Source organism: Pezoporus wallicus, unplaced genomic scaffold, assembly GCF_028554395.1.
Source record: "Pezoporus wallicus isolate ANWC-B61680 ecotype Strahan unplaced genomic scaffold, APGP_CSIRO_Pwel_v1 contig_7545, whole genome shotgun sequence".
In the NCBI taxonomy this organism is placed as follows: domain Eukaryota; kingdom Metazoa; phylum Chordata; class Aves; order Psittaciformes; family Psittacidae; genus Pezoporus; species Pezoporus wallicus.
Genome location: NW_026642398.1, coordinates 1,432,070 through 1,537,644, shown reverse-complemented (window position 1 = coordinate 1,537,644; position 105,575 = coordinate 1,432,070). Strand labels below are relative to the sequence as shown.

The window sequence follows — 105,575 nt, the reverse complement described above, 5'->3', positions numbered from 1 at the left end:
CCTGCAGCTCAGGATGCTGGAAACTGGCACTTGGATGGGGTAAAACTATTGAGGCCTTTTGTTACAAAGCAGCTTTGTTGGGGCTCAAACAAGGCTGCAGTGGGGAGGGTTTAAGCTCTGAAGGTTTTCACTCGCAGCCCAGAAAGCCAGCCGTATCCTGGGCTGCATCCAAAGGAACATGACCAGCAGGTCAAAGGAGGTGATCCTGCCCCTCTGCTCTGCTCTTGTGAGACCTCACCTGGAGTATTGTGTGCAGTTCTGGTGTCCTCAGCATATAAAGGACATGGAACTGTTGGAACAAGTCCAGAGGAGGCCACGAGGATGATCAGGGGACTGGAGCACCTCCTGTATGAAGACAGGCTGAGAAAGTTGGGGCTGTTCAGCCTGGAGAAGAGAAGGCTGCGTGGAGACCTCAGAGCAGCTTCCAGTATCTGAAGGGGGCCTATAGGGATGCTGGGGAGGGACTCTTCATTAGGGACTGTAGTGATAGCACAAGGGGTAACGGGTTAAAACTTAAACAGGGGAAGTTTAGATTGGATATAAGGAAGAACTTTACAGTAAAGAGGCACTGGAATGGGTTGCCCAAGGAAGCTGTGAATGCTCCATCCCTGGCAGTGTTCAAGGCCAGGCTGGCCAGAGCCTTGGGTGACATGGTTTAGTGTGAGGTGTCCCTGCCCATGGCAGGGGGTTGGAACCGGATGATCTCAAGGTCCTTTCCAACCCAAACCATTCTGTGATTCTATGATTCTGTCTGAGGTTGTCTCTCTCAGACCATGGTTGCAGGCTGCATGTGAACAGGACCCGAGGTTTACACGAGGCCCAACCAGAGCCCCTGCAGCCAGCAGGGAGCTGCTCTGGGTGTAAGGCAGGGGTTGTGTTGTGTGACGCTCCCATTGGTGATGAGAAGGTCGAGAGCCTCTGCGTAAGGATGAAGGGGAAGGCGAATAAAGCCGATGCTGTTGTGGGAGTTCACTGAGCCAGGGGAGCCCCACGTGGAGCCCTGTGTGTGCAGCTGTCACCTCAATAGCAGGAGGACATCAGACCATAAAGGGGTGTCCCGAGAAAGGCCTCGAGGGCAAAGACTTGTGAGGGGCAGCTGAGGGTGACCCCATCACTGCCTACACCTTCCTCAAGGGGGGCACTGGAGGGAGGCGCTGATCTCTCTGGTGACCAGCGATGGGACGCAGGAAATGGGATGGAGCTGGAACAGGGGAAGTGCAGATGGGACATCAGGAAAAGCTTCTTCATGGAGGGGGTCGGTCGCTGGAACAGGCTCCCCGGGGACGTGGTCACAGCACCGAGTCAGAAGTGAAGGAGCATGTGGTTGATTCTCTGTGCTGCACGGTTCAGTTTTAGGTAGCCCTGTGAGGGGCAGGGGATTTGGGCTCCATGGTCCTTATGGGTCCCTTCCCACTGGAGCTGTTCTGTGCCTCAGACCAAGGGATGGCAGCGTTTGTTTGATGCCAGGAATAACCCAGCTGCAGCCAGGAGCTGCTCGGGAAGCGAGGCTGTGTATGGAGGTAGGAAACAGCCCCTTCCCCTGCCTCCACCCGGCCCCCATGGGCTGCTGTGGGTGTATGCACAGGCCAAGGCCCCTTCTCCTCCAGCACAGATTGAATCTGCCTGTTGCTGCCAGCTCTTCAGAGGGGATGAAGCAAACCCCATCCTCACCCCTCCAGGAATCACTTCCCTCAGTTGCTGTTTCTGCCTCGGTTTCCAGCTGTGTCGCGCTGATGTGGGTCCCAGCTGCTGCTTGGGGGCAGAGGACAGAGCAGGACGTGACCTATGGATTGCCCCCCATGTCTGCCTCTTCCCCAAAGGTGCCTTACCCCAGTGCCTCAGCACACGTCCCCTTTGTGCCACCCTGGGTGCCAGAACAAATCAATGCTGCTTGGCACCACTGCAGCTCCCAGGGCCACAAAAGGAGCCAAACGCTGCCCTTGGCTGCAGTATTGGGGCCCTGTCCTGGTGCACCATGGCTGTGTCCCTCCAGGGCTGGTTCCCTGCTGTGTGCTTGCTCCCTGCCCCTTTTTGGGGTGTGAAGAGCGGCCCCGTGCGTGGGACCCCAGCTCGATAGTGTTTGTGCTCTCACCATCGTTCAGGTGGTGGACAAGGGATGAACATGGAGATGAGCCGGGGATGGACATGGATGAAAGCCCCCGCAGGCACATCCCATGTCCCTGGTGAGCTCTGGGCTCATGCGTGCGCTGTGCAGCCAGGCTGGAGCTGATGGGGAGCGGGTCTGGGAGTGCTGCCTGCATGGGCACAGCCATGCAGGGTGTGCAGGGGGTCTGATCCTGTGGGACACAGCGCATTGGGGTGCTCAGCAGAGCAGCAGCAGCCATGCAGAGGTGGGACGAGCAGCCATTGGGTTTCCTCTGTAAACACCTCACAGCAGCCCTTGGCAACAGGCGCTCTTACAGCCCCTTCCAGTGCTGAGGGCTCATGGTGTCCATGGGGACCAGATGCCAGCCATGCCCTCAGGATGGGAGCAATGCCCCTGTGGCTGCTGCAGACCCTGAGGGATGCAGGGACTGCCCTATCCCAGTGTTCAAGGCCAGGCTGGACACGGGGGCTTGGAGCAAGCTGCTCTAGTGGAAGGTGTCCCTGCCCAACTGGATGAGCTTTACGGTCCCTTCCAACCCAAACCCTGCACTTCACTTGTGCCAGGAGAACACAGGGATGTCAGGGCCATCTCTGTCCCTTAACTCCCTCTTTACTCCCTCCTTTACTCCACTCTGGGGTGAGCTTCTGCAGGGTTTGTGAACTGTGACACCCACGTCAGTTCACACCCAGGAGGGGCACCGGCTCCCTCCTCACCTCCAGCACAGGGCCAGGAGCCACCAGCTCTTACTGAAATGTTTATTAAGATCGAACTCCAGAACAAGGGAGCGAACACAATGCGTGTGTGGAGCAGAACGGTTCTACATCGATTCCTCCTCTCTATGCAGACATGAATAAACCAAGTCGAGAGTATACAAAAAACCCAAAGAACAGAAAGTGCAGAACACAATAACCCAGTTCTCATGCAACAAATCGCCTTCCTCTCTTCACTTCCAAACAGAAAATAAGCTCAACAGTGTCAAAAGCAACATCACCCATACATTGATGCCCTCAACGCACTCAAACATTCATCTGTGACATTACTTTGCTTTATCCCTTTTTCCTCGGAAAACAACAGTATGTGTTTAACACATGCTTATAAACATTGCTAAACTCAGCAAGAGCTAGTATAGTGCCCCAACTTAATAAGTTGATAAAACAGTAGTTGTCATATGGCCAGTTCTCAAAGGAACTAAATATTCTCTTCTTTTTTTTAATCTTTTTTTTTTTTAAGCCTTTTTTAGTTCATTTCCCCGCTATGAGATGCCTAAAATGCAGCTTGCTATGAACAGGAGGCATTTCAAAGGAGCTGGTCACTGGGCTACCCGAAGGGTTTGGTGTCTGTGTAACAGCAGAAGTGATGATCAATCAGATTTGGAGCTGCCAATTGGTTGAGTAAGAAGTCTTGTTTTTTTGGAGGTATTTATGGCAATTTGGGTACCACTGAGGACTGAGCAGGTGCAAATAAGGTGATGCCTCGTTGGGCTGAACCATCCCAGTGGATGTTGAAGTCCAGATTTCAGCTTAATTTAAGTAACAAATGCATCAGAGCATGGCAAATGGAGCCATGTCCTGGGGTTTGCTCAAGTTTTAGCAGTCTAGAGGGCATCAGAAGCCTCTTCATTGTAGCAGATGCTCTTGTCCCTCTAGGTACCACTCGAGGTCCATTGTGCTCCCTGGGCTTAGGGAATGTGATGTTGAACCTGTGAGAGCCACAGGGGTGAGGAACCAAACAGAACTGGTTCTGCAGGACACGGTCTCAATTTAACTTACAGGGAAACCTGGAAGAGCCCATGAGCAGATCACATCATGAAAAGGCAACTGACCCTTTTTGTTCCCATCTAACACCATCTCCTAAGTGTCCAAGCTCCAGCTGAGGTTCTGCAGCTCATCCCCATGGCTCCTTCTGGCTGCAACACGAGAAACAGAGACCTTTGTGTAGCACCACAAAATGACCAGTTTGGACTTTACAAACGTTCAGCTTCGTCGTTTAAGGAAGAACAAAAGAGGCAGAGGAGGCTCTGGCCCCATAAAGACTCTGCAAAGAAAAACACAATTTGGTTATTTCTCCTACACAGTCGTCACTAACGTTTTCCTGTGCAACATTTGGTGTTTGTTACATTTATTTGGCCTTTTACAAAGGAAACAAGGACAAACCAGCTGCAAAGAAACTCTTCCACAAATAGACAGTCCAGGTGCTGAAGCTGCTACATGTGCTTGGATACCATGCAGGAGTTGAGTTGCTTAGATAGGATACGTATTTAGAGCTGAGCTCGTCTCGCATCAGAATGGGATGAGGAAAACCTGAAGGAACTCAGTTCAGAACATGGTGAGGACAGTGATGAGCACACGAGCACTGAAGGTATTTTGGCCAGAGCAGTGTGTATGTAAAGGTACCTACACCCAGATACACACACACCTTAAAACCCCAACCAACCCTCAGTGGTTGAACTGCAACTCATTGCAAGGACGGAGCAGTGGAGTGGCAGCAACCTGGTTACATCATTGAGACCATGACTGACTACCAGAAATGAATGAATCCTGAGCCCTGAATTCCCCTCCTGCCCAGGAACACTCTGTGCTCCTCCCCACCTTACTCATAAACGGAACCTCAACCCACATGGCCACAACATCCCACTGCTGTAGTGATGGATGCTGGAGGAGGACCCAGCTCATCATGAGCTGATGATGGATGGATGCATCTAATGATGGAACTGAGGTTTTAATGAGGTACCTGGCACCAATCACTGTTTCTGCTGCTGTCGTTCCACGTGCTGAGGGGTTCAGATCAGATGGGAGAGGAATGAGGAAGCCTCAGCCCTCACTTCCATGCTTCTGTGGAAAACCTCACACATCATCATCACAGGGTTCGGGTTCCAGCATCAGCACTGGTTACAAACCCCAGAGGCTGAACTTGCAGCTACCTCCTTCCCAGCCCACCACACTGGGAATATCTTAGTCCATAAAGGCTCAAGTGAAAGAGGAAAGGACAGGGTGTGTTTCAAGAAGCACGAACCTCCATTGGATTTACTGCCTTCCTCCTTTCTGATGACGAACAACCCACATCCTTCCATAAATGCTCATTTCAGCACTAGCAAACCACCAGATCCATGTCATTAAAAGGCTATTCAGGTAATAAATCTCTTTGAAAGCCACCTAACCAGCAGGAAGAGAAACATTCCTAAGAAATTATTGCTCTGGAGCCTGAAATTGCCATCCACAACCAGCACAGATCCCACTGGACTCCTGCAATAACCCACCAGTGCAAATCCATGCTATGCTTTGCTGAGGGGTTGAAGTCTGAGCTTCTCTGCTCTCATGTGAAGTATCTACCTCTGATGTGCAGCTTAGTGCTCCCAGCACTTGAGAATCCGAGCACTGATGGTGTCTCATGTTGTGCATCACCAGCACTGCAGCAGAATGTGTTAAAGCTGTTGACAGCACAGAGCAACACAGAATGAAGCCACCAAACCTTGAGAGCCTACTGCAGTAAAGGGATGGAGCACGTGGGATCAATGTGATTCTACAGTAATACAAACTAAAAGTGATGCTTATTGTCCCCAGGAATAAATAAAAGCCACTTCAAATCTCTCTTCCCACAACTTCTGCAACAAACAGATAAAATCCTACTTTATACCTTTTGATCATGACCAAAAAATGAATGATTTTGGTATCAAAAGACAAGGTAAGGGACACAGGAAGAACTAAATCATGGCCCACTCTACCTGAGAAGTGCTGGGGATAGGAAGAGAACTCAAATTCAAGCAGAACATTGTTGGGGAGGCTCTCTGGAGGCCTCCCTGGCAGACACAGTGCAGGCAGTGTGGTGGTTCCATGGCCATGGGACAGGAGGAGACACTTTGGCTCCTTCTTCTGGCAATACAAATGCTTCAGCATGTTTACAATGAATAATGATTTCCTTCAGCCTTACAGGGGGGTGAAGCAGAGCTTCCTGCTCCACAGCAGCGTGCATCCATGTATTCTGTTACAAACAGCAATTAAACTGCCCCACAAACAAGGATTAACATCCACTTCTTAGCCATGAGGCAATGCCAAATGCTGGCTGGGACAAAGCTGGCCCTACCTCTGATTGAGAACCTCTGGGTTGGAAACATCCTTCCCCTGGCTGAGACAGCTGAATAAACGTGTGTGAGCTCACCCCCAAACGGTTTCACTGTCCCTCTGCTGGGTGTGGAAAGAGAGGGAGCTTCAGCTTCCCCTCTGCAGCAAGACCTTGGTCAGCTCAATGGTGCTGGGAAGGAAATCCTGGCTGAGGAAGGTGCCATGTGGAGTAAATGGTGATTGGAAACCACGCTGCTCCATGAAACTCGCTGGGGAAAAGGGTAAGGCTGGCACTGGTCAGAAGATGCAGAGGTTTAAACTGTAGAAGAACCAGAAACAGAGGTTAAAACAGGGAGGATTTGACAGTGCTCACTGCAACAAAAGCAGAATCTTCAAGGAGCTTCAAATATAAAGTATTAAAGCCACTTAAAGATGTCTAACTCAGTGTGTGTTTTACACTAATGCCAGTTATAGGGTGAATCGCAACCTGTTCTATATGAACATCACCAGGATATATATTAAATGCAACTGAGATGATCAAGTTCACGGCAGAAGTTCAGTTGAAGTGTTTCTCACAACTGATTTCTTCCAGGTCTCATGTTCTTCAGTAGTATCACTCCCCTGTCTGAACACAGGTCACAGTATGTGTTCTACATAGAAAACAGTCACCTTAAAGACAAAAAAGACTTCCTCAAGATACTTGGAAAACCAAACAACCCCTAAATCCTGGAGGATTATGTGTACTTCAGTGCTGGGTGACTGCACCAGCCTAAAACCAACATTGTCCTCTGTGACAGAACAGGACATCAGCACCGAAAGCCTTCAGCTAAGAAAGCCATGGATGCTACCAGGCATCCATGTCAATGATGTTGGCCAAGACTGAGCTCTAACTTCAACCACACGGCTCTTCAATCCACTGACAATTCAAGTAATCTGTTAAAAACTGCTTTTCTGTGTGAAAGGGATGACTCTACTGCAGCATCACCTACACAAGCCTGTTGAAGCAGTGCAGTATGAGAAGTCTGAGGCAGCAGAAGGCTTACAACGAGCTGTGATTTGTCTGTTTAGCACATGGATTAAGTGCAGCCCATGGGACCGTGTGGGAATGAGTAAAAACAGCATCACAAACACTGCTCAGAAGACAACAAATGGAAGTTTGGTTTCTGAAGTTGCTTTAGATGGCTGCTGGATCACTAAGCTGTGGCTGCCCATGGACTGGGGCACCCTGCTGGGGATCCAAGAGCTATTTTGAACCAGATTTGCACAACTTTTTCAAGCTCTTCACAGAACAAAGGTCTTTGCACTGCAGCTATGTCCTGAATCAAGGAAGGGGACGCGAAGGTTGCGCTGATGACATTGGGACAGCAGCTCTGAAGAGCCTAAGACTCCTCCAACACAAGGATGTGAACAGCAACACATGGACTGAATTTTAAGGCCTAAAAGCTGTTTCTCATACAGATTTTGATACACCCAGACTATGCCATAACGTGACGGAGGTAGGCCTTGGGTTTACCTTGTACTGACACCGTGCCTTTACCTTGGCTGCTGCGCTCCCAGCCAGGAGGTTAAAGGATCAAAGTGCAATTAAGCAGTGACTTCCTTTCCCTATGAAAGAGAATCCACATGCCCTCTCCCATGAAACTGACCCCAGAGATGCCCTTTCTCCGTGGCAGCTTCCTCCAGAGATGATCAGGTTTAAATGCCAAGTTCACCAGCGCACAAACCCCCCAGCTAAACATTGTCACAGCATATTCCAATGACATTCATAATATGCAGCACTTGTGATAAGAACCTGTGAGTGCTGATCACCTCTCCCCGCTGCTGCTCCTTCAGTCTACAGCTGACATCAAGCACTCAGCATCACCCTCTCTTGACAAGCAGCAGACCTGGGAGCTGTTGTTAACAGTGTGACTAAAGAATTCACAGCAGTTTCTTAGAAACTGCAGTAATTGCTTTTGTTTTGCTTGAAAATAACAGCAAAGAAACCCATTCTTTGTCATTGCACTAATAAACCCCATGAAGTCTAAAATGAATATTAAACAACTGTCGCTGTCAGACCGATACTATCATGCTCATGGAAAGAAATGGATCGAGATGTCAAAGCATTTTGATTGAGCTGTTACACGAGTGAAACCTGAAATGGTCAGACAAGAAAAGGTAGCAAGAGACTAAGTTGAGAGAGCTTCCATTTTCAGTTAAAAACAGCTGAAAACTTCATTTTTTCTAACAGCTAACTGTATACACTGTGAGTCTCATGCAGGTTAATAAAACTTACTCGAAATCTAAATGTATCCTTAATAAAAAAGTGTTCAGAGATGACGTTTCTAAGCTGGAGAGAAAGCAATCGGCGCCACAGCTACAGCTTCAAACCTAGATGAAGGACTACAGGATTTCATTTACATGTTTGCACAAAACTGCCTTTTCGTTTTCAGCTACAAGTAGTGAAGATCCAAATTTGCTCTCCTGGAAAAGAAAAACCCAACCTCAAGTCCTCGATCCTGCACCTGCAACTCCTTGGAATGTGGTGAAGGAGCAGCGGTGGCCTCACACGGCTGACTCGCCCTCCAGCCCTGCCGCAGACTCTCCTTTGCGTGTGAGCTTCAGCACGGGCGGCTTCTCGGTGCTCGTGCCGTTGGCCTCGGTTGGCTTTGGAGGATCAAGTCCCTTCTGCTCTTCCTTTGGCTCCTCGTTGACTTCAGGGTAAATCACCAAGAAGGTGGCTGTCAAAAACCCCAGGAAGGATCCCACCGAAGCCACCACAGGAATGACCCTGACGGTGCCGACCGCGTCCACCACGCCACCGAGCGCGGAGGCCACGAGGATCTGGGAGATGTAAACCTGACAGGACAGAATGGCGCAGTCTATGCCGAAGCCGCGCTTGGAGTTCCCGGGGCTGTGGTGGATGTACTGGAAGGAGACAAGAAACATGTTTAGGAGGGAAAACAATGGATGAGGTTAAACCAAGTACCTACACAGTACAATCGTCCTCAAGTGGTCATCTTTGTGCCACCCTTGTGCAACATCCAGAGCAACAGCCTCCTTATCTACTTAGCATTGACCTCCTCATCTCGCACCAAGAGGCAGATATTTACTGGGGCACAACTAGCATGAATTGGCTTCAAGATTAGGTTTTGTAAAAGGAATTTACATTAAAGAGTTGGTAGAAATTGTTTTTATGATTCTAAAAAGGAATCCCCATCCAAATGCAGGAACGTGTTAAAACAAATGCTCCTCCTGGAATCTGTAATCCAAATGGAACAGTGCTAAAGAGGTGAAAAAAACCATGTTCTTGTTTCCAGCAGAATCAGTTTGTCTTCCATCTCCCCAAACTTATAGCTGCACTTCCAGATTCACCTCAGTATCTAAGACTGTGAAAAAACTGAGTGATGCTAACATAACACATCAGAAACAGTAGTAACATCTAGGTATATAATACATACTCCAGTAGCTATTTAATCTCTCTTCATCTATCATATGCACCCCAAATCTTGTTATACCTCAGCACAGGGTTCAGCAATCATGACCCCACTGAGCCAACTTGATGCTAACAGCACCTGATTTAAGCAGCAGCTCTCGTTTGGTTGAAGATGATTCTACCCCCTCTACTCTGCTCTTCAGAGACCCTTCTGAAGCACGTAAGAAGGACATGGAGCTGTTGGAGCAAGTCCAGAGGAGGTCACGAGGATGATCAGGGGCTGGAGTAGCTCCCATATGGAGACAGGCTGAGAAAGTTGGGGCTGTTCAGCCTGGAGAAGAGAAGCTGTGTGGAGACCTCAGAGCAGCTTCCAGTGTCTGAAGGGGGGCTATAGGGATGCTGGGGAGGGACTCTTCATTAGGGACTGTAGTGATAATGACAAGGGGTGATGGGTTCAAACTGAAACAGGGAAGTTCAGGTTAGATATAAGGCAGAAGTTCTTTACTGTGAGGGTGCTGAGGCACTGGAGCAGGGTGCCCAAAGAAATTGTGAATGCTTCATCCCTGGCAGTGTTCAAGGCCAGGTTGGACAGAGCCTTGAAAACATTCCACGTACCTGTTTAATATCATGGTATTGTCCCAGAAGTGCATAGGGGCAGTAGGAGATGCTCATGGAGACTATTCCCATAGTGCTGATCATTATCATGGTGACGTACACATTGGGGAATATAGCCATCACTGCAGTGCCAACACAGAAACCCAGCGTGCCCAGGATGTAGATCACTTTTATACTAAGGTCGTAGTTGTCCAAGTATTTCTGCAACAAGGCTGTGGAGATGAAAAATGAAACATAAAAATCAGTTTACTCAGAGAAGTTCTATGGTATTGATTGTGTATTGACAGGTAGATATGCTGTTTAGGACTAGGGAATAAATGAGCTCAGAGACTTGCCTTCAAGTCTGAGGCAGAACAAAATGCTTTGAAATTCAAACATACCATGGTTCACTCAGTCCACCTTGCCTGTTTATGAACTTTATCAGTGCAAATACACTCTGAGCACAGGTTCTGTTTCTAATGCAAACACTTCTCCTAAGCAAAGCAATCGGGTAGTTGATGTTTATAGCCACACATTTCAGTTTGTGCTCAGAAACAAGCTGCCCACATGAACTTGGACATGTCTCAACACAGAGGCAGTCCCAACCATGCTGATCTGTGGTGGGGACGTGACTGCATATGTGCTGCAAAAGGCAGAATGTGCCAAAGCTCTCAGGTTCAGAGCCTGTATTACAAGCCCAAACTGTCTGTAGCCGGTTTATGTTACTAGAGAGCATGAAAGACTTGCCAAAATAGGTATTTATAACTTGGATTTTAAAACCAGGTTTTGAAAAACCCCTCTCACATATGCTTGAATCTTTTCACAGGCATCGTTTTAGTTTCCTGATGACTAGCTAAATGCCATCCAACATCCTTTGATAGCATTTTGTGCTTTATGCCACTTAACCCATCTGTTCATATTTCCACCTCTACATTTGGGCGAGGATTTTAAAGATTCTTAAAGAAGCCCCCCCCATATGACCATGTATTTTCCAAACTATCCTTCATCCCAAAGGAGGCTGATGGTAACTGAAGCAAAACTCTTTTTCCCTTGTGAATGGATATTTCCACTGTCTGATTGTGCAGCCTCTTACCTGAACATACAGCAGCAGTAGCAGCATAAATGACCAGTCCCCAGCATCCCATCTGAACTCCAGCATTGTAGGCGTGTAACTCAGTTGAGTTAGAAGGGGCCTGCAGCAAACACAAGCACAAACCCATTGTGATGAGAACATCTCAGAAATGAATAACCAAAAGCAGTTTTGCCAGTGGTAAGTGTTCCCTTACCTTTGGATCCCCCTGAAAGATGACCTGTCCCATGAAATCCGTATAGAACACAGCTTCAGCAATGATAGAAAACCAAGTTAAGAGGTGACAGACGCACAGTCTCAGCAGCTCCTTTGGCATCTTTAGCATGGACAGCCACAAGAGCCTGACAGTGGTTTCGGTCTCCCCCTCCTCACTCTCTGTGTCTCCACTTGAATTCGTCGTGCCACTCTGATTCCTGTGTCTGCACCTCTGTCGCTGCCACTTCTGCATGTCGTAGATATCGTTCATGCTGCGTGAGGACTTGATCAGCACGATGGCGTTGGCGCGACGGAAGCGATAGCGGTGGGAGCCTATCTTGCCATAGTAGGAGAAGGTGTACGATGGCTGACGGTAGAACATGTGCCGCCGCCGCCGCATGGAGTTCGAAGTGCTGGATTGCTTCATGCCTATCCTAGCGTGTCCGTTGAGGAACTCTTTTGGTAGGGAGCCATTGATGTTTGGGACTTTATCTTCATTTAGGCGATTATCAAGCAACATGTCCTCCTCTTTCTCATTGTCCCTGAGGAAAGCAGAGAAGTGGTTGAGTTTGGACTTCATGGTCTCTTGGCTTGTGTTGTGGGGAGTGTTTGGATAGGAACCATCCTGAAAAATGGAGGGTTCGATGTCATGCAGAAAAAGCAGCTCTGATTCAATTTCCAATGTAGCATCGGGCATGTGTAGAACCGAGTCACTCTTGCTTCTCACAATGTTCACCTCGAGGAACTCCATACTGAGATCATGCTCTGACTGAACCTCATCGTGGAACATGGAGGTTCCATACGGCTCTTCCTCACTAATGACATTCAGTCGGTTCACGGGGGCAAGACTACCGCTGAGTTTGACACTGGAAAGGGTGTCTCCTTCTTCATCAATCCTGTCCTGCTGAGGGTTATATTGCTCTTCTTCAATGCTAAAAAGGTGGAGAGCAACGGAGACAGAGAAAATAATGGCTGCGAAGAAGAAAAGGACTTGCTCTTGAGACTTAAAAATATCACCCAAGAAGGTCTGTGTCCAGTCCAGCCCTCCTAACATGTAACCAATTGCTCCTCCAAGACCTGCAGAAGAGAAAACAATCAATTCAGTCACACTGGATCATCAGGAAGACTTGACAGCTGCAAAAACCATATCGACTAACTCCATACCAGCTGAAAACGCATGGATGTTAAGGGCCATGTCTTGTTCTTCACTGTCCACCACATCCAACAAGTACGCCCGAATTGGCCCTTCTGTTGCATCGGCACAGAAGTCCAACACCACAACACCAAGCACTGTGAGAACTATTCCAATGGGCTGTTTATTCGGGACATCACCGATAGCCAGACCTAAGGAGAAACAGAAGAGGGATCTGAGCATGTTGTCCCAAAAGGGAAAAGTACTAAGAGCAAGTTTAACTCCTTAAGAGAAAGGTGGCCAACATGCTCACTGGACACAGTCCTTTACAGAGTAAAAGGGCAATTTCAACTCTTTGGCACAGCTTCATGGAAGGTGTGGAACAAAGATCATATTCTTACATTTGTAATACGTAAGAAATATGTTTTGCAGTATGTTGTTTTAAAAGCATCTCTTAAACCTTTCAGAGCATTGGCTATTGACAGCCTTGTTGCCATGGTGCCCAATAAGCAGTGGTCACAGTACACCAGGATAAATGTATTTCAACCCCTTCATCCCTCTCCTTGCTTATTCATATTTTCCAGATCACTTTTATAAGCTGAAACAATATGAAGGGATTTTGCACTGCACAAAGCATCAGCTGGCTTCTGTTGATAGCAGGGGATGAAATGCTTTTTGTCTGCTGAGTAGAAAGGCAGCATTATTGTACAGCTGGGGAATTTGTCATAAAATAAACCACTGACAAGCGCGTGAATTACTTGGATCAGGGAGATTTAGAAGTTACACATGCAACACTGATAAAACCATTAGGGTAACTGATGAAAATGACTGTGGAAAGAGATGAAGTGGCTGAGCTAAAAGAGCTGATTCCTTCATATCCAATCCTCATTTATACCAAGGCCTCTGAATGCTGAAGAAGTTCAAACGTGTTACACACGCAGTTGAATATTACAAAGGAAACAGCAATGGTGTCCGTACTTTATATTTTCTGGAAACCTGAACAATGCATACTGTGGAGAGAACAAGGGCTGAATAAGATCTATCCACTGGTGTTCTCCTGGGACACGATTGTAATACTATTAGGATTAGCAAACCTCTTTTATTGCTTTATCGTATTGTACCTCTGCTCTAAATAGTAGCTCAGGTGCTGTCTTACACTGACATCAAGTGCTGTCTTATGCTGATGTAAATGCTGGTCTAAAGGAAGTGTCCCTGCCCATGGCAGGGGGTTGGAACTGCATGATCTTTAAGGTCCCTTCCAACCCAAACCATTCTGTGATTCTATGATGCTGAATGTTAGTGGCAAACCTTGATCTTCTAGGATGGAAGAGATCTAAAGAAGAACACAGAACAGCTATCACTTCAGTTCAGTTCACTCCAGGCTCCCTTGGGAGAGGCACAGCAGTGTTTAAAGTGCTTTTCAGAACAGGGTTTTCCTTCAGAATCTACCACAACCAGATCCAGGAATGGATGCACAAAGCCCTCAGCTCACTTTTGCAGTGCATTGCAACACCCCCTGTGTTTAAAAGAAGTTTCATGGCACAGGAGTACCACTGGAGTACCTGGAAAGCACAGGGTTTCTGGAAAGCCGTGCACAGACTGGATTACTGTGCAACCAAAAAGTAGAGAGAAATCACAGACAGTATTTTTGTAACCTTATTACAAGGTGAGATACTTCAAAATAAGCCCATAAACTGTGTGTAAGGTTTGCTTGCCATCATCAATGGCTCAGACCTAAACTACTGTGTGGAAGAGCTTCCGATCAATTAAAATCTCATAACGCAATCTAACATCCTGCATACATCTGGAGGAGGAGGAGTAAGTCCTGGAGACATCACAATACAACTGATACCATATGAGAGCAATTCAAATAATTAACATCTATTACTTGGGGAAATTAAACCAGAATAAGTTAAATGTCATTCATCTGAACAGTTTGTCCATTGCAGAGAACTAAACCCCGTTATATGGCATCCAAGCTCCGGCTTTAAAAAGCAAACATGCTGAGCCAAGGTAATGTTGCACTCATTTCCCTCCGTCAGTAAAACTTTTTGACAATGGAGCTGCATCCAGCTCCCCAAAAGAGAGAGCCAAGAGGATATTATTAGGTGCTAAGTTCCTTTCATTTGCATCAGTCCAACCATGATGTAAACAGTTCCCCAAATGTACTTGCTGTCATCCCTCCTACTCCAAATTTACAAAGACATTGGAGATTAAGGTCTGTAGTAAACTACGTCCAAGGGAAACTATTTTTACCAGCTTTGATGGGGGCTCAGGAAAAATGATTTTCCCACATGGTTTTTTGATAAACAAATATTAACTGTGCTCTGGACTCTTTCAATACCAGCCCTAAGAAAAGCACCACAAAAAGTGAAAAGATAATTTCTGAAATAATGCTGGAAACAGGATGTGTTGCCAGATATGCATTAAAGGGAAAACGGATCACAACAGGAAACATTTCCCTGTGAACAGGTTGCTACAATTTTCCCATGTCAAAGATCGACCAAATTCATCTCAGCCACTGCAAACATTGTGCTGGCAACCATTGTATTAACTACGCTGTATTACTAGTTACAGCCACGACTGCACGACCCTCAGCACAGCACCCTAACGTTAGAGTAAGGATAAAACCACGCAAGGTGCATAGCTCAGATGCAGTGATTTCTAATGATTTTAACACTAAACACAAGTTAAATTGACTGCGTATCGTTATCTTAACTTCCTACATCAAAATCTGACAGCAGGGGTGTCAGCAGGAGATACATGCAGGTGATTTCCTCATTATTTACCTATAACAGAACCATTAAGGAAAAGTGCAACTCCAAAGAGGACACCAATGCAGAGAGCAAGAATGAAAGGCCGCCGGCGGCCCCAGCTCAGCGTGCAGCGGTCACTGGCCGAACCTATAAGCGGAGTGAAGATCAAGCCCAGGATGGGGCTAAGGAACCACGTGAGGCTGTAGTATTGTTCAGGAAGACCTAAAACAAAGACAAAAAGGGATTTTAAGGTTATGTGCTAGACATCAAACGTTATACCTTTGAAACTGTAAACTGATCAGTCATTTACCTGCAGTAAGTTCTCTCCCAAATGAACCACTCCCTAAAAATTTCTTATTAATAGGTACAAAATAACAGCTAACAAAAGCACAGATCATTTAGTTCTCAAATACCTGGGCAATAAGAAGAGCGCAATAGGTATATTTAAGCTACTGAAATACAATAGTCAGTGATATATACAACAGTGGAACCATGAGTCTACATTAGCTACTACTGACCAAAATCTGCTGAATTGTACTGAGTGCGTTGCATTTCTTTTGATTGGGGCAGGTAGGGATGGCCTCTGTGAAGCACCAGCAGCCATGGTTGGCTGTATTAGAAGCCAAACAGCTTTGTTGCATCCTCTATCCACTTGTGGACTATAAACCCCACAATCTTTGGGATGCTCAGGAAGCCTTCAGCACTTGGTAGTCATATACCCATATCCCATTGTCTACACAACTTCTAACATTCAACAGGAGCTGAATATTACAGTTCATCTAAGACCGTCACCATAAAGAATAACGGACTGAGAATGATGGACACGACTCAGCTGTCAGATGAAATATCCCCTTTCTAAAGGGGACAAACATATTTACTTACAGATTTGAACAACGGATGACAAAAGAAAAGCACACTGTTAACCTCTAGAGAAATCTAAAACAGCTTATATATCTCTGATATCCTTGGGTTTTTTTTCCAGATCTGAGGTGACTGTTCATAGGGTCAGATGGAGACAAACTGGATTTATTATGTGATATTTACCCAGAAAAAGCACTTTGTAACAAGTTGCTTTTAATATCTATTTTAACAACAACAATTTAACGTTTTTATCATCATATTTTAATAAGAACTTCTGGAGAAGGAAAAGCCCCAAAGCCTGCTCCACACCGCTCCAGCATGGAGAGCAGTGGCCTGCAGATGGCAGCCTGGCCCAAAAGAGCAGCTCCACTTGCGTCCTTTGAGATCTCTTGCTTTATCAGCGCAGGTCAGGTAACCACTCTTGAGTTGTTTCGTTGCAAAGCATTAAAAACAAAGCAATCCATTTCTTGCAGTCCAACTGATGCCAAGACTGAAAATCTCAGTGTCTTCACCCCAGGAAGGAAAACCATTTATTATTCAAACCCATATTTGATTGAGTGTGAGTAGGATTCGACCTTTGCTGGCAAGATCAACCTGTACCTTGTGCTCCCTGTTCAGCACATGGAAGCATCTATTACCAAGCAGGATTATATCAATCCCTGCCCAAAATAGCCTCTGCTGCAAATTTGGAAGTCTAATCTCCTGCTGTTTAAAGTATCATCAAATCTTGACTAACAACACTGATAAAAAAGATTTTCCCGAGACTGTTGTGCGCTCTGCGGTGATGCAGAGATCATGTTATAGGAAAATAACCTGGTTTTGTGCCATGAATAACAAATTTCATCATCAGGATTCAAAATCCAGGTATAAAGCCAAGGTCTCTGTGATCTGACTCAATGGAACTAGATTATCATTAAGGTCCTTCCCAACCCAAATCATTCTATGAACAAGCTAATGACAACAACTGCCTTGATGAGTACAGAGTTAGTGAAGAGATTTGCCTCTTCTGAACCTGCCCAACCCATGGTTTTGGACTAAATTTGCCCATGAACACCCTGCCCATGGAGGAAGAGGATGGTATCACGTTTAGGCCACCTTTGCTTGTTAGAGGCAGCCGAAGGCCTGTGCCAGAGGCCAACACAATACATTGGCACTTACCACGTAACTACTGACTCACTCCCTTTGTGGTAGGTTGTAGATTCCTAGGAAAGGGCTGTTCCCATCACGGTTCAAACCACTACCTCCTGCTTAGTTTTTCCAACTGTTAGGTGATGTCTTGGCTGACATGGAAGGTACAGTGAACATTAATAGCAGGGGTTATTAGGTTTAAAGCCTTGTTGAAGTAGCCATGGTTGTTAACAGCATTCCTCCAGACCCCAACACCCAGCTTCTTTAACAAGCACTATCCTAATCATAGGTACAATCAGAAAGCCAGTAATCCAAATAACAGTGCAGGAAAACTTCCATCTCTCTGTGTTTTAACACAAACTTCACCAAGCTCAACAGCCCTCCCAAGCCCACAAGCAGGGTTGGGCACTGCATTTAACTGGCACCTCACCTGCTCCAAGATGCTAATACTGAGCAATGCCTGAGCTGGCATACGGATAGCGGGAGCTTCTTAAAACAAATCGATGGGAAAGAAGAAATATTTAGTTCAAGAGAAGCAAAACCAAATGGTTGGCAGGTTCTGATGCATTTAGAAGGAATGATTTTTCTGCAGGACACATAAGAAATAGCAACATGTAAATATTCATCCCATTTTGCCTCCACAAAGATGTCCTCTTGAGCAGCAGCTACACGCTGGAGGTTGCTATTGTGTGATGCCAAATCACTGCAGTCAATCTGTTCTAAACAAAGGTGGAAGCTAGAGCTTAACCAACATCACTGATCTTTACTTATCGTAGTGATCATCAACATCTGAAATAACTTGGTGTCACATCACTGCAAGAGGGCTGTACACTGAGAAAAGACATTTCTTTGCTGAATTATGTTGTGACTTGTGAATTACGAGCTGGGACATCTGAGTCGAGCTCATCCATCAGCAAACACTTGTGAGGCATTGAGAAGGCTCTGCAATAAATCACAGTCCTTTTCTGTTACTAGCATTACAAGCACCCTACTCTCTTAGATAAATAAACAACCTTAGACAGATACATGTAAGTAAAATGGGCCCAGTTAAGAGACTCTCTTTTAATACTGTAACTTTCATTGAGACAAACAAATTGTTTTAATGGAGACTATGAGCAGAAACAATGAGAAAGCATTTATACAAAAGGAACACCCGGTGTCTATCCAGGGACATGGGGCTTGTACAACTCACTGTCCCTCTGTCCTTCAGAAGGACGTCTACAACAGCATTTCTTGGTGGTGTCCACGGATTTTAACCAAAAAAGTTCTGGAAACACTTAATCCATTTAAAATGATGATTCAAAATGAGTTCTGCAGAGAATGAAACCCTGTTTACAAATGTTTTTCCTTCAACTGTAAAACCTGCCTATTCTAAATCGGAAAGATGGGGATTTTTTATGCTTTAGAGCCTCAGTTCATAAACTCTCATTAAAAATGTTCTAAGATAATTAAAAGATTGACTGACCTTTACTGCCAGCATTATTCTGACTTCAATACTTGGAGGATCAACTTTGCAATTCAAAATCAGACGCCAGCCTTCATTCTAGTTCCAATTTTACAGGCCAGTAAAAGAAAGGAAACCTTTCTTTTTACCCAACCTCTGTTCCATGCCTACAGTCAGGGAGTCTTAAATCTTTATCTTTCCATGTATGAGTCAGAGGAGAGAGATGGAGATGCTTTCTTGAGAAGGCTTTATTTTTCCTGATTGCAAAGGGTGATCTTCCTATCATCTAAATACTATAAATAAAAGCCTAAATCCAAATATTTACCCTGAAAATGGCTTATTTTACAGAAGAAACAAATCTCAGCGATTTCAGAATGGAGCTTTTGGGATGGAGCTTTTATGGAAGGGCAGAAAGGACACTTATAAACCCAAGAACATTCTGTTTGGAGATCCTTCTTTAGACAAACCACTTTGGTATCTTTTATTGAACTGCTCTTCAGCAACCCAAGTGTCTATCTTTAGAAAAAGAGGCCATGATAAAAATCTATAAAGATATTAATAGCCCAATGCCAAAAGAAATGGAAGAATCTCTAAAAAGCTTTCAGTGCTCCTCCAAGTAAACAGGAAAGGGATAACTTTCAAGTGAAACACAAGCAATTCCCACAGAATTGCTTGTGGTTGGTAGGAGCCATTGACCTGAGGACAACCTGCTCCTTCTCCTGCTGTAGAAGTCATGCTATAGACTACTTCCACAACCTAAGTGACAGGGCTCTTACAAATTGCATTCCAAGTGTAAGCTAGCAGTTTATAAGATCATCATCTGTGTTTTATATACAGCTATGCAGAATTCAAACTAGCTATCATTTATTAAAGGAAGTGTATGGCTTTTCTGTAAACTGTGGTACCGTCACATTAGTTGGTTACTCAAGTGGAAAACTGAGTGGGGTTAAGAGGAGATTCCTGGTGGGAACCAGGTACACATACAAGCTAAAGTAAAAGAGCACAGGAAAAGTTGATGTGCCAGCAAAATTCCCTCCTGATCCTGACAGCAGACTCTTCACCTGAACAGTATGGGCAGGCAAACACAGCAATTGTTATAGCAATGGGTAGTCAAGTTAGTTACCCAAAGCTTCCTTTTGCATTTGCTTTCTATATCTTATTTCTTATCTACTGATAAGCCATAATCTATTCAGTCAAACAAAACTCTGTGAGATAACAATTCTGGTCCCTAGAAGAGCCTCCTCTCGCTGTATAGATTCAGTTGTCACCTCTCACGTTATCATAGAACAGTGAGGGTTGGAAAGGACCCCAAGATCATCCAGTTCCAGCCCTCTTGCCATGGGCAGGGACACCTCACACTAAACCATGTCACCCAATGTTGCTGGAAGCCAGACGTTTGGAAAGCTCACAGCCACATTCTACAATGGGTCTTCCAAGAGAGAGCTTCCAAGGCACTGGGCACCACCTCCATGGCCCACGAAGCAAGACTTCAAAACATCCTTGCAGATGTTCTTCATAAAATTCATGCTTCATGAAGGTGCTCAGAAGGCTGGAAAAGCTCCACTCTGGAGCCAGGCTGAGAGAGCTGGGCTGGCTCAGCCTGGAGAAGAGAAGGCTCCTGAAGGGGAGACCTTAGAGCAGCTCCAGTGCCTGAAGTGGCTACAAGAAACCAGGAGAGGGGCTTTGGACAACGGTCTGTAGGGACAGGCCAAGGGGAATGGCTTTAACCTGCCAGAGGGGAGACTGAGATGAGCTCTTAGGCAGAAGCTCTTCCCTGTGAGGGTGCTGAGGCACTGGCACAGGGTGCCCAGAGAAGCTGTGGCTGCCCCATCCCTGGCAGTGTTCAAGGCCAAGGTTGGACACAGGGGCTTGGAGCAAGCTGCTCTAGTGGAAGGTGTCCCTGCCCGTGGCAGGGGTTGGAACTGGATGAGCTTTTGAGGTCCCTTCCAACCCAGACCAGTCTACTATTCTGTGATTCATACTGGCAGTGTCTACAGGACCTTCATCACTGCAACAGCAGGTTTGCTTTAGCACTAGACATTTCACATAAATGGGAAAGTTCCAGGCAGACAGAGGAGAACTCCAACCTCAAAATACTTTTTTCCCTTAAAAGAGGCTGTTCTGGTTTTAGTATCTTGAATGTCTGCATATGTGATATGCATATTTGGGCTGGCTTGCAGGATTTGGCAGTAGAAGCAAAATAAATAAGCAGACTGAAAACTGAAATACTTAAACAGATTGTGTGTATATATGTGTGTGTGCAGGTGTATATATATATATATATATATATATATATACACACACATATATAAAAACAACACAAACCCCCTAAGTCTTTGCTGCCTCACAAGACTGAGCTCCAGTAATGAAACTTTATGGAAATGATTCTGCACTCAGCAGTTGAGGAGAGTAATTACATATCCTAACTGTTCCTTTCTCTCTATAGATATATGCTGCTATACCTACAGAGCTTCACCACTTCATACAATATATTAAAATGGAAAGACAGTTAAGAAGGTATCCAAGCCATGACAATGAGTAGAAATGAAGAGATAAACAGAGTATCTGGACACCAAGAAGCTCCTTTTGATGCTCCCATCTAGCAGCAAGGAGTCAAGAGGCAGTGTGCGTTGGCTACAGTGATGTGCCCAGCCCACAGCCCTGCAGCATCCAGTCTCTGACGTGCACAACAGATGCAGGGACGCTGGTTGTGACTGGATTTCAAGGCAGTACTGCACAGCAAGCTTGCCTCATCCATATAACTGCCTCACCACAACCTCTTACAGCCAAATTTGAAACGTCCCAACCACTGAGAGCTGCTATACCTACCTGGAACAGGCTATAACTAGGCAGGGGCTGATTTGGGATGGCCAAGGGAAATAACACAGCATACGCCTTTCCTAAAGGCTGCTGAGCCTCACTCACAGACTCTAAGGCCAATGCAGCTGCATCCCATTACCAGTTTAATGCTGCTCTTTGATTTTGCCTGTAGTTTTCCACCCTCACTGGGTAGCAGCAGCTCGAACAGTGATCCCCATCTGCCAACTTGGACAAGTAACCTGGTGGCCTCCTGGGGGAAGAATAATAACTGGAGGATTATTATTTAGCCTTTCACTGACAGCTAATCTGAGGAAACACAGAGGAGGGGGTAAAAAAAAGCCCCATACTGGATAAACAAGGTTAGTATTTGTGCTGTGAACTGAACACGGAGCAGGTCACAAGGCAGGCTCCGAAGTCTCATACAAATCAGTGAGAAAAAGAGCAAAACACAACAACAGCTTCTGTGAGCAGCGGCGACTTGCCACTGAGACCCTTGTAATATGGCATTTCCCAGCCAGCTACAAACAAACAGGACACTGGCTTCTAGTAAATAAGGGTTTGTTTTTTCCCAGACAAAAAAAAAAGGGCCCAACAATAGTGGGACCAGCAGCGCTCACGGTTCACAGGAAATGCTCACTGTGTCACCATCAGTCTAAGGGCTGTGTGAGGTCACGAGTTACATGGAAGAAAGATTAAGTCACATGCGGCAGTTTCTATTCAAAACCTCTTTTTGATAAGTTCTATTGGGGGAAAAATAGTTCTTTATAAGCTTAACAATAAGATCTGATATGGGAATAGGATGCTAAGCTCCTATTTTCATTCGGCAGAAATCATCACCTAGAGACTTGTTTATGCACTTGAAAGCAAACACCATACACATTTCGGAACCAACACAAGAAGCTGTCGTGCCTTGCAAACAGTTTCTGTTCCACAGTTTCATCCCCGCGTGTTGTTAAAAATATCCCCCATTGATCTGTTTAAAAATGCATTGCTTATACAAGCTGCTTTGTTTAGACTATGATCTGAAAGAGCATGGCAAGCTAAAGCGATGCTTGTCAAAAAGCTGTGAACAGTCAGAACCCCACTATCTGCTCTACCACAAGGAACCAGAACAAAATCAAGCTTTTTAGCTATAGAGGAATGGGGATTTCAGATTGCAGCTGCAATCATTTCATAAATACACCTCGATATCCACTCCCTTATATTTAAAGCAGAAATAGAGTAGCCAAACGTTCGGGCCTCCCAGCTGCATGCCAGTATCAACACAAAACTTCAACCACAAATCCTTTTGCTTCTTGCTATCTCCCTTCAGGTTTTAGGACTTCCAAAGACTAAGAGCTCGTGTGGGACTCTGAGCTGCCAAAAAACCCATAACTGAGCCAACATAAGTTGAAGCAATGCACTGGAACTGGCGTGACTGGTGGTCCAAGCACTACTGCAGCGCAGTGAGCAACTGTATGTTGAGTTTATTGCACCTGTGAGAAACCAGTTTCTAACCTCTGGATTGAAATAAGAAGCCTGACTAACAAAGAAGGGATATGAAAAAGTTCAGTAATTTCTCCTGGTGCCCACCACCATGATTTGAGCAGCTTCCAAATGTGGGAGTATGAGCTTTTAAGAAGGCAATGATTTTGAGTATTGCTTGAAAATTACAGAAGTCTGATATCATATGAGATGAGAGAGCCTCTAATTTACAACCCTAATGCTACAGTCTCTTACAGTTGCTGGTGTGAGAAGACATTGAGGTGCTGGAGCAGGGCCAGAGAAGGGCAACGGAGCTGGTGCAGGGCCTGGAGCACAAGTGTGATGGGGAACAGCTGAGGGACCTGGGGGGTTCAGTCTGAAGAAGAGAAGGCTCAGAGGGGACCTGATCGCTCCCTACAACTGCCTGACAGGAAGCTGGAGTGAGGGGGGGTTGGTCTCTGCTCCCAAGGAACAAGGGATGGGACAAGAGGAAACAGCCTCAAGCTGCACCAGGGCAGGTTTAGATGGAGCTGAGGAACAATTCCTTCCCCAAAGGGTGCTCAGGTATTGGAACACTCTGCCCAGGGCAGGGCTGGAGTCACCGGCCCTGCAAGTGTTCACAAACCTTGCAGACGAGGCCACAGTGCCATGGGTTAGTGGTGGCCTTGGCAGTGCTGGGGAACAGATGGACTTGATGATGTTAAAGGTCTTTTCCAACCTCATTGATTCTATGATTCTAAGACATGAAGCCCTACAACTGGGCTCCATTTTATGTGAGTTTTACCTTCATTACATTACTCCTGCCCAGCCTGTATGATAAGGTAACACTTGCTCAAGCCATGTGCTTCTTCAGAAGTGACTCTGAGCAAGCCACAAGGCTCAGAGTAGTTGCAAAAGCACAGGTGGAAGAACTCAAAACCGAATCAATACTATGAGGGCTTTAACTGCTGCTAACTTTCCATGTACAGATGACAGCCTGTCAAGTTGTCAGGCATCTTTACTCACTCAGTGTCTCAGAAATGACCTATTGCAATAAACACCACAAAAAATGGGAGCAGTATCCAAAAATTATGTTCTCACTGCTAAAATTCACATCCTGACATTCTTCTTGTGGCTGTCAAAGAAGAGCTCTTCTGCTTAGCCAGCAACACTCACAAGCTGTCAGAACACAGATACATCTGACAGTTCAGACTCTGCAGTCTGAACATACTTTTCTGGAGCACAAACTATCACCCACTTGCAAGTAGTTTGTTCTCTCCTCTGCCCCCCGTTTAGCTCTTGGCAGCAGGGTTGTGTGCACAATGCAGTACTGCTCCAGAGGATGAGAAGTGAGGATGCGGCTGCCTCCTCGGTGCAAAAGAGGAATTAAGTTGTGGGATATGAGAGTGGAGGGATAAAGGATTCCTCCATGTGGATGGGGTTATTAGCACTGAGGGGAGCAATAATCAAGAGAAAAAATAATTAACAGGAATATTACAAGGACATAGAAAGCAGCACTGTGTGCATTTCTGGTGTACCCAGAACACGGAGCTGTTGTCCCAGGACATGGAGCTGTTGGAGCAAGTCCAGAGGAGGCCACGAGGATGCTCAGGGGCTGGAGCACCTCCTGTATGGAGACAGGCTGAGAACACTGGGGCTGTTCAGCCTGGAGAAGAGAAGCTGCATGGAGACCTCAGAGCAGCTTCCAGTGTCTGAAGGGGGCCTACAGGGATGCTGGGAAGGGACTTTTCATCAGGAAATGCAGTGACAGGGCAAGGGGTGATGGGTTCAAACTGAAACAGGGGAAGTTCAGGTTGGATATAAGGAAGAAGTTCTTCCCTGTGATGGTGGTGAGGCACTGGAATGGGTTGCCCAAAGATGTGGCGAATACTCCATCCCTGGCAGTGTCCAAGGCCAGCTTGGACACGGTCTAGCATGAGATGTCCCTGCCCATGGGGGGCTGGAACTGGATGCTCTTAAGGTCCTTTCTAGCCCAAACTATTCTGTGATTCTCTGGCACTTTGAAAGGACTCACATCCAGGAGCAAAAGGCAAAAACTCCTTTCCAAAGCTACAAGCAGAATTCAGCTGCAGCCCAGCCTGTACGCATCAGGAAAAAAACACTAGACTAAAGAGGCACTTTGCAAGCAAGAGGGCTGGAGCACTCTCTGTTTTCCTGTTCCAGGATGGGGATCCACTACCTCTGCATTGCTGCAACACCCAAATCTTCTACAGCAGCTTCATGCCTTCATAATGCACCTACATCTTTGCACCTACATGACTGCTGACAGTCACTCCCTGTCAGACAGACAAGATTTTAAATGAAAACTGGATCTAGATTTGAGATACACGAACAAAACATTAATAAATATTAAAAGGATGAATTCAGGTTAGAGATGCTGCAAAAACTGCCCAGCATTTCCCTCAAACTTGTGTTCCTCATTTTAAATTTCCTGAGTAGTTGGATGCCAATTCTTACAGCAGAAACAACTTCCAGAAATTTGGAAACTATTCCAGCTGGTAGTACATGCCTTGCCTACAAACCAGACTAGAGCCACCCGTTTTGAAAGAACAACTAAACCAGTACTAAAACAGTGCTTCTGCTCTTCAACAGCATCAGCACAGAAATATTAATGTGGCGTTTCACCTACAGAGTCCTGGAGGTGTTTTTAAACTGTAGGAGAGTAACATCCCCTTTCTGGCAAAGCCATTCTGCCTTAGAGTAGCTTTCGAAATGACCCATGTGATAGCAGGCCAGCAGCCACCACATTGGGTTAAATGACACTTGTGAAAAGTGGAATTAAGGAAGGAAGTGACAGGCCTCTTGAAGGATTTCATCATCCAGTTTCCCCATTTGCTGTCTCTGCTCAATTACTTCTCAACCTCCTACAACTGTCCTCCCCTTCTCATAGTTGGCAACTGTGGGAGTCATCAGGGTTTCATTAAGCGCTGCTGCTCTACTGCCATTCTGCCAAAGTTGTAGAAAGGTTTATGTGGCTTCCTTGACAATTCCTGCTTTATAACCCGGTTTTATGGCGCTGTGTCAGGAAAGAGAAGCATATGTGAAGAGAGGCGAGCCAGAGGTATGTGTGGAAGGGAGAGAGGGGAAGCAAAAGCCTGAGAACAGCTGAGTTTGAGGCGTCGAAGAAAGAACACACACATCCATCTGCAGGCAGGCAAAGATGGGCTTTCTTTTAGCAGGAGTATAAATGCTGTCAAGTAAGGCTTGTAAAGCTTTAATTATTTAAAGTTTCTTTCCCTCCTACTAACCTACTTCCACAGGAGTAACCTGTTGTAATTCAGGTAGATTATTTTTAGCCATTGTAACAATCCAGTTTTGTACTGCTTTATCAAGCAACCGTATATAGACATATATGCAATATTCACTATTCCTGCTGCTGAAGAGGAATCAAAGGCAACACATATGACACAGAATCCTAGAATGGTTTGGGTTGGAAGGGACCTTAAAGATCATCCAGTTCCAACCTCCCTCCTATGCCTTGCTCAAGGAAAGACCAAAGAATCAACTGCTATTGTAGATTCTTTACCATTTAGCAATTTCTACAGGTTGCACAGGATTCTATCCTTACCAATACTATACCAGGGCACATACAAACCAGTACCAAGTGCCAGGTTTAATAAGCCAGCAGCTGAACCATTCATACTCAGACACTGAGAGTGCCAAACAAGGTTTCTCCAGGCTGCAGCAGATAATAAAGCTCTAGAGAGGGCAAGAAAACACAGTTTGCCAAGAGCTCCTATGGAATGCTGAAACCCATTCACTGCCATTCTCCAGATTACCTGTGCTGTGCTTGTTGGCTCTTGGGAAATTTGGTTCTAACTTTTCTTCTTCTCTTGCACATTAACCAATGTTTAGAAACAGATCACTTTGACACGAAAAAGAAATTTGCATCACAGTGCTTAATGAGAGAAATTTGAATATAGATTAAATCTGATGCAACTTCCACTGTGCTGAACCAGCACTAATAACAAAATGTCCTTTTAACCTCCACTGAGGGGCAATTTTAGGGATATAACAAAGATATTTACAGCAAATCAAAAGCTGAGAACTTTCCTTATGATCCCAGAAAAACACAGGTTGTAGTCACCTATACACACATATCAGCATAACCACGCGAGGCTGACTTAAGAGCTCCACGTCCCTCTTGTGCTGCTGCCCCAGAGCTGGATCAGGACTGCAGGGGGGTCTCCCCAGAGCACAGCAGAGGGGCAGGATCCCCTCCCTGAGCTGCTGCTCACGCTCTGGGGGTGCAGCCCAGCACATGGGGAGGTTCTGGGCTCAAGCGCACACTGAAGCTGGGTCATGGGGAGCTTCTCCTCACCCAACACCCCCAAGTCCTTCTCCTGAGGGCTGCTCTCAATCCATTCTCTGCCCAGCCTGGGTTTGTGCTGGGGATTGCCCCGACCCAGGGTCACAATCACAATGTCAGTGTATTTACTGCCAGATTGCAAATGCTGTCTCCTGTTGCTGGCCTGTAAAGCAAGCTGCAGACACAGAAGGACTTGGAGATCACACACAACACCAGCATCCATTTGCCGTCACTCCCAAGGGCCTAAATGTACACAGATATATACATGAATGCAGCAATCAATACATTGCCTTGCTACACTAATCCTGCCCTTGCCTTTACGGGATGTAATTAAAAGCATCATATGGCCGTGATGCCCCACTTCGCCTCGGTGCTCATTACACAACACTGCAGCACTTCACCGTTCTGTCTCGCTGGAAGATTACACATCAATTCCAGTGACATGTGTTGCCTGGAGATATGCAGCATCCCACTTTATCCAAAGCTCCATAGGGTTTTTCGTCACTGCTTCCAGAGTACTGGCGAGTGTAGAAAGAAAGGCACTTGGGCTCAAGCACGCTTTAAAATTCCCAAACTGAAGAGGCTTACATACACAATAGCAAATTTTTCAGCACCAACTTACAAGCCTCTTGTGTTAATCAACAGTGGAGCTTTTGTTGCAGTAATTAACACATTAATAACTCAGAATATGACCATCTATTCACACAGCAGAATCAAATCCTAACCAAAACCTGCTGTTAGTACCTATTTGTGCCCGTAAGCACCACCAAACCCGAACTGGTAACTCTGGGTGTTCAACCCCAACTGAGCTGACCTTCTGCCACCCCCTAAAAATCTTATGTAAATAATATACAAATGTAACTGAACAACTTTTCTGTTTAAGTTTTCAATTAAAATCATACTTGCTTCATGGGGACATACTCAACATGGATGATAAGGGGGCTCTCATGAGACCTCACTTGGAGTATTGCATCCAGCTCTGGAGTCCCCAACATAAGAAGGACAAGGAGATGCTGGAGCAAGTCCAGAGGTGCCCACGAGGATGATCAGGGACTGGAGCACCTCCTGTATGGAGACAGGCTGAGAACATTGGGGCTGTTCAGCCTGGAGAAGAGAAGGCTGCGTGGAGACCTCAGAGCAGCTTCCAGTGTCTGAAGGGGGCCTACAGGGATGCTGGGGAAGGACTCTTCATCAGGAAATGCAGTGACAGGGCAAGGGGTGTTGGGTTCAAACTGAAACAGAGGAAGTTCAGGTTGGATATAAGGAAGAAGTTCTTCCCTGTGATGGTAGTGAGGCACTGGAATGGGTTGCCCAAAGATGTGGCGAATACTCCATCCCTGGCAGTGTTCAAGGTCAGGCTGGAGAGAGCCTTGGGTGACACGGTTTAGTGTGAGGTGTCCCTGCCCACGGCTCAATGGGTCATCCCAAAGTTTATGAGACTTGCTCAAGGTTAAGACTTTTAAAATACCATTCTAGCAAATGCTGGGCTAGAAGGCATCACCCACATATTAAACTTCCATTCACTTAAACAGAAGTTTGCTCCTGTCATATCTTTCTACCCCACCAAGCCACAGGAAAATTATGATGGCTCTGGTTCAAGCTGCCAAACAAATGACTGGCATATACATAGCCCAGCATGGCATCTGGGCAGGGTATCCAGGAACAGAACTTGGAAAAGGAAGGCAGACAGACTTGAAGGGAGCCAAAGAAGTATTCTTTTGTTGAGCAGGTTGTAGTCAGCACAACATTTGCGCCCCTGAATTGCAAACAGCAAAAAATCAGTTCATTTCCAGCCTCAAGTTGTATGTATTAGAAAATACAGTCAGGGTACAGCAAAGTAAAAGACAAGGAGCTTGGTTTTGCACATGGACATATATCATCCTCTTCCTCACCCATTTTTAGGCTTGGCTACACACTTGGAAGCCATGTGAAAACAGTGACTCAAGAAGGTGTTTTTGGCCTATGCAGCCCTGCAGATGCCATCTGAGAACCTTCATCTTCCCAGGGATTACTGACCAGACAGCTGATCTTTAGCTTTCAGCCAGGATCACATTTGCATAGTCCTTTTAAGGGTCAGGAAATGGTGCAGGCAGCTCCTTCTATAATTACCCTGGCTGACCTAATGCAAAGAAATAATAGCTAATAAACATTATAGGTACCTTATATAAACTTCATATACTAAAAGTCATTTTGTTTCCAGCTATTAATGCCCAAACTAGTCAGAGGAGGGGGAAAGAAAAGCTGAATTGATCCTACCTACACTCCTTGGGTCATTCATGTCATGCTTTACTGCCCTTTTCAATACTCAAAGCCTTCCCATAATCAGCTTACAGAAAGTGTATTGTTAATTGTTACTGCACTGCAGAATGAACCTTTTGGCCTTTCTAAAGGCTTTAGCACTATAGATTTGTTTATGATAGGAATAAACACTGCCTGGGATCAGTTCTGTCACAGCACGCTGCTGGGAAGCCCTACCAGCTAGAAGTCAGCAATGAATAGTAACAATGCATTCACTATGGAATTATTTGCTGGTTTAAAAGTGTTGCTGAATTATAGAGAAATGCACTGATTCTTCTACCCCATCATTCATTGTATACTCCAAAACCAGAGAGAAATTTTGAACATAACCCATACTAACCTCCTAAAGAGAAACTGCATTCCTCTAAGTAGTTGCCTTTATGAGGTTAATTCCTCATGTGGCTGTATTAAGTGAAACAGAAATCCTATTAGTGCTTTCCCTGTTTGCTTCAACAAATGAACTGCAGGTTGCAGTTTGTAGGTATGGTTTTCCTTGCCTACAAGGAAAGGATCATTGGATCACTGGTCCAGGAAAAAAACTGCAGTTCACCAGTTATTCTAACAAGCTCTAGACATACGAATGCTGGTAACAGGTCTGTAAAACACTAGAATCAACTGGGCTGGAAAAGAACTTTAAGATCATCAAGTCCATACCTCCAGGACTGCCAAATCCATCACTAACCCATGTCACTAAGGGCCTCTTCTAGCATACAGGGGGCTTTAATCAGCTGAAGGTTCCCACCCCCAGCAAAAAAGGGGTGCTCCTCTGTAACTATTCATGCCACCAACTGCCTGCCTTGTGGGTAAAGCATTACAGAAAACCATCCTCTCAGATGAAATCATGGGGACCGATCAAAAAGATGGGTGTCAGAGCCTGCCTCAAGCTTCCAAACTTTCCTACATGCCTTCTTCTACCACAGAATCCCAGACTGGTTTGGGTTGGAAGGGACCTTAAAGCTCATCCAGTTCCAACACCCTGCCACAGGCAGGGACACCTTCCACTAGAGCAGCTTGCTCCAAGCCCCTGTGACCAACCTGGCCTTGAACACTGCCAGAGATGAGGCAGCGACAGCTTCTCTGGGCACCCTGTGCCAACGCCTCAGCACCCTCACAGGGAAGCACTTCTTCCTTACAGTTAATCTAAATCTACCTAAATCTACCTAATTGTATAAACTTGTGTGTTTTGGCTTGAACATTAATTTACATGAAACACATTCTACACATGTACTGGAGAGATTTAAAAGCAGAGCTGCTTTCACATTGAGGTCTTTTAAACCCTTAGCTACATCAAAATCATGGTCTTAGTATTTTGAGCTTGATAACTAGAGCAGAACTTAACCCCCAGTATCAGGCAGCATTCCAAATAGCAAACTTAGCGCATCCTGGAGGAAAGGAAGGATAAAGTCATCAATACAATCTCAAGTTAAACAAGTAGAGCACACCTGCAAGTAAAGACAGCAAGCATTTCCTTTCCAAATGTAGAAAACTAGGCCCTAAAGGGGACAAAGCAGAACAGAACCCTTTCCCAAACCACCAGAAAGTGTTTTTATCACATTGTGAAAAGCAGTTTTACTTTACAACATTCTGCTTATAACCTTTTCCTTGTCATTTGAACTTACAAAGAATGGCATGAGTTATATATATGAGTTACAGGTGGAGTCTGTAGCACAGCATTATCCAATCATCCAAAAAAGAAAACCTAAATAACATCTAGGATTGATCTTGGCAATCATTTCCCAGCTGACAGAAAGTTGTACCAAACCCTTCTCCTGAAGCTTAACAGCCTCAAAACATTGGATAACTTACTTTAAACACATTTGCTATATATCAACAGGTTAGGAATCCACAGGGCAGAAAAATGACCTTCCCCTTCATTTATCTTAACCTCTCACATGTCCTGACTGCTGTTCACACTGATGGGGTCCCTGGCACCAGATTTATGACCCATGGCCATGAGTACCTCAGAGATGGGGGGGGGGGGGGCATTTGTTAAACTACTTCTTCATTAAATCAGAGAAAAAGCCACCTTCAGTTTTTTCATGGGTTACATCATCTTATTTTCTCATTCCATCCCTGCACTTCAGCTTCTCCACTGTTACTCAGTGTCTGTATCCGAGGGGATGCAGCAAATCACAAGAGAAGGGATGTCAGTTCTCCCCACGGATCACTAGCGATGACCTCTGAGATGCTGCCCATTCAGGTTTGAAATGTGTATTTCTTGCAACCTGCTGTTTGTTGAGCCAAAAGAGCAAACCTGAAATTCAATTTTCACTTTTGACAGATGACAGCATTTCCTTCTGCTCTTATTTAAAGTCACTGTAAAGCAAGCACAGCTCAATTTATGCTGCAATGGTGTTAACAGGAGGAATATAGCCCTCAGTGAGAAATCTCAAACCCTTTCAATAAGCAGTTCTTCTGCAGATCCAGTGCAGAACCACTACAAAGGTGTTGAACTGACATTGGTCTAGCAACCAGAAACCTATTTTTGTGAAGTCTGATGGAAAAAGACTTAAGGGGACAAAGAAGGAGCAGAGCACAACGTGTCGGTTCTTCATTTATGTTGTAGCTTGGAGCAAAACACCAGCTCAGATGGTTCTGAGGCTGCAGCAGCATCCCACTGCTACACAAGTTGTTTAATAGCATCCAAGTATGATAAACAGTCGTTTTAAAGCCACCTGATGTAGTCCATGTAAGACAGCAGGTATGCTTGTAATGACTCTTCCTTGCCAGGAAACGCCTGGCTTGGTCAGACACTGCCTGACTTCCCAAATCAGGCAAGGAAAACACAGGGAATGCTGACACTGAATCCACTGCAACTAATTAAATCTGGCAAAGAAGCATTTATCTGGACATCTGAGGCATGTTTTGGGGTTTAGATTTGAGAAGATTTCTCCTATAGTATCAAAGTTTAATACTCATTTTAGAACATGTAATTTAATAGTAATTTTCCTGCCACCTACATGAACTCTGAAGTGTGTAAATTGATCTCCACTCTCTAAAGAAGTACTTGAACATGCAGAAGTATCCAGACAGAAGAGGTATTAACCCACCTCCAAGTGAAGGACTCAATCAAAGCCAGCAGGATATTGTTGGAATGTGCAATTATCCGGGGGGGGGGGGGCTTCAATTCTGATAGAGTGAATTATTGAAAGACCATTGTTTACGGAACAGCACAACTGATAAAAGGAGGAAATTCATGTTTTGAAACAGTCTGTACATGAGAACACATAGAAAATGATCCGGCTCAGTTTATCACTTGAGCCAGAAAGGCCATAAATCAGGATCCTGAGGGGGATAGAAAGTCAAGGTTAAGATGATCTGAGCAGAAGCTATGCAAAATGTATTGGCATATTGAAACAGACTGGGATACGTGCCAAAGACAAAAGTGAGGCCGAGGACAGAACCAGGCCACTGTAGGGACTGAACTTTTCATTCTCTGTATCAGCACTTCCATGGGGAAAAGGAGTCTTGATCTGGTAGTGTTAAAGCTTCTCGAACAGAGTGTGTACTGTTTCTGAAGAATGCCCATCCCAGTAACTTTTGTTTTGACATTAATTTATGGCACAGTTCTGGCTTCCAGGTCATCCAGTACCTAAAGGGGCTACAAGAAACCTGGAGAGGGGCTTTGGACAAGGACCTCTAGGGACAGGACAAAGGGAATAGCTTTAACGTGACAGAGGGGAGACTGAGATGAGCTCTTAGGCAGAAGCTCTTCCCTGTGAGGGTGCTGAGGTGCTGGCACAGGGTGCCCAGAGAAGCTGTGGCTGCCCCATCCCTGGCAGTGTTCAAGGCCAGGTTGGACAAAGGGGCTTGGAGCACCATGCTCTAGTGGAAGGTGGTCCCTGCCTGTGGCAGGGGGTTGGAGCTGGATGAGCTTTAAGGTCCCTTCCAATCCAAACCATTCTGGGATTCTATCATTTAGAAGAGCTGCTTTCATGAACTTGTATGCTATTTTACACAAAGTGGATGAGTTTCCAGTAACAGTAACTGGAAGGGAAACCCTGTTTGGTAGAACATCCTCCCCTGCAGTAGCAACATGATGAGGAGTGACCCTCCCCAGATGAGGAGTGACAATAAACAAAGGACTTCAATCTCTTCTCAGTTTCAAAACACGAGTGGAGTCACCTACCAGGTCTAGCAGTACTTGCTACATACTTCAGTGCTCTCGCCAGCCACTATCGGCCCAACACTCCCAGCACCTAAAAGTCTTCCCCTCCCCTACACCACTTGCTCATCTTATTCCCTGCAGAGTTCAGGCTTTCAAGTCATTCTGATGAAGCTCTTTTCAATCAGATTTATTTCTGCAGAAAACCAAGACACATTCAATTTACAGGGTCTGCACCTACTACTGCAAGAAATCCAGTGTGAGTGTGCAACTGAAGAACACCAAATGTTAATGCAGAGTATCCCTGGGTAGTTATGGAAAAAAAAAATCTGTGCCCACTGTTACTCAAGACTTCAGAGGGAAGGCTGGGTTTACGCAGCAATATGGCCTATTGAGGATTTACCCATAGCAAAGCAAATAAAATCTATGACCTGCTTTTTTTCCCCAGTTTAAACAGACTTTAAATGGATTTTATCATTAAGCTGAATGAGCAGCTCCAAACTTTTCCCATCACTTCCTGCAGAACAGCCTGCAGGAAGCACATCTGAAACCTTCTTGAGTGCTGCTTGGTTAAAAGAGGATGATTAAACTGGAGTCCAAGAGGGTGCATCACAACAGAAATACTGTTGCAACAAGCAACTCAGGAGACTCAGAGGAGAATAGAGCTTAAGGGGCTGCAGCTTTGACAGTCCTCTTGAAACAAGCTTTATTAAAACATTACATGCTTTGGCAAGAGCCTGTTGACATTCTTTTCATTTCAAAAGTGGCCTTAATTTTATTTCCTTCAGCAGTAAGACTCCTGTTCACCGAGTTCTCAGCCATTCCCTTTCCATAACCTGTTTTACAATCATGTTCAATAGGAAACCACTGATTTGAGTCTTGGCCTTCAAGCTGGGCACCCAAATCTTGATTCTGCATCTGCAAGTCTCCACCAGCAGAATCCCATCCAAAGAACTGACAGGTTTCTTTTTACAGTAAAGAACAGGTAATCTAGCACTGAAAAATGGTCCTGATGGCAATTACTTCATCATGAAGAGCATGGAAGCACTATTGTGTTTCATCAGCTGTAGCAAAGGTACCTCTTGGGTGCTGTGCATGCACATACATTCAAAGGTTCACCTGATACTCTGCTCTCTCTAGAGGGTGTTTAGGCAAAAGATGTGGGCTTTGTAAATTTGGCTGAGAGTGAATGTGGGTGGAAAGCAGACGAAGAGGAAGGGCTCAGGCTAGGAAAGAGGTTGTTTAAAGGTGCATGGTTTAAAGCACTCAATTTAAGCACATTTTCAGGAGGCCAAAGGCTGCCCCTATCTCTCCTATCCTTCCCCCACTACTCACAGGGAATCTTAGGAAGGGAACACTAAAAATACAGGGATGCTGCAGTTCCTTGAGTCCTACATGTGCCTCTCTTTCTGCTTCAGAGCTGCCTATGGAAGAAGAAGAAAACCTAGAGGCTTGCCTTGGCTATAGCAACAAGGTGGGTCTAGTATGTGTAAGAGGGAAGAACTGCAAGACAATTCAGTGACCCAGTGTTAAAAAAAGTAAAAAGCACACTTACAATAGATTGGAAGAAAATTTAAAAGCTAATACGCAAATTAACCCCCCCCCAATCTGCTTATTATTTAATACAGTCCAATAAGCAGTTCACCATTATTGGGCTGTAGCACTGTTATTACCTGGTCCTTAGTTCTGCTGCTTTACTACATCTCCTTGGGGCAGGAGAGAACATGAGATTTTGGAAGAACAGGATTTGGAAGAACAGATGTCAAAGTACTCCTAAGTCATTCCAAATAGTTTAGTCTCTCTTAAGCCCTGGCTGCTCAAGATAGAATGGCAGCATGCTGGACAGGAAAGATTTACTGGTAGAAAGAAACATCAACATAAGGACAGAGATGTCCATTTCTTTCTTAGGGAGTGATTATTTTTGGAGGCCTCAAGCTCATCCCACAAATCACAGACTGAGATGTCTGTTGCTGCAGAACAAAAATGGGTTTGAGGAGCAGAGATGACTTAATCAAAACCTGCTTTTAAATCTTTTAAATAGGAGCTGACAGTGCATTTGTGCAGTTGGCTGTATCTTGCAGGGTGCTGCTGCTTCTGTTGCACAGTTCTCATACCTGTTAAGGGTTTCTTGTGTCATAGCTGGGTACTCACACTAACCTCAGATCACACAAGCTCTCTAAAGGAAAACCGAGGATTCAAAGAAGTATCCTCATGCACTTTTTACTGCAAACACTCTTTGCGCTGAGGAGGGAAGTATTAACATTCCCGCAGGACACAATTAAAAGATCAAGGACTTAAAGACTTGGAATGGAAGAAAACAGCACCAGAGCAACTCTGACGCTTGTTTTAGAAGTAGCTACTTTTGCAGACCTTATTTAGCTGAAAAAAAGAGGAAGAAAAAGTTACCTACTGCTAAGTAATAGGAAACACATTTCATGCTGTGGGACAAGCTCTTCGCACTCGGCTTCCCTCTCCTAGTAAGGCCGTTCACCCAAAGTCACACAGTCTTTACAACCCTAAAGCCAGAATCCTCATGTCACCCCAGCTGAAAACCTGCCATGTGTTATCAGTTGTGCCCCTGAAGGCCAGATTCAGTGTTAAAGAAAAACAGAACATTACTATAAAAAAAAAAAAAGCTCTGTAAGCAACAATTATTGCTCAACTTCCAGCTTGCGTGCTGTTTGCCTTCATATCAAAACAAAGCATGTGCTCCTATTACCCTCAGGATTAAAAAGCTTTATGGCTGCATAGCACCTTCTTTTAAAGGTGCCTTAAACAGACCCTGAACCAGACCTTCCACTAAGGACATGTTCAAAACCTGGGCTGCTACTGATCTGAGGTCAACACATACTTTATGTAAGAGAACAGTGATATATGATATGAAAGCATCACTGACTTGCCTGCTGGTTAAAAAGTAAGTACAGTAAAATTAGTGTTACACAACTCCTTAGTGGGCATAAAATTAGCCAATGAGTAAAAAATGATGGGTGGGGAGGTTTTATAGGGCAATTAACATGTGCCTCAGGCACAATATTTGCAGTTTCATACATTCCACCACTTCAGATCTGAATACAAAATTGATGTGGTCTCAAAGATTAACTTCAAAGCTAACAAGGCTGAAAAATTTATCTAATGAACTGTTTATTACTCTAGGTTTTGTGTATCTGCTGTGCAATCAATCCTTGTCCTTAGTTCAGCCATGCTACAGTCCCCTCTTGGGACAAGCCAGCTCTCAAGCCATTAATTCTTCCAAGGAGGAACTCAGATCCTGCAGTTCAATCTCAGCATCAAACAAGGTACACATGAGAGCCCAGATGCAGCTGGATCATACAGGAGTTTAACTCAGAGCAGGTTACAGCAACTCCGTTTTTTCCTGGTAAAACAAAGTAAGGTAAGGCAAGGCACAGCTCCAATGGTAAGATACAGCTTGTAGAAAACCAGTTCTAAATACATATAACCTTACCATAAATGTAACCTCTGGCAGAGATGAGGAATAAACTCTACTACTTGAGCTGAAATAGTCAGTGCTGCTTTATCCTGAAAAACTTCCTCCATCTGCAAGGGTTTTTCCAGGCAGTCAGCCTTTTTTCACTTGAATTATAGGCAGCCTCCAAAAGCTTATCCCATCCCTTTGTTCCCTTCTCCCTCACTAGGTCTTTAAGGCTTTTAGACTTCCTTTGATCCCAAGCTTAGCCTTAGGAAGACCCCTTCCACACTGAATTGAGTCAGCAATTGATACCTTAATTCCTTTGAAGAAACATACCTAGAAGCTAATTTCTCTGTAACATTTCATGCTTGGTTGCTAAATACATCTCCATAATCTCCCCTTTACCTCCATGCGTTCTTCTCAGACCCTAAATTTCAATGCAAAGATTCACTACTTCCTACTCAAAGTTCACGTTGGAATATTAAATCTCTTCAGCATAATGACTTGTCAGCTTCCACTCGGAGATTTCTCAGCATCAGCAGTTTTAATTCTTGCTTAACATGCTTTTCGCACACTGGCAGTTGCACGTGACCTAGATTTAGTAGGCTATGCTTAAAGGGTCTTGAATGTTAGATAATAGCTTTTTTTCCCTGATTTATGTCTAAATGACAGCCCAAACCCCTAAACAGCTTTACCACATATGAGACAGGTTTCCTACAAGACATAAGGGACTACAGTATTTTGCTGATGCAAAAGCATGTAATGAGAGAAACAACTTCTCCAAACAAAAATAACCTGTGGTATTCTGCTTTGCTTAGCTCAGCCTTTCTCTTTATTAAAATCTAATCAGAACTGAAACACAGAGTTTCTAACAGTGCTATTCCTTGGTGTTATTGCCTAAAAAGAACACCATGCTCAGGGTTAAAAGGCCCAACTTCCGTATTTAATGCTGCACTGGCTAATGTTTAATACAAGAGCGCATTAACACTCACAGCAAACCAAAGCAACGCCATCACACATCAGCACTCAAGATACCCAATGCCTAAAAATCAAGGCTATTCATGTACCATATCAGAGAAACATCCCTAAATTTAAGTGACAATAGAAAGACAAGCAGCACATGTAAACTGCTCATGGTTTTCCTTATGTAAATGTCCATGGTTTCTTTTTAAAAGCACTAGTGTGATATAATTAATTTATGCTGTGGAACAAGGAACAGTTCTGGTGCTGACAGTTGCTTCTGTGCCTATTAGCTATTCATAAAACATTCAATAGCATTGGAAAGAGACTTTGAAGCAATAGGAAAAGCTTGGCAAAGCTTTTATCCTATTAAATATAAGTAGTGAAACTTCATGTTTACAGCTCCTACCACTCACTCAGACAGCAAGTTTTTCATGCTGGAAGCAGCAGCCACCCCAAGTCACACAACGCAGTTTTCTTCCATAGCCCTAATGAAAGAGGCACTTTTTGGATCCATTTTAGTTCTGAAAGGTGGGATTTACTGGTTGCAGTACAACCCAAATTGTGCTTGAGTTACACCTGAAATAACCTGAAATTACCAAATTGTTATTTAATAATGGTTTAAAGTGTTGTTATCTGAAGATGTGATTTCATTGAACCAGCTGCTTCAAAAAAGTTTATACCAGTTTCTCCTTTTATTCCCTCAAAACCCTTTGCAAAATCCTTTTTAAAATGCATCCAAATTTTCCACAAACTGGGAGTTGTTTTACAGATTTCAACCTTTGAAGCCAAGTTTAATGAGGGAAGAAAAGACATTGTCATCTATAAACAATAGCAGGGATTCTAATTCACTCTCACAGATAAGCAGCGTGAAGTACCAGATGTTTAAAAAGACAAAGGCCACCTCCTGCTCCTATGGAGTTTATAAGGCATGGCTGAAATGTGACAAAGCAAATATTAGTGTTAATGCACAGAACATATTCAAGAGTAAGATGCAATCACTCAGTTTCTCCACAACCTCAGAGTGAGGAACAAATAAACCCAGAGTGCTGAAGGCACTGACAGTTTTGTTTCTAGTAACGTTTTAATGCTGAGTGAATGGGTCTCTAAAAAAGGTTAATGAAGATTTCTAGAGATCCAAACTTGTGAAAGTGCCAACTAACACTATTTCACCTCGAGTCAGGCAGCAACTTCTCATATTTAGCATATTTTTATATCCTCTCAATCCTTCTGAACAATTTAGCTGCTTCAGTTTGAATTCTTAAGCTGCAGACAGTGAGACATCAAAGCAAGTTAGAATAAAACCCCATGTAATATATATTTGGCTTGTTCTTGTTGCTAAGCTACTAAAGCCCAGTTATGACTACAAGGCTGTTAAAGATTTGTAGCTGCATTTCTGACAAGGCAATGAGACATCAATCTAAGCATAGCAATAAAGACAATGATGAAAATCACAAACCATGCTATTTTGGTGGGGGCACAGCAACTCAGGCACCTCCAGACCTTTCCAATTCACAGTATCCATTGACCCAAGCAGCTGTTGCTGCTGCCTTTAGGTTTTCTTGTTAGGAATTCAAAACTTCGGGACATTTAAACACAGAAATTGTACTGGAAAGGGACTATCCAAAGGACTATCTCCAGTTGCTGAAATCTCATGGCTTACTGAACAAGTAGGACAGGTTGTTCATCTGCCAGATCATACCACCACCTCTGATACAGGCTACACAAACAGTTAGGAAAGTCAAATACCTGCAAGCAGACAGTGTGTAACATCTTAATTAATATACTAATGTGCCTAAGGTTTTAATGGTGGTAGCTGATAGGAATCTCAGATGAGTTCAGTGAACAAAATTCTCTGAGATACAGAACACAAGCACACACTGTAAAGCTTAATTGTTAAGACTCAACATAAGCCTGTAAAGAAGCCTTTTCTGTACACCCAAAAGGCTTCTGGTTCTTCAGTTTGTTATAAGCAAAGTCAGTTGGTTTAGTGTCCACACTTCCCCTGGTGCCACTTCTTGAAGAGGGTTTGAGCCCATTAAATCTCATGTAAAAGAAACTGAATGTGGCTTTTCTCAAATGAAGCAGCAAAGGGAATATTCCAGCAATTCCACAGCTTCATGCAACCCCCTTCAGTGAGGAATAAATATAGCTCATGTTGAGGCAAACAGATGTTGAGGCTGATAAAGGTAAATAGAACCATGTAAGAGGCAATTACCAAACAGGTTAGATAAGTCACCTGTGAATAACTTAACCCTTCAGTGAATCCAGCATTGTGTAGCCCCCTGCTGAAGGAACATGAACCACAGCATGAAAGATTCCAATTAGTTCCCAAAGCCCTGAACACATTTCTAACCAGCTCCCTCCATTTCTTATCTCTATGGCATGGAACACCATCATTGCATCCTCTTTGCATTGCTTCACTGATCTGCCAGCTTTTCTCCAAGTGAAAATGCTTTTCCTCCCTTCCCCCAAATCCCACTGTTATTCTGATCACTGGGGTAGGAAAGGAAGGGAAGAGATATTTCTCAATTATCTGGAGGAAACAGATCTGCTAGAAGAGCTCACAAAAGAAACAGAAATGACTGGTCCGTCATTAAGAGCATGGTTTATTTATGCTGTCTGACCTTACTTTATGGTCAGGTGAAGTCAGCTTAGGCAGCTACACATGTGAAACAGACAAGTGCCAGCACAAACAAGAAAGCAAACAGAAGTACAGGTCACTTACAGGACTGGGGGTCTTCTCCATGCAAAGCAGGATGCAAGGGTTTGCATTCATGGTAGTAATTGAACCAACACCACTAGTACAAATCACTTACATCTCTAAATCTCAACTTGCCCAAAAGATAAAACCTCAAAACAAGTTATGAGCACGATAAATGGTCCTAGATGAAGTTGCAACTGTTTTATTCAGGAAGTCAGGTTCGACAAGAAAGCTGCTCTTTGGAGAACATCTATAAAATTTTACCTATGCCACCAACAGATCCAAAAATGACATTTGATGAGCTCTGAAAATGAACATGTTTGGGAAAACCTGGAGGTAGAAGTCACCAGCGTCTCTCATGGCACTGACTGCACTGATTATTGACCCCTCTATGGATTCAAGTATTGACTAGTAACTTCATACGTAAACACATTTTTAACTGCAGGAAGACTGCACAAAAGAATTTATGCATTTCATGCACACAGCTTCAATCTCTGATGCCCTTTTATCATACAGATATAAAAATACAGACTTTGCATTTGAGATGCTAACCTGGAAATCCTTAAACAATGCTTTAAAGAGCCTTTAATGAACATTATTTTAGAGAATTGGTTGAGTGGTTCTGTTTCACCACAACTGAGCATGCTATGAAGCACAACTGCATGCATAAGCCAAAGCAAACATTAGCAAAGATAGAATATGCATGCATTATATATACACTTATACCATACACACACATTGTTGATTTATTCCCTCATTGAAGCATGCTCAGTCTGGTACCTCCATTCAGCTTCATGTAATGTTTTCTGGTATCTGACAGAGCACATGATTTTCTGGAGTTGATAAAGATAATACTAGGTAACACCACGGGCAGTTTATTGTAAACCTAATCACAGCACTCACCATGAATTCAACACTGTCTACTCCTATTCTAAACCCCATTACCACCCCATTATTAGCTAAAGCTATTGGTATCATGGTTTATTCATGTGGTATAAACTAGGCAGATGACATAAGACTCGCTAGTGGTTTGAAATAAATGCAGTAATTTAATAGGAAAATCCAATTTATCTAACTTTAAAGTACTGTAACCTGAAGCATTTCTCCATATATAAGAAAAAGCTTCACTGCAATCCTTTATCATCTAACATTGTTTCTAGGACACTTACCTTTTAGTAAAGAATTTAAGACTTAAATCAGATCAACATTTTCACAGAGAAAAGCAATATTAGACAGAAGATGAATGCACATAAAAATCCTTAAACACGGTCACACAACTGAATCTATGCCACAGCCAGTAACAAAAAGCCAAATCCTTTTTTACCTGATGTACTTTTAGTTGGCAAACCCTTCTTCCTCTGCCTTCAAGCAATGCAAAAAGATTCAGTTTCAGCTAACAGAAATGAGGATTACTTACCAATTTCTAACAATACAGGTGTTACCAAAGCTGTCTCCATGGCATAACAGAATTCCCTGCCAAACATTACTGCACCGTGCATCACCCACAGGCGTATCGGTATCCGGTCTATGGAGCCTTCACTAATGGTCTCCTCCCTACTTTCATTCTCCTTGTTTTCTGGTTTCTGAAGCTGTGCCACAGGTAGATCTTGAACTTGCATAGATTCCGAGTCAGCATTCTGGGGAGCCATATTCATTACCATAAAAATATATATATATTTGTTATATCTATATAAATAATACTACCATAACTCCACGAACAAATTAGGGTGTCTTCTCTTTCAGCCTCTGTTCCTCAGGCAAGTAACGCTTGTATTCCTCTTGTACAAACAGGTATCTTGCAACTTCTTGTATAGATACGAGACCTCAAGAACGAAAAGCTATTTGGTAGGAATTTCAACATATGGCTTTGCTGGTTTACTGAGAGTTAGAGTTAAAAATCCATAATTGCCATTCAGTTAATACCAGTTTCATAATTATTATTGAAGAAGTGCTGAAGGTGTTAGTCTTGCTACACAGAGGTGGAAAGGCGACACAAAGAGGTGCTCCACTGTTAATCCCCATCGAGTGGCTGATTAATCTGCAACAAAAAGCAAGCATTTCAAAATTTCAATAGCATTTCTCAGGATATTGTGCCCCCCCACCCCCCTTAACCATATACCCTATTTCCTGCTTAATGCTTTCCATTGTCCTTGCCTACCGTAGGGTCTCTTATTCCACATTCCCTCCTACCTCTGGACTTTCCATTGAAATGCAGTTACTCCTCAGATTTAAACACTGCTTGATTGTACTTGTGAGTTCCTCCAGACCGTGGTGCTGCACAAAGCCAGAGATCAGTGCATTTGCCTGAGATCCTCAGAGCACTGAGCACAAGACTAACAGATTCTGGGAAATTTACTGCAGGTTCCATTTCAGACACAGCATAGGATATTCCAGTACTATGCCAGGAAGATGATTCATCCATTACCATTTACTCACTGGCCACACAGACATCAACGTCTGTCAACTTTTGGAAGTTGCCAGTTTCTTTGCAGCATCCTTCACACCATCTTATGAAGCTATCCCTCAAGCATGAGCAAAAATAAGCCATTAGAAAGATAACTTTAAAGATTGATATTTAAATTTCTAATGAAGATACAGTTAGCACAGGCATCAATCTTCACTTACTCCCACATCCTATGAGGTTTCTTAAGCCCATGAAAATAGAATGATGACTATCTTCTACCATACATTTAATTATTAAAATGTATTCCAATCAAGATAAGCTTCTACATTCCCCCCTCCTTTGTGCATAGACAAAGTCTAAACTGACAGACATATTGTACCATGTCAGTCAAAATGTGTTTAAGCACTTGAGAAGAAAGCACTTTATTAAAAGTCAGATTACATCATGTTTGTACTAATGTTTGTACTAGAAGGATGCATATTAACATCTCTGCACACAGTATGACTGCACATTCAGGGGAATGGTTCCACAAGGCGCTGGCTTTGGCAACAGAGCTGGCCTAAGAAGTCCCCACACTGCAGCTCCTGCCCCTTCAGCAGTGGCTACAAAAAACTGTGTGTGGGTCAGAGCATAAACCAGATCATAAAGTGGTGAACCTAAAAATGAACATTAAGAAGAGCATGATGTGTTTGGGCTTTAAAGCACATCCCAACAGCAACTGCTTCAACACGACCTGACACACTGCTCTACTAGAAGAGCAGCATAGGAACATCATCTTCTGCGCTCCCTCCCACTGATACCCTCCTTCCAGCTGTACCCCCCAGGCAGTTTACTGAGTGCATTTGGTTCTTCCTTTCACAGAATCCCAGACTGGTTTGAGTTGGAAGCGACCTTAAAGCTCATCCAGTTCCAACCCCCTGCCACAGGCAGGGACACCTTCCACTAGAGCAGCTTGCTCCAAGCCCCTGTGTCCAACCTGGCCTTGAACACTGCCAGGGATGGGGCAGCTGCAGCTTCTCTGGGCACCCTGTGCCAGGGCCTCAGCACCCTCACAGGGAAGAAGTTCCCCCTAACAGTTCATTCCAATCTCCCCTCTGTCAGGTTAAAGCCATTCCCCCTTGTCCTATCCCTATATGCCCATGTAAAGAGTCCTTCAGATTTCTTGTAGGCCCTCTTTAGAATCTTCTTCTGTTTGGGTTTTTTCTCCTCCCATGCTCCCCAAGATTACTGGAGTGCTCCAATTTGATCCCCTCAATAACAACTTAATACAATAATTTGCTTTGGAGCTACTCAAACCTTGAAATCACATGAGAGAAGTTAGAATAACTTACTGAACTCAAGTGCTATAAGCACAGTTTTAAGCTCCAACTTTTAATCTGTAAGCATTAAATAGCTCAGAACAAAAAAGACTCAGGAAAGTATTTCTCCATCAACTCAGAATTAACAGCAGGAGTTGAGATGCGCAGCCTGGGGTTACTGCGTTATGGCACAAACAGGCACCTATTCAAGTTCTGCATAAACACCTTGTTTTTATAAAGGTTTTTGTTTCCATCAGTCAGGGTTTGGATTTGCTGAGCTCCTGCATGCAGCAGAGTCCATCTGCCTCCTTCCAGTAGCGAGTACAGTGTTGAACTTGCATCAGGAGGGGAAGGGATGTGATTCTCTTACTTTGCTTTAGTGCCCAAGGTTCCACTTTAAGCCTTGAAGGGCTATTAAAGTTACCATAAATAGGAAGTTAAGTAGAGTGTGTATTAAAAGAAACACACTTCCACTTCTCATAACACAAGTTCTGGGTGAGGAAAACTTAGGAAATCTAGGTTCCAGAGAAGGAGCAATTATTTTAATTACAGACTAGTCATAAAACATTTAATTGCTGGCAGAGTCAGGCAAGGTTACATGCAGTAGAATGTAAAAGTTTAAATATCAGCTCTTATTATTCAGAAATCACTCAGAACACATGTGTTATATTCCAGACTATGGCTCACGGATAACACTCCTGCACAAGATGTTTTTAAAGTCTCTAATGCCTTCTTACACTTATTTTCCCCTCCTGTCACTCTGTATGAAGGATTTAACTCCATTTCCCTCCACACCTCATTTAATGCACAGTTCCAGGGTAGCAGAACAGAGAGGAAGGCAGTTAATCACAGCAGAATGTTTTATGATGCCTACAGACGCAAGCAGGATGACACCAGGCTGGGAGCATTTGTCACTGGGAAGGGTAAAGAGACAGGAAAAAAAGAGGGTATCTGAGATTAAGCTCATTTGAGCCTGACTCTTAAGGGATGACTGAAAATGTTTTTCTGGAAGTGGAAGATGATGGGGAGAGATGAGATAATATAAGACACAGGAATAATGGATGATAGATGGAGGTAGACTTTGAAACTGTAATTGACACAGATAAGAACAACAAGAGATTTTAAACATGCCAGAAACAGCAGTTAAAGCATTCAAGTGCAACAGCAAGAGGCTCAATGGACAGGTTTTATCTAAAGGAACAGAGAATTACTGTTCCATTATGTCAATTCTGTGGGAATTGTTCTTCCTGCAGCACTTTCATCTGCCTCCAAGTGCACATCTAATACAAGAGCCAGAGAATAACAAGAGCTTCTCAGAAAGGTCTTCCAGCTCTTCCACAAGCTCTGCTAGGTTGTGCTCATACTCATTTTAGACTGATTCAGATTGTGCTGCTGCTCCTTCCAAGTTCACTTAGAATTTGGCAACTACAAATAGTGGCATTCTTCCTTATCAGAATGGGAGATAGTCATTAACCTGCTGGAACCATCACAGAAACTTCTCTGCAGCACAGAACTCCAAAGTAAATGGCATCTAAAGAGGAGCTGGATTGAAGGAAGGTATTTTTTCATGTTTGTTGGCTACTAAAACCAAACCTGAATTGACAGTATATTCTTTTGAACTGAGGTATTGAATATCCATGATAATTTCCAATAGTCCCTTTACTCCTGTGATTCAAATGCTTCATTGTGTGGAGTCCACCTCAGAAATAAGCCAGCATTAATATCATGAAAATGATGAATTAGGCTTACATTTTACCTGTCATTCAAGCAGACTGGGTACTAAGAGAGCACAGGAGAGAGAGGCATAGTAATAAAAAGTGTAGAAACCTTTCAACCATCCCTTTCCAACCACGTAGCACCTAAAGATAATCATTTTAAAAGGTAAACTGGCCCATAAAACAGCAGTTATCCCAAGAAGCTGAGACCACATCCCCATTCTGCCATGCACTCTCACCATACTTTCCATAAAGCTTTAAAAGGCATCTTACTGTGAGGGTGCTGAGGCACTGGCACAGGGTGCCCAGAGAAGCTGCGGCTGCCCCATCCCTGGCAGTGTTCAAGGCCAGGTTGGACACAGGGGCTTGGAGCAAGCTGCTCTAGTGGAAGGTGTCCCTGCCTGTGGCAGGGGTTGGAACTGGATGAGCTTTAAGATCCCTTCACACCCAAACCACTCTGGGATTTTATGGTTTTCATGACTAACAAGGAAGTAGAATGAAGAATTTCAGCTGTGGGAACAGGTTCGTGTTGGGCATTGTACTGCAGCTGGGTATGAAGGGAAGTGCAGCCACAGAAATATTGCTGATCATGCAAAATGTTAACAGCAGGAGGGCACTGATGACACCAGCTCTTCAACCTAATTGCACATGTTTTACTTTGACCTTTGGTCACATTGCAACAATGACAAAACCTATAAAGGGGTAGTTAATATTTCAACAAAATATGCAAGTAATATATCCTGAGAACTGATCTGTAAGCAAAATGTCACAAAAACTGCTCAAATTGCTTGTAATCTGTTATACTTTTATACTGGACACCAGATTCAACTGCACAGAGTGCTGGGCCATCTTGGCTATACCATGTTTTACCAAGAAAGGTTGGACTAAATGATCCATGAGGTCCCTTCCAACCTGGGATTCTATGATTCCACCTAGACACAAGTCATGACATGACTATAAAGCATAGAAACAAGTTATATCATAGTAATCCTGTGCCTCAAATAGGCAGCATTTACAGATAAAGAACATGACCCATCAGAGAACCAAAGGAAAATTGCTGCTTTTCTTTAGGGTTTTCCAAAAAGAGGAAGAATAAGGTCATATTTGTGGCCCATAAAGTTCAGTGGTTTTGTTTTCCCTAGCGAGCACTGAGATGCTAGAGATGCACAAAAAGCCCACACTAGATCATTATGCAACACAAAGCCTTGGGCAAGTGACTCCTATCACACTTCTCAGTGTGTTTTGTTAGGTCAGGACTGAAGAGGTTGACAAGCAGTGTTTTTCCATTTGTGATCCAGTCTTCTGACCTCCAGATGATGCTGACTGCACCCAGCAATACCCAAATAAACAGGGTTAACAGTGATCCTGCCCAAATCTTTGAAGACTGAACTATATTTAATGCATGTTGCCAGACATCTTTTGCTAACAAGGAATAGGAATGTTCTGTTTGACAAGCAGCTCAGTTTTCTGAACCAGTGCCAAAGCATGTGACTCTAATCACACATGAGCTTTATTAAGCAGTAACAAACCTTGGCAAGTGGATAAAGAGTTAAATGGACCCAACATGGATACCATAAGAAAACTTCCAGTCTTTTAGAGGGCTTTCTTCCTCTGAAGCTATTAGGCAATCCTGAAGGCATTTACTGGTGTAAGAAACAACTCATTTCAGCAGGGTAGGTGTGCACTAGATACTGAATCCCAAGTCCTGAAGGGAAAACAAAAAGCATAGACAAACTGGAATGAACAAAGTGAAATGGATGGAAACAGTTCTGTCCAAACGCCATGGAATTCCTAAGGGAACAAGGAGGGGACCGAGCTGAAACAAACTACCCCCTTCTCTTATCCTGGACTTAAAGTTTACTGCATTAACTTCAAACCCTTACTTAGCCATCTCTTGTTTTCAAGATGTGCCTACAACATGATTATTACATTCTTTTACATGCAGGTCAGCTTGATCAAAGTCTCCTCAAATCATGGTGAAGAGCTGCATTCAGGTTTGCTCCACAGTGATGCAGGAAATATTCCTGCTCAAACAAATACTCTACAATTGAAAAGAACTTATTCTTCTTGACTTTGAAAGGTTGAAGAGACACCTTGAGCCATCACTGCACATAAAGGTCACTGTTTACCACTAATTGCATAAGCGAAAATAATCCTATGAGTCTATGAAAAGAGCTATGAACTGATTCTTACAGGATTTAACCAGGCATTAATTATTCCAGTCACAGCTGCCATTGGATCACTAACATATCCTGATGCCACATTCTGCACCACCATTAAGAAAGCCATAAACTACAAGAAAACAAGGTTAGTGTACACCTACTTCATGAAATATTCTAATGTTTGACTGGAAAACACAAGTTTTAGAGTTCAGAAGCTAAAGTCTAATATGACAAGTTTCCCTTTCCTCTCAGTCTCTTACACCTCACCTTCCTTCAGTTCCCCAATGAGTACAGACATGCACACTAGTAACCAAGCTGTAGGTTGCCCAGAGAAGCTGTGGCTGCCCATTCCTGGCAGTGTTCAAGGCCAGGTTGGACAGGGCTTGAAGCAACCTGCTCTAGTGGAAAGTGTCCCTGTCTGTGGCAGGGGGCTGGAACTGTAAGATCCCTTCCAACCCAAGCCATTCTATGATTCTATTTCACCTGTGAATCACGTGAGGGTGACAAGCCTATGATTTCCCAGTCATGTCATTTATTTGTCAAGATACTTTTTCTGCCAAGTTGGTTTCTGCTAAGGTTTGCAAGTAATCTGGCCATCTCTTGGAAAGCCATCTAGACTGATTGAAGAATAGCATTAATATTAGCATTGGAAAGAAAGACATTCTGAGTTTATCTGGCTTTTACTCAGACTAAATAAAATGTTTGGCTGAACGCTTGTACCCCTATGCTGCAGACAAGCATCACTTCTTATTCCTTCCACGATTAAACACAAAATGGACATTGGGTTCTGCTTCAGCATCTGACTGGCTTGCAAAATGATACTTGGACTTGTGCCTTTTCAAGAGGAAAATGGCATTTATCCAAGGATAATTACTAATGTTTTGAGTTCAAGTCCTCTGGTGCTCCACAATGCCAAGAGACAAATAGCATGCTGCTGTGAAAGAACAGCTCTTAAAGGCAAGGATGACCTTCATCCTCTTGCAAGCCACCTCAAAAGCCTCACAGGGATTTGCCTATTCTCTAAATACATTAAAAATTATTCCACAAGATGCAAATGCAACTCATTTTGTACAGATGACTGCTCTAATATTTTGTTCTATAGATCTGCAATAGGGACAGTAGTTTCTACTATTTGGGTCCAGAGAAGGGCAACATCACTGGTGCAGGGCCTGGAGCGCAAGTGTGATGGGGAACAGCTGAGGGACCTGGGGGGGGGGGTGTCAGTCTGGAGAAGAGAAGGTTCAGGGGGGACCTGATCACTCCCTACAACTGCCTGATAGGAGGATGGGGGGGGGGGGTGGTGTCGGTCTCTGCTCCCAGGGAACAAGTGACAGGACAAGAGGAAACGGCCTCAAGCTGCACCAGAGCAGGTTTAGATGGAGCTGAGGAACAATTCCTTCCCCAAAGGGTGCTCAGGCATTGGAACAGGCTGTCCAGGGCAGTGCTGGAGTCACTGGCCCTGCAAGTGTTCACACACCATGTAGATGAGGCCCCCAGTGCCATGGGTTAGTGGTGGCCTTGGCAGTGCTGGGGAAGAGATGGACTTGATGATGTTAAAGGTCTTTTCCAACCTCATTGATCCTATGATTCTACTATAAAGACAGTAGCAGCTGAAACCAAATAGATCCTGCTTGCAGTACAAACCTGATCAGAGCTTCAAATCGTAACAGTAAACTATACTTTGCTAGGACAGGCTGTTTTGCTAGCAAGGGTAGTTTTGTTTTACAGTCAGCTGCTTGCATAGGAATAGCACATAAAATACATTACCTGCTTACACTACAGGTTGCTCAATCGAAACTGGAGTAAACAAGTACTTCCTCTTCTTTGCCCCAGGTTCCTTACTCCCACCCCGTTCTGCACAGCCACACAAGCCTGTGGTAGTGAACCAGTGTAACCAATACAGGTTGGAAACGAAGCTGACAACAACACGTCCAAGAAGCTAAATAAATCCTTGATAGAGTCACATTGGTTTTATCTGATTGCATGGCTGCATGGATCCACACGGTATGGGAGTAGTAAGGAATGGGAGCAGCTACAAGTAGCAGTAACACCAAAGCCTGTGTGAAATTGCAGGTCACAAGGATAAACCAAGTTGTAGGCGGATTGCTGCAGCTACAAGGTCAAAAAGCAGATCCACCTGCCTAGTTCAAGATGCCTCATTTCCACAAGGCAGCCAGAGGATCTCCTGTCATGCTGGGAGGGCTATCATGTACTCTGCCTCCTATACGTGCCAGATGCAAGGCAGAACTTCACTTGCTTAGCCAACAGGCAGCTATTTGCACCCGGTTGTTTGCGGCTCTGTTGCTAATTATTAGTGGCTGTTTATAGTAACAGAACTGGCCACAGGGAAGTTTCTTTGGCCCATGTCAAGACTCAAGTGTTCAGTCACCACAGGAGGAAGAAAAGCATGTAGAAAACATACCTGGAGGGTTTAAGCCCAGCTGGACAAATAATGCTCAACTTACCAAGTTCAGCAAAGGGGCTGTATCCTTCTGTGGGTTAAGGTGTTCCTTAAGTTTAGACTCAAAAAATCCTGTGACTTTCTAGAAGCACCAACATATAGATGAGTCATGAGGCCTCTGGTTCAAAAGGGCAGCAATTACAGGCAGGTATTTGTTTAAATTGCTATTCAGACTTCTCACACAGTTAAATGCAAACATGATTTTTAGACAGGCTGAGAAAGTTGGGGTTGCTCAGCCTGGAGAAGGCTGCGTGGAGACCTCAGAGCAGCTTCCAGTGTCTGAAGGGGGCTATAAGGATGCTGGGGAGGGACCCTTCATCAGGGACTGTAGTGATAGGACAAGGGGTAACGGGTTCAAACTGAAACAGGGGAAGTTCAGGTTGGAGATAAGGCAGAAGCTCTTCCCTGTGAGGGTGCTGAGGCGCTGGCACAGGGTGCCCAGAGAAGCTGTGGCTGCCCCATCCCTGGCAGTGTTCAAGGCCAGGTTGGACACAGGGGCTTGGAGCAAGCTGCTCTAGTGGAAGGTGTCCCTGTCCGTGGCAGGAGGTTGAAGCTGGATGAGCTTTAAGATGCCTTCCAACCCAAACCATTCTATGATACTGGTTTCTAAACCCAGGACTGTATTAACCCTATCAGAGGGAGAAGGCTATACTTATTCATGAGTAACTTTTACAAACTGCAACTATACTACACATTACTTAACACCAGACCCAGCTATGAGCAACATTACTGCAGATCCCAAGAGGAAAGTCAACCTCCGATTTTAAAATAGTCTTACATTAAACTGGACTAACCTGTTTTGAATCACTAAAAGCCTGCCAAAGAAGAAAGGTTAAGGCTAACTGGGTGCAATAAGGAACCACATTTGACATTTAGTTCATCATTCAGGTAATCAAAGGCACTGAAACACAACAGCATAAACCAGCTTGTTCTACAAGGATACCATGCCTAAAGAATGACTGACACTGAATGGAGGCTTAGATGAGATTCTGAGCAAGTTCATCTTGAAAACTGATATTTAAAACACAAAAGCCAAAGGCAGCCACTGGAACCAGCACGGTGCTTTTGCATCATGACCTACTTTTGAGGCTGTCACACAATATAGGCCATGGAAACCAGATTTGGGAGGAGGGAAATCAATCTGCAGGACATTGCACATTAAGTCAATATGGAGCAATCCACTTCACCGGGAAAAGCAGCATTTATTCCACTTCTTGCAATGCAAACTTTTGCCTCTTCACACACAGGAATCCAGCTGAAGCCTTTTCCTACCTCTGCCTTGCTGTTGTTTAATTCAGGGCATGGCTTTTGGAAACTGTATTAATCTAAGAGAGGGAAATGCTTCTGGCAGCTCTTTACTCTTAAAGCTGAGCATCTGACATCCTCAACTCCCATCACCCCAAAATACAGCAGCAAGGGCATATGCTGCTTCATTTTGAAAGGGTTAATGAAGACTTGCTGCACCTTTCCCAGGTATGTATGCAAAATTCCAGAAAGTATTAAAACCTGACATAAACAACTCCCAACTCCAGCCCTACTAATATTAAATCTTCCATAGGATTTTCTGCTTACTTCTGCATGGCCTTGACTAGAAGCCCTCTTGGTTTTTAGGACCCTCTTTCCACTCCCTTCCAGCTGAGTCAGAAAAAGACCAAGAGCAAGACTTTGGCTCATGCTGGAAGATGTGCTGACATAGTCACAGGCAGCAAACTCCCCTGATGGGGTTTTTCTTGCTCAGATATGCTGAAAGGAACAGAGAGCTTAAGACATAAGGTGGAAAGATGAAGGTCCTCATGACATCAGGGGGAACATCTCTGCAAAACAGAGCTATTTTCTCTGGGCATAAATAGCAAGAGAAACTTTACCAGCTAGCAAAAGATATAACACCTAGGACCAGTGATGCTGGTAGAGCGGGCATGAGGAAGCAGCTTCACACTACAAAGAGGCATGCCTTACTCATCTCCAAGCAGCAGGTTCTACCTCCAAAATTAGATAAAGTTTAAAGGCAAGATAGTAAGTACTAACAGCTAAGTACTTTCAAAACCAAACATAACAACCTAGTCACCACATAAGCACAAAGAACTCAAAGAATCATGGAGATGCTCAGGCCAGAATGCAAATATGCTGTGATGGTCTGACACTGCCACAAACTGTAGAATGGTTTGGGTTGGAAGGGACCTTAAAGCTCCTCCAGTTCCAATCCCCTGCCATGGGCAGGGGCATCTCACACTAGAGCAGACTGCTTCAAGTCCCATCCAACCTGGTCTTGAAATAACTTGCACTAAGAAAATCCACTGATTTGGTCAAATAGGCACTTTATTTTTGCAAGTTCTTTCACCAAGGCTGTCCTCCTGATTGCACAGTGTCAGAAACTAAGTATAACACCAGCACAAGCGCTGGCAAATTGCTCTCTAGAATGAGCAATACTTTCTATAACAGGCTGAGACTCGTGTTTTGCATGAATATTCATCTGTAAAAAACAGTCAAGCTGCTTATTTAGTCTGTATATGCAAAGTTAGACGTCTCTTGCAGATCTCACTGCACCTAAGATGAAGAGTGCAATGCTTCATTTCCATGTACTGGCATTTGAATTATATTCACTGAAGATTTGCAGGCTGCTTAAGAAACCCAAATACTGCCAGAATATGTATTAGACAATTACAGAAGCTATTCAATAGATCAAGACAAGAAAGAGCAGTGTAGATCTTCCTAAGCTGCCTCCCTCTAGCATATCATTAACATCTACAAAGTAATTTATTGGAATTAGCTCCAATTACCAGTCCCTAAACACATTTCCATCAATCCGTCTCAGAAAACTTTGTTAAAGTTGGCTTTTGAAAGCATCTATGAGATTTTGTTCACCCCCCAACAAAGACAGAGTTAACCACAACAACATAGGAGAGGGTTTCTCACATTTCAGATTGTCTGAAGGGTTTGTAAACAACTATATGTAATGGGTTAGATCATCATCTTTAGTTCCCAGAACCACAGAATGGTTTGAGTTGGAAGAAACCTTAGAAATCACCCAGTTCCAACCCCCCACAATTGGTGGTGGGTAATACCTTCACTGCAATACAGGCTAAAAATGATGCTTTAGCTCTGCCCTTTGCCTTTCAGAAAAGGTAGTTTCAATCCATGCTGCTCAAGTTCATTAGAAAACACAGCCCCTCAAAAAAAAGTTTAAGACAATCCCCTTAATTGTATAATGTCAGCTCACCTTCAGCAACCACCTCATCACAATCATCTTGTACTAGATACTCTCATTTTGCCTTCTTGGAGTGTGCTCACAGACCAAACTGGCACAGCATCACTATGCTACCTTGGTAATAAGCAACTCTTTACAGCCTAACCTGCATTTTGAACCTGAACTGATTCAGGAGGATTGCTGGAAACTGCCTCTTGTCAGTGTAAAGGAGAGATCCCTTCCTCACCTCTGCATAGCTTCCCTCTGCCTGGGCCAAGGAAAATACTCTCCCATCCCCTGATGGAGTGTTAGATGGAGCCGAGTGTTGAAAGGAAGGAAAAAAAGCATTTAGAGATAAGTATTTCATTCTTACTGACTTCCTCCCTGGCATCCAAGGAGGGCCAACTCCTCCTGACACAACCACAAGTCAAGGGGTGCAGTGAAATAGCAGCTCTCCAGCTACACGACCTCAGGCCTGAGATGTATTAAGTGGTATTAATAAAAGGAAACAGGTTAGAGCAGCAGTTCCATGGTGCAGCACCTTTGGAAAGCATCTTTAGTGCCTCCTTTTAGAAGTACATGTGACTACAATCAAGCATTGGAAAAGTACACTCCATAAAGAGTAGAGCTGGAGCACTTGAGCAGATCTCTTCTTGAGTGTTTCACATCATCCCAAATACCAGTATGACAGACACTTATGTTCATTGCCATGAAGCATAGCTGTTTGATTTGATTTCTCAGTTATTTAAACAAACATCTGAACTGACCGAGCAGTGATGCATTACCCATGTATTTTAACTAAAGAAACAGAATTGAGAACCTCCTCTTAACGCCCATCATTAATCAAAGTAATAAATCATAAGAATACCAGAGAAACACTGTTTGGCCAATAATATGGATAAATTGGTGCTTAGAAGTGTTGCAACACCACTGATTTCAGACTGTATCTACAGTATTTGAGAACAATACAGGAAGAACTTCTGCAAACAATACTTTCAGTAAAGTAGGTGAGACACTCCATTGAGGAGCTAACACCCTGTAGGAGAATAAAATACAGGTAATGAACAAATAGCACCTCCTATATGAAAGGCTGAGAACACTGGGGCTGTTCAGCCTGGAAAAGAGAAGCTGCGTGGAGACCTCAGAGCAGCTTCCAGGATCTGAAGGGGGCTACAAGGATGCTTGGGGAAGGACTCTTCATTAGGGACTGTAGTGATAGGACAAGGGGTGATGGGCTGAAACTTGAACAGGGGAGATTTCAGTTGGATATAAGGAAGGAATTCTTTACTATGAGGGTACTGAGGCAGTGGAACAGGTTGCCCAAAGAAGTTGTGAACGCTCCATCCCTGGCAGTGTTCAAGGCCAGGTTGGACAGAGCCTTTGGCAACATGGTCTAGTGTGAGGCATCCATGCCCATGGCAGGGGCTTGGAACTGGATGACCTTAAGGTCCTTTCAAACCCAAACCATTCTATGATTCTAACCCTCTGGCCAACAGAACATATTTACAAAGCATCCAACACAGTCTGTTTACAAAACCATCTGATTTAGACATCTGGGTTATGAGCTGTAGAAGCTGGTGAGCACGCTCAAGAGCGGTTCCATCAGGACATACTTTGATTTTGGACTGTGAACAAATGCTGTTTCAGTCCTGTGTTTTGCCAAGCTGTAGCCCTGTCAGAACTGGCAGGAGAAGATATTTACTGACACACACACTAAAATAACAAGAGGATACAAGTGCTTGCTTGGCAGTTGAACTTGAAACATAAAAGCCTGCTAGCAGGGGAATATTTAAGAGGACACAGACCTCTCCCATTTGTGACTTTGTAGAGCTATGAAACCCTTGTCAAAGGCTTCTCAGAATTTACCCAAATTTACTTCATTTGGGAACTGCTTTCATCCACTCTGTTCTTATAGGATGCACAAGCTCCAGCCTCTTTAGATGCCGCTTTAACATATGCATCTGGACCTCTATGGGATGAGACCTGCAGCAGCTCTGTACCAAAGCTGAAGCACTTTAATAGTGTGCTGTCACAACAATCACAACCAGTGCAATCACAACAGCAGTTATCATGACAGTCACCTTCAGCAGGTGAAAAGTTAACACATCTCAGTCTAGCTTTAGTCCTGTCACATTCAATCAATTCCATCATGCTCTGTCAGTCCATCAACTTTTCCTGTAGGCTTGCTGAAAAATATATAGCTGCCGTCCTTCAAGGGAAGCTTTACATGACCTAAGGAATCCTTTAGTGACACAGCTAAAGCAGAGATGGAGGCAGATCTCATCCACACAACTGTAAGCATTATTGTATGATCTAGAGCATAGATCTTGTCCCCCTTTAAATCCCACAGAGACATTGTCCAGGAGCAGAGTGGTTAAGAGAAATCTGCATAATAGTTTTGTGAGCTGCACCGTAAGTACTTGTTAAAAGCCATAAGCAGGCCATGCAGGCCTCAGTACAGTGTACACACATCTACAACTAAGCACAGGTGTAGATGCTAACCTACACTTGAGTACTGGTTGCTCTTAAATACTATTATTTCCCCCCCCAAAAAAGGAAAAATCACACCCAGCAAATGCTGTTTCAAAAACATCTAATCTCTCACATGCATTTTCTGTTTGAAGTTATCATCAGATAGGAAACCTTGAATTACTCAAAACATCCTCAGTGAGCCAACACTACACAAGCTAAAGGACCTTTTATCGCCCATCCATTAAGGACAAACTGTTGTTGCAATAGTTTCTACTGGACTATACCGCTTTTTCTAGTAGGAGAGTTTCTTCACATGAAGAGGGTATTTAAAGTCAATAAATCATAATCAACATTTAGTTTTAAGATTTTAAGTGATTGTACTTGAGTCATTTTCTAGATGCTTGGTGTGAAGAACATGGCAGTGAAGTTCAATCTCTACAAGCATGACTAGGAAATAACACTAATGCAGTGGTTGTTTCTTTATGCACAGCTAATTGCATACCAGCTGGAGAACCTTTCCAGATCATTCTCAGAGGCAGAATGAATTTGTGGTCAGATAGTATCACAGGTATGCCTATTGGTAGGTAGAGCAGCTTTAATACTTGCAGGCACTGAAAGCAGTACAATGAGGGAAATACTAGGATTTCAGTACACAGAACAGCATGAGGCTGAGGTGCAACAGCTGAGTTGGCAGGGTATCCTATAGACATCTAGTATCTTCAGAAATGCATCAAATCTTCTACTCAGAAGTGCATTCACTAGAGTCAGAGAACAAGCAGCAAGTTTCCTCATCCTGCGACCCTGGATAGACACTGAAGACTCAAACCAAGTGGGAAATTCAGCAGAAGCTGTTGAGAACAGGCATAGCACAAGCTAGGGCATTTCTCTCTTTGCTTTAAGCTTTCATTGCTTTCTGTTCTCTGATCCTAGAAATGTAAAGGCCACAGAGTCTTTTCACTGCTCTTTTGGCAAGCTGAGCTTGCTCTTGCAGTATTCTAGATGTTACATTGCCAGCTCCCTGATCCATCACTCCTGATCAACTCTTGGTGTCTTCTGCTTGCTACCAAGAGTTGATCTCTCCATTAATTTCTCCATTGTCAAAACTGACTTGATGTTCATCTTCCAGAAGGAGATGACAAGTGCCCACAGCAGCATCCCAAGCAAGGAGCATCACTAATGACAAGCAGAGATCAGATTAAGTATGATGTGAACACACATACACCTGGTTGAAGCTGTGAAGTGGCTTTGACTAGACACATTTCAGAAAGGGATGCTTTATTTCTGTGGTGCAGAAGCAATCAAGTCAAGTACTTGAATGAATACTGCCTAATATTACCTCACCTTTTCAAAAGAGTTTTAGGTCTTCAGACTATTTCTTTAAATAACTGCTCTACTTTTAACTGAATTCTTTCTCTTATCAGTTTATTTTGGTACAAGATAGTGGCTTGGCTTGCAACCCAATTCCCATGAAGATCCTTAACACTGAAGAGATTCCTTTCTCTAACATTAGAACTAACTAAATCCATTTATCACACATGGAGTTGATAAGGGATAGACATTTGCCCCTGAAGTATTTCATTGCTCTGGGGTGGTTCCCTCACTGTTTGCAGGGTGTCTATAGGCAAGTTTGTTGGAATTAATAGAGTTGTCATTCAGGTTAAGGAACAACTTTACCACGTAGTTGGCCAAGTCCTTGAAGAGTAGGCAAACAGTTAATACCTTGATATAGTGATGCACATATTAATCTTAAGTACTTGAATGGTTACACCTGCTTTAAGTGTAGGCAGGCAAGAGCAGGCAAACAAAAACTATCCAGTGAATGAGGCTTTGAGCAGAGTTACCCAGGTCAAACTGTGGGGACAGTAATTTTCCCTAGCATTTCTAATAAGCCTGTTGGAATGACTTTGGCATGTTGGATGGCTTGTTATACGCCTTATCTGGTTCCAGTTAGAGACAGAATTGATTGCAGACCAGTGGAATTGCCTCAGTTTGGTCACTCTGTCTTCCAGGAAAAGTCTAACTCAAACACCTGAAAGTGTCTATAAATTACCAGTTATTTTGGATATCACAGGTTTTATAAGAATTAGCTTGTGCCATGCATCCCATTGGCAATCTTAGACAAACCCACCACAGAAGCAGGCAGGACACTCAGGGGAACTTAAGAGAACATTACAGCATCTTCCAGGACTTTTTTTATGAGAGGAGAAACTCCAAAACATTATTTCTAATTAGGGCTCCAGGAGCTTTCTAGTGTTGGTCCAGAATATGATCAGTTCATGCACTGCTTCTAAACAGAGATCTGTAAGGACTGCAAAGGACAGGCTGAAGTAAGACCACAAGCAAATCTTTATTCAAACACTGCTCCTGCTTCTACAGCAGTAACTCAGTACTTCTACTTACTGCTCTAGAAGTAAGTTGAGTTACTCCTCTCGTAACTCTGCAGGTTACCAGAGAAGGGATTACCCATTTTTCAGGAAGCCCTTTGGATCACGGCAGGGAAGCAGAACCCAAGTCAAATCCTGCTGAAGGCAGATATTCTCACTTTTACCCTAGTGTGATACTACAGATGAGGATCACCCCATATGACTAATGATTCCTCATCACTCACAACAACATTCAACCCTAACAACTCAGTGAGCAAAGCACGCCGTGTGTAAACAGGCCGAGTCAACTAGAAAGGGCTGGAGGAGGAGATCATAGAGAAGACAAGAGCCAGAGACATAAGTCTGAAGGGATTAGCCTACTTAAACAAAGGCTTGGCAGAAGGTTTCAAATGTAAAAGCTACTGAAAGGATAACACAAACTGATCTCTCCATCAGAGAAGTAAGGATTGGCCTAAGGATTGAACCAACTTGTAAGCAGAATTATAGCATATCGAACCATAAAATGGTCTGGGCTGCAAATGACCTTAAGATGATCCAGTTTCAAACGCCTGCCATAGGCAGAGACACCTCACACTAGACCAGGTTGCTTATCCAACTGCTGGAGCAAGTCCAGAGGAAGCCAAGCAGATGATCAGGGGCTGGAGCACATCCCATATGGAGACAGGCTGAGAACACTGGGGCTGTTCAACCTGGAGAAGAGAAACTGTGTGGAGACCTCAGAACAGCTTCCAGTGTCTGAAGGGGCCTACAAGGACGGTGGAGAGGGACTCTTCATCAGGGACTGTAGAGATAGGACAAGGGGTGATGGGTTCAAACTGAAACAGGGGAAGTTCAGGTTAGATATAAGAAAGGAGTTCTTTACTATGAGGGCAGTGAGGCACTCAAACAGCTTGCCCAAAGAAGTGGTAAATGCTCCATCCCTGGCAGTGCTCAGCACCAGGCTGGACAGAGCATTGGGCAACATCATACAGGGTGAGACATCTCTGCCCATGGCAGGGGGTTGGAACTGGATTATTTTAAGGGCCTTTCCAACCCAAACCATTCTGTGATTCTATGACTACAGATAACCAAATAGTTTTGGCTAGGAAAACTCTGGCAGCTCACCTTCCTTGAAAGACTTAGTATGCCCTTACCCACCACTCATCATGCATGAGGTCTGGAGGAATGGGATAAATATAAGATATGCAACTATATCCTGTCTTTTCCCTGATGAAACAATACTTGTCCTGTAACAATAAGCTTTTACCAGGCTTAAACCTTCAGTGGCATGGAGCACAGAACTCTGCAAATAAAGTGTTACCAGCTTCAAAACATGGAACTGAAATTAGCACACACACAAGTTTCCCCATGTTAATTCCTGCCGAAGGAAATAACATAAACCAGACTTGAGTTTACTTTAGGACACACATGGGGGAACACACCCAACCCTCTGGATAGGATCTTCAGTGGCCTGATCCCAGATTTCTTTGCTGGACAGAAAATAAACTGAACACATGTCCATGCCTTCTCACATGCTTTCTATTAAACACTTCCTACCACAAGGAGCAGACGGGACTACTACTAGATCAAGCCGATTCCAGAAGTTCTTGCAATTACACACTAAAGCCACAGATCGTGAATAGTGACACTTGTCTGTCACTTTGAAAACATCCTCCCCACATGTGAAAGTGGGCACATGAATGATGAGAAAAGCTACAGAGACTTCGAGGCTTTCCCTGCACCATCTGCAGGTTAAGCCTGTGCCTAACCTTCTATTTACAAGTCTGGGGAATGCAGATCCAACATTAAACTACAAGCCCAGATATAAACTAATTGGTATGTACTCATCAGTTATGTAAGCCTTTATATTTCCATTCTTCCCTGCAAGGTTGGAAAGGTTACAGCATTATTACAAGCCTAAACCCTTTCAGGTGCAAGATGACTTGCGTAGCTTCAGTTTTAGCTGCTCGCAACAACCAACCAAGAGCTACAGTTTGTCCTGTGAGGTTAACAAATTCATGAAGGAAAATTCTGGGCTCTTGCTTGCTTTATCAGATACAATGGAGAAAAGAATTTTCCAGCCCTGGCTTCCTGGTTTGCTCTCTTTCTACTCCAGTATTTTAAGAAATTCTTCAGGGAAAGCCAGGAATTGGCCAGAATTCTGTGGTATCTGAAAAAATATCTCTATTTAATTGCCTGGGCAGTAGGAAGTTATTTAATCCCCACATCCCCAGTAAGCAAGAAAATGAAGCATTAGAATGCCACTAGCACAAGCACACCAGGTAGAATGAGGAAGGATGCTGGACAGTCATTGAAGCAAAAGGAACTCAGTTTTATTTCATATTTGGCACTGGCAGGCTGCCACTCAGTTTCCAAGTTAGTCAGATGTAATATTAATGAACTGAAGACTGCTACTGGTGCTAAACAAAGTGTTGTTTTCATTTGCACAGAATTTCCACCCTCAGCATGCTAATTTAGAAGCAAGATTGATAGCATATTGCATGGTAGAGAGGTTGTAACTACAGAGTTGGAGTATTTAATAACAATAACATTAGAATCTGCCATTATTAGACAATATATCCTTAGTAGTAAAGCTTAGGGAACCATGACAACACCTCTAGTTTGGCCTATTTTTTGCAAGTACAAAGAAATTTTAATGAGAATGCTTGAAGCACAGATCTGCAGCAGCTCTCTTACCCCACTTCTTAGAGGCAAGATCTCAAAATCATCTGGACTGTAGCAATTACTGCATGCAATACTGAAATCCTAATTCCCTAAAGGATTTGGCTTTTATAAGTTATGGTGGATATATTCAGTCTCAATACAGGAATTGCTATGTAGGAACTTAAAGCTTTCTCTAGCAGGGATGTTGACCCCTGGGCCACTTCCCAGCATGTGGCTTTGTCAGTGGGAAAAGACCCTAAAATGATCAGTGAAGGCCGTCAGGGACACATCAGTTACCAGATTCCAAGTAGGCAGAATGAAGTCGTGATCCACAATCCAGGCAACTTGTTGACAAGTTCGCTGAAGGATCCTGCAAGTCAGATACTTAATGATACCTACACAGAGTCCTCAAAGAGCCACCCAGACAGCAAGTCTGTTGACCAAAAGTTTCTGAAAGAGGCTGAAGTTAAGGGAACAGTGTAGCTATTCTTGCAGCAGTGATAAATTTAGGCATTAATTACAAGCAGTTATTCAGTAACCAGCCTTAACACAGAGCTGGAACTGAGCTCTTGGAAAGAGTGTTAATTTAGGAGCATGGTTAATGAAAAAGAGAAAGCTACTAAGGGCAGCTCAGGGAAATGCTGCTGGAATGAGCTGGAAGTCTGTAGTCTGATGAACATGTGTTTAATAGTTTGGAGTTACTGAGTCCTAGGTGTTTGGGTGGCTTTTTCCAAGTGTAGTTTTCCATGAAGTGACTTGTGAAGAGGTAGGAAGAGGCAAAAAAAGAAAAAAACCTATTCAAGGAGAAGAGTCAAGCATATACTGAACATCCCTGAGACATTAGGTTTTACATGGACAATGTGCTGTTGCTTAGGTCTAGCCATGGACAGGCTAATAATACCCTGAGACACAGTAGTAAGGCTCTACTTTAAGTCATCACACCAAAGACTTACCCACAACTACATCCTACTGTGCCTAACTACTTAAAGAATTACAAACAGTTTAAAAGCAAGGCCACTGGATGAGTAAGCATCTATGGAAGATGCCAGCACAAGATTCACCTGACGGAAACTCAAACCCTTTTATATACAGCTTAACTGGGAACTACTACACAGCTGAAAGGCCTCAGATACACTTTTATCTAGTAGTTCAGTCCAGCTCATACGCATACAAAGAAGAGAAGAGATCTCAGCTAGTACTATAATGTCAAAAGGCTTATTTTCAAGTGGCACCCTGAGTTGCCACACAAACTATCCCAGAGTGACCACGTGGAAGAGGACACATCTTATTGGGTTCAATGCCATTCCACCGGTACAATGAAAAAACCCACTACTATGCAGCTGCATACTGAGTTTTGAACATCCCATATGTGGAAGACGACAAATTGAAAATGTGATTTTAAAGCAAAGCAGCAGAAAGTTCCAACTGTAAGGCCAGCAGTAACAGGTACAGACAACTGTCAAGTCACTCTCCTTTTCACTCCATTGAAAGCCCTAAATGTTTTGACTTTTCAGCTGTAACAACCAATGTGAATGGCAGCCAGAGCCACAGAAGTGCTATGACATTGGAAACAATGAGGATAATTCCTGCACTGAGAACTGTAAACCAGGAAGAGGTTTACCCTAAAGTTAGATGCAGAACAAGAGCCAAGAACAAACCTCCATGACGAGCCGATTCCCCCAGATAAATTTCAGACAGCAAACAGGGCATGTGCACTGGATTTGTTAGTGTTAAAACAAGCTGTACATTTGGTTTGGGTTATGTTTTGAACTCTTGGGAGTTTGCTGGCCAGCCACACTACTCGAAGGAGCAATAGTTCAGCCTGTCAGATCACTCCTCTGGGAGTACCCAGAGCCAGACTGCACAGGCCAGTGTACTTGCTCACATATTCCCCTTGTAAAATGGGGGGAGGATTTGTATCCTGCACATGTGCTTTCTCCCTCCCCACAGAAAATCCCAAACTGAAACTTTTATTACCTGGAAGCAAAGACCCAGCATCGAGACTACTTTAAATAGTTGATACCTGCTCTTTCTACTTGTACTCCCGTAAGATTGATAAGCAAGTCATCGGTTAAACAGCACTCAGATTAAGTGTATTCTGCAAGACAATTTGCTACACATAAGTTACGATAGGAAATTAAGTGGCATAGAAACCTGACTGCTCTGTATTCATCACTTGCTGGGTTAAGCCACTGCTTTCTGGATGTGGTCCAGTTAGACTGATCATATATTCAAGGACAGACTAAAGATAAGCATGACATGCAGTTATGCTCTTGTGAAAGAGTGCTTTGGGTTCAGCCCCCAGTTAGATCATTTATTTATCTGGCACCAAAGGGTGATAACGGCTTGTTTTCAAGTCTCCAAAATAAATGAACTCTACTGCATGCACAAGTAGTCCAGGCCAGCCAGCAGAGGATAGAAAATACGCAGGGTCAGCATAACACTGGTTTCAATTTCAGTTACAAAAACATTGGAGCTCTCATTTAAAATGAGGAAACTAGGTTCTCTCTCTGCTCTGTTAAGAGCGCTGGTCTTGCTCTCCCCCCAGAACAGTGACAAAATCTACCTCACATAGAGCTTTGCAAACAGAACAGGGGTAAATGCTTCCCTGCTGCTGTTTACACCCTAAGATTTATTTAAAAGCATCTTTAGTCTATTCCTTAGGTTAAGTTTTGTTTTCCTCTTACCCTTTCATGCCTTGCTACATGAGGAGCAGCTACTGACTGACAGCTTCGGTCACACAAAGAAATTTGGTTTCAGTCCACGCACAGAGTGCCTCAAGGCCCCAGATTAGTCTCCATATGCAGACATATGTATAACACTGCAGAACAGACTGCTGGTCAAGCCTAAGGCATCAAGCTAGCCACATGTCCTAAAGCTATTAAAGCTAAAGCTTTAATAGCCCATATCCTTCATAGCTGGTAGTCCTGGAAAGCAACTTATCTCCAGCTCTGTGTTCCACAAGTTGTCTGTGTTGTGGAGACCAACTTCCCATCACTTATATATGTGCATATGTCTGCACATGTTTGAGCAGACTCCATGCCAGTAAGAGCCAAACCAAGGTCAGGGGCAGCTCCTAAGCCAAACCAAATCATTACCAAGCAAAAGCCTGTGTCCTGATTCTTGCCAGAGTCACTGGCCGAGAGTAAGTCTGATGAGAAACCCTGGCTGCTGCTCCTCAGTTGTTATAATGCCAGTTACAGTCTAAATGACTTTACAGCACTTGTTTGGAAATACCAGCAGTAAGGGGCTTTAGCTAAGCTTCTGTGTGCCAGTTTCCCTAAGATGACAGTTCACAGCACACAAAACCAAAGTGGCTCAGACATTACAGTGCTCTGAATCCATTGCTGAGGTGCCTGAAGTCCAGCTTTTAACTTGAGGCAAATTCAGTCTCCAGCAACTCTATCAGAGGTCTAGATTTAATAGCATTAACTCAGCTCTTCTTCATGCAGAGTATCTTATTGCACTTTGGAGGAGGGAACTGTGATACAGAAGCATAACAGAATAACCAGTTTATTCAGCATAGCAATAATTACTCAGTGCTTGGATTCCAGAGACCCTCAGAACCAACTGGGGAATAAATAATCTTTACCAGTGGAAGTTTTGGGTGGTTACTCCAAGTAGGGGTGTGACCAAAATGCAAGATGTGTGGGTTACTGATAAGCTGTTGGCTGTGAAACAGTCACCTGACCAGCAGCAGCTCACCCAAAGCATGTAAAGCCTTTACTTCACAGCACACAGCTCCACAGCTTAACAGTGTCCGCTTCCAGGCTTGCTTTCTGGACTGTCCAGGATCTAATTCTGGAAGGCAACTCAAACTGAGACACCAGTTATCTCTCAAGCAACACACATGGTGTCACTCATCCTGACAGCAGGCATTCCACTTCAGCTTTCTGGCAACTGGATTTGCCAGAATCATTAGTATTTTCTGCTTCTGTATGGCAAATTAAACACAGAACTCTGCTGGAAAGTTTACTGGACTTGTTAAAGCAGTTACTAGGCAGGAGTAATGCTCTGCTTAGGAAAAGTGCCATTTCAACACTCATATCTGTTTAGTGCTGGTATGTTCAGCCAAGTGACAGCCATTGCACTCTGTATTCCCCCAGTTAACCACACAGTTGAATGAAAGCTGTTTAGTAAAGCTGACAATGTGCTGCAAGTTGAAGAACCAGCAGCTCTAACAATAGTTATCTAATTTGTTAAGCCTTCTCTAATGGAAACAACTGCACACAAGGTTATCCCACTGTTAGCATGGCTTTGATGAATCTTACACCTACAGCCCAGGATGTTGCAAGTATTACAGGTAAAGGTAACGGAAGTGACCCTCACATAAAGGGCAGCACAAGTATTTCTTCATGTTGCCAGTTACTCTGCAAGCTGCTAAAGCTTCCCCCTCCATCACAACAGCCTCTTCACTTCCACAGCAGCCCTCCCAGCAGGCCAACTGGAAAGCCCCATTAAACTCTGGTAGCTTTGCCTACATCAGCATGTTTTTACACTCGCCATCACATTAAAGTCAGTCTGAAGTGCAAGTGAAGCTTGTTCTTCTCTCAAGCATGTCATCACTGCAAATGCACTGTTGCTCAACCCACACTGCTTGATCATTTGATGCAAGTGTTTTAGGGCAGCTTCTGCTGTTAGGAGTAACCACAGAGGTACAGACTGCTAAACTCAAAAAGAACTACCAGCTGCAGCTTCTTGTGATGGGCCATGTGAAAGGATTTCACTGGTTTCACCTAACATGCAAGTTAGCAGTGCCCATATGCTGTGGGTGGAACTGGCTACCTACTCTAGGAATTGAAGCTTGAAGTAACAAGAAGCTTGACAAACAACAACAGTACATCACAGGCAGAGTTTACACATTAAGCTAGACAAGATCAAATGCTACTGTGTAAATGAATTGTTTATTGCCTAAATCGGTGTCTGCTGGAAATAGTGAAGTGCTACACACAACTGTGTTCACAAATGCAGGCATTATCTAGCAGCTAGTGGGTCATTTTAGCCAGCAGCTTCCCACCTAGGTATTTACAAGATTCCTCTCAAAGATTAAGCATCTTTTCTGAGCTATTCAGTTAGTAATAAATTTTGACCTTCAAGGTTTTTTGAACTTTAGATGCAGTTTCACTAGTGAAATACTCTGCAGGCAACATCCAATATCAGTGTTTTCATAGCTTTTAGAAATGATCCATTTAAAACAAGTTTATAGAGGGATAGAGGAAGAGACCACACATTCCAGCCTCAGCACACAAGCAGAGCAATATTACATTACCAAGACCTAACTTCCTAGCTGTCAGTGAATCCAGGGCTGGAGGGAGTTTAAAGGTAATTAACCTCTGAGGTCACAGCCTTGAGATGTGTCCAAATTCAGCCTGCTTTCTCTAAGCTCCTCAAAGCCTGCATTTCCACATGGCAGAGTAAAGGCAGTTGCTTCAGAAGGCTCCTGAAATAAGCTATACATTTGCTTCAGCATGAAAAATTCAGGTCACATGTACTTAGACATACAAGCATGTGTATTGTTTCATACAGTAGCTCCATGCTTCACTGTAAGTCACATATATATTCCACTTGTGTTGCCTCACTGAGAAAGCCCATGAACAGAGTTGTACTTCATGAATTTTGCTGTACCACAACACGGAAGGAGCCCCAAGTTCACCAGCTACATCAGTCTAACCACCTTCCCATCACTAATGAAGGACACCTCTAGCAAACATTCTCCCTCGTCAGCCTGAGGTAGCACAATACAAGTGTATTTAACACAGACTGAATTGCTAAGACACTTCAGCTCTGGAGGAAAGGATTGCTTTTGATTGTAAGCAGTCCCCATAGCATCCAAACAAGATCACATCAGCTCATTCCCATCTCAAACTCCCAAAGAGCAACAGGTTTCCTCAGGAGTTAACATGCAAGAGGGTTATCTATAGAAGCATACGTTTTCAATTTTACTGGAGATCCCTCAGTCATACATAATGAAGTGCAAGAGCTGCTATCATTTACTTCCTCAGAGAGGCAGGAGCCAACCCCATGTAAACTGGCCTCTGATATTACAAATAGCAAACTAAAATAGAAGTTGTTCCACTGATCCCATCCATTACATCATGGAAATTGTTATTTTGTCACGAAAACTCCCTTAAATACCCAATTTAATCTCATTAATACAGGAATGAGGCTCTCACTTCAAAGACAGCAGCTGCCACTACCTTTGACAGACACAGGAACTCTGCTGGATGCAGTTTTTGGAGCTTAAGGTGCTGTCAGCTTTTCTCTCTTACTCTAAGTAGTACTCCTGGAAGCATTTATAGCCAGTGTCAACTAAATGTCTTAATCTCTTGTTCAAAACCCTTTTCCTTATTCAGGAAGGGAAAAATTAGGCCTGAACGTTACATCAATCCAGTATAATCACTAAATAAACCAAGTGAGGAAGACCTTATCTTCTGCAGTACTGGTGTGGGTGAAGAAGGCATACACAAGCTGTGTCAGTGCCATCACATCAGCAACAACTTCAGCCAGCTAAGAGGAAATCAAAGCATTCACCAGCTCACTTTTTTGGAGCTCAAGCACCGTCTCAAGCCATATTTCACTAAATATTTTAGTAGCTCTGTCTGATCAAGGCAGTGGAACATGACACACATCACACTGGAGCAGTTTCTGCGGAGCAGTAAGGGTACATCTTGTAACAGTGCAGTCTCTTCTCATGAATCCTCATAATGCTGCAGTTCTGCCCATGCTCTGCACTCTGGGCTGTCTGTCCCTCTAGTTGCACCTCTGGTAACATCTTTCCTGAAGGAGAAATCGCCTCCCCCATCTAACATTCAGCATCCCACAATATCTTTCCAATCCTTTCCCATTTGTAATTCACTGCATTAGCCCAGCTCTAGCAACACTGATTCACTCGCTGCACCCAGTGCCAAGTCAGGGCTCTGGCTAGATCTTTTCCTCCCTTCCTTTCTTCCTCTATACATAGAGAACACTGGAGGCCAATCACTACAACAGAGCACTGCCCCACAGGAAGAGCATTTTTCAAGGTCAAATAGCTCCTGCACTTGCTAAAGATGCTAAACTGGGGCATCTTGGAGTTGCAGATCACCAATAACATGATCCTAAAGAAAACTGCAGCTTTCAAGGGAGATTTAAGAGTTAAGTGCTAAATAACTTCTCCCACCATCACATCAGAGTGGGTGAAGTGAGACTCCACTGTATTGTGATAAAGATTGAGATCAGGTTACAGATTAAGTGTCAAATCATTCAAATGGCAGACCAGCGAGGTTTAACAGCCTGAAAAGTCACACTAATGTCCTTCATTGGTCCCTTTGCCAAGCACTTTTCCAGCTTATTTACCACCCAGCATGATCCGGAAGGGGTACTGGGCCACCTCTTTATCATCCCATCTTCATCTCATTAGGACTCATTTATCCCAGACACCCCAACCAAGCCTCTCCACCTCCACCTTATACTTGTACACTTTATACTTATACCCAACATTAATTCCTTATCCCTTCCCAGCCTCTGCAAGCCACATTGCCTCTGGCTCAATCCTTTACCACAGAGCTCAACCCCTTCCAGCTCCACCTCATTCTCCCCTCTCATTTGTCATCACTTGTCCCCCTCCACAGCTCCACATACTCCTCACCCCAAAGCTCCTCATCCCTTTCTCACCTCTCCAGCCCTATAACTCCTTTACCCAAAAGCTTCTCTCAGCCCTTCTTTACTTTCAGTCCCACCTACATCTCTCCTACAGAACTCAAGCTCTCCCTCACCTTCACCAGCTCATCTGCTTCAGTCAAACCCCTCCTCACCCTCATCCTCCTCACCTCAAACCTTCCCTCCCTCACTGGCTCCTCATCCTAAACCTTTCCTTATCTTCACTGGCCCCTCATCACTCCAAACCCTCCCTCCCCTTCATGAGCCCCTCACCTCAAACCCCTCATCACCTCAAAACCTTCCTTCCCTTCACCAGCTCATCTCCTTCAGCCAAACCCTTCCTCACCCTCACCTTCATCAGCCCTTCATATCCCTCACCACCTCAAGACCTTCACCCGCTTCGCCTCCCTCCCTTTCACTGGCCCCTCATCATCTCAAACCCTCCCTCACCTTGATGAGCCCCTCATCACCTCAAAACCTTCCTCACCTTCACCAGCTCACGTCCTTCACCCCAACCTTCCCTCACCGCCTTCACCTCAAACCGTCCCTTCCCCAGTTCATCTCCTCGGCCAAGCCCTCACCCTCATGTCCCTCACCGCAAACCTTCCCTCACCCTCACCCGCTCCCCATCTTCACCCCGAACCTTCCCTCACCCTCACCAACCCCTCACCTCACCTCACGCCTCCCAACGGCTCCTCACCCCCCACCCCCCGCTCGCCCCGTACCTGCCCCCGGGTCTCCCCCTGCACCCGGGACCTGCTCCGTGCGGCGGGGGGGAGGGGAGGAGGCGGCGGTGCCGGGAGGTGCCCGCGGCGGCCGGCGGGGAGGGTGGGGGGGAAGGAGGAGAAGGAAGGGGTGAGGTGACCGGCGGCGGCACGAGCGGGGCGGGCGACACCGGGCACGAGCGGCCGCTTTATACCGGGCTCCTCGGAAACCGCGTCCCGCTTCCGCTTCCGCCCCTCCCCGCGCCGGGGGTCATGAATATTCAATGAGGTGGGCGTGGCTTGGACCAGGAGGGGCGGGGGGCGTTGCTAGGGTGATGGGTACGGCCGGCTACGGGGTCCGCCGGGCACCTCGCCAGGGGTAGGGTGCGCTTCCACCTTGAGCCGGGGCCGGGTCAGGTGCAGCGGCCTCGGGGAAGGGCGAGGGGAGCGGGGCCGCTGCCGGAGCTGGACGGGGGTTTCTGGGCGGAAAGGGAGCCCCTGGAGCCGCCGAGCGGTGATGTAAGGGCGGTTGGAGGCTGGCACCTGAGCTGCCCGCGCTGAGATAGCGTGTGTTTACCTCAGGAACTCGGCGGCGACATGGCGCGGAGCCCATCTGTCCTGACTGAAAAAGTTGTGCCAGACGGCACCAAAGTAGAGTTAGATTGGGTATAAGGGATAAATTCTTTACTGATGAGGGTGCTGAGGCACTGGCTGCCCAAAGAAATGGTGAATGTGGGAGTGTTCAAGGCCAGGTTGGACACAGGGACTTGGTGCAAGCTGCTCTAATGGAAGGTGTCCCTGCCTGTGGCAGGGGTTGGAGCTTGATGAGCTTTAAGGTCCCTTCCAGTCCAAACCATTCCGTGGTTCTATGAAGTTGATAACTTGGGAAGTGCTGGAGAAGTCGCTGTTCCCAACCTGAGGTACTGCAAATGCATCAACCCCCAACTGTTGATGTTTTCCTTCATCATAAGGGAAAATAGCACCTTTTTTTCAGTTTTGGCCACACAGGAGGTCCCATCCTGCCGCCTCACCTCGGCTTTGCTGCTCTTCACCATCCAGAGGCCGTGAGCCTCCATACATCCAGCCCCATGTTTTGGTGGGGAGGGCTGGGTGACCATCCCCTGCTCCGAGCAGTGGTGCAATTCATCATTCACATCTTATAGACAGTATACAATGTGCAGTTCATCATTCACATCTCTTATAGACAGTATACAATGTGCAATTTATCATTCACATCTCTTATAGACAGTATACATTGTGCACTGACCCCAAGGGAATTAAAACTCTTTGGTCCCAATTACAGCCTCATTGTGAGCACCCCCTGTGCATTTGCCATAAAACACCCCATGTTTTTAACACGGGAGTGTGCTTTTTAGTCCCAGTTACTTACATCTCCCAGCCTTAATTGTGCTGACTGCACTGAGCAGGGCAGTGTAATAAATACTCATTACTTCCATAAACTGGGGCCGCATAGAGGAGCGTGAGTGGCATGTCAGAATGCGTGTTACGTTGCATAAGTGTGATTGTTCTCTGCTTCTTGACATGCCGTTAAGTACGTTTTCCAAAGCAAGTCTGATTTATGGTGGACTTCTTTCTCTTGCAGCTCATGAATAAATAAACCGTGGAGTGTGCCAGATTTGGGAGAAAGGGAAGCCACAGAAGGCAAAATGGAAGAACTGGGAACATCTTACTATTAGAAAGCAGTGTGAATCTTGAGGCTAGCAAAAATACTGCAAGCCCTTAAGGAAAGAAAAGACATTAATCTTTTATTCTAGAACGCTGGTCTTGACGTATAATTATTTGGAGGCTAATTCAGACCAAGGACTGAAAAGCATGTGTGACCACAGTCTTGCACAACTCACTAAATTAACCGTACTCTGAGGATTCCCAAAGAATGATGGTGGTTTTTACATACTACTGAGTTGTATAAATATTGCAAGGATAGTGCTAGCGCTTTTTGGGGGAAAATAGAATCATAGAATCACAGAACCGTTTGGGTTGGAAAGGACCTTAAGATCATCCAGTTCCAACCCCCTGCCATGGGCAGGGACACCTCACACTAAACCGTGTCAGCTAGGGCTCTGTCCAACCTGGCCTTGAACACCGCCAGGGATGGAGCATTCACAACTTCCCTGGGCAACCCATTCCAGTGCCTCAGCACCCTCACAGTAAAGAATTTCTTCCTTATATCCAATCTAAACTTCCCCTGTTTAAGTTTTAACTCGTTACCCCTTGTCCTGTCACTACAGTCCCTAATGAAAAAAAATTGCTAAATAATTCTCTTAATTATACAAGTAGTCTAATAAAGTCTACTTACTTCACTGCTTAATTAGACAAGTAGTAAAGATAAAGCCCAGTGTAATGCCTACTCTTGGCAATAAAACAACCTCCATTGTATTATAACTGAATGTGTGTAGCACAGCTTAAGTTCATTCCCCAGAAGAAACAAACTGTATTTATAGCAGTAGAAATGTCTAATGACTCATAAGAGAGAAGATTTCAGTGACTTTAGTGGAAATTATATGCAACCCTGAAACAAAACACCAAGAAGGGATCTGAAGATGTGGGTGTAGTTACAACTTCTAAGACGTGCTTCTCCTTACCCGTAGATCAGTGGCAGCCTGGGCTACCTGATGTTTTGAAACCTCACTTTAATAGGAAAAAATGACTTTTTTGTTGACCTCTTGTTGCTTGCTGTTGTGGTGGAGCGTGATCCTTACCTCACCCTGACGTTCCAGACCTGTTCTGGCAGTGGCCAGACATGTCCAGACGTGTCCAGATATTTCTCCATTCTATTTCTTCATGTTAATTTCACATGAGAGTTGTTGTCTGTCAGCCCCTAGCTAGAGTCAGAAAGGGTAATTTTCCATAAAACATTTAAATTTAAAAATCCAATCTTTTATAGCAAAGAGTGGAGGGGGAAACAGGCCCACCTTTTTCTTCTGAGGTTCTTACTCAACTCCAGATATTTAACCCATCATAAACCCTTCATCCTCAAGTCTTGGCAGGGGAGAAATGAATGTCAGTCAAGAGGCTGCTGTGCTGTCCAGACGTGTGCTACATTTGGGATTGATGTTTGTGGGGCTAGGAGGAAACCCCCTAAACTGTGGTTGAGAGCAAGGTTGGAGATGTGCGCTGCTCCCTGGTCTTTGTGATGTCTGCATTTAGCAGGTCCCTCCTCAGCAGGGTGGTAGGTGTGGGTCCTTTTCCTCTCTGCATCCTTAGGCAGTGTTTTGAGGCACTTGGGTGAGAGCTTTCCCTAAAGAAAGCACCCAGAAGTCACTTCTTGATGACTTTTATTGTGCATGTTTCCATGTTGTGAGTCACGTAGCTGGAGAAAACCTCAAGGGACTGATCCCTTGCTTATCCTTTCTTCCACTGGTTTGTTTGTTGTGTAATACCCAAGGACTTTAAACAAAATAAATCTACCTCTGAATGCTGGAGACCAACATCCTGCTCTAAAATCCCTGCCTTGTCTTGCCATAGCAATCAGAGGAAGGGGTCTTCCCTATTTAATGCGATACCTTAATTAACCAGACCTCAAGAGCATCAACAAGCTACCGTGAGTTCTCTTTACTCTGTAGCTACTCAGCTCCGCAGGTACTTGGCTTACAAAATTGTTATGAAAAGTTCATACGCAGCCAAGCCAAACAAACAACACCCCCACCATCATTTTGCACGCGTGTCAAAGAGAAATAATGTGCCGCAGGCAAAGCGGGTGAAGGAATTTTACGAGGCTGCGTCTGATCCTCCCTCTCCCCTCCCTCGGACAGTTAAAGCAATGCTTGTGTGATGAAAGGGGTAAGGGAGCAGAGGACAGCTGATTAGGATGAAATGTGTGAGCATTATCATGCAATAATGGATTTAGCTGACTGTTTGCCAATGGTCAGATCTAGTGTGAATTGCTTTATATGAAACTCAGGGATTCCTGCATTATTCTGCTCCTAAATCCTTTGAAAGCTGGGACTTTAAAAAGGAAAAGGTAATTCTTCATCTGGATGGACAAAAGCCCAGGGGATTGTTTTGACTTGCTTTCAGACTTAATGATGTTTGACACATTAATTGGGAGTGGCCATGGGTTTGGGCAGCCTGAGGCTAGACTTGAAGCAAATCTCAGCACTGTGAAGCCCAGGTGAGGTCTCCCCAGCCAGGACACTTGTAAACAGGACATGAAAAATGAGTCTCAACTTTTACACAATTGGCCTGTAACTTACCCTGAGGGTATCTCTCACAAAGGGTGAGATATCTGATGGGAAACCGGTGCTCTGGGCTTGAAACTGCTGTTTATCCTTCTTCCCACCCTCCCTCAACATATGCTGTCCTTAAACTGGAACTTTAATGGTTGTGTAAAATGGTCCCTTGATGCTTTTTCTGTTTTTCAGCCTAGAAACGTTGGGATGCTTCTGGTTTCTGCCTGTCAGATGAGGGCTGTAGACATGCAGCAAACCAACAACAGATATTTTGTCTGGACACAGACAAGTCTTACGAAGGTCTTACAGACAAGAGGATTCTGTGTGTGAGTCCGTGACTGGGACCCAGACACGCAGATTTGCCAGTCAATTGAGGTTTGCTTGTGGTAGCCAAAACTGACTTTCAGTTCTGAGAACCAAATGGCTTTAGACAGGACCTGTGGGCTTAAGAGAGTGACCTGGCCCTTTGCCCTGTCTCCTGCTCCAAGTGTACCCATCTGAAGCCAGTTGGTTCATATTAACAATCCTGAGCAAACAGGGTAGGGTGACCCTGTGTAGGGTCTCTTTGCCTTTCTCCTGTGCTGAAACCTCGAGTAAAAGCAGTAGCTATACCTCCTCACACAATTCCTATATGGCAAATAAACGGCTCGTGGTGGAGACTCAAGTTTATAGCAGTTATATCAGCAAAGTGCTGATAGAGGCTGTAAGATGAGTTTGCTGCAGCCACTTGTGAGGTCTCATTGTGAGTTCGTGCCTTGAAGAATGAGAACTCCCTATCATTATTCTCCTGCTTTGCACAGCTAAAAAGGGATATTAATGGCTGCAAAAAATTACCCTGCCTCTTGAATTGATGTGGTCTATAATTATCTTCACAATAAAACTGTGAGGAATTAGGCTCCAGTGCAGTTTATAGCTGACAAGGGATGAGTTGACAGGCCTTCAAATGCTGTGGCTTTCAGTCCTTACCTATGTGCCAAGAGCAGTTAAAATGCTGCTAGACAGCATTTGGGGATTGCAGGGCTTGATGAGTTCAGTCACTTCTTCCCTTGCAGAGCAGAGACCAGAACTTCTGGCTCTTATGCTGTTTCTGTTTCTTTCAGTTTGGGCAGTGAGCTGCTATTAGTCAGTTTTCCTTCCGAGCTGCCTCCTATTAAACCATGACTATGATGTTTATGAGGTTTCCATTGCTGCACTGGGATATTTGTACCTCAGTCTCTATGTTTACTCAAAGCCAAATTGAAAAATGGATATATTTTCATCAAATTGGGTTTGCAAAGAAACCAAGGCCTGAACCAAAGCCTGACGTCCAGGAGGCTGTTTGAGTCTGAAGTGATTTTCAAGTGACTCCATTCACATTAACCTTACCCTGATGAAAGCTGGCTGGTATTATCACCAGTGTATACTGGTGAATACAGAAAAAAGACCAATTGGTTTTCAGGCTCCTGCAGCCTGGCTTTCCATGTGGAGAGGCACTCTTCATCAGGGACTGAGTGATAGGACAAGGGGTGATGGGTTCAAACTGAAACAGAAGTTGTTCAGATGAGCTCTTAGGCAGAAGCTCTTCCCTGTGAGGGTTCTGAGGCGCTGGCACAGGGTGCCCAGAGAAGCTGTGGCTGCCCCATCCCTGGCAGTGTTCAAGGCCAGGTTGGATGGAGCTTGGAGCAACCTGCTCTAGTGGAAGGTGTCCCTGCCTGTGGCAGGGGATGAAACTTGATGAGCTTAAGGTCCTTTCCAATTCAGACCATTCTATTGAAGATTCTAAAGCCAACTTCACTGAAGTTTCACCTGAGAGATGTTGGTTCCTTAATAATCTCTTATACCAACACAACCCTCATGGATTAATTTGTAGATGACAGCCAGCTGGGCTAGTCCAGTGCAGACTAAAGTATCATATTTATGTGGTCACAACACAAATGCTTGCCCTATACCTCTGGACACTAAAACATGACCTATAGTTAACCGAGCATTTGTCCCTCTCCATACCCCTTTGTTTTCCAGCCCTTAGCTACAGCTGGATTAATCTATCAACCTATTATTCAAACCACGTGTTGCTGGGCACGTCTGTTTTGATCACCCAGGTGTGACCTGAAGCCTCTATAACCTTCCTGGAGGACTCACTTTACTCTTGGCTCTGCTAAGGCCTGTTACAACAGCATGTTGTTATTTATCTCATCTCTCTCCTTGCCTAATCGGTCACGTACCTACTCGGTGTTTGCAATATAGTGAGTCCCAGCAGAGACAGGATTTAAAATTGTTTAGCCCTGTGTCATCAAAACTGCATGTGGAAAACCAGCAGTGTTCCCTGTATTTTTGGAAAATCCTAGGAAACAACCTAGAAGGAGCAACACCTGAGCTAGTGGCTTCTGCAGCTATGACTCAGTGTGAGCACAAGTCCGTGAGTAGTCACAAAAATAGACACTGTTGTGCTGACTGTATTCAAGAGAGGGGGTTATGTACACTTCAAAACATGAGTAACGCTCACCTGGGTGATGGCAAAGCGAGTTGGATTGGCACTGGTTGGCAGTGGGATGGAAAATTAGTATGTAAAGAACCTAGTGATTAAGATAATGAAAACAATGTTAAGAGTCTGAGGTGAAGCCAAGTTTTATAGCCCTCGAGCTTTTCATTGTGAAATTGTTGGCTCTCACTTTGTTTCTGAAATAGAAATCTATTTAAATGACTTAAGCAACACAAGTCAGGGTGGCAAGGTACTGGAACAGGTTGCCCAGGGAAGTTATGCATGCTCTGCATCTGTGGCAGTGTTCAAGGCCAGGTTGGATGGGACTTGGAGCAGCCTGGTCTAGTGTGAGGTGTCCCTGCCCATGGCAGGGGGTTGGAACTGGATGAACTTAAGGTCTTTTCCAACCCAAACCATTCTGTGATTGTATGAATGTGTGATTCTGTGATTCTATGATTCTGAGTTTCGAGAATAACCCTGAGCAGACTCTTGTTGTAGTTGTGACCAAGAAACTGAAATGAATCGGGTGAATACTTTTTATTCTAATGGCTTGAATTCCCAAACACAACCAAACAACTGCAAAGCCCACGGTGTTTCATGTGAAAGTAATTTTAAACTTTGAGGAAAAACCAAGTGCATTTCCAAACCCCCAAATTAAAATCCCCTCAAAATACAGAGGTTTTCTTAGGGCTTTTTTAATTGCTCCCACCCTAAACATTGGGTGAAAATTGGCAAATTCCCAGTTTGTGAATTAAAACAGTGTGTTCAAGATTTTTTCCCACTTTCCTGGAGCTGAATATCACCCCAGCCACCAACTTCCATCCTGTGTTTGATTTGGGGAAGTCTCTCTGCTTGACAGACAGTGTGGATACTGCATACTGCTGTTGGGGTCCAGCTTCACTTTACAGCTAAAATGATTTAGAAGTTAGATGCTCCCAAAAGGAGCAACTTTCCTTTCCTTTTCCTTGATCACATATGCTCAGGGCGAGTTGGTTCATCTGGCTGATCCGGTGGGAAACCCTTCGTGAAAGAGTGAATAGTTTTCTGTTGAATAAACCACGCACGTTGACTCACGTGAGAGTCCTAAACCTTGTTTCAGCTTGCAGAGGCTGGCAGGGAATGGTCAGGCCCTTTCACACAATATTGGCTCATCCTCCAGTTGTCCCCTGTGACCCCTATAAAATTATAGAATCCCAGACTGGTTTGGGTTGGAAAGGACATTAAAGATCATTCAGTTCCAACCCCTGCCACGGGCAGGGACACCTTCCACTAGAGCAGCTTGCTCCAAGCCCCTGTGTCCAACCTGGCCTCGAGCACTGCCAGGGATGGGGCAGCCACAGCTTCTCTGGGCACCCTGTGCCAGCACCTCAGCACCCTCACAGGGAAGAGCTTCTGCCTAAGAGCTCATCTCAGTCTCCCCTCTGGCAGGTTAAAGCCATTCCCCTTGGCCTGTCCCTACAGGCCCTTGTCCAAAGCCCCTCTCCAGGTTTCCTGCAGCCCCTTTATGCACTGGAGCTGCTCTAAGGTCTCCCCTTCAGGAGCCTTCTCTTCTCCAGGCTGACTCAGCCCAGCTTTCCCAGCCTGGCTCCAGAGCAGAGCTGCTGAGCCCTGTGATCATCTTCACAGCCCACTTTCCAGTTCCTTCTCAAGCAATTTCATTTTCCTCAAACTCTTCCCTGATGTTCCCAAAGAATACAACACAATCTGCTGGAGGGGGACCTGGAGGTGGCACTGCTTTTCTGTACAGCTGTGTGTGTGAATACCGTGCCAACAGCAGATAGAGCAGGGGCATAAGAGAGATGTGCTTTCCTGCTGCTCTTCTTTGGGAATCCTATCAGTTCTGCAGCTTCTTTCCTTATTTATAAAGGGAGCCTGAAGACTAAGCTCCTGACTTAAGTACCTCAAACACCCAGGGCTGCTTTGCAAGGACCAAAAGTTTTGTATTAGTATTTTGTTTCCTTTTCTATTATCAATGAAGAAGAGGCAGGAAGGAATATTTTCTTCAATATGCCAAAAAAAGGAATAAAGATACTTCCTCCTTGACTGGGTTTCAGCCCATTTTTTTGACCTGGCAATGCATTTATGCTGGTTGCAGGTGGATGCTCTCCATAGGGATGTGTTGCCACTCACCTGGGCTGGAGCACAGGAAGATAATAAGCTCAGAAGCAGATTGAATGGAGATTACCTGCAACCTCAAAAGCACACTGAGAGAGGTTGTGGCTTAAGATAAAGAAGTTAATAAAACTGAGAGGAGAGAAAGTTCCTTGCAATGAGGTGATTTGGGACATTTAACAAGCTCCCTAGGGAAGCACTGTTGCTGGGGATAATTGAGGAGAGACCAGAAGAAATGGTTAGGGGGACATGGATTTTTCCTGTCAAGCAATCAGTCACATTTCTGCCCAGAAAAGGCCCTCCTCACTCCCAATTAAACAAGAACTGGCCTGAATGGGTTGCTCCAATTTGAACATAATATGTGGGGGTTTTTTTTCCAGCTGGCAACAGTCTCCTGCATTTTCCTCGCTCTTGTTTTCCCCCATGGTAGTGGTTGTGCTCAGACCAGAAGCATATGTTGCAAAATCTGCCAGAAAAGAATCGTTTTCACAACTGATGTTTTCTGAAATGCCTTTCACAAATTGCCCATCGGTGCCCTTGGAGACAGAAATCCTCTCTGTAATGATACAGCAGGTACAGAACAGAACAGGGTTTCCTTATCATCTATCAGACTCCAACTGGAGACTTGCTGGCACTGGTGCCATAGCTCATTTGGTCTTTCACCTCCTTTCTGAGATGCTCAACAAGCCCATGAGGTTTCCTTTAGGGTTTATTTTTCAGTCCCTCATGAGCAACAACCTCTTGGTGTGCTCTGGTGGGGCTGTGATTGGAGCTGGAGAAGCTCAGAGGAGTATTCAGGGACTATGGAGCATGAACTGAGCTGAGATTTAGGTTTCCTGGTAGATGGTCCTGAAAATGACCTGTCAGACGGCCACGTCCTTTCATATTGATTTTCAGTCACACTGCTGCACAAACTCTTCTGAGAGAGGTGAGTGTGTTTTGTAGGGGGATATCTGCTTTACATCATCCCTTCTGGCTTGTTTTGAAGTTCACTTCCCACAGACAAGAACTGCTGTGGTGCCATTCCCCTTTTACTGCCTCCCCCCACTGCTAACCAAGCATTCCCCCAAAACATTCCTTCTCTGGCTTGCTGTTAACTGCAAACTTCAACCTGTTTCCCTGTGCTTTAAGCAGATACAAGGTCTCTCTACCACATGGATTTACTTCTATCAAATACCACAAAATCCATGCTCCAGATAAGCCACATGCAAATCTCCTCCTTTAACCGCTTCTTTTAACAAAGTTGCAGCATTTCATCCACTCTGTGATTCTGATCTCCCTCTGAAATGCAACTTGAAGCTCAGATGTTTCAAACTTGTCAGGAAAGGGGACATCCTATTGGACCAGCCTCCGAACCTTGGAAAACCGGTGTGTAATTCAGAAGCAGGGGCAAATTGGAGTTCCCAGTATTGGACTTGGAGTCCCTCTGGCGCCCAGTCCTTGCAGGGTTTGGAGGCAGAGGCTGCATTTGCACCCCTGATGCTGTGTTTAGCCCCAGCCCTCTGAGCTCCATCTGAATCCTGCCCTTGAAGCCAACCCCAGGAAAACACAGAGCTCTCCAGGCCTTCATTTTCCACCCATATGTGACATAAAATACAGAGCTGGTTGGAGGAGACCTCTGGCAACCGCACTGTCAATGACAGGAAGAAAGTGAAGCTGATCCATGACCATTCCAGCTCAGCCCACAGTGTATTATTTGAACCACAAAAAACGCCATGCACTGCAGGGATGGATATTGCACCACTCATCTCACTGGTGCTTTGCAGGATTTACCTTTTCAGAGCTCAGAAAGAGAGCACAGGAGCAGAAATCCCCATGATTTCCAGTGTGTGTGTGTGTGTGTGTGTGTGTGTGTGTGTATTCATTGACTTTACTTTCTCTCTCTAATGACCTACGAGTATCTCTTGTCTCATGGAATTGAGTGTTGTTTGCTTGTTCACAGTTTCCTTTCCTTCCGTTATCCAGCGATGAAAGTTTGCTTAAGTGGCTTTTGTGAACTCTTTCAAGATCCCCAGAAGGATGATACAGGAAACAGAGAGTTTCCTTTCTATACAAACTCATAGGGTGTTCCCATAATAGCCTCAAATTTATCTGCCCTCAACAGCCTGCAATTGGACAAGAAATTAATGAACTGTCAAAACACAATCAACGTGTCAGGGAGAGGAGCTTGGAGTAAAAATGAACCCTCCACATACGCAGCACTTTTTATCCCACGTGGCCAAACACTTTTCTTTCCATGGTTCCAACTTTACAAGTTGGCTGTGCTTTAACCATTCAGCCTGAAATTTTCCATCGTCGCTCCCTGCCTCAAGTGGAATACATTTTCCTGAGAGGAGTGAAGGGGGAAAAGTCACACACACAAAAACCCCCTCTTAAACAGGCACAGTCATATTTCATTGAGATTAAAGCTAAAGCATTTCCTCAATGTTTAAGCTTTCTCCCTCTTTCTTTTGAAGAGCACTTTTACACCGCAGGAGGCTGGAATGGGAACAAGACACTTGGGGCAGTAGCAGCGCTGGGGAGCGGAGTCTGTCGTTGTCTCTGTGAAAACACATCTGGATTTGTCCAAATGACAAACCACAGACAAACCTCTATTTGAATGCACTCAAGGCAGGTTTGCACCTCGGTTTTTATGCCCTCTGACTGCTGTGCCTGTCGTTTCTGCAGCCCCTCGTAAGCAGAACATCTGGATAGGCAAAATGAGTTCCTGTGTTTCGCTATTTCACCCTGGGTGACCTGGCACAGTGGGTGAGATTGTAGTACTGGGAGGATTGTAGTACTGGGAGGGAGGGCAGGGCCGGTGCTGAAAGCTGACAAGGTAGAGATGTGAGTCATGAAAAGGCAAAGAGCAAACTGTGAAAGAAACAATTACTTACGTATTTATAAAGAAAATAAAGCAAATCAGATCTGGAAGGCACGTTCGCCTCATGGCTGACACTCCCTGCAAAAGCGCTGCCTTATTCCAAAAAGGCTCCCATGAGATGAGCGAACCTTGCCAGGAATAATCACAGATGTGGAATTGTCTAATTGCTCAACTAAACGTGGGGAACCTGGGCTTTGCTTTTCCTGCCTGCTTCCTCGATTCCAGGGCTCGGGAGCGCTGTGGCTTGTGTTGGCCGGAGCATTCAGGACACCAGGCGAAAAAACCAGAGCTTCTTAGCAACAGCTTCACAGCGTCTGTTGTTTTAAACTCCATTCATAAAAGCAGTTAGTTGTGCTGGAGCGAGGCAGGCTGGTACGTTCAGCTGATGGCTATGAGAAGCAGAAAGCTCTTGACTTGCTCAGACATTTCAGACCCTCTCAACACTAATCCAGCAATACAGAAAATGGCTTTAAGCCACTTCAGGCTCTAGGGCTCCTGTTAGTATTCTCTTTTACTGAGATCAAAGGGCTACAAAGGGCACAGTGAAGGGAATGAGGGGATGCAGGCAACAGCTTCACCTCCCCTCTTAGAGGGGTTTGATCCATTTTCTCAGGCAGCACAGACCAAGTTTGGGGAGCAGATGCTGCAGCAGCATGGCTTGGATGGCTCTGCAGCACACCAGCATTCCCCCATCTAGGAGTTGCGTCAGGAAGAGTTAACAGCAGGGCTGCGGTGAATTTACTTTAGTGATAATTCATGGCTGACCAAAAACCAGACACTTCATCTGCTACAGCCTGGGGTGGCAGGTCCACGTGCAGAACAGCCCATCTCTGCATGGCCACAGGCAGGAGCTGATGTGAAAGTTGCAATAGCCATTAGCACAGCAATGGGTTTTATTGATTGTCTAAAAGGCCTTGGGGAAATCAGTCTTTTTCAAGTGAAGAAATTTGACACTTTCCTAACCAAAAAGCTTCATTTTTACTGTGAAAGGGGCTGTTGTTAGTGACAAGAGTTATTTTGAAGCCAAAAACTTCCTGTATTATATAATAAACTCTAAGTAAAATAAAGAAGTTCTGCTATAAAACCTCACAATACAGAGAAAGGAACCGAGGAAGGCCGTTGGTCTGGGACTTCACGTGCTGGGAAGGTTTGCAAACAGGGAGCTGTGATATGTTTGCCTTGCAAGAGAGAAGGTTAAGAGGGATTTGATCAGTCCCCAGAAATACTTGCAGCTTAGGAAGGTGCCAGGTTTGAGCAGGCTGCCTGCTCTATTAGGCAAAGAGCTATTTGCTGGAGATAGAAACAAGAGATGTTCCCACTGGAAATAAGGATCAGGGGTTAATTAAGTATAGGAACATCCTACCCAGGAGGCCATCCTGTGAATTCCTACATGACAGCTCGAGGGCAGTGCCATCGGATGCTTTAGGTGCCCGACTAAGACAACCTGCTTTCCTGCTGATTACAGAGGGATGCCAGGGCTCTGCCTCAGCTCCCCAAACCTCAGGGCTGTGAATACCTCCTGGAGATGCCTGCTGGAGTCTGTGCCCTACTTTTATGTTTCTCAGTGAAAGAACCACCTCAAATCTTTGGCTAAAAAGCAAAACAAGGACAAATGTGTGCCCTTCCACTACTCTGCTTTAATTTATGGCCAAGTTCTGCCAAACCCTGAGGTTTTATTTCCTCCTCACTGGCTATTTCTGTGCTGGGGTGCATGTTCCCTTTTTCTCTTTCTTTTAGCAGCAGTTTTGTGGTTGTTTCACAGGCCATCTGACCATGTACTCATCACTCCAGACACAACAGGACTGAGCTGAACGCGGTCTTTGTGCAGCCACTTCTACATGGAGCTTGCCTCATATCCAGGGAGAAGGCAGAAGACTGTGACATGTCTTGGCTGTGATCGTATGGCTGGAGGCTATGGAAAATTAATGGATGTGCTCTGTTCCCAAGGGATCACCAGCAAGGTCACAGTTCTGAGGCTGTAAGGACACAACCTTTCCCTGCTTGCAATGACTGCACACACCAGCTTTGCTTGTCCCTGCTTTCGATGTCACCAGATCGCTGTCACACGAGCACACTGTGGATGGGGGATGCCCTGGCTGCTCCCAGCATGGTGCTATTGGCTGTCTAGCCTGTGTTCTTGCACAGTAAATCTGTGAATACAGCCTGATGATTGCTGGAGGTGTAACTGAAACCCACAGCTCCTGACTGAACTCTCCCTGCCCCTTGCAAGGCTGAGCACAGGACATTGTGTAAACCAGCCTTGAAGACTGCGTTGCCTGGTATGGCAGTGTGCAGAGGTGTATGATGCTGTGTCTCTGCTGAGGGTACCAGCAGCCCTTTTGCATCTTCCTGGTGGTCAGCCCAAGTGAATAGAGACAATTTGGGTGCAAAAGCATGACATTTTCCCAGGCACAGAAGCAAGATCTGATTCCTTTTGGACATGGATGGTCTGGGTGTATGTTGAAGCCCTGTTCCTGGACAGTGTAATCTCCCCAGCCAGAAGCCTGTATGGATTTACACTTCCATATGCAACTGTTTGATAGTCACGTTGCCATGGATACACTTGAATCTTGCAATAAATGTGTAATTTCACACATTTACATCAAAAGGAACTGCAGGACATACAAGTGCGTAACAAAGCAGGCTCATCTCTCTGCCCATTTTTAACACCATGTTATTGTACTCACTGGTGGGGTTTTTGGTGGGGTGAGGGCTATAGGGCAGGTTGGATGGCCTGGAGGTCAAGTTCTTGAGGTCTTGTCTAAACTAAGGCTTCCCAGTGTTGCCATCGGGACAGTTATCCAGGTTTGGTCTAAGCCATTACCAGGGTAGTGCTGGTTCGGTAGCAGTTCCTGCTGCCATCTGCCTGGGAGCAGCAGGGTGCTGAGATCTTTAGCAAATAAAAATAGAAGACAAGGTTGAACACGAGGTCCTGGTGTGCCTGAAATGCAGGGAGAAGGACTGAGAAAAGAGTGAATTATGGGGCCCTGCTCAGGGATCTGATGCCCACCTTTTCTTCCGTGTTTGGCCCTTCCATCCCCCTTTCAGCCCAGTCGTCTCGTATTTTAGCATCATAGAATAATGTGGGTTGGAAGGGACCTTAAAGCTCATCCAGCTCCAACCCCTGCCACGGGAAGGGACACCTTCCACTAGAGCAGCTTGCTCCAAGCCCCTGTGTCCAACCTGGCCTCGAACACTGCCAGGGATGGGGCAGCCACAGCTTCTCTGGGCACCCTGTGCCAGCGCCTCAGCACCCTCACAGGGAAGAGCTTCTGCCTAAGAGCTCATCTCAGTCTCCCCTCTGGCAGGTTAAAGCCAATCCCCTTGGCCTGTCCCTCCAGGCCCTTGTCCAAAGCCTCTCTCCTGGTTTCTTGTAGCCTCTTTAGGCATTGGAGCTGCTCTAAGGTCTCTTTGCCACACTGCCCCCAGGCTATCTGCCCATTTGTCCCTCAGGTGCCTTCTCCCAAGTGCTATTCTACTTCTGTTCGCTGCTTGTCCCACAAACACTCTCTCTTAATCCCATGGGCAGCTCCTGTCTTGGTCCACACCATCTTCTCTGCCTCTGAGAAGAGGCAATGGGCACATAAGGGTTATTTAGAGAGAAGAGGCTGTACCCAGTGTACAGCTTCAACCAGCAGCTGGTGAGTGCAGTGCTGGCTGGCAGAGACAAACCCACTGAGCATCAGATCTGGAGGGAGATGTGCATCCAGGCTCTGATTTAAACAGATCTTTCAGGAACTCAAAACTTGGACAGTTCTGCCTTTGTTTTTTCCCCTGTAGCGACAGCAGCTGGAACAGTGTCAGCCCCAGCGCAGCACTGGAGCTGGGCTCCTCCTTGCTCGGGAGTAAAGGGGTGTTGGAGAGTCCTTAGCGCTAACAGAACATGGGTAAAGGAAATGTTTCACCTTATCCTATGAGTTTAATGTTGTGCAGAGGGGAAATTTGACTGACACAAGTGCCCAATACTGGCAGTTTCTGTGTGAGAAACAGGAAAAGTAAAAACTACTGGAAAAACTTAAGATCCTTTTGTTTTTAGTTGTTGATCCAGTTGGAAAAGTTAAGCAATCCTAATTATCGAGGGTATTGGTTTTAATGAGTCACCACCTTGCTGTTTTTATTCCTTGTTCCTGTTGCCATAGGACGAGAAGCTGCAGCTGGGCTAAGCTGTGCTACACAGCAAACCTCACGGCTGCTATTCCAAGATTGAGGGGAACGGGTGCGCTCAGGCAAATGGGAATATGGGGAAGGAAAGTGAGGTTTGCCTGTGAGTTGTGTGGCAGCCTCACCATTGTGGAGATACTGCGGGCGAGGATGGGTTTCTGCCAGGTAATGGGAAGGCTGCTGCGGGTTTGGATGTTTCCCTTCCAAAAACATGTGGTACAAGGGATAAGGAGGTTGGCCACAAGGGGCTGGATCGTGGGAATGGCCATGGTTGGAGAAGTCACAGGGCTTTGGGAGTGAAGACCTGGATTGGTTGTTATGGGAAGGAAGGAGCCAGTGGAGAGACACAGACTGGGAAGCAAGACAAAAGGGAGAGGTTAGGAGAAAAGTCTCTCTGTATCCGGAATGAATAAGAGTGAATCATGATTAAGGCCCCTAGAAGGTGCTTTAGTAACAGAGGAAGGAAGAGGTATGCAAGAGATTTACCTGCAGGGCTGGAGAAGCTGGGCTTGGAAAAATCCATAAGGTTTAACTGCAGCCTAAACACATGGACCTTGAAAGGGAGGTATGAGGTGGTGTTCAGGAGCCATGTCTGCAGATAACACATCGTGTTGCCTACTGTGGTCTTGGAAGGTTTAGGGAGAAGGTTTGGGAGGAAAAGGATGTCAAAACCTCTGTTTTATCCAGGATGAGCTTTGGATAATTATTAGACATCCATGAGATGTCTGGGGTAATTGCTTTGAACTGGCCTTTCCTTACTGAGAGCCACAACAAGCCTGCCGGAGGACTTGGGATCCCGCTGGAGGAGAGTTAGCAGCTCAGATCTGAATGGTAACTCCGATCCACTGTTCAGCTCAGGCAGCACCCCCAGCCAGCAGGGTGGAGGCAGGAACATGTTAACCCACAGTGTTTGATCGATTGGTTTCCATTGATCAGTTGTGCAGGAATAAAGCAAACACAGTTCCCTGTCTCTTGGATGTTCAGAGGGTGCTGGGTTTGCTTACAACAAGATCGTCTTTTTCAGCTGATCCTGCACCTTCATCTCAGAATGGTTTAGGTTGGAAGGGACCTTCAAAACTCATCTAGTCCAATACCCCTTCAATGAACAGGGTCATCTTCGACTAGAGCAGCTTGCCCAGAACCACATCCACCTTTCTCTCTGTGGCATGGGTACAGGCCTCTCCTTTTCACAGCTCCCAGTATCTGGCCTTTCCTGCTTAATTATCCCTTTCCCAAAGCATGAATGCTGGACTCCACCAGGGTTCCAGAGATAAACATCATTTGCCTTGGCCATGGGTGACTCATTTGTATTTATCCCTCCTAGAGGATCAAGGAGGAGAAGAAGGAAGGGGATGGTGACCTACAGCTAAGTCATGCTCTTGTCTCTCCATTCAGCCAGCACAGAATTAGCTCTGATGTGCCTAAATGAACCCAAAAGGCACCATGGTGTGAGGTGCATCACATCCAAGCAGGACGTGGTGGCCTCTTCCCAAGTCCCTGAGCTGCTGCACGCTCCGGCCATGCTCCAGCAGGCAGCACATCCCAGGGACCCTGGGGACACAGCAGGGCTGCTGCCAAGGCACCGAGCTCCCCTCTGATCAATGGGAGATGGCAGTAACACAAGGAGGTGAATGCTGTCTGGAGCGAGTGATCTGGATGTGTCTGCCCAAGCCTCATACAAAGAGCCACCATGGTCCCAGCTCCGCTGCTCCAGGGCTGTGTGCCATAGGCCGGAGCGGATGCTGCCCAACGTGTGGAGAGCCACAGCTCTTGCCCAGGCGCAGAAGAGGCCACTGTTCTCCGTGGTACCCAGCACGGCTCTGTGAACCCATCTGCACAATAGACTTGTCAAAGTGCATGCCAAGAGCATCCAGCCTCTCCGTCCTCACTGCCAATGCTTCCTGATAGCAGGCTGCTCTGCAGCCTAATGCAGCTCACTGGGGGAGGAATTCAGATGCTCAGGGTGTTCAGAAGAGAACTGCATGATATAGCAGCAGTTGTCAGTGTTTTCTCACTCTTGGAGCTTGAATTGTGGATGTAAGCATGCCATCCTTGTGCAGCATCACTGCTGTGGTTTTCATAGGCCACTAAAGCAAAGCTAAGGTGTTTTTTCCTATGTCTTTATCATTGTTTTCTCTGCTGGTTTGTGCATGTGAGAATTGTTATCCAAAACTCCCCCTCCTCCTTTCCAAAGCACAGTGAATCCTTTGGCAGTGGATGGACCACAAACTGAGCAGAACCTGGCTCAATCCGTCTCCTAACAGGTATTTGCTTGGTGTTCCTGAACCCAGGAATCATACAGGAGCCCCCAGCTAATGACACAGTTGTGATCCCAGCCAGAAGCTGCTCCCGTGCCTGACAATTAGCTAAGGATGATCTCAAATACCCTGAAGTAGGTCTGACAGGACAGGTACAGGGAAGACAGAAGGTTACTCAGTCTGCCTCCAGCACTGCACAGGGACAGGGCTCCGTCCACCCTCACATGACTGTAGGGTTTGCTGCTTTCTCCCTTGTGTGATGAAACAGTTTTCCCTGGGCATTTGCCACTTTGAGCATTATTTAATGCATCGTGGTACAAATAAAGGAAAATCAACAATTTCTGCTGGATATTTTTGCTTGTTTGGGGCTCAGGTTTTATCTCCCCCAGTCCTTTTTTTGACAGGTTAAAATTAGTGGACTTCTCAGTGGGATCAAGATGAAGTGAGAACTGGAATCCCAATCTTCTACTGAATGAGATAACACAGGGGAGATTTTTGTTAGATCCTCATGGATAAATGCCTTCCCCCTCCCTGCTCTTCAAATCAGGTCAGTGTGTGGGTACCAAGGAGCAGACTAGTGGCAGAGGCAGCGCTGCTTTTGTTTCCCATTCTCTCCTGGATACATAAGGCCAGGTTGGACATGGTCCGACATGGTCTAGTGTGAGGTGTCCCTGCCCATGGCAGGGGGTTGGAACTGGATGATCTTAAGGTCCTTTCCAGCCCAAACCATTCTATGATTCTATGATCAATGTGACAGGTTGAAGGCCTCAGATTTCTGCACAGAAAGGCTGGATCTTGTCTGACTTCAGCAGAACTGGCCCCATGAAAGGGTTTAGTGCTGGCTCTTTCCTCTATCCATGAGGACACACTGCTCAGACCAGCATGGAAACAATGAGTGATACGTGAGAGCCCTCCTGCTCCTTACAATTAGGAAAGACAAAAGCTGGCATGAGGTGGTGACTGCTGCTGTGCCGTGCTCAAGGAAAACCTGTTTGCGTGGGAAGTGCTGGAAAAATTGCTCAAGAACGGTGCTTTCCCATAAAAAAGGCTCTGGCTGCTGTTCAGGTCTGTGCTGGAGCTGCGGGCTAGGTGGTTGCTTCAACATATGCCTACAGCCATGTGCTCTGTGTGTGATCTAATCCCCTTTGCTCTGGGGTGTTTGCCCTCACCTAGTTTTGGGTCTGGATCCGTCTTACAGCACTGACACAGGACTGCATGGCAGAGAGAAGCACCCTGGGGATGTCAGGCCAGGAGAGCAGCTCAGCCATGATCATAGACTCATAGGAACATAGGATGGTTTGGGTTGGAAAGGACCTTAACATCATCTATGAGGTCTCCGTCAGCTTCTCTTCTCCAGGCTGAACAGCCCCAATGTTCTCAGCCTGTCTCCATACAGGAGGTGCTCCAGCACCTGATCATCCTCATGGCCTCATCTGGACTTGCTCCATGTCCTTCTTATGTTGAGGATGCCAGAACTCAAGTCAGTTTGCTGGGAAGGTGGAAGGGTTAAAATGCTGCACCCATTTCAATAGCAGGTTCTAACCAGGTTTCTGATCCCTGCCAGGCAAAGCAGTGACCATGCTTCAGATGGTGGATGAAGGCATTCCTGGGGATCCAGATCATGAATCAGCATTAGGTGCTGAAGGAAATAAGCGACAGGAATGGCCATGCGTTACCTGGAGCATCCTTCCAACCCCTGCTTGACAAACTATGAACAAGGGACATCCCTCACTGTCTCCTTTTCCACCTCAGGTGAAGGCTGAAGGTAGAAAACAGCTGGAAGCTCTCCTGCAAGCCATAGAGCTGTAAGTCTTGCCTCATGCACTGTTCTTGCTCTTCTACCACCAGACCTTTGTGACAATAGCAGTGTTGCTCTATGCTCAGTTCTATAACCCTCAAGATTAGAGACATCAGCATGACTGCCACCAGCACCTGCAGCAGTCAGTCCCTGTGCTTTCACAGGGTGAGGGCTCATAGGCATGGTTTCATTTGCTTGGTACAGTGGGCCCTTTGTCCTCGACAGCATTCAACAGAGTAATACAGACCATAAATCTAGTGCAAAAACTGGAGTGAAAGGGAATGAAGCAGCAATCCATGTGCAGGGGAAGTGCCCTTACGCTGCTGAGTAGTTCGGTTACAACCAGTCCTGAAGCAGGGAATTAGAACAGAGTAGTTTTGCAGGAGGAAGGTTGTGCTTTAGGTTCCTTGTGCTGCTGCTGTTAAAGAACCAGCCTCCTTTGGGATTGCTCTTTTCCCTCTGGGAGGAGATGTGAAGCAGAGCTGCAATGTGAAGTTTAATAGAGAAGTGGGGAAGGAGCAAGGTCCCTTCTCTTGTAAGTTACTCTATTTGTGGCTTTGTGCACTCACTGGTGAGCACAGGCAGCGGGGAGTCAGTGTAGGGATCAGTCCCTGCATCACGTACATACTTATACCCTTGCCCCCTCAATAACCCACTAACCATCACAGCACCCACAAATGCCATCTCTCCCTGCTGATCCCTGGTCGCCTCCTCTCCAGGAGGATTTGCTGCTCTTTGCCCTCCTTCCCAATCTCCATCCTGCCCACATCAGCACCGCCGAGTCTCTCTGTGGCACTTTCACTACGTCACCCCAGTTAGAGTTACACATCAGCGCAGATCTCGTGTCCTTGCTGCGGGCACGCAGGAGTTCCCCTGGTAGCACTGGGCATTTGACACCAGCTTTTGAGAAACAAGCTCCCCTTTTAGCAATGAGATGCCCAAGACTGTGAGCACCGCCAGCACCAGGAGCTGTCATCACGTTAAACCCATCCAGGGCTCTCCTGTTAAATCACAGCCCTGCGTAAAACCCACCACCACAGCTACAGTAACACCAGGGCTGCAGAGTCAGATTCGGGGTACAACAAGCAGCTCAAACCTCCTCCTCCCGAACCCACACACATGAACCCACACACAAAGCCAGAGCATTAAAACTCCCCTGCAATGAGCCGTTTTCCTTGCACAAACAGTGTTTTTGGGAAGGCCTGGCATTCCTATGGCAGGCAAGGCAGCCTGTTTCAGCGGTGCCCATCACCGTGGTGTCTGGGCTTTGCACAACAGGCGCAACCATTAAAAATACGGGTTTCTTTTCAGTAAGAGGAGCCCTCTAAGCTGAGGTCTTTCCCCTCCTCACTCTCTCAGCAGGTAAACAATGCCAAACCACATTCTCCTGCTTTGAGATGGTTAAACCGTTACCAAACATCAGCCAGGTCTGGTAGTTCTGCATTTTCACCCCCTCCTTTAGCTGCCAGCAAACATCCTCTTCCCAAATTAACCCGACCAAAACGAGCTGCAGCACGGATCCGCATCATCGCTCTCCTTGCTCCAGACAGCCTGATACGCAAAAGGGACATTTCCTGCAGCAGCCAGACTTGTGATATTCATTATCCTTAAGCTAAAGGTTGCAGAGGTATCTTTATAAAGACACCACCTTTAATCTCACATCCTGCCTTTAGCATCACCCACCGGCTGCAGCAACCCTGCAGCATTCCCTCTTCCCCAGGCAAGCAAGGCAAGGTTGCTCCAGAGGGAGCCGGCAGAGCAGGGGTGCATTCCAGCTGCATTCCCCCCTCGGATACAGACATGCACCTTCCACCGGCGCCGAGCACTCACGTTGGTGGTAGCGTGGATCCCTTTGGACAGCTTAGCTGCGATTCATGGTTAACCCCGGCCCGTGGACCGGAGCTGGAGTCCCCAGGGCTGGAACGCAGGCGCCTGAGGGACCCCGGGGCACCCAGGCTGACATATCAGAGCAGCATCGCAGTTAGTAAATACATCAACAACCCAAGCGACTGACAGAGCATCCCCTGTGTCGTGTGGGAGCCCTGTGCTACGGGATCGTGGCTCTGTGGCTGCTCTGGGCTTGGTGCAGCCCTGTCGATTCAGTGTTGCTAGCTCGCGTTTTCTGCCAGGGTCTAAAATAGCATCAGGAGCGTTTCATGTTCCCTGTTGGTTTCCCCGGCAGTGCTTGCTGAGCCGTGCCGGGTACCACAGCTCCTCCATGCAGCACATTTGCTTCCTTTCTCCCTTTGCAATTAAGGGAGCGGCGGGGGCTGATGAAAACCCTGCAGAGATTGTACCAGCAAATCCCAACCTGAGCGGATTCTGCCATGGCTGAAAGCAGGGGATGGAGGATGCTTGCGGTGCATGGAGCTGATGTGCTCACTTACCCTTCATCTCTCTCAGGAATGCCAGGTGAAGAGGACGGCCTCTGGCTCAGGAGACAAACCCCGAGGAGCCCGGCAGCAGCTACCGCAGAGGCTGCTTGGAAGTTCGCTGCCTCTGTCACAGTGTGTGCAGCTTGCCAGGTAGAGCCTGGATGAGAACACCCCGTGCTTTTCCCCAGATGAATGAGATCAGCACATATCCAGGCAAGGAAAAAAAACAGAAGGGAGAAAATTCCATCCTCATCTCTCTGATGGTTTCTGACCCAAAGTGTCGGTCCGCCAGTTCCTCTGCTCAGGGTTTGCTGGGGTGAATTTCAGCAGGAAAGGGAGTTCCTATTCTGTGTTTGGTGTTAGGGGCACGTTAACAAGAGAGCAAATGGTGTATACACGGGGTAGCAGGAGCCCCGTCCTCAGCAGCGTGGGATGGAGGGCACGTGAAGGGTACCATTGCAAGCAGCAGGGATGCCTTTACAATGTGCACACTGATGCTTTTTGACTCAGTCTGGTACCTTGCTGGTACAGACTCCACATGGTGTGAGCAGATCCTCACTCCCCTGGTCCTGGCTGTGCTGAGCAAGGTTGTTCACATTAAGCTCTCTTCTGCCTGGTTGCTTCTGGTTGACAAAGTGCCTTTCTGCTGCCAGGTCCTTCACATCAAGCATGGCTCAAACCTCATTACCTGCCTGTCAGAGAAGTGGAATTGTCACTGTGGGTGACAGGGAGGCAGGGAAAGGGCTTGAGATGCTTGGAGGGTTCAGATGGGCCGAAACCTTTTGATGGCAGGGAGACAAACAGCATCATGGACCTCTGGGGTTTCTGTCCTTGTACTGGGGGATGCTGTACTCTTGTGATGCAAGAGGACCATGGCATGGCCTTGGCTTTTGTGTGGCACAAGGATGAGGTGTTTCCTTTAGTCTTGACTAGGTGAAAAATGACTGTGTTGGAGGGAAAAGTTAGATGATTTGCTCAGGATCAGCCCCAGGGCTCGTGGCTGGGAACCCAGTCTCTACCCATAGCTTTAGTTACAGCAAACATCCCTTTCCTTCTCCTGAAGGCCAGGGCTGGGCTGGGACTGAACAGAGGTACTGACTTCTGCATAAGCTTGGGTGCATTCCTGCATCTCCCTATCCTTCTCATCTGCACAAAACTCCTGTGTGGAATGGGTTCTCTGCCTCCTGTACCTGGACTCACTCCCAACTGACAGCAAGACTGGGACATGGGTTTTGATGGGGCTGAGGCAGCCTGTATGAACAGACTTAATAGAATGATAGAATCCCAGACTGGTTTGTGTTGGAAGGGACCTTAAAGCTCCTCCAGTTCCAACCCCTGCCACAGGCAGGGACACCTTCCACTAGAGCAGCTTGCTCCAAGCCCCTGTGTCCAACCTGGCCTTGAACACTGCCAGGGATGGGGCAGCCACAGCTTCTCTGGGCACCCTGTGCCAGCGCCTCAGCACCCTGACAGGGAAGAGCTTCTGCCTAAGAGCTCATCTCAGTCTCCCCTCTGGCAGGTTAAAGCCATTCCCCTTGGCCTGTCCCTACAGGCCCTTGTCCAAAGCCCCTCTCCAGGTTTCCTGCAGCCCCTTCAGGCACTGGAGCTGCTCTAAGGTCTCCCCTTCAGGAGCCTTCTCTTCTCCAGGCTGAGCCAGCCCAGCTCTCTCAGCCTGGCTGCAGAGCAGGAGCACCTTTGTGGCCTCCTCTGGGCTCGCTCCAGCAGCTCCATGGGTCTTTCCTATGTTGTTGGCCCCAGATCTGAACACAGTTTTCCAGATGGGGTCTCACAATAGCAGAGAAGAAGGGAAGAATCCCTTCCCTGACCTGCTGCTCACACTGCCTTAGGGCAGCTTTGCTGTGCTCTCCTGTCACCTGAGGGCCAGGTTGGTTCTCCTGCATTCACGGTGCTCATAGGTGTCTACCAGCAGTACCCCAGGGAAGGTTTTGAGCCTGGCAGAGCCTCAGGCAGCTCACTGCTTGCTACAGCGAGTTGGCTTCAGCTGCTGGATGTGCCGCGCTGGTGGTGGTGGAGCCAGGGAATGAAGCCACCATGCAGGGCTTGAGAGATGCAGGAGCAAAGCCCATCAGGGACAAGCTTTAAAGGAGTCTTGGGTTGAGGATACGAGTCCTTGGGCCCAGTGACCAAGTGGCAGTGGGTCCTACAACACGGAGGGGCAGTGCTGCATGGTCCCTTAATGGTGGAGCTCCTGTTGCCTCTGCCTTTGACCCGTGAGGCAGCCATGGGCAAGACTGAACCAACCTACCTCAGCTTGGTGCTTGGATTAATTAGTCAATACATGTTAAGTGCTGCAGAGATTTAAGGCTTTGCTTAATTGCTCAGTAACTCAATCATCGGTGGCTGCGTGGGTTGCCCGAGGCACACTGTGGATGAATCAGCCTGGCAAGTGCAAGGTAAGGAAGAAGAGAACTTTCCAAGGCTGGGTGACAGGATGATGGGTTGGTTACGAGACAGCAGCAATTAAACTGGGAGCAGGGAGAAATACCTGGAAAAGAGGTCAGATCCTGTGCAGAGCAGCTCTGAGGGGGTTGTGAAGGGGAAGGCAATGAATTTATAGCTAAAAAGACCATGAGGAACTTCTTTGAGCTCTTCAGGCTTGGTATGGCCAAGTGACTCCACAAGAGGTGGGTTTGGGGCTGGGCTGAAATGCTTTAGGGATGGATTTGGATAAAATGGGGAGCACTTACATGGACTCACTTGTCCTCCCTGCAGGGATTGGCCCCATGGTACAGGCTTGGATTGGCCATGAAGCTGCTGAGGATGGAGCAAATGTGTTCTGCAGGTCAGTTCTCCATGCAGCAATACAAGCCAACTGGAACATTGGTGCAGTACAGTCCATCCATCAGCACAAGGCATCACTTCCACCACCACATATTGTGTCCCATCGCTCAGGAGTGGGTTTCGGATGCAAACTCATGCCCTTGTTGCTGTGCTAGCAAATTCCAGCTTTCCAGGCCTTTCATTTGTCCCTATTCCTCCTGCTGAGCTTTGTCCTCTGCTTTTCTCTGTGTAGGAGCTACCCACCTATGCCGTTTGGTGAGGCACTGGAATAGGTTGCCCAAGGAGGTTGTGAATGCTCCATCCCTGGCAGTGTTCAAAGCCAGGTTGGACAGAGCCTTGGGTGACATGGTTTAGTGTGAGGTGTCCCTGGCCATGGCAGGGGGGTTGGAACTGGATGATCTTAAGGTCCTTTCCAACCCAAACCCTTCTGTGATTCTATGATTGACTCTGCTCTGGAGACCTCTGCACAGGGGAGGAACAGCCTCAGTGTCAGCTGGGGTTTAACCACATTCATGTAGAATCCCAGACTCATTTGAGTTGGAAGGAACCTTAATGTTCCAACCCCTGCCATGGGCAGGGACACCCTCCACTAGAGCAGCTTGCTCCAAGCCCCTGTGTCCAACCTGGCCTCGAACACTGAGAATTCACAAAGAGTGAATTATGGGGCCCTGCTCAGGGATCTGATGCCCACCTTTTCTTCCATGTTTGGCCCTTCCATCCCCCTTTCAGCCCAGTCGTCTCGTATTTTAGCATCATAGAATAATGTGGGTTGGAAGGGACCTTAAAGCTCATCCAGCTCCAACCCCTGCCACGGGAAGGGACACCTTCCACTAGAGCAGCTTGCTCCAAGCCCCTGTGTCCAACCTGGCCTCGAACACTGCCAGGGATGGGGCAGCCACAGCTTCTCTGGGCACCCTGTGCCAGCGCCTCAGCACCCTCACAGGGAAGAGCTTCTTCCTAAGAGCTCATCTCAGTCTCCCCTCTGTCAGGTTAAAGCCATTCTTGTGAATAAGCATCCCGCTGAAGGTGAATCCCGCTGATCCTGAGGCTTTAATCCCAGGGATAGCCCTGTGTGATGACTTCCATCCACCTATGACCATGGCTCCTCCAGCCAGGTAAATGGGGGACTCCTTGTCACTGTGCCTCATCCACATCCCCAGGGCTTTCTGTGAGGCTGGATCTGGGAAGGACCTGCCTGCTTGGCATCTGTCTGGCTGGAGAAAGCCTCTAGGCTCTACCTTGGTGAAACATTCCTATTTTGGGAACCACGGAGAGGACTGGAATGGTCTGTACTGCTGTGACAGAGCTGCTTGAATGAGCTGAATCTCAGTACCAGGGCTGAGACAGTTGCACATGGCTCATGTGGGATAAAGCTGTGAGCTCTGGAAGGAGGCAGAGCCAAACACAAGCCCTGGGAAGGGCCGTCAGGAATACCATAACCATTGCTTGTCTTACCAGCAGCATCAGCGTTTCCCTGCAGGCTCCTATACCCTGATCCCATCTTTCCCCTGCAGCTCTCCCTATGGAGCAGCACTGCAGGACACAAGCAGCCCGGATGCATTGCCTGGCTCTCGGATTAGACCTGCCTTAGTGCTGGGAGACGTTGGCATCACCAGCAGAGATCCCACTGTCCCAGCAGCAGCCGCGGGGCTTGGCATAGGCTTGCAAGGCCCCCCCTGACCTCAGCCGTCGCCCACATCCTTCTTTAATCCTCTTTTAATTAAGCACGGAGGGGTGTGATGGTATCAGGAGGGTAGGAGGGGGTGGCCTGGGGTGCCTTGGGCTTGGGGTGCATGCCAGCAGCTGGTTTGTTGTGAGCCCGTCAACTCTCACGTGCTGTCTTCCCTTCAGGTATCACATGGAGCATCCCTGCGGCTCCTCCATTGCTCAGGATCCTGCAGTGTCCCGCTTGGCAGGAGCTGGGATATCAAAGGCAGCTCAAAGGCTGAGTGGCTCCTGTGGCAGCGCTGAGCACTGTGGAGGAGGCTCGGCTTCAATCAGAGAGCAGCACTGGTGAGAGAACCACGGCAGAGATGAAATGGGGATGGAGATGCGTGAGGTGGAACCTGGGTAAGGTCCTGCTGGTGGGTCACTGAGGTCGTGCAAAAGGCTCTTAATGGGGCTTGGGTTTATCAGTGCTTGTGGGGGGGTTATCAAAGGGATTCAATAGTCTGCTTGCCTGGGGTTTGGGCTTAAGGACAGGGCAGACCCAAGCTTAATCCCCACATGCACCTCCCGCATGGGGAGCTGCAGATGCCCACAGTGTCCCCAGGGATGTGATGCTCCTAGTGAGAACAAGCTGCATGCTGGACCTGAATGCAAGGAAAATGTCTGTCTCCAGGCTGAAGGGTCTCCCTCTGGAAGGATGGGATGCTCTGGGGCAGATTACCTGCCTCTGCCCATGGGCCAGCAAGAAGGCAGGATGACTGGAACTGAGATCCCAGGCTGCTGGCACTCTCTGTGTCACAACGTGTGTGTTTGGGTCGCTGAGACTGACAGCTCATGATGTTGAGTCGTAATAAAAACACACCCAGATGTTAGCACCCACAGGACCCGTGTGTCCATCCTGCACCCCCACTATGGTTTCTCTAGAGAAACCTGCCTGGCAGAGGCATGATGCTGATTTGGCCTTTCCCAGTCCTTTCTGAACATCTGAGAAGATCTTGTGTAATATCAGGGGCTGTAGTGACAGGACAAGGGGTGATGGGTTCGAACTGAAACAGGGGAAGTTCATGTTGGATATAACGAAGAAGTGCTTTACTGTGAGGATGGTGAGGCACTGGAATGGGTTGGCCAGGGAGGTTTTGAGTGCTCCATCCCTGGCAGTGTTCAAGGCCAGGTTGGACAGAGCCTTGGGTGTCATGGTTTAGTGTGAGGTGTCCCTGCCTGTGGCAGGGGGGTTGGAACTGGATGATCTTCAGGTCCTTTCCAACCCAAACCATTCTGTGATTCTATGAATATGTGGCCTTGATGGAAATCAAGGGGATCAGAGCAGGGAACAGGCTTTTCTTAGTCACTGGGCATGATCAGACAGTGCTGTGCCCAAAGCAGTGAAATGCAGAAGTGAAGGAGATGGCCTGGATGAGGTTGATGCAAAGAGGTGTTCACCAGCACTTCAGGCAGGCTGAGAAAACCAAACCTCATCCAGGGACCTGAGGCAGAGGCTGGATACATTCAGACTCAGTGAGACGCCCTCCTGCCTTTAACGGGTGACCATGCACATGGAGCAGCTGGTGCACATTTCCATTGCTGGACATTGCCAAATCAACACAGCAGAATTATTGCTCAAAAGGAAACTGTGGACTTGGTAAAGGCAAGTGCTGGGTTTTGCAAGAGGGCAGGTTGCATAGTGCTTTACACCCCTGTGCCTTCAACCCCTGACTGTGAAACAACACATGGCCACTGGTCCCTCTTAGCCAGAGTCATTCAAGGAGCTTTGTGGGCCCATCAGATGAGGAGCAAGGTGCTCTGCAGCATTGCTTACACAATCTCTGCTTCTTCTGTGAGCAAACATGGGGAGGATCTCATGTGGACATAATTATGTGGATATGGACCATCCTTAAGCCTGGACTTCGAGTTGGCCACAAACCCACCAGCAAAAGAGATGCTTGAAAGGAGGGACACCTGTAGATGTGCAGTGTCTCAGCAACACACAACAAAAGCTTTCAGGCAAATTGTGCTCAGCTCACCCCTGTGATCCTGAGCTGCTCCTGTGTCACTTGGATGTGCGCTCCTACAGCAGAGAATGCCAGAGAGGTGCTTGGTGCGAGGAGAGAGGGGTCCATGGAAGCTGATGCTTAATCCTCGTCAGCCCAGATATCTTCCTACCTCTCAGTGCCATGGCAACCACTCCCATGCTAACTGGCAAGTGATGGCCGGCACCTTGGTGTGTTGCAGAAACTTTTCCTCTTAAAAGACCTTAAGATCATCCAGTTCCAACCCCCCTGCCATGGGCAGGGACACCTCACACTAAACCATGTCACCCAAGGCTCTGTCCAGCCTGGTCTTGAACACCGCCAGGGATGGAGCATTCACAACTGATCATCCTCGTGGCCTTCTCTGGACTTGTTCCAACAGCAAAAGCAGGAGCCTGATTTGTTGCTTGTCTCAGTGGTGTGACCATGGTGTGGTTTGGGCCATGATACCGGGAAGGCCGCTCTGTGGGTACATTCTGCATTCATTCTCCTTGATGTGATGCTGTGCTCTGTCAAAGATGGAAAGTTTGGCAACAGCAGGAGCTTTGCCTGAGCTCTGGAATGAAAAGAGCCTCTGGGCTGGGTGATCCCAAGAGCTTGGCTGAGTGAATGTCCCTCAGCTGCTGAGATTCCCATCTCCTGTCTGCCCTCTTTTTGGCTGTGTTAAAGGAGAAGGTTTAGAAGAATCCTGTGGGTCAAAGCCTCATGAAACTTCCCCCTGAGACCACGGGAAAGCTTCACATGGAGCTTTTGTTGTTGAGTTGCTTTTTCCCCTCAACATCTGCCTGTTCTGGGGTTGGCATCAAGTCAAACACTGTTCACTGAAGTCAGCCTTTAGCTGGAATCCAGTGCATTTATGCGTCCCCTCTGCCCTCCTCCAGCCAGATGTGCTTCTCCTGAAGTGATGCTGCTGGTTTCATATCCCTGCTCCCCCTCTGCTCGTAGGGCACCCCTGCCCCACAGCAACCCAGAAAGCCTCAGAGAGGGGCTCAACTCTCAGAATCACTGCTTTAACTTAATAGTGTGGGGTTTGCAGGCACTGGGCTGTGTGGGATTGCAGAGCTAATGCAGAGCTAACCTGCCTCTTGCTCCTGGGGACAGATCCATCACAGCAGCTCTGCTCCAGGCAGTGAAAAGGGATGGAGCAGGGCAAAGACTGGGTCATATCAAATGGGATCTCTTCACTCCTCAGACAGTAATTCAGACCCGTGATGCTGCTTTGCTGCATTCACAGTGGCTCTTGCCCACGGGGCTCATTAAAACCACAATGTTTGCCACTGTGGTGGTGTTGGCTTGGAGGAATGGCCACAGCTCTCTGGAGAGGCAGTGAGGAGCAGAGCAGCTTGTGCTCTGTATAGCCTGTGGCTAGAGAAAGGGTGAGAGCAAAGAGAAACATGAAGCTTGGGAGATCAGGATGTGGTGTGAAGAAGTGAAGGGCTGCCTAGCATAGGACATGGCCGCAAAACCAGAGTTCCTGATGTACCCAGCCTCATGGGGCTGCAGGAGAGAGCAGCTTGACCACACTTTGTCTGTCTGTTGCCTCCTACAAGCTGTTATACCCTGATATATGCCCAGGCAGCAGAAGGGACCTGCAGGACACAGCATCTTCCTGATGCACTTTGAGGAATCAGGAGATGCTCGATGGATGCAGGCAATCCTCAGCATGGAGGTAGAAAACCCCAGCGGGACCATAGCTGAGATGAATGGGATGTCCCTGCCAGAGGCAGGTCCTGGCTTGGCTTTGTGCTTTTGAATTAGCTCTTGGCTGGCCACCTGCAGGAGAAAGGCTGCTGCATTGCAGAGGGTGCACAGAGCCAGTGGCAGGGGATGAACTGCACCCTGTTGCGGTGTCACTGTGGTGTGTGGGGGTACATCACCACTTCCAACATCCCCAAGTGTCTCAGGCAAAGAGGCATTGTGCTGCTTGCACAAGTGCGCTCTAAGGAAGGCATCAAGAACTGGTTTTCACTCCCTGGGGCTGATGGCCAGTTCAGTCTGGGGAGCAAGGATGCTTCTCATCTTGTCCATAGAGGAGCTCAGGGACACAGAAGCGAGATGTGACAAAGAAGTGTTTCAAGAGCCCTGTTTTATCCCATGAGAAGGTTGCTGCTGTGCTGGGTGGAGAGGCTGTGCCCTGGGACTTTGTGTGCAAGGGAGGAAGCAAAGGCAAGCACAGGGACCTGAACAAACATCAGGAGGGAATCACATCTGCACAGTGAGGAGGAAGAACGGGCAGGAAACCTTTTGCCTCTGCTCACATCCATGCAGCACTAAGCAAACACCGACTGAACTTCCTCACACTTCCATAAGACAAGGGAGCATTTTGGTGCCGTAATGGTAAGTGCGGTGGAAACCACAGCAGCAGTGATGCGTGCTGCATGAAAACCCTGCTCAGAGCCTCCACAACTGCAAACGTGGCCCATCAAGAGCAGGGCTGAGCTGTGCTTCCCACAGCAGGACAGGGATAGGCTTCAGAAGTGAACCCAGACCTCCTCTCTTGCAGCCTCCTGCTTGTGGACCACAATGGGTTCAGTTCAGCCAGGGCAATAACTTGCCAATGGAGGCTGTAGGGGTGAGAAATAAGTAAAAGCTGATCTGGGCTCCTGCTTTGGAATGAGAAAAATACCCCAGAACATGTTTTCTTCATGATTTAAAAGCCCTCTTTTATCTCCAAACCTGCAGGGACCATCTATTGTTTGTTTCACTTAGGTTTGCTCCTGATCAGTTTTTGCTCAGCAACACGAAGATGTAGGAGCCCATTTATCAGGCAGGGCAGAGCAAACACACAAAGTGGAGCAGGGAATGGTAGTTCATACCAGTAAATACTTAAGGATTTGCTGCCAAAGGTGCAAGAGCTGCTTGTGATATGTGGCAAGTAACAAGAGGTATCTGCTGGCTCCCTCTCAGATGAGGTGTCTGAAGACACCGTGCAGGGACGGAGAGCAGCACTATAAGGCTCTGCTGAGAAGAATTTGATTCACCCACTACTGTATTTAGTGGGAGGTGGTGTCATCCTGTATGTGCCTTGTAGGTTGCTTGTGTAGGCAGCAGGTTGAGGTATGTGATGGTTCCCCTCTGTGTTCAATTTTAGGTGCCCCCAGTGCAAGGAAGAGACCAACAAAGTGGATCAGGTCCAGTGGAGAGCACAAGACACGTAAGAAAAGGCTGAGGGAGCTGGGTTTGACCGGCCTGGGAAAGAAGATGCTCAGGGGAATGCAACTGTTGAGTTCTGCTGCTTAAGGGGAGGTTATAGAGAAGCCAGGTCAGTCTCTTCTCCAAAGGGCCTTGTGAAAGGATGAGGCAACAAGGCCAGGTTGTGGCTGTAGGAAATGATGTTGGGACAATGAAGTAATGCATGAAGTGAGGCTTTGTAGGGGGACGTTGATTAAATGTTAAACCAAAACCAAAAGAAACCCTGTTGTCACTCGCTGCATTCAGACCTTCATGCCCACGAGCAGCAATAAACGTGGACCCATCACGTCAGCACCAAAACCCTTGCGTCAAAGTTGTCTGGCTGGGCTTCCCTTCAAAGCCATGGAGGACAATGGATGCTGAATCCCTCCATCCTGTCACATGTCTGTGAGTCACTGGGATTTACTCACTGACCTTTGCCTCCTATCTGGGCTGCGCTGAGCTGGTGCATGGCGATGTGCTGGGATCTTGCTGACTTGCTCTGCTAGGTGCCATCAGCCGGCATCATTTATGTAGCCCTTGCCCTGCCATTTGTTCCTTCTGCTACCTCCACACAAAACATCCCCATTCACACCAGCCAGAATGCTTCATTTATGTGTCCTGCACAGCAAAGGAGAACGGGCAAACACTGGGACAGGTACACAGGGAGACTGCTGTCTGCAAACCTGGAGACACGCAGACGTCAGCAGCGTAAGATCCTGATCCAGTGTTGAAGGTAACCCTTCTTAGAGCAGGAAACTGGACTGGAGCTGCCCAGGGGTCCTTTCTGACCTAAATTATTCTGTGTTTGTCAGATAGCAAAGGAAGAGAAGATCTTTGTTTTGACAAGGAGAGGAAAGGAAAGAAAAGGGGAAGCGATGACTTCAGTGTTCTCCATTAACCACGCTGAAATACTTTGAATCGCCAGCAGCTGATTTATGGGGCAGCACTCACTGTAGGCCGTAGGAGAAACCGTGTGCTTTCCCTTTCCAAGGGTCACAGGTGTAGGCTTGTGATGGCAACACACCCCCCCTGCCTCCTGCAGAGGACCGCAGAGCTGTATCTTAGTTTTTAGAACTGGAGGCATAGGAGCTTGTACTTCTGCACTGGCAGAGCCAGATCCTGTCTCCCAGCCCTCTTGGTCTGCAGCCATGCTGTCTTATAGACTGGTTTGGATTGGAAGGGACTTTAAGCTCTTCCAGTTCCAACCCCTGCCACGGGCAGGGACACCTTCCACTAGAGCAGCTTGCTCCAAGCCTGTGTCCAACCTGGCCTTGAAGACTGCCAGGGATGGGGCAGCCACAGTGACATCGCAATTTGGTGTCATCGGCAAACATTGAGAGAGTGCACTTAATCCCACTGTCCCTGTCACCAGCAAAGATGTCTCATATGCCAGTCCTGGGCCAGACCACGTGTGGTGCCCTCCAAATCCCTCCTCTGTACATAGCCCCACTGTGTTCACCAGGGTCTCAGAGCAGGGCCATCCTTGCTGCTGGTGGCAGAGGTGGTCCCCACCAGATGGGAATGCTCCGCACCTCCTGTTCATCTCCACAATCTGATGGGTGTTTGAGGATGTGTGTGGCATCCCTGCCCATGGCAGGGGTTGGAACTGGATGATCTTAAGGTCCTTTCCAACCCAAACCATCGCATGATTCTATGGGCATCCTCCAGCTTTTACACTGAGACTGGTCCTCTCCCTTGTATTATGGAGGGGACAGGGGGAGTATGACCCCATAACACTGGTCAAACCCTTTGGTCTCAAACACCTCACTCTCCTCACCCACAGGTTTTCACAGCATGTGTAGGAAAAACCTTTCTTTGGACCTGTGAAAACCCTGCCTCAGTGGGGTGAGAATTGTTGGGCAGGGGGAGAGTTGCAGACATGCAGTGATTGCATAAGGGGATTTGCATAGGAACCTGGCTGAAAGACAAACCCAAACCCAAACAACCCCTTCTTGAAACGAGCTTCCCCAAATAGCCCAGCCTTGGTGACGGCCCTGCCCCTGCCCCAGCTCAGCCACCTGGGTTCCCTCAGCCCCAGCTGAGTCTTGTGTTTGAGCAGTGATTTATCCCCTCTTGCCTCAGTGTTTTAGTCATCACCCAGCTGCTGAATCACCCCCTTGTCTGAATTCCCCTGAAGGCCCACAGAGCCTCTCTGCTTATCTAACGCTCATCTGAACGGATAATTTGAAGGCAGTTTGCAAGCCCTCTGGAAGTGACCTGCTTTCAGTCACTTCAGCTTTTCAATCCTCTTGCTGCAGCGTCAGCAGTTTTCCTTCTATTCTTCCTCCCACCTGGTGCAGGCTCTGGCATTTTCACTGTCCCAGCATCACGTTTGCCCTGCTGAGACTCAGAGGTTGGAGGCATACCCCTTGTTCCCACCATAACCTGTGTGTTACCTACCAGGTCTCATGGAAACTCCATCACAGGGGATCATTTGCAAAGCGTAATTGATCTTCAGGTCTTTTTTCACCTCATCCTAGAGTATTTGAAAGTGATTTCTAGAGCAGGCCTGTTCTTTGAGTACAGAATCAACAGCTTATACCCGAACTTTCTCTTCTTTAAGTGCCATTCATAGCCTCATAGAATCATAGAATGGTTTGGGTTAGAAAGGTTAGAAAGATCATCCAGTTCCAATCCCCCTGCCATGGGCAGGGACACCTCACACAAGACCATGCCACCCAAGGCTCTGTCCAACCTGGCCTTGAACACTGACAGGGATGGAGCATTCACAGCTTCCTTGGGCAACCCATTCCAGTGCCTCAGCACCCTCACAGTAAAGAACTTCTTCCTTATATCCAATCTAAACTTCCCCTGTTTAAGTTTTAACCCATTACCCCTTGTCCTATCACTACAGTCCCTAATGAAGAGTCCCTCCCCAGCATCCCTAGAGGCCCCCTTCAGATACTGGAAGCTGCTATGAGGTCTCCATGCAGCCTTCTCTTCTCCAGGCTGAACAGCCCCAACTTTCTCAGCCTGTCTTCATACAGGAGGTGCTCCAGCCCCTGATCATCCTCGTGGCCTCCTCTGGACTTGTTCCAAGAGTTCCATGTCCTTTTTATGTTGAGGACACCAGAACTGCACACAATACTCCAGGTGAGGTCTCACAAGAGCAGAGTAGAGGGGCAGGATCACCTCCTTGGACCTGCTGGTCACGCTTCTTTGGATGCAGCCCAGGATACGGTTGGCTTTCTGGGTTGTGAAAACATTCCTACCACTTTTGGTTGCTGGATAGACTAAAAGTCTCTTTCAGTGCCTCTGCTAATGGAAATGCAATGCTATGAGTACACTATGTATGACCCAGCAGCAGAAATCTCTAAATCTCACTCCAGTTTCTAAACCCCACAGGTTTCATTGTTCCACTTCTCAAAGGACAGCTTGTCCACCGCAGTGAATGATTTGCAAGGGTTTGCTACATCCTCTCCCATATCTTCTTGGGCTTGTAGTTCCCTTCTCTGGGAGTCCTGGACGAGCTGATACAGCACCAAACCTGCCATTGCAGGAGGATGTCTTTGAGCCTGGGTCGTACTGGTGGAGGGAGGGAGGACCACAGCAGTGTCCTCCAGCCTTGGTACGTGTCTGCGTTGGTTATATCAACTCCTTTTGCCATTCATGGCATTCAGCTGCAGATGCACGGACAGGAGTGTATTTGCTGGTGGGAAGTATTGCAGTTGGATAGGTCATGGCGGTGGGGACATTGCATTTCTTCAGCCTTGGAACCTAAGGGAGTTAAATTGAAGATAGGGAAATGGCAGTGAAG

General features: G+C 46.0%; 1 protein-coding gene and 1 long non-coding RNA gene across 5 annotated transcripts; one reads left to right on the top strand and one right to left on the bottom strand.

Annotated features, from left to right (window-relative positions):
- Nucleotides 1-8,265: 8,265 nt before the first annotated feature.
- Nucleotides 8,266-92,386, bottom strand: SLC45A4 (solute carrier family 45 member 4). 4 transcript variants are annotated; one of them, XM_057429756.1, is made up of 8 exons: nt 92,160-92,386; nt 42,285-42,905; nt 15,381-15,569; nt 12,624-12,803; nt 11,461-12,536; nt 11,268-11,367; nt 10,196-10,407; nt 8,266-9,072 (listed from the first exon to the last, which is right to left on the bottom strand). In XM_057429756.1, the coding sequence occupies exons 2-8, from the start codon at nt 42,526-42,528 to the stop codon at nt 8,710-8,712; spliced, it is 2,364 nt and encodes a 787-aa protein (XP_057285739.1). In that variant the 5' UTR covers nt 42,529-42,905; nt 92,160-92,386; the 3' UTR covers nt 8,266-8,709. The 4 variants fall into 4 exon arrangements, with proteins under 4 accessions (XP_057285739.1, XP_057285738.1, XP_057285737.1 ...); XM_057429755.1 differs by lacking the exon at nt 92,160-92,386 and adding an exon at nt 91,579-91,905; XM_057429754.1 differs by lacking the exon at nt 92,160-92,386 and adding an exon at nt 69,954-70,123.
- Nucleotides 73,063-76,563, top strand: LOC130610124 (uncharacterized). The gene is made up of 3 exons (XR_008974961.1): nt 73,063-73,494; nt 74,320-74,497; nt 76,121-76,563. It is a non-coding gene; the product is annotated as an uncharacterized LOC130610124 (long non-coding RNA).
- Nucleotides 92,387-105,575: the final 13,189 nt, after the last annotated feature.

Coding starts and splice junctions, on each gene's coding strand:
- SLC45A4 (XM_057429756.1), bottom strand. CDS start 42,528: ATGGTAATGAATATGGCTCCCCAGAATGCTGACTCGGAATCTATGCAA. Junction 12,804..15,380: donor CCTTAATGGTTCTGTTATAG/GTAAATAATGAG, acceptor GTTTCTCCTTAG/GTCTGGCTATCGGTGATGTC. Junction 11,368..11,460: donor TCTTTCAGGGGGATCCAAAG/GTAAGGGAACAC, acceptor TGTTTGCTGCAG/GCCCCTTCTAACTCAACTGA.